The 127,151-nt window shown below is 39.3% G+C and overlaps 1 long non-coding RNA gene across 1 annotated transcript; it reads right to left on the bottom strand.

Annotated features, from left to right (window-relative positions):
• Nucleotides 1–21,183: 21,183 nt before the first annotated feature.
• LOC122883549 lies at nucleotides 21,184–124,372 on the bottom strand. Its single transcript, XR_006379657.1, has 3 exons — nucleotides 124,099–124,372; nucleotides 123,756–123,837; nucleotides 21,184–21,865 (listed from the first exon to the last, which is right to left on the bottom strand). It is a non-coding gene; the product is annotated as an uncharacterized LOC122883549 (long non-coding RNA).
• Nucleotides 124,373–127,151: the final 2,779 nt, after the last annotated feature.

The following is a 127,151-nucleotide window of genomic DNA, read 5'->3' as shown; positions in this document are numbered from 1 at the left end:
AATGGGAAAAGTGGTGTTGGTGTAAGTTTTGAAGTGCAGATTTGAAACACAAGTCAACAAGTGTTGAGCAGACCAGCTAACAGCAAACTGTTTTACCTTCTCCTCTCTCCTCTCCAGTGTAGGACTTGAGGGACTCATATTTTGTTTCAAAATGTCTTCTGACATTGTATTCCTTTTTCACAGTTATTGACTGTTGGCAAATTTAACAAACGCTGCAAATTTTGAAATTTCTTGCTGCTGCCATGTCTTTTATTTGGTAATGAGAAAGCGTCTTTGGTAAACAGAAAAAGAAGAATAATTTAGAGATAGTGACACCCACCATTGAAATGTGTAACTATATTTATAATGATAAAAAAAAAACTTCTAAAATAACTCAAGGGCCACAACCAAAGGGTTTCAATAAGGGTGTCGGGCCACAGATTGCCTGCTGGTCATAGTTTGGTCACCCCTATTTCTGTTACCTTCTCAGATTGAATCCGGCAGACAGGCCACTGTACTGTTTGCCTCAGGATAGCTCGGCAGTACACCATCGAATTCCCTGCTGGGCGGTGGTTTGCTGTGTCAGGTTACTGGTCATGCTGCAAATCATGGATGGGAAAAGAGCGTTCTGTTCTTTTTTTCTTTATTAATCTATTAATATGTGCAATATCTGTACCATTATTTATCTCACCATTTTCCTACCACTCCCTTTCTCTCATTCCCTCAGAAAATTTGCAATTCAGAGCTTTGCACTGCATGAATTTTGTGTTTAAATGTAGACAAAGTATGTAGCACACAAATGTTACACTTTGAAACAATTGAGGCCAAGAAATGATAAAATACTGTTACAGAAAATATGCTGTATACCTTGAAATTAGGTAAACAAGGAGAAAAAGCTCTGAGCTCTTTGAATCACTAGAAGGGTGGAGAAGCAGAATATTGCAGGAAATTACAATTCTAATACTGGTAATTGGTAATATTCAAATATGCTGCTAATCAGTCTTTGGAGGGAGAGAGACAAAAAAAATTCCCGTCTGGGATGAGATTTAAATAGACAGAGAGGAGGGGTGTCAGTGTTGTGATGAATATTCAGTTGTTGACATTTAGCGTGGAGCACTGAGGATGTGAGGGTGGGATGATGCCAAGTTAAATAAGAGCATTACAGAACATGGAAGAGATAGGGGGATGAGGAGAAGTAGAGGAGATTAGGGGGAGACAGGGACAACGATTGAGAGAGATATCTCACACACACACAGCAGACTCAGGGGAGTTCGTTTGGGTCAATTTTCAGAATGGAGACCATGAGTGTCGCCACTGTAATTAATGGGAAATTGTTATTGATGATTGTTATTGTCAGTTTGGTTTTTGTAGGCAGCTTAGTGACAGTCTAGAAACTGGATCTGGGTCACACTGCCGTAGTCTACTCATTAAACCCATTCAGCTCCCTTGCTGCGCCATCAGCTGTTTATTCAGCTATTGAGATAGTGCGGATGTTTTCTTCTCTCGACTTCAGACGCTTCTCTCAAATTCAGACGCTCATCACCAAGACTGAAAGATCCCTGTGTTAAATTTGGAGAGGGATAAAGGGAGATAAGTAATAGATAGAGAGACAGAGAGAGTGACGTGAGAGAGAGAGAGAGAAAGGGAGGAAGCAAGGAAACTGTCTTTGTGCTGTTGTTTACAGACGCTGTTTATTAAGTTAATGACCTCTTTTGCATAATTACAGTCACATACAGTTTGTGCTGAATCCAAAACTCAGGAGAGTTTCTGTTCTAAACATAGGCTCAACCAAAGGACATGTCTGTGTTTGTCACTGAGAGAACGCACAAGTTTTATGTCCTGCAAGTTTCCGATGCTGTTGTAGAAAGTTGTCGTAGTCATAGTAGCTAGCAGAGTGATATCATGGGTCAGAGGTGTGTGTTTGGACATCTTAAAACTATGTTTACATTTCCAAAGAATATGGCTGAGGTCTAACTCGTTCATTTATTCCTCCTCCTCCTGATCTAACAACACAGGTGAGGGAGGTGTGGGTGGACGGCTTGTCCTCTACAGCTCAATATCTCTCAACAGCTCTGTATTGCACCGTATTTGCTAAGCCACACCCACTTCTGAAGAAATCTTATGAATTTGATTCACTTCCTCTTCGTAATTATACCACACCCACATAATTCATTTCACTCGTCATTTTTAATTTCATGTCACATTACAGAACCTAAAAACGCTCTTTGTTTTACTGTGACTTTAAGAATTTACTCTGAACAAGAAAGTACACATTTCACAGACGGGGTAAACACACACAAGCACATCCACACACACCTTGTTGAATACATTGTTCACTTGCAACTATAAAAACGGGAGCATGCAAAATTGTACACACTTGAGTACCCCTCAATGAACACTCTCACAGCTCTACACGCAGACTAATGAATACATTCCACAACACTTTAGAGTCACTGCAGATAATGATGTCTATTTGCATAATTAAAGGGGATGAATCAAAAGGTAATTTACAGTACCCTCTTGTCCCCCTGCTAAAATGTAGGTTGAAAAGGAGGAAGGGAAAGAGGGCAGAAGGTGTTGCATACACTTACATCCTCACCCTGGGGAGCCTTTTTGAAGGTGTGTGCAAGGTGGGGTTTTTAAAACAGGCATTAGAAGAAAATGAACCTTTGTACATCGGCGTGTCACACATAATATCTATGGCATTACCCTAGGAATATTCACACACACACACACACACACACACACACAGGCATGCAAAACCCCGAGGAAGCAGGAGGTGCAATTCTTCAAACACATGAACACAAAAACAGTCCACCATTTTTCCTTCAATCAATTTTTCCCACCTTTCCACCTACCTCTCCTTTCATTTCTCTCTCCATCCATCCATTTCTCCATCCATCCCCCTCCAAAGCCTCCAGTCAGCAGTCAGCTATAGAATTCCATTACAGTCTAGTGATGCAGCACTTCAAAGGAGGGAGAGCTGCATATGTGTGTAACTGTGGGAGTGTGTGCACGTGCAATATAGTGTAAGTGCAAGATTTTTTTGCTATGAGCAGGGAATCTCATCATCAGGTGCACAACAGTGATGTCCCCAGCCAATATTTATCCTGCAGTGTGTGCAAACTGTTTTTCTTTTTTCTTAATCTGGAATGTGCTGTAAGCAACTTGCGTTTTGCTCAAAAGTGTGATGTCTTACGAAGGACATTTGTTTGTATGTGTCTGTTAGCAGCAGAGCAGCAGTAGGTATATCACCATCCACATAATTTACCAAATGCAAATTTTAAAGGAGCATTATGTGACATTCACTGCCACTAAATGTCACACTAGAGCACCAGCATCTCAGACCAAACAAATGGACGCTATGGCCCACCAGACTCCATTAAGAAAATTAACCATTAATTCACCGAGTTAGATGTGAAAAGGCTGCAATGGCTGCAACGTAATTCTTGGGGACAAATGTGTCTGTCAAAGTACGTCCACTAAAAGTGCTTGTTTTGACAACATTATGGAAAGGATCGCTACAGAGCTAGACCTTTTTGTTAAACAGTAAGATAGTTTTTGTTTAACCAGAAACAGCCGTTTTATTGCTCTCATTCGCCACCGGACTCCATTGATAAAAACAATAATTTTACCTCGCTGATCATCTAAAAAACACTCTTCATTCAAACTGGAAAGAAACAAAATAAAACTCACCAAAACTGTCTTTGTTAGTCTTTCCCTGTTCCCTGGCCCCTGTTCCAACAATTGCCAACTCTGGTTTGGTTAAACTAAATCCTTTATTCACCGTGTTAGATGAGAAATATCGTTGTTGTTATATCGCTCTCCACTAAGCCAACAGTTTCACAGGGAGGGACTCACATGCACTAAAAATTCACGCGGTCGGATGACTACCAACCAAAGAACAGAAAAGCGTGGATGACAACACACACGGCGTCTGCTCAGGACGCCATTACTCCACTATATTTTTACATAGCAAATAGCTGTTTGCTGCTATATTAATGTTCAAAATCTCAAATACAGACCATTTAAGTAAATTACCAATAAAAATACCAAACATAACCTATCGCATGTACCTCTCCTGCTTCCTACGGCTAAGGCTCCTAATGTAGCCTTAATGTCAGTTTTTCCTCTATGTGCATAAAATTCGGTGCTTTTGTCTGTGTTTTTATTATTTGGGCTCTGAGATGGGGGATAAATGGGATTTGGCAGAAGTATGGTGAAGAAGCATCTGTGCTGGAAATAAAATAAAAATAACAAGGTTACCAGATCCCACTATGCCATTGTTTATTCCAATACTCTGTTTCAATTAGCCTTTTGTGCATATTATATTTATTGATAAACAACATCTCCACCAACCGTGAAAACCTCTCTGAAATTTTTCTCTCATGGCTGAAAACGTACTTGCTGTTGAGATATGAGATATGAATTGAATAAGTCAGTGAATAATCAGCAAAACATTATATATAATTTCTTTGATATATAAGAAAAGTCAGTTTTGGCCATCTTTCATAATAACAAGGACAGGGTTTGAAATCTTTCTGGTAGCTCTCTGATTATCTAACTTCAAATAACAAGACTTAGAAGTCATCTACTGAGGTGTGGAAATTGAAATCAATACATCTCCTACTTTATCCTTTAGCGTACACCAATGTTAATTGGCCAGATGTTAACTGTGAGTTAGACAACATTTGCCTTGTACTGCTTCAGACTGCGTTAGTGTTTCAAACAGCCTGTGAAGCAGACACATACTTACTGAAACTACACATTTAAGGATAGCATTCCGATATGTTACTCACAGAGGAGAAGTCATTAACGTAGTGGTAATTGTGGACAGCTGCAGACAGCGAGCTACGAGAATACAAAATGACACAGACAACGGCAACAGAATCTGACCGCATCAACTGAAAAGCATTTATCTTATAAGGGGAAAAAAAGTTTCATCTCCAGTGGAGTTCCCTTCTCTTCAGTTAGATTGTTCCTGCATTTCCACTGGTAAATAATTCACAGGCAGAACCATCAGCAGACAGGCACGGCGGTATAAATGTTTTAGTGTGTGCGTGGGGAGGGCAGTGAGTGACGTTGGAAATGGTGGTGTGGGGTGTAACGATGGAAATAGTTTTTAGTGGTGTTTCCTGTGCTTTCAAAAACATTTCCTGTTCTGTCTGTCGTCCTGTCTGTCTCCCACTCTCCCCCTGATGGACTAGATAAGGGTAGATGAGGTTCTCTTTCCATGTTTTCCTGAATGTAAATGGAAGAAGTCAGCTCCAATGCATGTCAATAAAAAGGGCAGAAAACAGGCGGTCAAAAATAGCTTCAACTTGGATTGGACATCTGTAAGACAAGAAAGGAACTGCAAGACGCCCAACATTTTCTGTGCTGTTTTCTTTATATTTTCACTCACCTTACATCAGAAGTGCATTTGTTGTAGGTGTGTGGGTGTGTATGTGTGTAAACAACTGTTGGTGAGAGACAAGTTGGCCTAATTTAATGACTTGCTGGTCAACAACAGGGGTGCACGGTGGCAGAGCGGCTACAGCTCCTGCCTCCCAATAAGGAGATCGTGGGTTCGTGGGTTCGATTCCCGGACCGGACCAACATCACACAATCTCTCTGCATGTCCTCCCCGTGTTACCGTGGGTTCTCTCCGGGTTCTCCGGCTTCCTCCCACCGTCCAAAGACATGCATGTGTAGGTTAATTGATAACTCTAAATTGCCCGTATTGAATGAATGTGTGAGTGAATGGTTGTCTGTCCTTGTCTGTGTCTGTGTTCGCCCTGCGACGAGTTGGCCACTGTCCAGGGTGTGCCCTGCCTAAGGCCCGAAGTCACTGGGATAGGCTCCAGTCACCCGCGACCCCCTAACGGGGACCAAGCGGTAGAAAATGGATGGATGGATGGTCAACAACAGAATTAGTCAGTTACATTTATCAGTAAAAAATCCATTATCTAGGTTTCTGACAGGGGTGTTTCTCTGAGAACTGCTACTCATTCCTGGGGATGTGTCTAATTACTGGTGGGAGTGTAAGGTGATTAACTAGTTCTTTTTATTTCCTGTCTTTATTATTTCCTGTCTTTATTGGTACAGGTTTCATTCACATTGAAACCTCTCATTCTCATTAACAGTACACATCACCTATCTGTCTATATGTCGGACACTAATTAACGTTAGCCTAGTCCTGTCTGGGACTGTTTCACCCACTTTGTGGCCAAACCGGGCGTAAAGTAGCCACAGCATCACCACACCACCAATGTCTTGTTACCTTGTTTATCCAGCTCTTTATATTTAAGGTTGTTGTGGCTGCTGAGCTGTCGCTTTCTGTACCGACACAAAAACATTTTCCTCAATCCTCATGTATGAAACAGACTCAAGTCTCTCCTTTTCTTTGTATTTAGTATTTAATTTAGTTTTGATTAATTTTGTGCTGTGTAATTAGTTGTGTGAATGTCAGTGAAACATTTGATCAAATTAGTGGTGGTGTAAACATTAACTGATTAATCAAAAATGTACAGAAAATTAATGCACAAGTTATTTATCAAGCAAAATGCTAAACATCCGCCAGCTTCTCATACTGTATATGGGATATATTTTTTCTCTTCTATATAATTGTAAATTGAATACCTCGGCCACACAAAACAATGAACTTGAAGATTAAACTTTGGGATTTGATGCTCAGTGTGTGAAAACAGTGTTTTTTTTCTTAATCTGGGATGAATGTTCCTTAATCCGAACAATTTTATAAACAACACAATTAATTGATCAATTATTATAATCAAGTAGAGAAAAGTCTTCCATCATCAATGCGTCAGTCAAGCAGCACAAATTACAGAGGACTATGAGATAGTGAGAAACGGAAACTGTGAGCAAAGATGGCTGACCGAATGCTGCTCTACTTGTGAGGCCAGAAGGCAGAGCAAGCCAGACCGGGGTTTGGCAGTAAACAGGGTCTGATTCACGCATTGACAGGAACAACATTAGCCGACACCATTCTTGTCGGCTGTAGCCATAGGAACCTCACAAGGGGAAGTTTTCTGAAGTTTAGAAGGAAACACAGATATAGGTTTGGCTGGTTCTCACCAAACAAGAAGATAGTTATCGGCACAGACACCACACTATATATATTTTTTTACACATTTAGATTTTTTTAAAATTATTATATTATATTTTAAAGTTTAAAAATGATACAGTCTTTTCATGTATGATACATCCATCTAGTGTTGCAGTGGTACTATCAACATCAGCGAGAGAAATCAGACCCTGACCTATAAATCAAAAACCTAGTTAACCCAGTTAATCAACCATAAATCTGACTTTACATTAATTCACAAAATGTGTCCCACCATCCACTCAAAATGCAGGTAAACTTGGTAGAGTCTGTTTTGAGAACACTATGCCTTTTGAATCTAAATAGTATGTGGCAAAATTAAATGTAAAGACAGCAACAAATTATGAAGTTTACTGAATTGGGATGAGAGATATATTGTAATATATTGTTAACAGAGAGTGGATACTTCCACTCAAAATTACTGCAACATGTCATTGCAGAACCCCAAGTAAATGTCATACTGGATAGATAAACTACTGGATAGACAAGTGTACAACCAATGTACTGGATGAACATTACATGTGCGTATGTTGCTGGTAAAAAAAGAGTATGTTATTTTAGTTTGTAATGACTTTGTACCCAACCATAATCAATTTGTGCGCTCTGCAGCCTGACTGACACCTGCCCAGTGCTCCGGTTGTTTGAGACACAGCTATTTGTTTCAGCTGACAGGAGCCCAGGGCAGCAGAGACAGAGAGAAGAAGAAAGGAAAATAGAACAGAAAGTGAAAAGGGAGAGGACAGAGAGGGGAGTGACAAAAGGACAGGGAGATTTCACTCACATCAGACACAAATTTCACACATTTACCCATAATTCATGCAAATGGAGGGAGGCTGAAACATTTTAAAGAAAATTGTGTCAGCCTGCTACGAGAGTGTGTAGCAGTAGTGCGATGTCAATTCCACTCCCTATCGTATCTCTTTCCTCATAACAGAGCACAACCAGACGCTCAGACAGACAGATAGTAAAGTCAGTTTGTGTATCGATGCAGCGTAATTAGAACGGACAGTTAACGGGCTAGAGCTTTATTAGTCAGAAGAATGAGATGGAGGCACAAACGGCTGCAATTTGCCATTTTCTCCCCATGAATTCAACATCTTAATGCCTGCTATTAAAATAATGGCTATGAAAAAGATTTTTGTCCTTTTTAATTGCATTGTCATAAGTTATCATTATAGCTACCTACCATAGCTTTCTCAAGAATTAAAGGAGGTGTTTAGGGTTAGGGTTACCCTAACCCTAACCCCAGTGAATCCTCCATCCATTAATTGTGACAGATGGTTGATTCAGTTTAGCATAGGGAGGAGGACAGACAGTATGAGTTTAATTGTACATTTTTTTCTTCATGTAAAAAAACAACAGTTAATCATGAAGGATAGGTCTGCGAGTGTGTTAGTAACTCGTGTGTAGATCGAAGGCATTGATCGGAGCAGCTATCTCACCTCACTGTGCGTCAGTGAATGAGAGACCAGTTAAATGCACACAGAGACAGACACACACATGCAAACACTTCTTCAGTCACTCAATCTTGTACTGTATGTACCTACTTGTCTCATTTCACTCTTAAGTCATCATCTCCGACATGTAATTATTTTCTACAGCGGACACAACAGTGCTTTTTACCTTCTGCGTATTTATATAATGCTGTATCTTTGTTCCATATTGGTCTCATCCTCATCTTGACATCTCATTTCCACCCATCAGTTTTTCCTCTCGCTGATTGAACACAGCTGTCAGACGTGCCGCTCAACACTTCACAAACATTTCTCCTTCATATGTCGCCTATGTGAGTGCAGCAACCTTGAGATGGGCCGACTTTGTCCCTGTCTTCTGACAGCTGAAGAAGTTTCTGTCCTTCTTTCTCCTTCTCACACACAAACGTACACACAAACACAAACTCACAAGCATCTGTCTGTCTTCTCCCTCTCAATTTGTGATCTGTGTTAAAGCCCTGGGGGAGGTAGGTGAGGTGTCAGCAGTAATCTGATAGCACTAGGGTGGTCCAAATGCATGATTCCTCTTAACCCTGATCCTCTCACTGCATCCATCTAGAAAAGCCTTCCCTGTTTTGTCACTACAGCTGTGGAAGATGAGCTTATAGTCCCCAGGCCAGGGACTTAAATGAATTAGGATATTTTTTCTTTTACTTTTAAGTTATTTAGCAATTTGTGGCCAGCTGGCATAACTTAACTTTAAAATACTGCAGTTGAACTAGAGGACCTTGTGGAAATAAGTTTTAAAAACTTCAATTAATTCTAATTATCATTCTTGCTGGGAAATTATTGCCCAGGTCGGCCAGAGCCTGCAGGTATGGTCCGTTAAGCTCGAAGAATGCTTAGGATGTTAGAGTTGGGGACAGAGAGGTAGCCTGTCAAGTGAACTCTGAGATATGCCGCTGCAAGTTTTAATGAAGAGGTAATCATGTAGAAATTACAGATGAGCAATCATTGATTAATAATATGCTACATGTTTTACAAGGAGGTCAGGGATTGGTGGGGCTACAGTGGATCCCACAGATTAACCGCTTTGATTGGTTCGGTAAAAACCCAGCCGGTCGAGTCTGCAATGACTAGAGTTAGATAAATGGGCTCATAACTTCCCTAAAGTTCCTTTTTTCTCCACCCCCCAAACCCCTTTTCTTCATTTGTATGCAAAGTCCAATCCCTTAGGCTCCCTTTCCTTCTCTTTAATTTTCAGCCATCTTTTTTTAATCAATTTTCTTTTATCTCTGGGAAGTTATTTTAATACTCCTACATCTTATTTCATTCTCAGCAAGACTGTGTGGAGATATCAATTATTCAATGGAGAGGGAGCTGAGGAATATGTTAATATTGATTAAGCTTTCGCCACACCTAAGAAGATTACACTCTCTTATCACTATGCTAGAGTGCTGCATTAGCCAGGCAAATGAAAGGACACATAGATACACTGTGTTAGATATACAGTGATGTTAGAACATTTGTGTCTTCCATGTTTGGATCAGAGATTAAAATCCTATTTATGCTACATGACAAGCAGTGAAAAGAAGGCATGGCCTGCATTCATAATGACTCATACAATGCTTTGAAGCTTAACCCCTTAATTGCACCAAAGAAATAAACTTACAGATTAGCCTCGAGGCCAGAGGAAATTAAATACATTGTACCAGGCTAAATGAGACGAATAAAAGCGGTCCTGTATGAAATCCAATTCTACTGTGTGTCTAGAATCATCTTGGTTTATAATGTATTGTGTTGTTTTACCCCAACCATTGTGGTGTCTGTGTCCTAGCTTCTGTTTTATTGCCACGGGCTACAGCATTGGTTTTGGGCAATGATACTGCAGATAGTGTGGCATTTGTATCTCATTTCCCTAGAGCCCTGTAGGGCAGCCAGGAGCTGTATATCTGTCAGGGTACAAAGCAGCCAGCCAGAGGGCCAAGGAAAAAGGGAATGGAACAGAGGTGGGCGTTAGGGGACAGGATGTCATTGTGTGTGGTTCAACAGGGATGTGAGATACGCAAGTGTTTAAGATACAGCTGAAGGAGGCTTCGGAAGTCAAAGGGCTGTTTGGGATTCATGAATGCAGGAATACATGTACAAGTGTTTCCCTCCACACCATCTTACAATATGCACACATATTTGTGCCCACAGCATACGCACATGCCAACATGAATGTAAATAAGTTTACCCTTCAGCACTTTGCATAAACCCCTTCTGCCGAACCTTTTCCCGCTCACTCCCACTTCATTCTGAACAGATTTGGTCAGCCTGCACCATTTTATTTATTTAGCCAAACATGTGCTCTCTGTACAGACCTCTCTTATTTGTTCTCTTTCTCTTGACTATGCACACATTTGCACTCATAAACACACATAAACCTGCATGGACACACACTTCATGCATAGTGAATATTTGACTGCTCTGCTGCAGTGTAGCCTCTCTTCCAGTGTGTTCCGCAGGCCATTGGTCTGGTTAGTCATTAAAGGTGCGTGCATGTGTGTATTCATTGTCTGCTGAATGAAGAAGCACCTGTTTGTTTTCTGATAGTTACTACAGTAGACATGAGAGATGTGTGCTGGTTGATACAAATTCAGGAAAAACCCAAGGATTGTCTCTGAGACCATCCATCTGCTGGCCGTATTTCACCAGCCTGTCTGCAGACTGCGTGCAGATGTTTTGCTGTTTTCCACAAAAAGAATCAAGAGAGAAAAGGAGAGAGAGAAGACGAGAGGGGAGAAGGGCATGAAAAAGACAGATAAGTAAAGATTGAGACAGGAGGAGGAAGAAGGGAGGAGAGCCCCCTGCTCTGCATTAATTCTCTGTTTGCCAGTCAGATCATGTTTTTTCCTATGAGATTAGACTGATAAAATGCATGTGTGTATGAGCATGTACGTGTCCACACACACTTTGGGAGTGTGTGTGCATGTGTCTGTGTATATACACTCACACCCTCCCCTGTGAGATAAGGCAGATTTGTCAGTGATGCAGGAGTTCATCCATGATTAATAGCCCGGCGTGCAGGAAACAATGTTATTCTGCATTAGCTACCTGTGGGACGCCCCGTACAACTGCATGTGTATTTCAGTGTATCTGCATGAAAAAGCATGAATATCAATCCTGACATCTTGTTCCAAATGCGTTGATGTTGTAAGTATGTTGGTATACAAGTCAACTGTGTCAGAACAGCAGTGTGTTGTGTACAACATTGCTGGTGTTTATTATTCATGAGTACCCCCATCCAGTTATGTGACTCCTGTAGGAAAACCAAAGAGCATGAAAGCTTTGCACAGGTGTGCCAATCACCTCTGACATCAGTGGGCATTTAGGGTTAAGTGATTTGGGATGGAGACCAGCTCCAGTGAATGTCGTTTAAAGCACGGTTACCACCTAAACAGAGGTCTTTTAGTGAATAGTGGTCTGGTTTGTTTCCTGTTAAGGTCACCAGATTACCATTTTCTTCACTATATCACTAATTATAGGTTTGTCACCTCTCTATACTACTCTGGAATACCTCATTGGTGGTATGAAATGTTACACATGCTCTTCATTAAATTGTAAATTGTTTCTTTTAATGTCGACCCTCAGAAAGGATGAGATGTGCATGAAGGATAACAAATGAGTTACTGTAGATTTGTAATTTTGAGACAATTGTAAACTGGATTATACATAAGGGGATGAAACTGCATCGTCATGACATTCAGTTGTAGCTCTAAGAACAAGGCATATTTATATCACACACCACTTGGCTTAAAGCTTATATTTTTAACCCATATTTTATGTCTCCACATATTTTATGTCTTTTATGTCATTTTGTAGTGTAAAAGTGTTTTATTGCACCGAGTATAACTTCAGAACATTGTTGTTTCCTTTGCATTTAATTATTACTAACTGGGTGAGTGTTGGGAATGCATTTGCTTCGGGGGGTCAGAATAGTTTTCAATTTATTTTCATAATATGCACCCCTCATAGTCATGTTGCCTGACTGTTTATGGTGACTAGTGGGCTGTTTGTCCAGACTAATGGGTTGCCAGTCCACTAATTCACCCACTAAACTTTATAGTAAGGGGTGACACTAGTTATACACCTACTGGCTAAATTATACTATGAAATTAAACCTTAACAGTTAGTGTGAAATCTACAGATTCTGTTTTGTTTTTCAGAAAGAAGTGAATGTGAAATTTTGTTTGTTTTAACATTTGATTTTACAATGAAGTCACACTAGCCTGGGAAACAGACTGCCAAGCTCATGTTTCATTTGCTCTGGCAGCTATGTCCGGCCCCTCTCCCATTCAAACAGATTTTCACCCGTCCTGGATCTGGTTGGGCCAATCACATAATATGGGGCAGGTTTGATATGATGACTGAGTAGCGTTACCGGTCCAGATTTGAAGTCACACGTTTCGCTGCTCTGATTGGTTGATAAAGCGCAAGGTACCAGGTTTACGAAACTCAGATCAAACTGTCAAACTAGGCAGTGATGATCAAATTTGAATCAAGATTCTGTCTATTTACCGCCTCAAATGTTTTCAGAAACACATTTTAGTGTACTGTTAGCTGTAATTTGATAAAGTTTGTTACCAGGTAGCCATTTTTTTTCCTGCTTGAAAACAGACCAAGGACCGCCCCAAGTTGCATGTGTCGCTCAGCACGTTTCATTGCTTTGATATGGTTGTAAGTCTTTCCAATTGCGTCCAGAGGCATTTTGGTCTGCACCCATTGATAGTGCCCCTCCAAAATGAACTGAGAGGTTCCCAAGGCTTTACATAAGACTTCATAAAGAGGCACTATTTAAGTGCTTGTGTTGTCCAGGGTGTGTGCGTTTGTGTGTGTGTGTGTGTGTGTGTGTGTGTGTGAAAGAGAGAGAGAGAGAGAGAGAGAGAGAGAGAGAGAGAGAGAGAGAGAGAGAGAGAGGCCAACTGATAGAGACACCAGCAGTAGATGGGATAACTATGGGAAGCAGAGTCTGTGAAGCCAAGGAAAGAGGATCAATACAAAATGTACTTTGTGGAGACTGAGAGCCAAGAAACTCTGCAGCCAATTAAATAGAAAGATCAAAAAGAGAGAGAGAAAGAGAGTAGTAGTAGTAGTAGTAGTAGAGAGAACCTCTGATGAAGGTCCATTATTTTCACTATGTACAATGCATTGATCCAAACACACCCAGTCTCACCCTGTTGTTACTGTGTGTGTGGTAAGTGTACTGAACTTGTCAGTCTCATCAACCAGTAGAATCCTGAGGTCAAATATGTCAAGGCTCATCTCTCAGTTATTTATGTGGTAGTAATACAAACTCAGCAAATCTTTAGATTTCTCTCTCATTCATTCATTCACTCTCGTCAACTTTAATTTTCTTTGAACCTGCTTCACTTAAAATGGCATAATGTTACCTTGATTTTCTCACATCATCACATGCAAACATGACGCATGTACACATACACACATTTAATGTACACTCACACGCAAACATATGCACACAATCACACTATACTGCCACCGCGAGCCATCACGTCATTCACATTTCCTGAAGCAACGGCTTGACTCAAAGCCCTCTGTCACTTTCATCATGAGAGAGTATCCAACTTCTCTCTCTTCAGCTTCTGCTCCTTTCGGCAGATGCATTCATTTTTCAGAGCCGGGCATGAATATTTCAGGGCTGAGTGACAGATCCAGTGAAGAATGAAAAGAGAGAAGGAGTAGGGGGATGGGGAGGGAGGTCCAGGGAGGTATGGGTAATCAAATTTGGTTTTGCAGATCTCATAAATGACTTAAGCCCTGCAGATTTCAATCAGACTACCTTAGTCTTCGTCATTGTCATCGATTTCCATCTGTGATAGCTCTCTCTCTCTCTCCATTTTCCTCTCCCCTCTTGTCGGAATGGTATCTTACAAGTCTATGATAGCCAAAAAAACTTTGATGGTGGCTGGGCCCAACTTTACTGTGCCCCAGTGGGTGTGCGTGGGTAGGAATCAGGATAAGCAAAGTCCAGGGTCTTTTATCCCACAGCTCCCATATTATCAGCAAACTGGGATCAGCATTTTCAAACTTTCTGTGACAAGGGAAGGCATGCAAAATTTAACTTAATTCAGTAAGCGTTGTCAACAGAATGATCTGAATTTCCTTATCAATCTGAATGCAAATTATATACTGTATTCCTTAACTTAGTGTTGGCAGATTGGGTTCAAAGAGAGTGATAACCAATCATGAAAGATCTGGGAACAAGGTTAAAAAAAAATCTATTTTCAAAAGTGGCAGGAAACATAGAGTGTTCATGTTTCTTTATTCTGCTTTTGCACTTTAATTGATTTATTCCATTGGAGATGTAACAGTAAAGGCATGTTCCCAAAGCAGGCAGGTAGGAAATCTTAGAAGTTGTAACCTATATTGTTGAGCTTTTACAAATACAGTCAAGGAGATAAGAGTAATACCCCCTGCTTTCTTGGAAATGGAGGTCTGATTTACAAACACACAACTGATATAAAATCCATTTCCCTGGAAATAGAGGAAATAATCTCTCTCCCCTTTAATGCTGCAACGAAGGAAGCTGTGTCTGGGGGAAGGCAAATAGAATTGTTTCTTGGCTGTTGTGTAATGGTTGTGTGCGTGTTTGTGAGTGTGTTTGTGGATGCAATGGTGGGGCCCCAGAGAGTTTTACAGATATTTGGCCCTGGAGATTCTCACAGTAGAAAACCACTGCAAGGCTGATATACACATCCACTCACACACACAAATACTTACTGCACGTACGAGCACTTCTTTGTACCCATTAGTCAAGTCTTTTGGGTCTGTGTTAACCACAGGCAGTGCCAGTGCTTCACTTTACTGGAAATAAAACAGCCTGAACTTCAGGGATCTAATGCATAAATCTAAAGTTAACTCTACCGAAACTACCTTGCATTAATACATTTTTAGTAGTCATTATAGCGGCAGTGTCTGTTGGTCTTGCAGTCTGTCAGGTGGTCGGTCCACCACTCAAATATCTCAACAACAATTATATGAACTGCCATTAGATTTTGTGTTTATGGCACCCAGAGGATGAATGATGATGAAGATGCCCTCCTCCTGCAGACCGCTCTGCCAGGATCTCCTCTGACCTCACTTACATGTCTGTGGAGTTCGTACCAAAACTTAACACAATAAATCTTGTACATCTCCAACCATATTTCCAGGAAATTATGATTATATACTACTTATTTGTTCTGCCAAATACGTTCCAATGGATTATACTTTGAGTAACATCAACAGTCAAGGTAGTTACAGTGCAATTATAATGTGCTTATGATGTCCGTGATGACTCATACTGTATTTTAATTATTTCAAATACATGTGGCATGCTAGAAACTGCCTCTAATCAGTTTATTAACTCATTGGTATTTAGCAACTCGCCACCATAACAAAGTACTTGCTACTGTAGGATTAGCCTTTCAATGTGATCTGACAAGGCAATTGTACAAACAGCACAAAGCCTGCAGAACCATCCAAAGATCCTATTTTCTCTGCAGAAGAGATCTCATGTGTCCTCAAAGCATCAGAATAATCACTTTCATTCAGTTCTTTTCCTTTGATAGAAATGAGAGATCTGAGTAAAAAAAACAGCTTACAAATCAAATTAAATATCAGATGAAAGATGCTGAGTTTGTCATTTCACAGCTCTAATATCTAAAAGCATGTCTCGCTGAGCTTTGAGTGCTTCAATTTAGATAAGAAAATATTTTGGTGGTTTTGATAACTTTTCGAGTCTGCTCAATTTAAAAGATTGATCTACCAATGTCCACTTTTAATGCGTTTCTTGTCTAGTAATTGTAAGAATCTCAGTACTTCTTGTACGATAGATAAATAATCTAAAATGCGAGCTATGCCCTTACTCTATCTTTGAAACGTTCTTCAGGGATGTGTGTGTCTGCGTATAAATGTGAACTTGCATACAAGTATAGTTCAGGTCATATCTTCTGCCCTCACTATGTGTGTTGTTGCACAGCTATGCAAGCTAAAAACACTTCCGAAAAAGGTTGAAGACAACAGATAGCCTTTGAAGTTTTTACTGGAAGCAATTGTGAAGCTGTGAAAAATTGTAATTCAAGCATAGTGATTACAAATCAGAAAAAAATAAGATACCATACACAAGAGTTAGACCAATGGTGTAGTAAAAAGAAGAATTAGTACAGTAACAAGGACACTGGAATCACAAAAGTGATTTAGACTTATAGTGTGTTCAAACAGGACACAATGCTAATTTTAGAGGCAACACGATTGCATGCAAAGTCAATAGAAAGATGCAATTAGACAAAAATTTGCATGGGGCTGCACAAATTTACACAAACGTGTGTCTGCACAAGTTGAAAATGTTTAAACTTGGGCAAAAAAATTGCATGTTTCCTTTATGAATCTAACATATACAGAGATTAGAGGAAAAAGGAGAGAGACTGAAGGGAAACATGGTCGGTGAAATCTGTTGCTAGCTAGCTTAGAGCTAACGTACAGTTGGTACATTGGCTGTTTGGAGCAAATAAACACATGGTCCAGCGGGATAAGTGCAATTTTTTCTTGCTCAAGTAGAAAGATTTTCAGGTAGTATAATGGCCAGCTTGTTTGCCATTAAACTGATCGCAGGAAAACTAAATCACAAATCAACAAATTTCATCACAAAAGACCTATAATAAAAAGAGTAGGCTAACTGATTATGCTCCAATGAGGGAATTTGAGGAGAAGGGAAAAGATGCTTGTCAATATTTGCTGACAAAGACCGGATGTAACAAGCAGCAGTTGCTACAAAGAATGTTCAACACAAACCAACTGCTGGTGGCAGAAAAAAAGCAATTCTGATTTTAAATATGTTTGAACATATCTGAAACTCTGAATTGCAACTTTCTGACATGTTGGAGACAAAGCTGGAGATCAATTAATTGTCAACACAAAACAACTGAGATGCGCGAAAGTGCCGTTAAATTTAAAATGCCTTTCACTTGAACAGCAATTTGCAAAAGGGACCAAATCAATGTAGATAACATTGATAACACTGGCAGAGCTGTTGAGGAACAGTTGAGAATTAGCAGTGCTGTCTCCATGGTAACTGCTGAGTGGAGCTGGCAGTGTTTTCACCAACCAAAGACCTGCCTTTGACATCATGCCCTATGTAGTTAACCCTTGATCTTAGAAACACACACAGAGGCACATTCAGATGTATAATCACACACACACCCACACACGTGAGCCCACATGCACATACAGTCCATGCACATTCACACTGTGGAGACTGAGTTGAGCTGGGGTTGACTGTGAGCCATCATTAAGCCTCTGACATGTAGCATACAGCGCTCTAGTATCCCACAAGTCTCTGACTGCGGTTAAACAGGCTTTTCATACTCAGCCTTTGACTCGCAGAGAGGGGTAAAAGAAAACTCTAGTGGTGCAGGACAAAATGCTTTGGTGAATATGACCAAATTCAATGTGGCGGTGAAAAAGTCCTTCTCTGGGAGATTTCCAGAGAAGAGAAATTGAGGATTGTCTCATTATGTTTAAGTGCCATTTAAATGTACACAGATATAAAACCAGATACTACTCACTCTTTGCCTGCCCTGAAATCTCACTGAGGACTTTCTCACTTTTATACATTTGGTGGAAAAATCAAGCATGCACAGCGGGAGCTGTTTTGAAGGCTGAAGGTGTCTCTGTGCACTTCTTCTTCTCTGAAAAGACTTTTATCCTGAGCTGCAGCGGCTGAGTGATGAGAGAAAGGTTACCTCCAGCCCTTTGTTCTAGCTGAGCTCATTGGCTAAAAGTGGCGTGTAATTTCAGAGTGGATTAGCATATATTAGCATGTTTTTAGGGACTTGACCAGGGATTGGTGCAAACTCGGAGTGTAGATGGAGAGGGATCCAACTTCGTGAAATAGGAGGCAGGTTTGACAGGTGACATAGGTGACATTTATTCTACACTGCTGTTGTCGCTCTGATGTCAGGAGTCCAGCGCGTCATCTAAAATATTAAGCCTACTAAATATATTTAAAATGTGTGGATAAGTCAAGTATTTGTTAGATGTCAAGACATCCTCCAATGCTGCAGACAATAAACAATTGTTTATTTTTGCTTCAGTTGTCTACAAATAACAACAGTTTGTAACATGCAAAAGCACAAGGCACTAAACAGATTGTGTTGTCATGGTAATCTGGTTTCCCTGTTGTCTTCCAGCTGTCACAGTGTTCACGTGTTGTGCCATGTTGCATTTCCATGTGTTATACTTCATCAACAGCAGAGTAAACTTTTTCCAAATTAGATGTAGATTAAAAGTTTCAGTCTTCGATATAGTTATCCGTTTCTGCCACACAAGAACCGTGTTATGATTGGTTCTAAGACAATAAAAAGGTTCTAATGTTCAATAAAAAGGGGTGTATGCATGGGTTTGTGTGTTTCGAAACTACTTTAAGGTTGCTAAGAAGTTCATACAGTCATACAGAAAATGATAATCAATCTTCTGCATGATACATCAAATTGCACACCCCTGCAATAAGCAAAGCCTCTGAGCTCACTCTAAAATTCAGCCTGATCTTCCACCTTTTCTCTCAGTAAAAAGGTCTCTAAAACATTTTAACAGCATCACCCTCTCCCCCCTCCCTCTCTCTCTTTTACCATCTCTCACATATTTAGACACGCTGTCAGGGAAAATTTGAGTCAAAGTCCATCTTCACATCAACACTTTTAGGTGTTAGAAGGCTGATGACCCATTAATAATGTCTCATTACTGCAGTGAAAGCTATGGTGGACTTTGCTGTATTAAACTGTGGGCATTGAAGTGACAGCGGGTGAAGACTGTGAGCTGCCAGTCAGGCTGGCTGCTGTTTTGGGCTAATCCATGGGGAATTCAGCTGGAGCTCAAATTAGCTAAAGAACTACCGTTAAGCAACTCAAGTGCCTCCAACTCCAAGCATCCCCCAAGGCATTCCAAGGAGAAAAGTGTATGAGCCGAGTTTCTCGGGGGAAGACATCTCTACTTTCTCTCTGTCTGTCTCATTCTCTCCCATTCGTAATCTGCATTCAGAAGAGGGTCAGCCAGACAGAGCATACCACAACCCCAGACAGTTGTGGACTGGCAGTGTGCAAAATTGATCACAGGTAACACATGTCTGTGTTAAATTGCAATGACATGATTATTCCTATTTTTTCTTTTGACTGGTTAAGTGCAAGTCACAGTAGCCTACACAGTGTGATGCAACTGCAAGAGGAGACCAAGCTAATCTCCTAATGATATTTTGTCCTCACCTGGGTTTACATTAAGAAAGGAGAGGAGAGTAGAGGAGAGGCACTATACACCCAAGTTGGCCTTACAAACTGTTGGAATAATTACTAAATAAATAAAAGATAGCTCTAAATGTATCCGCAGTCTTCCAGGCTGTTAATTGCATATTAATCTACCACATGCTATTACTGTAACTGTTACATTATTGTGATCATCATAAACTCTGATCCACATGCAGTGGAGAGACACAGCCTGTGGTTAACAAACTCTAAATACCACCGCACTATGTTCCCCATAAAAGACTTCCTCTGTGGGACCACACACACAAACACACACACAGCTTTTATGTGGTGAGCATTCATCATTGACAGTTTTACTACTACTGAGTGGTCCAGACATCCAGGGAGAAGAAAGGGGTTAAACCTGGAACTTTCCCCACTGAGAGGGCAGGTCTCTGGGGCAGAATGGTGGAAATGTGGGGTAAGAATGTGGGTCATGGAGGGTGCATTGGTGCATCTGCGCCTGTTCAAATGTGTCTGTGTGGGGAGAGAAACTCCTGAGTGTTAGCAGAGGACAGACATCTCTCAAATGCTGTAAACCAGAAAGAAGGTAAAAAAGAAAAAAAAAAAAATTAAAAAATGTGCAATTAACATCTGCCAGTCTGCAGGCCTTTGTGTTGCAATAATATCCAACGTAAATGTCATGACCAAGCCACAAGGCTGAGCAAACACACACACACACACACACTTATAAAAGGGAGTAAATTATCTCTGGGTGGGTAATATTCAGTTGACAACTTTATCACTGCGCAACCTCTGAAGATAGGCTTATAATTCTGGAGAAGAGCCAAGACACCAAAAATTCCCAAAACGCCTTCTTATTAAAGGGTGTAACTCAAAAGCCTCATAAAAGCAGTGGACATCAGCATTGTGGCAGACAAATAGATACACACATATGCACATGTAAACATACGCAAAGATACTACAGTAAATATTGTTGTGTTAATACCACTTAATTAAGGTAGCACCAAAAATACGTAGCATAGGCCTAAATACAACTAGGTACAAAATGAAGTAGAGGGATGATACTCAACTTAAGCTATCAGACCTAATCAATATTTATACTAAATAACAGAATTTAACTTGCATTAAATTCACCTCGGGGCACCACCCTTAGAAAAGGGAAAATGATTCAGTCTCAGTTCTGGAGGTTGCTACTAAGTTCTTGAGTCGTGTACAGTGACTGTAATAGTTCAAACACACAAACACGTGATCAGGTTCTTTATAAATGAAAAGTTTATTATAGGTATATTATATAGACACACAAATGTATGGATAAATGCAACCATGAATAAATGCAATGAATACAGCGATGAACAATTAATAAATGCATGAATGAAACCTTGAATACAGCGACAGACAATTAAGGCATGAAATGAGGATTATTTTATACCGCAGTGAATGATTATCTTGGCAAGCTTGTGTTAACTCGTGTGAACACAGGAAACCACTAAGTGGATAAAACTTTAATATTGACCAGTGAAATCACCTTAATGCACCATTCAGCAGCTGAGAGGTTATTGGGAAGCACGAGTGAAATACTTTACAATTCCATATCATGATTATATTGAAGGGAGATCCTACTCCTGACCTAACACTAAATTACTTTTAGTAATATATAGCATCAACCCCAATATCACAGGGAAAGTAAAGTTTCACCTGGTGGTTCAGATGGCCAAGGGAGAAGTTTCACTGGAATGGGAGGGGGCAGCGGAGGACCTGTGTCGATTCTCGCATGGAGCTCTATGGCACCCTCGGGCAGGAGGGTGATAACATCTTCACATACCCCCACTTGGCTGGGTGTGATGGAGCCATGGTGGTTTTCAGAGTTTGTTCCAGTTCTAACTTTTGGTCATGTTAGAAGTGCAGGCGTTGAGCAGCCAAACAGGAGCAGATTTCTTGTAGAAGGTTTTTTTCTTTCAGAGTTGGTTGGGTGCCAGCCTTCAGCACGTTTGGTGCGGCTTGGGGGGGCCCAGCTGAGTTCCGGACCCGCATTGGCAGATTCGGTTCAAAAGCTGAAGATAAGAGCGGACGGAAGAGGCAGAGGGTGAGGAGAGCACAAGAGACCTGGACAAGAGGCATCGTCTTGTTTTGTAATCTTCTGAAAACAAACTTTACTCCATCCACCCTAGATCTATTCTGTCTTAATTATTTTCTTTGTTCCAGTTTCTTTTCTAAAGAATTACTGAAGAACACATGTCAAATGCTTCCATGATTAAAAGGTTGGCCTACTCAGTTGCTGAAAGACACCAAACACCTTTTATGAATAAACAGCATATTATCCACTCAGTAATAAGTAATAGACAGTGTTAACCCAGGTCAAAATTGGCAATCACGTACAACATCTGATACACAAACATATGTACATATATATGTCTATATATATGCATATCTGCATATTGCTCAACATGTTAAAATAAAACTTCACATTCTTCCTATATTGTTAATTAAACATCATATATGAAATAGTGTACATTAGATTTTGTATTGCAAAGTCAGTTCCTTTGTTTTTTGTCTTCTGAGTTCACAGTGTTAGGTGTAGTGTTAGCATCAGCATCCACCTAGCACTGTGAACTCAGTAGGGGTTTACAGGACAAGGTGAAAAAAGTAACAACATTTTTGTTCTGCATAATGGTGCTAAATCAAGCTGCATGACCCAAGTTTAACAAGCACACATCTTCTAGTGTCTGTTTGTCTCAAGTGAGTCATGATAGGAGCCCTAGCTAAATGCCCAAAATGTAAAATGTTAATGTGCTTTGAGAACTCTTTCCCCCCAGTGTGCAACCACAGTACTTTCTTTAGAACCTGCTGTGTGAGAGTGTGTGTGTGTAATTGTTTCTCCCAGTCATCAGCATTGTTTCTGCAAGTCATCTGTCGGCCTTAGATAACCAACTCTTTATTGGGTCAGCCTTTTAGCACCCTGTTATCAGGCACAATTCTGAAAGGATTTTAAAAGGTCTGTTTCACCATTAAAAAGATTTATTTAAACAAATGCATCAGTCTTCCTTCTACCAGGGGTAAAACAAGAAAACATCTTAAAATTAGGAACTGAACTCTGGCCACCTCTGCAAATATGTTTAGTCATTGAGACAAACAGCAACATGCAGTAAGGTCAGTAGTTCAAAATAAGTTACTAATATCTTTAGATATTTTCCTCACTAATTAAACAATTATAAAAAAATAATCAAACATGGAAAATAAGATTAATAGCTGCAGATATTAGAGAGAATTTTGTACTATTTCATTTATTTGATCAATAACAGATGATGTCAAGAAGACAACATTGTTTCTGTGCGTATGTCAACCGTTTGGAAGTTCCTGTTCCTGATGATCTTGTCTCCCTCAGGCTTAGAGAAGTTCAAACAGCAGGCTATTTGAGCATGCCTCCATTCAATCACACTGTCAAAACAAGTCCTGTTTTTGGTTTGCTGATGTTTTCTTTAAGGAAAGTGCCGCTTTACTGTCCTTTATTTAATCTATTTGATGCATGCTTGATATTGCTTGAAGAGCGAGAGTGGAAACTACACTGTAATTGAAGACTCAAGGATGGTAACTCCACAGATTACATAAGCAGTGTGTGGTTTCAGGCTTGGTGTGGATTCCATAGGGACTGGCAAAGAGGTAAATGATAAACCGAAGCTTCTGGCGCTGTGTACAGTCATACTGAACTCCCCCACTGTCAGGAATTGGGTTATGCACTTCTGAGTCACAGCCCTGTGACACATATGTACACATAAGTACAGTAGAAGGTATAATATGTATGTGCGTAGTCTGTGGCGGACAGACCACACTTGACAGGAAGTATTCGAACAGCATCTTGCCCTGAGGCTGACGGCAAAGAAAAGTGACAATACTGTACTCTTCCCCTGCCCTTATCTGTGGGAGAATCGACTTTATACTTTTAACAGTTGTGTCAGTTTCTTCCATCTGTTCATTTGAGACAAAGGCAGCACATACTGTACAATTCCACACACATAAAGACACAATGGATTAGAGTCTGCAATCTATATAAAATCTAATATATTTCTAGGACTATGGCTGCAGCAATTGGTTTCCAAACAGTCTCAATTATTAAATTACATAAAAGCACCAATAGCACAAGCATTGCTTTAAGAATAGTCAAATAAAATACATCATGTTACTGCAGATCTGTCATAAGCAGTGATTTCCAAACTTTTTTTGATTTTGACCCATTAATACAAATGAATATCTCCTTGTGACCCCTCATCACAGGTTGCATGTCTATAAGTGAGCAGTTCAATCAAGAGTGAATGTCTCTTTTCTCTTCTGAGATTGTTTCTTTTGAATAGTTTTTATAGGCTTGGAGAGGTAAAACTGTACAGTATTACCCAAAAAACATGCAAAGATTGGAGAAAAGTCTGAAAAATAAACATGGGTTTCTGTAGCTGAATTTATTTTTTATTTTTTTATTTTACTTTTTTTTAATTTTATACCTGGGTGATCAGCTCGTGACCTTTAGATTTATCTACAGTAGCAACCCCTTTTGAGGGTCCCGATCCCCAGACAGGGACCCACTGGCATAAGAAACACGAAAGCTGGACCTCTGACTAATAAACAGCAGCAATATCAGTTGCCAATCATACAGTGTCGGATGCTGTAATATAATGAGCATCCATCTTCTGAAAGTCATTCCATCCATTTATTCCTCTGTGTAGTCAGAAGTACAGACAAGTAGTATGAGGCCAGTGAGAGAGGCTTTTTGTAGAGCAAACAGTCCACCTTCATAATGTTCCCATATTTAAAGGTAACATACACACCTCTATACACTGTTAGAGTAAGTGAAGAATGTCTCATGAATACTAGCATGGAGTGAGATGTCTGCAGTGGGCTCCCAAATCACCAGATGTAAATGCTGCACCTTTATGGGATGTCCTGGGGTGAAAATTAGAATTTTGTAATTTGTATATTTTCACCATCACTTTCTTCTCTCTGTAAAGTAATTTGAAGTTTTTCATCATGGAAAATGGTCCAATACATAAACTGTGTTTAGGAACTGTATTAAAGCAACACTGAAGATGTTTTGAAGTTTTGAAGGGTGACCTTACTACTTTGTAAATACTTGTATATACTTTGTATATTCTTAAGTGTTTGTGGACCATTAATATACTGTGTGAAGGTAGGTTAAAGGGAAGAAACAAACAGAGAGATAGGAGAAATTGTGAAAACAGTTATGTATATACTGTGCATCAGTTCTAAAAGATGTCTTGGAGATAATTGAGTGCTGCTTGTCTGTCTGAATGACTAACTGCTGCAAGCTTCATTAGCCACATCACCACTGACAGATGTGCATCTAAGTGAGAATCCAACCATATGCAATACATGTGTGAGAACATTTAAGAGGGGATTTTGCATCTAAGCATGTGTAAAAAGAAAGTCATTGGCTCGTGCTTTAGTAACTTCTGAAAATGTGTGTTCATGACAGTGGTACAGTATTGATTACAGAGCTGGAAAGCTGTTCTGGTTGCACATGCGATGATGTTGCTAGGAGAAGAAAAATGTCCTGTGCTTCCTTTGAGTTACTACTAACTAAAACTAAGAATTGGGTGCACTCCTGTTAGATCTTGATGCTTACAATGACTCACACTGTACCACACATGCTCAGAAATTAGAACAATGCAAACATTTATTGCATATATTGCAATAGGCTATTGGTGCTATTGAATACACTTATAATTACAGCCTGATTGTTATGTGTAGGTTTGAGTGTGTGTATGGTGTTTGTGTGTGTCTTTGTGAGCCCTCCAAACAATTTCAGTACATGAGGTTCTTTATGTCTTCATGTCATGCTGTTTATATTCTCCTTATCAATTATATGTTGCTGCGGGCACGCACAGAGGAGAAAAGGGTGATGAAAGGCAAAGAAAGATAAAGTGGTGATGAAAAGAAGAATGTGAAGAGGAGAATATTATCACCCGTCTGCTCTTAATGCAGTTGTGTGATGACTTTTTGTTACCCCAGGATTAGACATGTCATGATACGAGAAATGTACTAGTTGACACCAATACCAGTGAAATTCCACGATTCTTGATACCCAATACGATACCATGGTAAAAAACACACAAAAAACAATAAATCCCATGTAGTTCAACATACACTCCTTTATTAAAAATATTTGAACATAGAAAGGTATCCTACTACTATGAGCTATGGTTATATTATGTTAGCCTAAACACAGTAGCCTTTAGCATTTCGCCATTGTAAATGTCATATGGAACATAGTTGGCTACACAGCAATGCCAGCTGTCTCAAACAAAAATAATGATAACGTGTATTTCAGGATAACGATAACACTTTGTTACTCTAACGTTAACATGAACTTGATATCCCTCACTAAGTTGGAAGCTGTCCTCGTTTCTTCTGAAAAGTTCAATGACACCGTTTGCATACTGGTTTTTGCAAATTTATTATTAATCCCTAATAATCCGCCTCGAAGGCAAAGTACTTCCATACACAACTCTTACTGTTTTTCTTTTGGACGAGTTGAGGAAGAGTTGTCGCTGCAGCTGTACTTTTTGCTATCTGTTTTTGTTCTTCTGTGCCTCTCTTTATACATCCATGTTCTGTGCTGGTAGGCGTTCTTCATTAGGCAGACTAGAACACTTGTAGGCCCCTGTCAGGTCTGAAGAATTGCATACCTACGGTACTGTAGAAAAACAGGTACCGTGACGTTTTCAGAATTTTGGCATCAACTTGGTACCGAAGCATCGGCTCTTGTGTCATCCCTACCCAAGATACACATACAGTTCATGAATACATACACCCCTTGTCTGATACTGACAATCTGGACAATGGAAGCTAAAGCGGGATGTAAAGCACTGATGGATATGAAATCAGAATGTCAATCTGATTGCATGAGGAAGACAACATTTTCATATACAAGTAGAAAAAATTTGTAATAATAATGATGTACCAAAACTCACAGGCAGTAATCACTCTCGGATACATAGTGGGGCTAGACAGCAGAGATTTGACCACCCACTGAAGCGAGAGAGGGGAGCAGAGACAAGAATGACCTTTTTTATAACAAGAGAAATGGAAGACTTGGCAGTATGTGTGTCTGTGTGTGTGTCTTTATGTGTTCGTGACTGTGTTTGTTTTGTGAGTGAGGCCTCTTACCATCAGTTAGTCGCCTGGTGCTGACAGTGCTCTACAGCTGAGCCACAGCAGAGCGATCTGGGACCTGCTTTGACATTTTCAACTTGATTCATTAATTTATGGTTGGCAGCCCTGGTGACATGCACGCTTAAACGAGCTATACACCCTGGCTGTGTATCCACTTGAAATGCACAGTTTATGTTTTATGAACTCATTCACAAAGGCCGGAAGTGTATACATACTCATTTGGTCCATGATGTCAAGCTTTACCGTAAACTACGGGCCATAAATACGGGCACTCTCCTCCTCCTTTTTATCTCTCCTCAAAGGAGATTACTTATGTTGAGACCCTTTTATTGAGATGCTCAGACAATCTTTCATAATCTCAAATGAAAAAATAAATCCTTCTGCATATGAATGTGATCGAGACAAGCGTGTGCTTCCTGTGTTGGTAATATTCCTGGGGCAGACGCGTTGGTGTTAAATCCAGATTTGTCCCAGGGGCTCCTCTTTTTAATCCCCTTGAGTGAGGCTGGTGGGGTGGGGGGTTCTTGAGGATAACACCTAATGCTGCTCTGTTTACAATAGTATTATGAGAATCTGTATACAGGCCAAAATCAGTGTCTGTGAAGGGCAGGCAGCTCATTTTCAAGCTGATGACATGATAAAGGTACACTGTACCGCTCTCTTTTCAAGCAAACCCTGTCTCTTAGAAATTACGTTCATAACTAATTTGCAACAGCAACTATGTTTTGAAGGAAACGTAATGCCATCTGGATTATGTTTTATATTAACATAATGAGGAAATGTTGTTAATCAACATATCTGGCAAGTCGCAAAACTATTGATTCTGAACGTATCAGTAAAATGTTTGTTTTCCGCCAAAATATACGATCTTGCATTACAATTTCTGCTTGGAGTGACTACCGTATTATTTAACTTTTTTATGGTTTATGTTTTGCGACTTTGGTTAAGGTAAGGAAAGATCACAAAAACAAATACTCGTGGACTTATCAACACGATGGATGATGTATACTTACAAATTAACTTGTTAATGTTACAAACTCGCTCCTCTCCTGCTTCACACCTCTCCTGTCCTGACCTGAACCCGCCATGTCTTTGTAATACCCGGAGTCAGAGTCATGGTCAGAGCCACTGTAAATCACCTCGGTACTGTATTCCCTGTCGTCAAATCATCTGCCTCTGTTGGTCTCAGAGGTTGTGTTTGATCCTGGTCTGGCCGTGTTTACAGGGAGGCTGAAGAGTCCAGTTCTGTTGCCTGCTTAACTGGCTCTGGTGCTGGTGCTCATTCCGGTGCCGCTCCCCGCTAGCATTCTCCACTGGGTCCCCGTCCCGGGCCTGAAAACCACCTTCTCCCGGCAGTCCAAAGCTCCTGTGCTAGTGGTATACACAACACCCGAGGTGCTCAAAGCTCCCAGTCCAGACAGTCAGCTAAAAGGACCACTAGCTGCATGGCTAACTGAGCTAATGGCAGCTACAGTTAGCAGCAGTTAGCGGTTAATTGCCCCATATCACTAGTGACTTCCGTGTTACAAGAGAAAAGGTCCGTGTTGCATCCATCCCCCTGATACTTTCAACCCGACCCTAACGACAAGGCACAGCTCCCGAATGGAGTCTGAGGGTGGGTTTTTTTCTGTGACTAACCGACCAATGAAAACTTGGTTAACTAAGACTCCTCTCATCGACTAATAGTTTGGTCGACTATTAGGGGGCAGCCCTAATTCAGGCAGTGACTACTTTTGGAAGTACAAATAAGTTGCCAATTTGCTGAATTGTATTGTATAATGCAATATGGTTCAACAGCACCACAAACTAAATCGCCCACAATGATCATAAAACAGTTTAAACAAAAACTGAACGTTATAAACTTCATGAGTTAGGATTTACTGCAGGATTGTTATATTAGACTGCATTAGTTTTAACTAGGTGTACTTAATAAACTACTAACTAAGCGTGTAATTATAATTGCAAGGTGACAGGGTTGTTTCAATCATAACATGGTTGCAAAGAAGTAAATCACATTACGTAAATAGACACTCCAAGAACTGTGGGCTGCAGTTATTGATTGTGAAATAGTGCAATCACACTCCACAGAAGAAAGCGTTCAAATATCTCTGGGTAGTCACTAGTATAGCCATCACTTAGTATTCATACAGTATTTCCTGAAGCTATCTCAATTTGGGTGCATTATGTGCAGCGCAATATGTTATATGCATGTATCATTCTGATGTGATGACATGAGGACACATACAGCCTCTCTGCCTGCTGTGCCACACACATGCAGTCTTTTTGTGTGGTGCTCAACAGAGTTTTGAATCCAAAAGTGATTGTGGAGACAAGAGTCATAAATCTATGTCCCCTGGGTCCCCATCAAAGAGATATATAACCACAGGCCATTACATTATGTGTGTTACTGTGTGTATATCTGTGTGTCGGTGTATTTGTGCTTGTGCAGTATAAGCAAGAAAATATGTTTGTGCGTTAATGTGTGTATATGTGTGTGTGTCTATATGTGTCTGTGTGTAACTGACTGGAAAATATACAGCTCAATTTTATCTCTATACACTCTCACTTATCCAGACAGCTGCATAATAACAATGAATGCAAGGTCTCACTGACTGAGTGGGTCCCATCTCTATTCTAGCCGCAGGAGGCTGCCCATATTTTCCCATGATTGTTGAAAAGACAAGCCATGATGATTACATAAATTATAGTGTGTCTGTATGAGAAAAGTGGACACCTTCAGGTGGAAAAAGTGAGTGAGAAACTTGGAGACAACATGTGTTCATGCATGCATAAATATGCAGAATTAAACTCATCTTCTAGTCAGGTAAAATATGTTTACCATTGCTCTACAGACTAATGCATCCCCTCCATTCCCATTCATTCCATTTCATTTGGTTGGCTAATTGACTAAGAGGATGGACATGATGTAGGCAAATGTCACATCGGTGCAGCTTCCAATCCCATCAAATGAAGGAAGTAATTAAGCAATGCTCTCTTCACCATTAGCCAATTACCTCACTGGTCGTCTGTCATCGGGAAGTTACCATCCAATAGTACGCAGTCCATAAGGGTGAGTGCCAACATGTACATGGCTCTGAGATACAAAGTGGTTACAACACTAATAACCGCTTTCAGCTTTATATAAGACAGTATGTGTCTGTGGAACATATGACAGGCCTTGTGTCAAACACGTCAACTAGATATACAGAGCTTATTTAGTCACTTATTACACAGTTAGTAACTAAGCAGAGACACTACTGCAAAGCAGACCCAGTTCAGCACCACAGACAACAAGCTATTATAGAGTTTCATATCATAGGCACTTGGCTTGTGGTGCTCAAAGCGCCAAAAAATACATTTGAAAAACTCAACAGCAATGTCTACCAGGTTACTCAAAATAATCCAATAGTTCTGACATGAAACTGCTCACAACAAGGTCTGTGGATTATCTTGAGTAACCTGGTCATGATTTCTGGAAATAGACAGTCAGTGCAACAACAGAGTCATACTCACCACTCTACTGCTCTCAGTTTCTCTTTTTTAACAGAAATGCCATTTTCAGTCCTATTACTTTTCCGTTTATCCCGACCAATGTTAAGCTAATGTGAATGCAACCCAACACTTCCAGCACATTTTCCACATAAAAAATATTCCAGCCTTCCTATTATTGGTAGACTTTTAAAGTGAAAAATCTACAGGAAGTTTTGAGTTTCTTTGACAGTAGCTTAACATCAGTCAAAAAAATGGAAGAGTGGAAAAACTGGAATTAATAGGTGGATGAAACAGGCATTTCTGAAACTCAGAGTAGTTAAGTGTTAAGTATGGCCTGAATCTGATGGAAGTAGTGATGTGGAAATGTTATGCTGAATTTACAATGTGAGCCGCTGTGGCTACAGGTAATTTCACGCCGCTCAATGTTGTGTATTTTTTTACACGGCCTATATTAGCGACCAGACTTTATTTGTACATGCTGTGCTGTGCTCAGACGGTCAAGATAAACTAATGTACAGAATGAATAATATACATTGGGATAGTGATAGTAAGAACAATGATATACACAAAATGAATAAAAAAAACAATATACAAAATGTAAACCAGCTACGATATTTCAGTATGTAACTATGACAGGTACAGTTTAAACAGAACCTAATAAATAGTAATCAGTAGTAGAGTGGGTCTGATATAGTATGTCAAAAGACAATTTCAGTTGCTAGACAAAATAAAACTGAATTAAACTTTAAGGAAGGTTTTATGGAAAAGGCATTTATCATTTTTATCCCTCACATATTAGTGACAGCAATGAGTGAGCCTCTGTCCTTGAGTTCTCAGTTCTCCCATTTTTCTCACTGAGAATCACTAGAACTGGCTCTGTAATCATTTACTTCCATCTTCATCTCGCCAAACTGAAGTGAGTGAAAGTGTCAGTCAGAGGAGTTCTTCAATAACGCTGTGGAAGTCGAGAGCAGCATCTAATCATCCCGATCTAATTTCGATGTGTTTGCCATCTCCATCTCTATCTTTAACTAGACCTCCCGGCCATACGCACAGTCTGCACAGGAAACTGAGCCGGGAACAGAGAAATCAAGGCCCTCCCATTTGCTCCCGATATGTGTCGGTGGCAGCGGGAGGGGGTTATTTTCATAATCTGAGCCTTTTTCATTACAGTGTAAGCTGGAGGTGAGGGAGAACTTCTGCCCTTTGGATCACATAATCAGATGGATGATAGCAAGAGAATAAGATTTAAGAATCACCCTGCTGACAGACACACACACACACACACACACACACACATACACACACACAAACACTGATGCATGCACAAATGTATGCACAGTCAAGGACACATGTACAAACTTCATAAAGCTTTATCAAAAGTTTCCCCAAGTTCCCAACATGTGTACATGCAAGCAAGGAGGCATGGACATGTTATGCATGTACACAGACCTATGGAATAGCCACACACACACACAGGTATGCACACAGATCCTGACGGGGAAATGAAAGAATAGAGCCACATGAATAAGGAATATCTGTCCATATAAGGACAAAAATGTCTAGTTCAATAATGCAGTCTGCAAAATGGGGACTGCTGGGGCTAGCAGAGGGATGCTTGGCAGTAATTATGTGAGTATGGACACAAATACGCACTTACTCTACAATACACACACAGAAAAAACACTGTCACACACGTGCACACACACATGCATGCGAACAAGCGTTATTAGGCAGGCTTCCTGTTCAATGAAAACAGCAGGAAAAAAGAACTAAGAACTGACTTAGAAGGAGACAGATAATATCTGGCTCACAGCAAGATCTAGATTTGATGGCTAGCGTTACAGGTAGCTGCACTTTCTGTCAACCCATATTTTAAAAAATGGTAAAAAGTTTGATAAGGGAAAGAGCAGACAGAGAGAAGGCGAAGAGTGGAAAGAGGAGAGTTCTTTTCAGGTCAGCTCTCGGTTGCCAGCAGGTTCCTGCATTAATTAGACAGGGTTGTGTATGTGTGTGTGCGTGTGTGTGTGTATGAGAGAGAGAGACAAAAAAGAGAGAGAGGCAGAGAAAGAGAGTGTGTTATTGCAGGTGTGGATATTTGTGCAAGTGTGTATGTGAGCATGCTTAAGTGTGTAGTTAATTGGACAAGGAAGCAGTGTATGCAGAGGGCAGAATGAGGCTCTCTCCTCCTCGCAAATTCCTTCTCTGCCAGACTATTGTCATAAATCCAGATAAGGGTTTACTTGACAACAGCAATTGACCTTTTCTTTCATTTAGTCCATGCTATATCACAGCTGAATACTGAGAGGAACTTACAGGCAACCAGATAGAAAGACAGAGTGAAAGAAGTAGCTGTATGTCAGATAGATAGCTGGATAGATGGATAGATAGATGCCCGAAAGAATTTACAGAGACGCACAAAGCAGAGGGTCTGGTAGTGTTTAAATATATTGCTTTTTTATTGGAGTGGGTCTGGCGAACACTATTGAGTTGAAATGGGCTCTGTTCTTTGCATGTGGATAACTGAGTTAGCTTGATTTGATGGTTGATTATTTCACACAAGTCACAGGATTTTTCAGTTCTTCAAAGCTAGCTTAAATTTTAGCTGCAGCTGTTGTCTGAGCAACAAGTCCTTAAGCCCAAACATGCAAAAGTGCAGGCTTATTCACTGTTGACTAGTTCATGTTCAAGATATTTTAAAGTGAACGCCCATATATAAACCAATTTTCAGATAGAAATGACTCCTTTTCTTAGAGGTATGATTATTTTAGATGATAACATGTAGGTTATTAAGAAACTATTGCCAACCGTTGGTGTAATCATCACAATTTAATTTTCACAATAAAGAGTTACATACCTAAATATGACAAAATATACAACAAAAAAGAAATATGTTCCTTTAAAAAGAAGAATCCAACCTAAAGAAATAATACATAAACTTAACTAATAAAACTGCCTCACTGTTATAAGACCAATGTAACCAAAAACATGTCATTTATCTATGATATTATTGTCATTATTGTTAGTACTGCCTGTGTTGTGGCATTATGATGTGCGTATGTAATTTGAACACTTCATCATATGTTCAGACTTATTTACGTGGATTGAAACAATCAATCATTTCCAAATTCGAATAAATGCATAAACTAAAGGTAAATTAATTAAATATGATTGTGTACCAGACAGTCTTTGCTGATGTTTGGCCATGCAATTAAATCTGCTTAATCATGAAAACAAACAACAACAAATCACTCACAGTGTAACGTCATTCACTCATAATAGCTAATTGCATGACAACTATGGACGAGTGGAAAGCGGAAACATTATGGAGCACAGTAGAACACGATAAGACCAATAATGCAGGAATATGCATAAAATAAGATTTCCCTCCCCTGGGAGGTTTCCCTAAATGACTGTCATATAATCACAATGATCAGCACTCAGCCAATCATATAAATGCTGATAATGGTTTCAACTCTATTGTTGTCGTTATTTAAAAATGAGAGTGCACTGTCATTCACTGTCATATCTTTGTCTAAGATTAACAAATCAATCAATCAATCAATTAACAAAGTTTAGAAAATCAAACATTCAGTTTCTCAAATACTGCAAGACAGTGTCACAGAAAGTGAAAAGAAAAGTAGAGAGAAAGTGGTCCCCATGCTACTGTCATACAATTTACAAGCACTTATCTCTCTGCAGCTTGGGTACCCAGTTGTTTGAGATATTTACAAAGATATGGCATGAGCAAAACACCAACCAGCAGCGTAACAAGTACGGAAAGTGGCCAAACACCCTGTGTTTTCATTTCCCTTCTCTAAAATTTCAAATGAGTGAGTGCTTCGTTACAGAATGTTGACTAGATGATACGCACAGTAACAAAATATATGACAAATCAAAGCTTTTAATTAAAAAAAATCTGAAAATCTTTTGTAAACTCAGGCAAACAAATCAACTTTGTTTTGTTGGTGGGCCATTATCTCGTTCACACAAACGGGGAGTGAGTATGAATTTGTGCAAACAGAGAATGAGAGGAAGTATTGATCTAGTCACAGAGATAGAGCTGTGTTTACCTTCACAAGAGCTGACGCAGATATGCATATACACTGGAGATGTACTGAGACAAAGGACCACATATCCTCCCCACTCTGCTCTCTGCTCTCAGCTCTCAGTGTGTGTGTGTGTGTGTGTGTGTGTGTGTGTGTGTGTGTGTGAGAGAGAGAGAGAGACAGAGGGAGAGAGAGGTAGAGAGAGGGAGAGAGAGAAGCTGGCAGGGAGCATCTGGCACCGGTTTCTCGCCGAGCTTAAAATTTATCTGATTTTATGGCACCTCATTACACTGCCCATCATTGATAATCAAAACCAGTGTGATGGGTTATACATATACACGTGTGTGCACACATATGAACACATGCATGCGCGGTAGTAAAGGTGTACAGAGATGGATCATCAAATGAGTACAGAAACAGAGTTTGAAGAAAATCAACCACCTGTATTTCCTCAATGCTTGCAACATCATTAATTAATCTAAGTCATTTACGCTTGTCAGCTTCTCATAGAAAGTGTGTCCATGTTTATTTGAGTGCGTGTGTGTGTGTGTGTGTGTGAGAGTATGTGTGGTGTGTGTCTGTGTCCAGTCCCTGACACTGCTGCCATTACAGAGTCCCATCAGGGCTTGAATGCCTCCCAATATTCCATCCAGATTCTGCATAGTAATAATATTCAAAACATGCATTATTCCATCTATCTGCTTTCCCCAAGGATCATCTCTCTCTCCTGCCAACACAAACACACACACACTCACACACACACCACACACACTTACATCTACCTCATAGCATTAAGTAGGATGGTATTGAGACATTAGTTAGAGTTATGGGGGGCACCTGGCCACTGCAGCACCATGTGAAATGTTATAGGGTCCATAGGCTGATGATACCACTGTCTCCCTATCTGCGATACAGTCCTGCACAAGCACACACACACAAACACACACATACAAATAGGACCATTAGCCCTTGCTGCATCACCTCACTAAGCAAAGAGCGGAAACGAATGGCAGACCATTAGAGTTTCATTACGGGGAGTTGGCTGGAGTAGAAGGTGGAATAGAGTGAAAGGGGAGGGAGAGAAAGAGAGAGAGAGACAGACATTAAGAAAGAGAGTGATATATAAAGAGAAACCTGATGAGGAGAGGGGAAGAGAGGGATAGTGGGTGTGTTTGTGTTTGTGGAACAAGCGAGAAAACAGAGCAGGAGAAAGAGGGAAAATGAGAGGATGGAGAGCTATTTAGTATGGCATGGGGTCTGTGGATATGAGAGCTGTTGTCCATGACCTCCTCTCCTTATTTGCAGAGCAACATTCAATTCAATTGCCTACGGCTGTTTAATATGTCCCACCTGTTTGCGGGTGCACACAATCACACACATACACACACACACGTGGAAACACATGCAAAGACATGTCTCCAAACAAGCTGTCTTACTCTCTTCTTTAGTCCATCTGTCTCTCTGTCTCTCTCACACACACAGAGAAATGTACACTGACAATGCATATGTCCACACACACACACACACACACACTGTCTCACTCTCACTCTCTCTCTCTTGCTCAAGCTCACTCTCTGGCACACACACACAGAGAAACACACACAAACACACGTACACCTCCAAGGTTAATAGTGGCTGTCATGGGCAGGGTGAGCAGTAATGGAACACACAAATGCCCCGGGGAGAAAGCAGTCTGTGTATAGACAGAATGTGGGAATGATGAGGAGAAGGACTAGGAGGAGGAAGAGAGGATGCAGGTGGGGGGGGGGGGTGGTGTAAAGGTACGGAGACATGAGGTGGAGGGGCAAACTATTCCTGTGAATCAATTACCCCCAATGCAAATGAGGAGATTATTTATCTCTCCATTAGCACTAAATTATTCACACTCTTCCTGCGTTTGTGTGTATTCATGTGCTTTCGGACCGTTGATTGCAGTGGGAGGAGGGGATAAACCTGTACGGGAAAAGTGTGTCGACAAATTGAACAACAAGCTATTTACATCTTTCATCAGCCATGCTTGTTCCTCATTAGTTAACACTTTTAAATCAATATGCCACCCCCTCTCTCACTCCTCCCGCAGTGATCTCCATTTTGTCTCGCACCTCTATTTTTGTGTGCCGTCGCTGTCAGTGGGGACATCTGTACTTAGGCATAAAACAAGACAGGACAAGAACATCACGGAAGGCAGCTGAAGACCAAAGAAAGCATAGCCGTCTCAGGCTGCCTGAAACAATGACAGTGCAATGCATGTATGGCAATAAAGCAAACACTGGTGTGGCTCTTGTTTAGGTCCCATTCATAACTACTACACAAGTATGAAACAGTTGCACTTTTGTTTGTCTTTTGTGGAAAATTGCTAAAAGTGAGAATACACAATTAATGATCTGAAAACAAAGGCATTATTTGTAAGTTGTCACGCCTTTCCAAAAATAAGTTTTTGTACTGCTACAAAGAATTACAGAAAGAACAGTTATAAGATATGCAGATAAAATGGAACTTTGTTGTTGGACTACTTACTGTGGAGAAAGTGCCTCACATTCCCAGCCCCATCAAGCCTCTGTCTCTGATCTAAATGTAATGTTTCTGCACTATCTGCCTTTGTATCCTCATTTACACCTATCTGACTGTGTGTTGCCAGTGCCAGTCTCACCTTTTCCTCCATGCACTCTACCACTGATAGCCAGACCTCATTGTTATATAAACTGCTGTTTACGCTGACTTTGAAATGTGTGTTTCTAAGGTTAAAAATTACATTTAGGTGAATTGTAAGTTTCTCAGTTTACACAACCTCTACTGTGCAATACTTCTCTCATCGTCAGTGTGGTTATGTTGGAAGGAAAAGGAGAAAGACACAAAAAGAAAACAACTGTAATAAAATGGTAGGGAAGTGAATGATGAATGTATACAATAGGCTGTTAAGAAGTAATGTGTGTGTGTCTTCAGGTGGTTGTGCATATGTTTGAGTTGCGTATAGGCAAGAATGGTTATAACTGTAGCCATGTGGGTCTTTCTTTCTACAGATGTACTGTAGGAGGAGAGGATGAGGCAGCAGATGAGCAGCTGTGTACAGGCTACAAAAGAGTGATATTTGTGTGTTTGTGTCAGACCAAATTTACTTATGTGCAGTATAGTTTGTAGTACACCACATGCCCACAATTTTAAATCATAAATAAAAAAATTTGAGTGACAATTCTCAGAAAAAATTCCCATTGAAGACTTATTAGAAAGACAAAACAAAGACAAAAACCTGAAAGGTTTACTTTGGGAAGGGCCTCCACAGAGAGGAATCCCTGTTCCAGGATGGTCAGGTCTGCTAAATGTGGGTAAAGATTGACTGTTGATAACAAAGTGGAACAAAAAGCAATCACACCAAGATCTCACTGAGTGTTGTTGTGACTACTGCACCTGTGACTACTGCTGGCTTTGTTTACCAAGTCCATTTAGTACTGTGGCTTTTGCTTTACGGTTAACATTAGTTTTTTACAGTTTTACAGTTTAGGGTTAAGATTTAAGGAATGAATCTAGTGAATTAAGTGTCTTTTCATTGCATACAACTACAAACATTCACCCAATGCCAATTTAACTACAGATCATTAGAATTTTCACAGGCCTGCAAAGGGGTCACAATAAAGGGTTTATAGGGGTAAAATAATGAACATGATGATGACATATTTGATAAAATATCCTTTTCAACAAAAAAGAGATGCACACAGAGAGCAAAATAGAAAGGGAGGGATAGATCAAAACTGTGATATTGTGGAAGCAGTGGATAGAGTAGCTGAATCAAGAGGTACTGTCTTCCAGGCATCACAGGTCAATATTTCACTATATCCTGATCATTAGACACTGTCCCTTTGATATGCAAAATGAAAGCCTGCCTCTCAACCCAAAAAGCAAAGCACAGATTGGAACAAGCAACACCGCAGCAAACAACTTTCTTCGATCTCTATATTTTATCACAAAAATTGCACTGGTTTGTCAGGTGGTGGAATAATAATGATGAAAACTTGGTCAAACTCATGGACTCATTAAAAAATGTATGAAGGTAAAGTTAATTAAATATACAGTAAAGATAAAATATATAGGGCTAGCCAGGGCCTTACTCTGCTTACTCTGCAAGGTAGTGCTGCTATGAGAGACTGAAAGTGCGGTGTGGTATCATGGCACTCACCAGTGTTAACAATATAATGTGGGGAGATGGCATAGGCATTTCATCATACTGTGCTATGGCAACGTTCATGTAGTATCCTAGAGTATCCTTAGTCATGTTAGCTGTCAATAATTTCATGTTGTTGGCCTTCGAAACAGGCTGTTTAAAGAGCTAGGCTATTTTTAAAAAAGTGATCTACACTACGAGTTGTATTTCTTAAGAATATAATACGCACCATATGGCCTATTCCTGTGTGAGATGCTTCAGTATTGCACTTCTATCAGCTAACATAGCCTCACTTTAAGGTAGCTCAAATACCTCAGCCTGTGAGGAGAGGTCTTTGAAAACAGTCTACAGTGGAGCACATTTCTGACAAATGTGATTTTTCACATTACATATCATTTTATCAATTTTTAATAAAATATTTGATTAGTGCAGCTTTAAGGATTTAAATGTTTAGCTTGGTTGTGTGGTTATATATTTGTATTGCTCTTATTGTTAATTTTATGATGATTTAATGCACTTCCTCTTAGCCTGAAATCTGAACCTGTTTAGTTATGCTATGTCAAGCTTTAGTCCACCTCAATTATGTATGTATGTAGGTATGTGTTTAATTATTTTGCTAGTTACAATATTTGTGCTTTCACAACCTTAAACAGAGGGCTTTAACCTCAGTCTCTAAAAGCAAAAAAATCAAGGGAAACATTCTCTGCAGTGGTAGCCAAATCTCTTAATGCTGTGAAAACTGTATTATAACATTAATCATAACAGCATTGCTCTGACCAGTCTTCTTGGCAGTGACCAACAGACAAACAGTTAATTTATAATGACAATGTGTTAGTTGCAGTATTCGCAGAGGGAGTCAAAGTATTTTCAGCCAAGGCAAGTAAGGCATGTCCAGCCAATTGATGCTCTGTGACAATTACCAACCAGCAGTATTTGCATGTGTTTGATAAAGTCACATTATACAATTCTAAATACAATAAAAATATCAAAGATAAACTAAAATGCTAACTACTTATTAATTATGCAATTACTTTTCTTAATAATGCATATATAATGCATTAATGTATTGTCTGTTTTTGCACTAATGTTTTATATGTTGTATTAGTTGAGTACTTTTTGTTATAACCAATTATGTGCTGAGTACATGCAAGAGTAGGTATAAGAGAAGGAGATAGGTGGGGCCCTTTGAGGCAAATGTGTGATTTGTGATAAATACAATTCACTCGACTTGAATGGGGGACAGGTGTAGCCTGAAGCAGCGTCTGTCCAATGCACAAGATACATTTAAAGTTTTCAGTCCAAGTGTGAGTCTGGTCCAAAGCCAAACTCTTGCAGCAGTGATATTTCCCTACAGGTTTGGTACCATAGCTCAAATCTGATCCTAACCTTTTTACAAAATTTTACAGCAGTGAAGACAGAATATTATATTACAAGTTAACTTGCTCTGTCTGGGCACATACAGTAGCACTAACCAAAGCTTGCCAAAAACTAGGGGTGGGAGAAAAAAATTGACATAACACATAAGAATCGATGTGAAGAATCTGAATCGATTCACAGATTCCAAAAATCGATGCTTGTATGTCGTTAATGAAATTATGTTGGAACTCAACCGCCACAGCACACTGCAGCACCCTGACAAAATACAGCACTCACAAGCTAGAGTTATTTTGTAGTTCATCTTCAAAGAAGGCAAGTGTTTGGCTGCATTTTGGATTTAATAACTTAGTAATTAGCATGGCAAGACGCTAGCAAGTGAAGTATTTTGAGAATACTTTATACGCCATTACTAACGTAAATAGAGTGGAGCACCAACCGACCAACCAATACACTGCACCACTTTACAACTCTGTTGAAGAAAGTAACTTGGACCATAGTTTCAAGAGTGCCGGCACACACACACACACACACACACACACTCTAGAACAAAAGATATTCAGCCAGTGATGATGGAGAGTAAATCACATTTTCATTTCATTATTCTCATATAGACAGAAGACTGTAAACATGCTTCCAAATTAATGCAATTAACTTTTTTAAATAAAAACGCTGCATTCCTTCAAACACTTTTCTCTGCTCTTTTCTGTTCATCAGACAGTGAGTTTAATCAGGACCAGTTAGCTTAACTGTCAATTATGTTTCATATTGCATTTCAGTGGACTAAGGGAATGACTGAATGGTTTGGCACACAGTGAACAGCAGTTTTTCTATTTATTAAATCAAGAATCGGTTTAGAATTGAGAATCACTTAGGAATCTAATCGTGACACCAACACAGAGAATCGATTCATGAGATTCCCAAAGATTACTGCCCCTACCAAAACATGTTATATTATTTGCCATTAAAATGTAGCAGTACAGATTCTTACTTCTCATTGGCCATTTTACTCAATGCACTGCATGCTGCCTGTGCTGGAGTCCAAAAGAAATTAAGAGCAACAAAATGCCTAGAGCAAAACATTTGCTGGAATGTAAATTTTGTGGAAAGTCAAATGAGAATCAGAGTTGAAGACAAAGTGTGAATGTTAACATGAATCTTAAGAGTAACTTGTCACCTAACAGTAATGTAATTTGTACTATGGCATTGAATGGGCTTGCACATGTCATGAACACATATACAGTCCCAGACACATGGACAAACAAACAAACAAACACACACACACACACACACACACACACACACACACACACACACACACATTTCTGACTGCAGTAAGTAAACAGACTTAATGGGGAACCAGGGACCCGATCTAAACAGAGGGTGAACTGGGGAAGTGTTTGCTTGTGCAGCAGGAGAGCTGTTGGCCTGTGCTCATCCCTATAGCTCATAATGCTCTGCTAACACACAGTGGATATACAGTCCTCTTACTCCTGCATCATTATTGTAGGACTCACTTTATAGGCCACTGGGGCACAGTGAGGTGACTGCATCGGAAGAGAGTGTTAACTTGGTCCATTAAATGGAGACAATTTCTGAAGGTACAGGTGTTACTAAAAATTTGCTGTGACTAGGAAATACTTTCTGCAGAGGTAAAACAGAGACAGAAAGTTTGCAGTGTATTGTAGCTTTTAACACAGCACAAGTGTTACTATAATGTATGCACACTGTACTTTTACAAAACCACCAAGATATAGAGCTCATGGCTTCCGCAGAGACTACATGAATGTAAGCATATGAGGAGAGACGTAAAGAACACTATAAAGTAGTATTTTAGGTATAAATATGACCAGTGGGGTTCAGTGGGAATGTTTTCTCTAGCTGTGGAAATGGAGCAGTAGCATTATGGGTCTGCGCTTTTTATTTAGCAAAGAGATTACTTTGTCTGCGGGTCTATTTGTTTATGAATGTGAAGTGGCAATAGATGTAAGAAATGAAAGGGTTAAAGAGCCTTGCAGTGTAACAGGATGGAACTGTAGGTCACAGGAAGGTCAAGCACACAGATTACTATGCAGCCCTGTAGTGAAGCAGTGGAAGTCTGTAGCAAACACAGCTCTTTTTCCACATGGCTGCTCAGCCTGTTGGAGAGGATGGAAAGGCTTGCTCGGCTTTACTCTCTTTTGCAATGGCCTGCTTGAGGACACACGGCTTTCCTGGCCAGAGTGAACGCACACTGTTAACTCGACCAGAGGTTTCAAAGTCAGATGCAGGGGCCTCCAGGGGTCTGTGTCACAGGGCAATTGTTTAATTTCACGCTTTTTTCACACGCAGGAGGTCAGCACAATGAGACAATGCATGAGAACTAGGGCTGGGAATCACAGGGTAACTCACGATATGATATTATCATGATATTTTGCCATTCATAATGGTTTTACCAAAGGCAACATATGGGATATTTTGCAAGAATTATAATTTACGTAACAACATCTTATAACAGACTATATCCTCAACACTGACATCTTATTGGATGAGAGACAAGGGTATCATGTCATTCAGAGGTAAAAAAGGAAGTAGTGTGACGTTGTTATAGAGCCGCAAAGTCCGCAGAGGGAGGAGGCTGGAGTGGTTGGATGGGTCAAACTTTGACACGAGACTAGTTTACTTACTGTTTTCTACCAACAGTCAGCAACAGCTCAACAGTCTTTTATCGTGACCACGATCAAGTTTGCCTTCTCCTAGCCTGTCTGGTATTGACCTTTGCCTGTTTCAGACCAGAAGTAAAAGTGAACTTTTAACTTTCCCTGCCTGGTCTCTTAGTCGTGGTTTTGGGTCAAACCTAGTTGTACTGAACCTTTACAGGCAATGACCAACAGTATATTTTGTCGTTTCATCTGGAAGACTTGTTGTTGATGCCATATATCTTCTTCCCTCACCCAGCCACCTTGAGTTATCCCTTCTCTCACTTGTTTTCTTGCTCGGACTTCATTTGTCCATTTGCCTTTTAATTTCTTCTTCCTTCCTTTCTGCTTTCCTTCATTATTCTATGATGAGAACTATTGGGAGCCGCCATTGCTAAGTCCTTTTCTCCCCTCCCTAATACTCCCATAACCCTACATAACCCTGAAGCTTGACAGAGAGAGAGCAGGAAATCCTCCCTGTGCTTAACCTGAGCCTACAGACTTTCACTCTCTCCTAAACCGGCTCAGACAGAGGTCTTTATTACAAAGGAGGAGTGGGCACAGAAAAGAGGAGTAGAATGAATGAAGAGGTAGAGGTGACAGCTCTTTGAACTGAGCTGATTATACATGTTTTAAGAACCTGTGCTGTGTCAATTAACAATATTCTAACCATACTAGCCAAAGCACTAAACTAATATTAATGTTCTTTTTGCTGATGGACGTTTGCTTTATGTAATCACCTCATGAAGTTCCATTTTCACAAAAGTGCATATCAAGGCTTTGCATTTTCATCCTGCAGATGTTATTTTGTTTTGCATCTGAGGCAGTTTGAAGTTTCAGTAAATCACTACACACTACAAAGTGACTGCCCTAAGGCGTGAGGAGACATAAGTGGTGTGTCAGCAGTGATAAAGCTACAGTTTCTGGTTTGCTCTGTCTAATATCAAAGAAACATCTTCAATACTGGGCACTCTAAATATCAGAGCAACAGAATAACCAAGTGTGTTTTACAAAGCTAATTTAATTTTAGGTGCATTAAATATTCACTTGTTCACTCTGCACCTCTTGCCTATAAACGTCATTTTCAGCACAGTGCATATAGAGGGAAGGGAAAGAAGTGCTTTGATTGGACAGGTCTGATGGTAATTCCTACCACTCGTACTGCAAAATGATGTGGTGTGTGTGTGTACAAAAGTAGCAACACAGTTATATCTTAGTGGCCTATTTGCAGTCAGCTCTTAAGTGTATGCTATCTAATAAAGGCAACACGTGCCCTAAATTTAATAGCAGGCTCACACTAGGAGATTTTATTGTTGGTACAGTGGATGCAATATTCAATTTGCATCACATTTCTATCTTTAAAAATGCATTTGTATGGCTTATTAAAAGCTCAGTAGATGTTACAAAGAAAAAAATATATACTAGCAGATACTCAGTCTTTGTTTTTTTATTTATAGTAGACCGTGTACAATCAGGGTTTTCCCCATAAAATTAGCTGTGGTGGTAAGCCCCCTCAATCGTGATGCGTCTCATCACATAATCAATTTAGATAGAAGAAAAAAATTTATAATGCATAATGATGATGTTTCTGATGTTCTGCAGTAAACAAGATATTAGTTGTGAAAAATGGAAGCAAATTATGTAAAATCTAAAATAATTCATAGAAACAGATTTGAACAGCTATGCTTTGATTTTAAAATTCCTGCAGGGACTGAAGTTTATTGTTTCTATAGGTAGAGTACTGGGTTGTGGTATAGAAAAATGCTACTGAGCCATCTGTATTTCATTAACATCAAATATGTGCTCTACCTGATTTATGTATACAATTTTTATTCCCTACACTTTGTTTTGCAATGCCATTACTTGCTGGTGTAATTACTTAATTTCCCCACAGCAATCATCTCATCTAATCTAATAAATGCCTTGTTTGTGTGACAAATCTTCAGACATCTCAAGCATACACCTACAGTATACCCAGGTCAGCAATCTAGCACAGTACCCTGGTTTGTTTAAGAAGCCAAGTAAAACCAAGATGGGAAGTCAGCAATCCTTCATAACGCAGCAAATCATCTTCTCGTGAGAAACCCCAACAATTGCTCAGAATGAGGAGAGGTCTGTGATGGAGTAAAGGAGTAGCAATAAAGTGAGAAGTGAGCAAGCTCATGTAATAACTGCTGGCATAATTTTTTGTACCACCTCTCTTATGCCTCTGCTGGATTCCTCAGCACGGATGTGATCAGCAGAGAGATAAATGGTAATCTCAGTAGGCATTCCCACACATGCAAGCACAGGAATAAGTACACATGTGCAATCTCATGCATACACATACACACACAAACAGAATCACAGTTTGATGATAATCCTGAATGCATATGAAAGGGCACGCGAGCAGTAGTATGGAAAATTGGTGTGAGGGTAGAGAGTGGGGAATGGAAAAAAAGAGAGGATGGAAAGTAGGGGTAGTGATGGAGTGAGAGGGAGAGGAAGGAGCCAGGCTTTATTTAATCTCAGCAGAAGTGTCGATAGAGCAGAAAGTTTAGCAAGCTGGATCGGTGGTTAAGCCTTGAGTTTTACTTTAACTGTTCAGCTCTTCTGGCAGTGCAGTGTGTGTGTGTGTGACTGTGTTTGTGAATGCGTGGTTGAAAGACCGTGTTGAAGACATTAAACATAGTGCATAGACGCAAGAACAGGGTGCTGCTGGAAGAATATATTTAATCAAGTCAGAACAAAGGAGTTGTGTAATTTTCTCCTGAGGACTGAGAAAACACTAGCTCCGTCTGAAAGAAAATAGCAGACTTTTTCAAAGTACAATGGTGTTTTATTACTTAAGAGATTTTTCCAGATCACTTGACAGTATTCTTTCTTGTTGTTGTTGTTTTTTTTTTTGGTAATTCTGAGAATTTATCAAAGCCATGCTGATTGTGTTGAACACCCACCGGAGTCCCATTTTAAAAGAGAAATGTTTTGTAGATATTCCAAAAAGAAAATTGAAGCCGTTTTTCATTTATCATTGCAATGACAAATAATGGTTTCACACAGGGGTACTGCATCTAACACACACCCCACTGCATGAATCTTGAGAGATGAAAAGTTTAACCTTTATTTATACATGATTGGTTGGCTTTTAACAGCTAACTAGTTCTCCTCCTCCTCAGTCCTCCTCAGGACTCCAAGGAAACTTGGAGTTATTTCCAATGGAGCGTGTTAGAGCCTGGTAGAGTTCAATATGCAGTAGAAAAATAAAAAAATAAAGTTTGATGAATTGATCTCTGTCTGTCTATGATTAATTAATGTTGTTTACCATCTTAAAATGTAAAAGTTAAGTATAGATTCATGAAAATATAAATAGATCCTATATAAGCCATTCAATTTAAGACAATGAGATGGTAGCTACACAATGTTTTTTTATTTTTATATTTTTTACAGAGTAAAAAAGGTATGTTTTTGAGTTACAATGAGATGGTATCATTATAATGTACTCCTCATAATAAAGACTAGGCCTACTAGAAACTGGACTTAACACTGAGCATAAACAAAAGCTACATTAACACATTCAATTACAGTGATCTTGATAAAGCTATTGAGTATGTGACTTCTTAAAATATATACAGTATATATTTAATATTTTGATACATTTCTAAATATATACTATGATATATGTTGTGATTGAAGTTGCAAATGGAACAATATATGCTGATAGTGCCATAAATCAACAGAATTGATGTATACTGCCTTTATGCCTGCAAAAAAGTAAAAAGACTGCCTGAAATATGTTCACCCTATGCCCGGTACCAGAGTTCAAATCTGAAATGCTTCCATCTGAAAATAAACTTTATGGTTTATAGAAACACTGGAGAAAGTTTCATGCTTTAGTCATAAAATGCACAATACATTCCATATATGAGCTTTTCTGCTCCACTATTCCTACAACTCAGAGGGAAGCTTTTGTCACAGTTTAAGGTTTTCTATTTAATAGTAAATCTTCCATCAAGCTAGATGCCAAGATATTTATAATCTCTGACCCTCACAATATCAAAAACAGTCACAGTGGAGATATGTAAATTACTGTACATTATATTTTATTTGCATTAAGTACCAATTTAAGGTTAATGAGAGCATTTGGAGTGCATTAAAGGAGAGTTGTAATTTTTCAATAGCTAACTGAACAGAATCAGCAACACAATCTTTATACGGACGACACAGCTGTCCCCATAAAGACATTCATGCACTGAAGAGACAATATCGTTTGTATATTATATGAATAAATTAAGATGAGAAGAACTTACTCTTGCCTATAGAGAATGACATAAATAGTGTCAGGAAGTCACTCATGATTATAAGAGGCTTTTAAAAAGGTATATCCACACTAATTTCATTCTTTCTTTTATCTTTCTTTTTAAAACTAAAAATTGTTATGGTTTGAGGTTTGTAGTTTAGTATTTCCTGTTTTATTTTGTAAGCATTCTGCCTCACGTGTCTTGTGTAGTTTTACCTACTGTCTTTGTTTGCTTTTCCCGCCAGTGTTGATTGTTTGCCTTGCCCTGCCCTGATTAGTTTCACCTGTGTCTCATTTTCCCCTCACCTGAGTGTATTCAAATCTGTGTGCTTCCTTTGTTCTGTGCCCATTGCCTTTATCGTAAAAATATAGTATTATGACTGTTCAGACATCCAAAGTGTAAGGCACTGCCACACATCTGGAGGGTTGTAACAAAATATACGGCACTAAAAACATTACTAATTTATTAATACACGCATTTATTTAGTAATCCATTCCTAACAGTTTGTGTTGTTTTAATACATTTAAGTCTACCTTAATTTTATTAAAAACCAATCAAACCCATTTAAAGGGTTTTCCTTTTCTTTTGTGCTTCCCAAGCAATTCTAAAACATTTAAAACTTCAAAAACTTTTCAAACGTGTATCAAAGAAACACGATTGACCAAGAGACGTCCTTCAAGTAATGGTGACCCCCTACAGCAAGCTGAAAAACAAACTTGGAGCAGTGGCAGTCTCCCCTCTGCATTTTCCAATAGTACCTTAGTCAAAAGTCTTATATCATGCAAACTAAAAGAGGATTTGCATGGTTTGTAGTATAGTGGTAAGAGCAGATGGTATACACAATGTATCATTTCATTAGGGATGTCCTGATCAAGTTTTTTGGCCCAAATCCCGATCAGAGTGCTTTAATATTGGTATCTGCTAATACTGAGTCTGATCCGATACTTATATTTACTTGAATGTTGATTAGATATGTTTCTGTCACACTGAAATAACAGCTGTAGCGACAAAAATATTACAGTTTTAAGCTTAAATTATTATGACATCAATGAAAGTTTAACTGAGAGAATACAACTCCTGAAATGGATGTGACGCAATCCACTAGAGAGGAGACATATCACTCTGTTGGAGTTGTGTGAACAACAGAAACACTCAGTCCAGTCGCAGTCAGTATTTCCCTTATGCTGACAATCAACTTGTGGAAGCGGCTGTTGGCAAAGTGGGGAGAAATGATGATTTCATCATGGCCTGTCATGAATCTTGGATTACAGTAATTACTTGTCCTTAAACGACAGCCAGAGAGGTAAGTGAACTCCAGTGGAGAAAAAAAACTGTTTCACACATATCAGACTGACAAGTATTAAAATTGTGTTTACGATACTTTAATACATTTGTAACCCACATTAGTTTCTTACATTTGTAATATTAAAGTTCGCCATTCGCTCTTACGAATGTTTTAGATCAAGCCTTATGCCTCGTCAGAAACTCTCTAGACTTCCAGTGAAAACAGAACATCACAAACTAGCACACTTAAGAATTCCCTTTTGCAAATTAACAGTTATTGAGGAGCTTTATTTCATTTTGTAGTTATCCAAATAGACTTCTGATGAAAAATTTTTCGTTGATGCCACAATCCTTTTCTATGTGTAAAGTCTGTGTGGAATCTCTGGTGAGTTGTTGATGTAGCTTGCTAACAGTTATTGTATACAGCATACTGTCTGTGGAAATACGGCAATAGGAGAAGTTATATGACGCTTAGTTCATTCGTCTAAGAGTATTAATTAGTAATTTATAACTAACAAAGCAAAAAAAAAACAACCATAGATGAATGTAAGGAAGACTGCTATTTTCTGAGTTAAGATTTGTCAATGTAATTGTGACTATGAGGCTACATGTATGCAAACAGGGCTAGTGGTGTGGGTTTATTGGGCTACATGTGGGAGAATATTTTCAGCTCGAGAGGTAACTCCGAAGGCTAGTTTAGAGGCTCAATGCCCGAATGAAAAATTTGGATTGTGAAATGGTGTTGAATGTGTGTATATGTTGCTTACTAACTGTGGTAATTCAAATAACGCCTGTTATAACTGCTAGATCCACAAGTTCATGTGTAACTGAGTTGTGCTAATAATATATTTTGGCATGTTAATATTGACCACGGTTTACGGTTATTCTATACAGACTACTGTGTACTACAGTGACAGTTGGTCATTTGCTATTACATACGGATACAGGATAGATATGAAGAGGAATACTGTACAGTACAAACATTTGATTCTATTCTGCTGTATGCAGATAGATTTTTTTGTGTTTTTTGGATTTTGATTGAGCCAGTGATCCCTAGTCATCCCTGCAGTGTGTGGAGCAGCATCCAGGCTTCTTTAATCCTCCCACCAGGAGACACGGATACAGATAGAGCTCAAGGCTTAAAGCCTACAGACATACACTACCCGGGTAGCAAACTGAAAGACAATATACTGAACTTGACCAACTGAGGGAAAAAAATACCGGTATACTACTGAGGTTGGGATTTATTATTTCAGTTTGTTATTTTCTTATATGCTGTTTCTCATATGTTGTTGCTACTAAGAACGTTAGCCACGATTCATTCACTTCCCAGACCTGAGAAAAGATCTCGAACCAACACTTCAATTCATACGTGTTACACATATAAACTTTATATTAAGGCTGAATTTTGGGTTGCCTATTAAATCATTTAATCAAATTGATTTTTTTCCCAGACTAACTTTTTACATTGGTGGCACTGGTGTTTTCATTTAGGTGCATCAGCACATTATTTAGGTGCACCCAATAATACATTTGAAGTGTTACCTTTTTTTTGCCAGTTCCCATACACATTGGTTATTTCTTAACACATGTAAATTATTGTAAATAGGAATAAAGGTACAGATAAATGTTTTTTCTGACAAAATTAATAAAAGTTCAAATGCAATAATAATCACCATCAAAGATCAAAATTAAAACTCCACTGATACTTGCAATGTACTGTTATTTTTTTAAATAAATTGAATACAAAACAGAGTTTGCATTTTCAAATTGGCCAGTAACTCCGCTACCTAAACTTTAGATGAGCACACATAAAGGGCTTTTGCATTTGAATTCAAACATGAAAAAGAAATTAGGAAAACTAAAGTGTAATTTTTGTTGTTTTTGTGGACATACTGTATACAGTCACAAAATTTTACAAGAAGCGTACAATAATTTTGATATGATTTTTAAATATATTAAGTACTGTAATATGTACTTATGATTAAGTAATATGTACTTATTATGTACTTATTACTTACGATATGGCCTTAAAATAATATCATCATATTTCAGGGTATTTCTGTGATAATGATATTCTTGACGATATGACAAAATCCTGAAAAATATTTTTAGTTTAGAGCTCACAATAGCTGTTGAGCTCTCCTCACAGGATTTTTGGTTCTCCTCATACTCAACCGGATGCTTCTGCTTGAGGTGGTGAAATAAGTTTGTTGTATTTACCCCTTTTGTTGTTACTTTTGTTATCACAATATGAATTTTTGTTGTCATATTAAAAATTATCGCAATATATCGTGAATAATATGATATGGCACACCCCTAACTTGTGGTTGGTATTTAAGAACTTGATGCTAAATTCTCTGTTTCTGCAAGGGTAAAGAGGGACTTCATCGTTCCACAGGGAGAGAAAAAAGTCAAAGAGCTTCTTGCTGCTGCATCTGACAAGGTTCAGACATTTTGTTTACACATGCCAGCCAATGCCTCTCACAGGAGTGCAGACTGACCTTTTCTAAACTCCTCTGCATATTCTATCTCCTCACAACAGCAATAGATGGAAAGTATGTGCATGCCCATGTGTATGCATGTGTGCATAAATCTAAATATGAGATGGAGTGAGAGGCAGAGACAGGAGCAAACAAAAAGAACAGTTGAAGTGACAACTTGTCTCGGCGTATCACTGTCCTATTATCTGTGTGCTTTCTGTTGGTATATGTAACTGAGGCTTAAGGCCGAAATATTCTCTCTCAGCATATACTCTTCATCCCACTTGTTTGCAGTCCTCCCATCTGTTCTCTGAGAGCACACTGCCTGATATCACTGCCAACACAGAAGTGACCGGTGCAGTTCAAGAACTAAACACAAACTGTTACAGAAGTACAGTAGGCTTTGCGATTTTCACACATATGCACATCTTGCCAATCACTGTAGAAAACGGACGTAACTGTTGGATTGTTGGTTTTAGAAAAGTTTCAGAAATTGGGCAATCAAGACTCCTCTTGACTGAAGGAGCTTTTAACCACTTTCACACTGGTCACAGAAAATTTGTGAGAGATTATACAGTATAATTGGCCTTAAATGGGGATGATTCCAGATCTATTATGAGACTTTTAGAAGTACACGATTACCACAGCTGTAATCGCTGCAATCCCTACCTAGCTAGCCTGGTGATAACACCATCAACAAGTAGCAGAGCTAACTCAACTTGAGTTTCCCCATTGAACACAATTGGCAGTGTTGGCAGCTGGGAAGCTGGTGAGGGATCATGTCTTTGTCACTGCACTGGCAAAAAGGGGGATAATGGCCAAAGAAAAAAGTGATCTTGTGCTTGGTATGCCAAAAACGGAAATACAAAGAAATGCCCTGATGAAGCATTACATTCATAATACAGAATCTAGAGCTGAAACAATTAGTCAATTAATCAATCAGTCCATCAACAAAACATTGATCTGCTAACTATTTTGATAAATGACTAATTGATTCAGTATTTTTTTTTCTAGGAAAAATATCAACCATTCTCTGGTTCCAGCTGCTCCAGTGTGAAGATTTGCTTTTCTGTTTTATAGAGTTTTAAACTAAACTCTGTGTGTCATTTCTTTCAGCAATATTATTTTTTATCTTTTTGTTTTACCTCTACTGTTAGTAGGAAAGAGGAAGAAGAAGAGGGAGAGAAAGATAAACAAAGAAAGCAGGAGAGAGGCCAGACCAGGGTGAGAGGCTTAGAGAAGTACTTTAGCCATGGGGGAGACTGGATATTGACTTGACAAGCCTTCTCTATTCTTCACTGCACTGTGTCTCTTTTCTACTTTTCCACCCTCTTCTTTCTCTTACCTTCCTTACCGCAACATATTTTAAAATCACCTCTCCTCCTGTCATTCATCCATCACCAAACCTCCCTTGGCGATTAACCTTCCATTGAGGGTACAAGGCCCATTTCTCACAGGCCTCCCTCTTCAAAAACTTGTTCAGAACGAATGCACCTTGCGTCCATTTACAGGCTAATAGAGGAATAGGTGAAGAATGTTGGCTTGAAGAAACCTGAACCTTTATCTCTGCAAGCCTGTAACAGACACTACAGACACACACTCACACACAAACACATACCTTCACACACAAAAATCCATACAAGCTTACTTGATTTTGCATGCACCAACATAAGAACAGACACACAACCATAGAAAACACACCTTCTCTCCTCTTGTTTACTTACACTCAAAGGAATCATCGAAGGCCTTACCTTTGAAGAGCTTTCTAATGCACTTTCACTGGTATTCAGCTTCTCCCTGCCTCTCCTTTTCCCACTTGTCTTCACCAAAGCACTTTCAAACACTTTCTGTATACCTTTCATTAGAACAGCTTGTTTTACATTACTGAATGGCTGCCCCTGTCAGTGATTCTTGTAGGTAAAAGTCAAATGCTGCTGAATACAAAATAGATTTCCAATACTGAACATTTCTTTCCTAATTAACAGGCTCCTAAGGGTTCTATATTATTTTGAACTGACTGATGTACATGATGATGAATTGATTAATAAAAAAAAAACAGCTTTGCCCCAAGTAAGAACAACACGTTTCTCTGGGTCCAAACTACTTTGTAAATAAAATAATAGGATGTCGAAGCAACAGAGAACCTCACTGATGGCCACCTGGGTAAAACAGAGTCTACCCACCGGTCATGCCTGCCGAGGAGTGATCTGTTTACCAGAGGCAATAAGCTTCTTTTAACCTGTAGTAGTGCATATGAATGTGTTTCTTATTCTCAGCACAGAGTCTTCAGTTTTGAAGACAATAATACCAAACCAAGATTTTCACTCTGTATACTATTTTGCTCTTTTGCTGCTCTCTTTTTCTACTGAAATGTTTGTGACTCTTTTTGTTTTTATTGTGAAGTGTTGATACACAATATGCTTATTACTCCAGTTCAATTAAGCTCCCAACATGATCCAATAATCAACATTTCGAGTCAACAACAAGTCACAAAGGGGTCAAATCAAGTCATTCTGTTTTTAATGCCTTTATGAGCAGGTTTATTGGGATGATTTTTACAGGTGTAACTATGAACATCTCTGCATTGAAAGGAAGAACAAATACAGTTGTGAAATGTCTGGCAGGGTCAGTTAATGTATGGTCAATTCAAGTTGTGAACAGCAAACAATTGAATGTAAGACATGCCCACACAACACACACATCTGTCGCTGTTGATTAATGTAAGCCTGTGTTCAAACCCAACACTTCTTGCTGCTTTAAATAAGCTCTGTAACTTTGTAAATACTGGCGTTAAAACAGCTACAGGAAGTGCAGCCTCAGTCACCAAGGTTAGAAACTGTGCTAACTTATCATCAATATATGGACATTAATCAGTGTTTTTCTCAGTGGATCAGCTTATTGCAAGGGAGTTATGATAAAAGATGATGCAGAAAATGCAGATATAGTGGACTAGTTAGATAAAACCTCCAACAAGAAATCAAGCTACAACTTTTGCAATGGAAAACTCTGGTCACAATATGGCATGGCGAAGGTATCCCAACTGCAGCTGAAACAATTAGTTGATTAATCCTGTCAGCTACCACTTTTGATAATTGATTAATTGTTACAGTTCTTTAAGCAAGCAAAAATAGAAATATTCTCTGTTTACAGTTTCTCAAATGTGAACATTTGCTGCTTTTCTATGTTTTATATTATTTTCACTTGAATATCTTTGGGATTTGGACAAAAGACATTTGATGATGACACCTTGGGATCTCTGAACATGTGATGGGCATTTCATAGACTAAATTAATAAGTGAATTGAAAAATATAATAAACAATGAAAATTATCATTAGTTGCATTCTTAATCCCAACCATATGAAAGATTATTTTATAAGAGGTGCATGATGCAAACTATTCCACAAAATAAATTCTTGACACTCTTATCCAGTTCCAATCTGGTTTAACTTTTAGTGCAATCAAAACAAGTGTTCTGAACTCCTTAAACACACACTAAAAACGTTTTCAAGAGAACAGCCTGTGCTCTGTTTACTCATTATTTTGTCCACAAAAAAAACATTATATTAAGCTTAATATAACTCATTCCACACCCTCACCACTGATTTAATTTTAAAAACCACAATCAGAGGCAGCGGAAGAACTGTCCCAAGAAATATAAACTCTGTGGCTCTCTAAGTAGAATTCAGGACCCCAGTTTACTTGTCAAGGGCTGGACCCTGAAACTAAACAAATGTATCACAGGTGGATTCTTGGATCAGGCACCTGTTGAAGGCCAAACAAAAAACACTGCACCTTGTAAAACCACTTAAGATAAAACCATACTGAACCATGTAATTTTCATTTCAGCAAGAGAGTGTATAATAATCGATGTTCTACCTAAACTACTGCTTTAACCTTCACACTATCATGGCTTACACCTTGTCTGCTAAATCATTTAGATAGCCTCATTCAGCACACATCTTCTCCCCAGCCACTATGCCTCCCGGTCACTGGTGTAAATGAGAGTTTGATGTAAACAAACTTCCCAGGTATACAGGGTGAAATATGGTAAGTTAGGCCCAGGGTAGCTCGACAAAACACAGAGGCAGCAGCGTGCCCTGTGGGTGTGTGTTAGACTCTGGTCCAACCAAAAATGAAAATATATAAATGAAGGGAAAAAGAAATATACAGTAATTAGAGTTTATTAAAATGCACAGTGGTGCACTGGGATGGGTTTGGGCACAGAAGAACGAGCAGAAGTAGATTGTTTTTTCAGAGGGAGATATAGGGAGATATTCAGGCACAATTGAGTGAATAACACCTTGAGCTACTTCGAAGACTACACTTTAAGCATGTTTCACAGCTGAATTAAGGCTGATAAATGCACAGCACAGAGCAGGGAATGGGGGAATAGATGCATTATATCAAGTCTGCTTGCAAGGCAATTCATAAAATTATGGTACCATCTTCTTGCAGAAATGATTTGAGGGGAACACCTAATGAATGTGAAATTACACAGCAATGGTCCTCAAAAGAGCATGTAGTGAAACTTGACCTCACATTAATTGTGTGCCCGGATTTACAAGTATACATGTGAACACACATATACAGGAACACACATTGTCACACTGTGCATACTATAGAGATGTTTACATACACATGCATATATATCTCTACATGCACACAAACAGGCACATGCTTGAAATAACAAGTAGACTATAGCCCGACTGATACTGAATTTCTGAGGACGATACCAATATTGATATTTGGGAGTTCTGATAACAATATACAGTATAGAGACAAAGCGCAATTAAGTCCCACCCACACCTGAGGGGAAAACAATTCATCACTCTCCATTGACTCTGTATTGCATGAAGGTGTCTCTTTGTCACTTCGGTCTGCTAGCAAACAACAGAAAAAAGCCTAAAAGCTTGCTGTGTGGTGGGATGCACTACCATCAGGGTAAAGAAACCAGAACTAAGTTTTTATAAGGTGCCACACTGAAAAACTGAGCTTTTAAGAAGTGGATACAGACGTGAAGCATCAGCAGGAAGAATGGGAAAACTGTGGGATCCTGACACTCAGTTATTTGTGCAGCAAGCATTTTGTCACTGGTAAAATATCCAAATATCAGTTTTAGGCTAACTATATTTCTGTAAATTAAGCTAAAACATTTTGACAGTATGCAACTTGTGTTATAGTGAAATGTGGATAAATCAGAAAGCTATGCAGTATTATGTTTGCTAAGTGCCTTAGCTAACTACAGTAGCATTTCTCTAAGAAAGGCAAGGTAAAGAGAACGGACACTGAGATAGACTGATAATATTGAGTTTGTCAATATACATTTTCCTCTCTGGTAGACATAGGGTGATAAAATAATCCTTTGACATGCTGAAAGCTAATGTTTTTAGCTAACTAAAGGCATTTTGTTAGCATTTCAGCCCTTGGTTGCCAATTGTTTTCCCCTCCAGAGGGCGTGGTTTTCAGAGTATGAAGCATTGTGCTCTGTCTCTATGGGCCAATAGTAATTTTTTAACATAAACATATAACACAGACAAACAATCTTGCTACAGATCCCTTAGATTTGTTTATGTTTTGTTTTCCAAATTGTGATGCATACTGGGCGGGACATTCTACAATGTAAACATCAACTTGTCTCTGGCTGACAAACTATGTAAAGGTGACACAGTTTCTAAATTACCTCAAACCTAGTTTGGCATTTCTGTACTACAATGTCTCGGTACTTATCGGCCAACATATACACCAACACGATATAGCTGCCATAAGCTGATATCGGCCTATATATCAGCCCGGCCAATTTATATGTGTGTTTCTGTGTGTGTTTCTACTCTACTCAATTGTGGGCCTTTTTTCCCTCTTCTGGAACTCCATCCATCAGTAGGGACCAACGTTGTGATTGTAATGCTCCTCAGAGAACGGCCTCCACCGGTGGGGACAAAAGCATGGCAAAATCCCCCCAGGTGAAACCACACACACACACACACACACACACACACACACACACACAAACAGTATAACATGCACCACACACAGCAAAACAGGTGCAGTGTATATTCACACAAATGCTCACGTACAACAGATAATTTACACAGACACACATACACACACTGCAGGCTACATGGCAATCATACAAAATTGGATAAAATTGTTTACCTTTGTTTACATCTATTTATCGCTGCAGTGCTACATCATTCTTACATGAATGATCTGTCATTTTCTCTGTCACTGTCCCTCTTCTGTTACTCCTATCTATCAGGCAACAGAGTGTACAGACAGCTGCCCTGGGTATGAGCTATATCCTGTCATCATAATATAAGGCAAGGCAACAACAAGGCAATTCTAAGTGCTTTATATTAAACATAAAAACAACATAGGGCAATATAAAAAGACATTTAAAAACACTTAAAAAGAGTTAAATACAAAATAAAAACAAGTGAAATGAATCATTATTTGATTTAATAAAAGGCAGCGGCAAACAGAAAAGTCTTCAGCCTTGATTTAAAAGAACTAAGAGTTGAAGCAGACCTGCAGTTTTCTGGGAGTTTGTTCCAGATATGTGGTGCATAAAAACTAAATGTTGTTTCTCCATGTTAAATTTTGACTCTGGGGACTGAAAGCAGACCTGTCCCAGATGACCTGAGAGGTCTGGATGGTTCATAACGTAGCAGAAGATGAGAAATGTACTTTGGCCCTAAACCATTCAGTGCTTTATAAACCAACAGTAGTATTTTGAAATCAATTATTTGACAGACAGGAAACCAGTGTAAAGACCTCAGAACTGGAGTGATGTTATCCACTTTCTTAGTCTTAGTGAGGACGCAAGCAGCAGTGTCAGCTGCAGCTGTCTGATCGATATTTTAAGGGAGACATGTAAAGACACCGTTACAGTAGTCAAGTCGACTGAAGATAAGACATAAGTCTTTTAATTCTGGATATATTCTTAAGGTGGTAGTAGGCTGACTTTGTACTTGTTTTCATGTGGCTGTTGAAATTCCGGTCTGAGTCCATGACTACACCAAGATTTCTGGCTTGGTTTGTGGTTTTTAACATTACTGATTGAAGCTATCCTATTGTTGATTTGTTCAATACACTTACTTAGCGCTTGTATTGGACCATAGTCCCCTGGTGACATTGTTATGTAAATTTGTGTGTCATATTATTATATTATATTATTATAACATATTTTGTTGTTTTCCATAATCTGAGCCAGTGGGAACATGTAGATGTTAAACAGAAGAGGCCCCAGAATGGAGCCTTGGGGAACTCCAAGTAATTTTTGTCCGCTCAGATGTGTAATTACCTATAGACACAAAGTAGTCCCTGTCCTTTAAGTATGAATCAAACCAGTTTAATACTGTGCCAGAAAGTCCCACCCAGTTTTCCAGTCAGTCTAGTAATATGTTGTGGAGATCCAGAATACCAAAACTGAAATTCTACCACTGTGTTTAAGTGTTAAGGATGCCATTGAAGACTTTATAAGAGCAGTCTCAGAGCTGTGGTGTGCTTGACGCATCTAGATTGTTCTTTTTTAAATGTCTTGATGACTGCAGTTTTCAGGGCCTGTGGGAAGACACCTAAGAAAAGAGACATGTTGACAATTTGTAGAAGACCTGAAGCCATGCAATTAGAAACATTTTTGAAAAAGCCTGTTGGCAGAATATCAAGGCAGCAGGAAATGGATTTCAGATGTTGTATAATGTCCTCCAAGTTTATATGGTTAATAGGATCAAATTGTGTCATGCTATCTGAATTGATTTTAAGTGGACATAGGGACAACACATATCCTTTCTGAATTTTGTCAGTGAAGAGGGAGGCAAATTCATTGCAGGCCCTAGTAGATAGAAGTTCAGAGGCTACTGGCACAGGAGCGTTTGTTAGCCTGTCGACAGTAGCAAACAGGGCACATGCATTATTATTGTTTTTGGCGATGATGTCAGAGAAGAAGGACCGCCTTGCATTTCTCAGTTCTAAATTATAAATGCCAAGTCTCTCTTTATAGATGTCATAATGAACATGGAGATTTGTTTTTCGACACCTGCGTTCGGCTTTACAACACATTTTTTCTATTCTTATCAGCGACAGCCTTCACCTTAGTGGGTGTAATGGCATCAATAACAATAAGTTATCTACAAGCTCATTGACTGAGACCCAAGAGAGGGTGGGTGTGGAAGAGAACACTTGAATAAATATTTCACTGGTGTTTTCATTGATATACCCTTTTGTGATTACCTCTGAACATTTGTGTGCACGGAGATAGCACTCTCAAACACATGAATGATCAGAGAGAGCAACAACCACAACCTTAGAAATGTTCAGACCTTTGGAGATGATTAAGTCCAGAGTGTGCCCCTTGTTGTGTGTGGTGAGTCAGTCCATAGTTACCAAGAACACAACACAGTTCTTTAGTCCCTCTGTCCTGGAGGTTGTCAACATGGATGTTAAAATCACCAACAATGACACAGTCAAAGTCAATACAGATTATAGACAGCAGTTCAGTAAAGTCGTCAAAAAAGTTTGCACAGTATTTAGGTGGCCTGTAGATATTTACAAATATAGTTGGAGAATGTAGGATACAAATGGGCAGAGAGCTTACATACTGTAGAATAGCAGTAACTGACATGAAACTAAACCTTATACCAGGGTCTACTGTTGTCGTTTTGCATGATCACATTGTGTTTTTTTCTTTAGCCATCAATTCCATGTCATGCTCACATACACTCAGACACATGTGAGCGTAGACTGCAACACAAGTACCATGTCGATGGCTCCAGTAGCGCTATCATGGGACAGATCGACCTCAAAATGGAAGACATGTACATCTGTCTGAGGTGCACACTAGCACTGGCTCCAAGGTCTATCACATATATTGAGCAACACCCAAGAAAACTACACATGTGTACAGTACATGCTGGAATACACACAAGGACACACACATGCACACAGAGACACAATATATGCACCACACACTGCTGTTTGGATCGTTTCCTGGGGCTGATAAAGTATGTTCATTACCTTGACAGAGAGAGAAAGTGTAATCACATCACATTGTGTAATCCTGTGCCAAAACAATCCCTTATTGATCACTATTACTTTATTAGAATCCATTCTTTAATATCAGAAGCCAACTCCCAAAGTGACAGCTTATACTGGATCCCTAATAAAGTCTCAGAGGAGTACAGTCCACAATATGCACTGGGCTTGGCGAGTGTATATTACAGACCATTTTTCTCTTGATTGTTATTTTACAGGCATCCAATTAGAGAAATTAGGACAGCACTATAGCTGGCTTATCAGATAGCAACACTGTAAAGTCAACCATGGAGAAGTTCCTAATGGTAGTGTAAAAGGGAAATTTTATATTGCCCGTATTTCATATTTCACACATAATGCGATATCTACAGCAATGTTCTGTAGGTGGAAGTTTAAATTTGTAATTTCTCAAGCATAGCCAATTATGTGTAAAGCCACCATGTAGAACACATTTCACTGATGGAACTGCCACTGTTTTTAGCCTTTTATTAGAAATTGTTAGGATGTGAAATTACAATTGTATGAACAATTAATTGTTCATACAATTGTTGCATTTGTTGGTGTGTATTTGTGTGCGTGTTTGCACTGCATACACGCACACAAATGCCATATACTGTAAGGTATAAGGACAACAAATCTGATTTAAGAAATGTGTTACTAAACTGTATATCTTGTATTTTCTCAAACATGAGTGCAAATGAAGATAATTTTACAGCTACATATATGAAGAGAATTGCACAGAAACACACACACGCATGCGCGCGCGAATGCGCGAAAGACTACAAACGTGGCGACTTCGTGGCGTTTTGACTAATTTGATTCCCTCCCTTCTTTCATAACTACTTATTCCAGCCCATGTGGTTTTATAAAGATAAAAAGCTGCCAGTGGAGTCAATCACAAGCAGTACTAATTGCTGGTTGTATATTCCATTCTTTTATCTCCCACCCTCTGTTTTATAAGAACAGTGTTCCTAAAGAACACATGGGTTCCTTTCTCAGGAGTGTTAAGCTTTGAGACCAGTGCTCTGATTTAATGTAGTTTATTCATGCCAGCACACTGGCGCCAAAGCAGGAAATTAACATCTTTTAATTTCCCATATTAAATTTCACACGTTCAACCTTGAAGTTAATTAAAAACATTAGACACAAGTGAGCTATCCCACTTGCTGCTACCTACCTGACACATGCACAAACCCACACACTCATAGATGTGATACAGGGGACCAACTAGCAGCATGCTGTTGCTTTAGACAGGTAATAATTTCAACCAGGGGCGTCATCTAAGATATAGATTTAAGGGGCTAAGCCTCTACTAGGAAGGTCTGAGTGCTGCTCTCCCAGGAGAAATGTTTCCACAGCCATAAAATGGTTGTTGCCCATGAGTTTTAAAAGTGGCAATAGACCTAAAATCAATAAATAATTTGGCTTTGTTGTTGCAACGACTGTTGGTATGAATTGCTTATAAGTGAGCAAATACAGCAATTTAGTGCCCTTTTCATATAGGATATTTAATAATTTTGATATTAAGAACTTAAAGAGTCAGCGCACTGACTGACAAACATCTAGATGATTACAACAGTATAGCAACTTACTCTGTATTTATGTTATGGATTAACGTCTAGCACCAATCTCATCAGCAGCCATCTGCAAGAAACCCTGAGAATTTATTTTAATGTTTAATGATCATTTTAAGCTGTTTATCTAACACTATTTGTCTAAAAAACTGGAAACTATCAGCATTTGACATAGAGACCTATATAAGAATTTTATAACTGTATAACTGTAAATACATGCAAAACAATAGTTATTGATGCTTGCTGTTTAAACATCGTTTGAACTAAATTTTAATTTTGAGCCTATTATTTTCTGTTGAACTAGCAATACAAAACGTAAACTATTCTTAGTTCATCTGAATTGAATACACACAAGACACAGAGTTTTATTGTTTAAAGTTTATGAGATATTATCAAATGAGATACTAGGACTAAAATTAACTGATCCAAAACCTGAATGAAAATCAACATTTCTGTCATCACTCAAATATTTTAAAATATTTCTATCATGATATTTATGTCACTCAGTATATATATATACCAAGTGACTTTAATCCAACTTTATGGTCCTTTTTTTATTTTCCTTTACATTATATAGTAACATTATTTTTGTTGTAGATACTCAGCAGTAGATTTATGTTGTTTTTTTGGGTTGCAACAATTACTCGAGGAACTCAAGTTAATCTAGTCATGGAACCGCAAACATGTGCACAGACATGAATCACTTTTGAACCGACAGGTTTACTGATAGCACAAGTTGAATGTGAAGACAGAGACTTTTGTGAGCATTTAAATTTTAAAAAGCCCTGCTAGCCTTGCTACCACAAAGGTTTGTGCCTAAGTGACAACTAGATAATAAGATTAGATTTCATTCTGACTGAAAACATAGTACTGTGGTTATCGGCCAATATCGGGGCCAATTTACCACCATCAAAATAGAAACGACATTGTTCTTACTGAACTCCAGTCCATTACTGATACATACAGTACCTTCCTCCCATCCCTCGACTTGACACAATGACCGTAACTGGTATATTACGTTAAGTAATTACCACACTCTGCAGGGGTTAACACATTAGTGTGTAGCCAGTGAGCTGCCTCTAAATTTGAGTCTCTATTTTATGGTATTAACCTGCAGACCTCTGTAAGCTATGGTTAATGTGCAGCCTCTAGCATGTAATGTGGTGTGTGTGTGTGGAGAACCTCACTGACCTCCAGTAACAGGTCTATTAATGGCTTATCTCCCGCTGAGGCAGCCATTAGGGCAGACCTCAGCTAGCAGACCCATCCATGAATACTTCGCTAGGTCTGAAACACACACACACACACACACACACACACACACACACACACACATATGGGCATGCATACATATACACTCGCTCACTTACTCATTACACATCATACATGTAGAAATCCATGATATACACATGCACACGTCCTGACTCAACTACAATCAAAAGCACATACACACAGCCAAAAACATGTCATGCTCAAACCCAAGTAATGAAACATCACAGCAAAAATTACACAAGTTCCTAGTCCCCAGAATAATAAAATAGAGAGATGCTGTTGTGAGTTGGTTAAATTCTATGCCAGTCCTCAACGAAAGTATTTAGCCAACGAATATTTGGCTTTATTCGAATTTTTTGATTTAACTGAAAAAATGGCTTCTCTAATATTATTGTCATTATTACTGTAAAAACTAGAGGTTATTAAAGACCAGAGCATATAAGTGAATATTATTGTGAGAACAGAGATGTGACTATTATTTTCCACTAATGACTAATAGCTCATTCCCCATAAAAAAACCATAAAAAAGATTAACAGGCTAAAAATGTCTTCGTCAACTAATACCCTTACAATTGATTAGTTGCCTAATCGACTAAGACAGAGCAGCCATAATAAATTCAAAGCTTCGAAGAGTACAGGTATGTTAAAAGATAAGGAAAGAGGATGTACTGTATTCACCATCTTTGGCTTTTAGCATTGCTTTTATTTGACTGTGACTGAGTGTTATTTGCATAAAGACCTGTGCTCTGTAGAGCTCCAGTAGTGTGGCTTCGGGGCAGCTCATTCCATATAGACTGCTCTCCTGGAAGTCACAGAGGGACTCTGCTGAGCTGAGCTCAGAGCTACTTTATCCTCCTCCCTAGTATTCTTCCCACACTGCAGGCTGTTAACCAACAGGATATGCTCCCGTTTCCTGCGACAAGGATATCTCAGGGTCTTCATGCTTAAGGTTTACCTCCTGTTGAGAGGGCTGTTGCTTGCAGCTAACACAGAGAGGGTGTCTTTACACAGCACAGGACCTCTCCATTTGAGTCCCTCTAGGCTCAGCCCTGTGTCTCCTTTTTGCCCTTTTTCATGCAAAAACATTTCGGATCTGTCATGACCTCTCATGGTTTATGCTCTGTTGCAATTTTGATCACAGTCAACAGTTCCTTTCTTTCACCTGCTCTGACATGCAGGTTAAGGCGAACATCTCTTTCTCTGGATGATGTCTACACATGGATTTATGCCAGCTGGTTCCCCGTCAGTCTTTGGTAAACTTTACTGTTGTTCCTTCATGGCACATAGTTCCTGTGCTAAGACCTCTTTATTATCAATCCCTTCCTCCCCTTCCCTCACTGCCAAAACCTATAACAGGACTCCAGACAGCTAGCTGCCTTATAAGGCAAACATCACAGCCAAAGTGCTATCCTGTCAATTTACTCTGTACAACATTTATCGATCCATTTCTCGCAAAAGCACACAGTTCCTTGTCCAAGCTCTCCCTATCTCCTTACTAGAATACTACAGCTCCCTGCTGGCAGGACTCACAGCATGCCCTGTGCTCTCTACCCTGCAAATCAGAATGCTGTAATTCCAAGAATTGTATATGTAAAAGTATAAACACTGCAAGCCAGCAAGACAGAAAAAACTGGAAGAGAAAGAAAGCAAGAAGGCTAGACTCAAAGCAAACAAGCAAAACAAAAAGAAAGAGAGAGAGAAAAAGAAAAAGTAGCATCAACAGGGAGGCATAGCACAAAACGTTTGTATATAATAAATGAAACAGATCACATAAATCAGACGCAAATTACATTGTCAGAACATAATCAACACCAGCAAACAAGGCACAATAAAGACAAAAAGGGGAAGATATGCAGTGTTTGTGTCAGCGTGTGGGTGTGTAGGTAGGTGGACTGTGTGAATGTAGGAAATATCACTGTGGCAAAGTAATAAAAGTGATGAACCTTTTTTAATTACATAAAGGTATCCATGTGAGTGATGAGAGGGGTGATGTCACAGCCATTCTCCAGGACTCAACTATGCGTGCATGAATGATACATGATGATGTTTACATGTTTGTTTGCTGGGTGTTCTCTGGTATAAATGTGTTTGTGTGCAACCCTATCTCCTTGAAAATGTGTTTAAATACTACTAATTACTTATTATTATTACTTATTGCGCCACATATGTTTTGGAGGAAATGTTGCTGCCTGGATTACACGCTTTCACTATCAACATTTTTTCCATTTCAGGAATGCAATAGTCTTACAGTATACTGCATACAGAAGCCACTAGAAGCAGGTCAGGGTTGTGTCCTGTTTTATTAAGTTTAGGCTAAACACTTGATTGTGGTTTTAGTTAAATTTAACATACCCTGTCTTGTGCTTCAAATCAACATTGAATTTTTAGCCATGCTAGCCGCATGGCTCTATGACGATGTCAGTCTATCAGTCGGTTGGGTCTATCACTTTGGTCCAGACTGAAATATTTCAACAACTATCAGATAGATTCATAGTCATGAATACAGACAACTCTTCCCCTCAGAATGAATTGTTATAATTTTGATCCCCTGACCTAACGACATCATCAGGTCAGAATTTTAATCTGCCTAATACTTTGTACTTTGTACAACCTTACACAGCAGCTAGCATGACTGCAGACCTTTACTCTTGTTCAATATATAACTAAGACCGCAATCTTTCCCTAACCTTATCTAACTGCTTTGAGTTGTCTAAACATACCCATAAAAACATAAATTAAGCTTGAGTTGCCATAAGTCGATATTGCAGGGAAAACAAATAAAATATGTTGACATATGGTGAACATTTATACGTTCAGAATTAACATTAGGCATTAACAGTGAACACTTTGCACATACATGTTCAATATAACCATTTTCTTGTTATGTTGATTAAAAAAAATCCTATCAAATTTATTTGCTAATGTATATAAAAAGTAATTTTTAGGAGACAGGGTTGCTATGCGTGCATGTATATGTATGTATATACAGTATACTGTGTGCATATGTACCTGAACATGTATGTATGCCATCACTGGTAAGTTGTGGCTACCCGTCACACTTCAGTAGCCTGCAGGCAACCAGCTGACATCTTTTCCATTGTGATTCATCATGTTGAAACCACTGGCCTGCTCTGGCCCATCACAGTGCAGCAACAAGGCCGATGTGACGCTAACTAAAACATTTGTTAGATAAAGAGTGATGAATAATAGAGAAACAAAACAGAGAGTGCTGTCATGCACTGACGCATTCGCATACAAGCATAGGCACTCTCGGACACAGACTTGCACGCTGCAACACTACTCATTCGAAAACGTAGACGTCAAGTGTAAACCCATACATAAAACATGCCAGGTTGTGGTTTCTGATGAGTTGGATCTGAAAAGGTGGTCCACCTGAGAACAACGATGAATCGATACATTATTAAGTTTCCCTCCACCATCTCTGGGTGTCATACACACACGCTGTGCGCTGACATTTCGATGAAGCAATAAAGCCTTGTTCCTCCAGCTGGCATCTGCAAACTCAGTGGGGAGGAGAGGTGTCTCATATCAGTTGTTAAGACTGATCATATGCACAGCACACACACACACACACACACACAGGCATGAGCATGCAAAAAACATGGAGCAAGTAGCATAGGAGCAAGCGCATAAGCAGAAACACTAGTAAAATCACACACTGCTACACAGATAGCCCACTTATGCTGGATATCAGCCAGTGGTTTCATCTCACATCTCCTTGAACTCTCCTACTGTTTGGAAAAGCATTTGGAGAGGAAGTGCATATTTTTTAGAAAGTCAATGTGCTGGATGTTTGTGTTTTCGCTCCCTGGTGGATAAATTCGCTTTCACTCCAACTCCAACATATGAAGAATGCTCAAAGATGCGAGAATATGTGCATCTCTTAAGTGCACAAACAGACACACACACCGAGACAAACACACAAACACAGCAGGACCCAACGCAACCTCTCCATCAAGCCGCACTAGAGGGACATGTAGCTCTTTAGGCAAGGTCACTCATTCATCATCTAAATCTCTCCCTGAGTCACCCACCCACCCACTCTCACACACACACACACACACACACACACACACACACAAAGCCTATTCCACGTCTCCATGTGCTGTTATCTTCATCAGGCCTAAGGAGCAGGGCAGCGTAGAAAAGCTGCTCCACTCGTTTATTCCCTGATATCCCCTTGCATGGGTCAACTTTTTTAATACGTTTAGCAGAACGACAGCTGTAGACAGAGAGTTCGAGAGAAAACTGAGAGAATGAAAGAGAAAGAATGCGGAGGGGCAGAGACTAAGCCATGAGATGGATATTTTGCCCTGAGGACAGTAATATCAATTTAAAGTTCACCACCGCAGCAGCTCTTCTCTGGCGGAGCAATCTGTCAGCTCTTTACAGGTGTCACTTCATGCGCTATACCATGATTTCAGTTTATTTTGAGTGATGCTTTTCAAGCTACAGAACACATATGTGGTTCTACATACGTATACATATTATCTCCATTTAGCATAAAGTCTCTGACCATAAAACACAGAAAGCTCTCAAAGTAACATACTGTATGTATTTGTGTCTTGACAGTCCTGCAGCCGAGATGAGTACTAAAAAAAGAGCTTGATGGAAAAAGAGAATGGATTTAATTAATGTCTTTAATTGAAAATTAATTACTATTCATTGGAGTGGTACGAGGCTCCCCTTTCTCTCCCGCTCTGTACCATGAAAGGAGAGAAAATTAGGTGCCGAATAACAGGGGTTTAGCCATGTCCCCTTCATCGTAATGACAGGATTCATTAAAGCACTCAGCCGTGTGTGTGTGTGTGTATGTATGTGTGTGTCCCTCAAACAACAGAGGGTGATCTCAATTTTTATTGAGGTTATTTATCCATGTTCATGTCATCATCATAATTAGCACTGGAACTAATGATTACGTCATTATTGACTGATATATTGATAATTTCTTAATCATTTTAGGTCATTTTGCTTTTACATTTGATGGCAGCAACCAGAGAGTAACAGGAAATTTAAGAAGAGAAAGAAAGAGGATGACAAGCAGCAAAGGTCCATGGTCGGATTTGAACCGGGGACATTGCGATTACATGGTACAGATCTTACTTTTGATTGATGATTGATTACTTTTTCAACCACTTGTTTAATTGTTTATTGTCAAATGTATGTATTTAAAATGCCATGACCCATGCCCATCACAAATTACATGAGCTGAAAGTGAAAGTAAAATTCATACAATACAATAACTTTGCCACCAACAGTCAAAAACCACAAAGCTATTTAGTTTACAGTTAAATACAACTCAGATAAACAAGCAAATTATCTTTCACAAGCTATAACCAGCATTCTCTGCAAGTAGTTTTATTAGTTAATGCTTTCAGAAATCAATACTTATCGATATTTTTGTTATCGATAAATCTACAGATTATTTCGTCGATTAGTCAATTAATCAGTTTGGTCCATACAATGTCAGAAAATAGTGAAAATGCACATCACAAATTCCCTGACATGCTCAAATATCTTGTCAGATCAAAAAATTTCTATCGACTAATCAATTTTATTTAAATCACATATGAAATATAACTTAAGGAATGTTTATGTCCAATAATCCTCTTCTCCTGCAAAAATGAATTTATATGAAGTCACAAAATGGCAGAACATACATTCTGGGCTATCACTGACTATAATAAGCACATACATAGAATATCTTATTTCTTGTATAATAACAGTCCAGTTGCTAACATTACCAAACCACAAGGTAACCCACCATTTAGCCATTAAAATTCAAAGCAGTTGATCAAGAAGGGACTCAAGAGAGCTAGGATTATGATCCAATAAATTGATAATTATTTATACAGTAATTCTGTTTAAATATACCACAAGAGCGTAACGTATCTGTATTTAGTGAAATAAAAGTCCCCTCTTGCTGTTAAAGCTTCATAAAACAGTTTTCTAACTAAAATACTGAACAATGATGATGATAATGCATACACCATTAGCGCATAGTTTAACTCACATTTGTTTGGCGATCAACTGATTTTTTTTTTCTTGTTCATTTCAAGTTAATCAAGTTAATTCATAGAACCAAATTAAATTTGATTTGAAATTAAACTGGGTTAACGCCTCTGTACTTTAATGAATTAGTAAAACGCTTTGGCACTGATGTCCAAATACTGAATGTTAAATGATGTTCTCCATGGATTAGATAGATTTGTTTAATCGCTCTGAACATGTAAATAAGCTTTAGCTGTTGACGTCTGTGGGTAAAAGCTCAGAGACATTTGATTTTCAAAATGAGGGTGTATGCTCAGACTTTGCAGAGGTAAACAGTAGAATCACACCTTGACTTTATCTTGTGCCCAACGATTAATTGATTTGACACCAAAATTGCAATTTAAAAGCTTAAAATGTTCCAAATTGCAAGAGATGCCATTTTAACAACAAGAGGTGAAGGTTTTAGCCGCTGAATGTCAATTTCTGTGGCTAAAAAGATAACTGGCTAATTTGTCATCTGTGAGTTGGCCAAAGTACAAAATCTGTGATGCAGGTGCAGATCCACATTTTGACTATTGCACCTTGTATTTTAAGTTGCAATAAAGCCCTGAATACAACTAAAACTACATCCATCCATCCATCCATCCATTTTCTACCGCTTGGTCCCCGTTAGGGGGTCGCGGGTGACTGGAGCCTATCCCAGTGACTTCGGGCCTTAGGCAGGGCACACCCTGGACAGTGGCCAACTCGTCGCAGGGCGAACACAGACACAGACAAGGACAGACAACCATTCACTCACACATTCATTCAATACGGGCAATTTAGAGTTATCAATTAACCTACACATGCATGTCTTTGACTAAAACTACATTTTACTCAAAAATGCTGTGATCTATACAAATCTGTCGGTTACAATACAAGTACAATCACAGTCAAAATTCAAAAGACCAGTTTAGGACCTGCTGTCAAATTAAAATTGAATAATTGGTCATGTAATACCCAGAGCAATGCTGGGAAAGTTATTAATGTTGTCTGATGATGTTAAAAGTTTGTTTACATTTGCAATGTTTCCACACAGGCCTGCCTTTTAAATTATGATCAGATGAGAAAGATGAATGCTTACTTTTTATTTTTAAGTCAAGCTTTCAATTGTATATGCAAATATATCAGTAATTTATATGGTCAGAACATTGGGCCTTTAAAATTTTCTATAGACACACAAAATATAAAATATTGTATATGTTGCCATTCAAGTATAGAGGTTGCATATTACAGTATTTTCCTCTATCACTGCATCCCTTCACCAAAACTCCTGCACCAACTTAGACAGGAGCAATTCAAATTAATGAGCAGTGTCATGCCCTAACATGAAACACTATAAAGAGACTATTCATAATTTTACACAGCAGCCTCACTGCCTTTCACAGTCCATCATCATCATCACTAAGCAGTCTGATCGAAAAGTTGAAAAGTGTAAACTGTTTGAGTGATGAGGTAGAATCTACACAAAGGCTTGCACAGGAAACACACTCATTTATACAGTACACTGTATGTACATGCTCACACAAGCATTTATAGCATATTCCACATGCATATATGGGTAGAGTGTGAACAGCAGTCACATGCACATATAGACAATCACACCCTGAGAGAGATGAGCCTTGTCAAGTGCAGATAGGACAATAATGTATTCGTTTTTGTGAAGTTGGAGAGCAGAGTAGATCAACACCACAGCAGCTTTCAAAGCAAAAGGCCATCTGGATGGCACAGAACACAGCCTTTGTAAAGTTCAAATACATATTTTTAGTTTCATTTGTCAGTATGTGTATGTATGTGGGGGAGATGGATGTATGTCAGTGAGTTAGTAAAAAGGAAAGGGGAGCGACCGATATGTCATGTTATCTCTGTTCTATTGACCTCAATGTTATTCCTTTTCTTTAATTGTCAATTTTAGAAAATGTTTTTAATTGATGCAACTATCCAGGATCACATCTTTGTATAGGATATGCTCATGATTAAAATCATATTTTAATTTGGTATGTTCTTGGCATATCACATATTCATGCTTACTCCTTGTGTACTGGATGTCCCAGTTACCCATACAGCGGAAGTACAACTCAATTTGCAGTGTTTTAATTAGTCTAAAATCATACTTCTAATACAAGAAGGAATGGAGGGATGTCACCTGAGATAATATGACATATTTTGCGCTCTTTATCCTTTATTTCCTTTATTTGAGATTTAGAAAAATGTGGGCAGATATAGCTTGCCTCATCCTGGACTCATGTTGAGGTCGAGCAAGAGCCTAATATTGTACAAAAAGTAAAACAGCACTTTTAGCCATTTAGGTGTTTTCTCTCATATGAAAATATTCAGCATTTTGAGATGCGGAAAATCAGACAGTCCATGCACACAGACACATACGCACACAAACACACACATTAGGGGCAGCAGAGGCAGTAACAAGCTTGTTAGGAAGGTGGGTGACAGACGAGCCAGAGCGCATTGTCCTGGCATTAGAGATGAGCAGAAGTGTGAAAATGTCACCACAAATAGCCCCTGGTCACCAAATGTCACCTTTCCACTCTACTCCACACCCCTCTCTTCCTCCTACTGCCTCTCTTTCTCTTTTTTCTTTGCACTTCTTTCCATCTACTCCCCTCTTTTCACCATACACTGCTCACTCAACACCGCTTTCCTTTTCATCTCCTCAAAAGGGCAGAGAGGGGAGGAGAACAGAGTAAAAGGATCAGAGTTTTCTTTACTCTGCTCCTCTCCTCTCTGCCCTTCCCTCATCTCTATCCTTGTCTTATATTCCCCTATACTCTCTTCTTTTCTCCAGTCCACCCATTCATCCATACATGTATTTATCCATCCATCCATTTTCTATGAGCTTGTCTGGGTCATGGTCATTGGGGCAACAGGGCAACCAACAGTTTCCTTTATATCTAGATACAGTATATTTTAGACATATTTTAGACACCCTCAGTCCACCCTCAGTCCACCCAGGAGATTAAGTCCTGTGTCAGATCAGGGACGTCATTCTTCCCAATAAAGCTCCTTCACTAGGGTTGAATATCAGGGATTGAGATCCCAGTATTTCCTGGGAATTCTCACTGAAATCTGGCCCTGTTTCTCAGGAAATGTATCTGTGGGATCCCTGGAGGTTTAGCATGTGTGTGCTCACGTGTCTGTGTGCACTTGTGCATTCATGTACTGAAGAATATTGTCTGTACTGAAACACAGATACTTCTGATCTTAAATTGCTGTTATTACAATTACATAATTGGATCAAAATTTCAGCTACAGTGTTTGTTCCGACTTACTTTTCATGCTAAAATTGTATTTTACAGTTCAGGTGTGGGGCAAAATATTTTTTAGATTTAGTAAACAAAGCGGAGTGCAAAATCTCTGAAAGTAAACTATACATACACAAACTATTCAACAAGTGGCTTAATCAGATATACAGACTACAATCCCCGAATCAGAGCAGTAGGGCCAATTGAAGAGCAGGTGAAGCAACAGGTGAAGTATCTGGTGCAGGAGATCAATCTAACATTACAATTAAATGTCCAAGAACAGTGCTCTCATTCCTTAAACCACTGAAATAACATGGGAGTTGCGATGGATATTCCTTCCCTGCCACTGCACTAATAACCACAGGTCAGCAATGTAAACATGCTTCCATATAACCTCTTGGACATCAAACTGGTGAGAGGATATATTGAAAAACAGTGGATCAGATGATTCTGTATGGTTGGTGTCTGTGTGGCTTAGAAGTAGAGTGGGTCGCCCACTAATTGGAAGATCGGTGGTTTGATACCCCGCTTCCCCAGCCCACATGTCAAAGTGTGCTTGGCAAGATACTGAATCCCAAATTCCTCAAGCTCCCAAAGGCTGTGCCATCGGTGTGTGAATGATTAGTTTCTTTCTGATGAGCACCTTGCATGGTAACCAGGGTCTGAAATTAATACCCGCCAAATGCGGGTAGATTTTCCGTTTAGAGAATAAATCTTGGCTATGCACCACACTGGCTGTAAATGTTTATAACAAAATAGTCATGCAATAAAAAACTATGCTGTGAGCCTCTACTGCGTTTTGGTGTCATTTACAGGTGTGCTGCTTCTGTCCTCTGCCGTCTGAGTTTGATACATACACACTACCATATGTGTTTTTACACATGTCTAAACAGTGCCACGAAACTATGCACGCTCGAGACGGTCAGTTTCGTTTTATGATTATCCGCAGTTCTGTTTTTAGTGAGAAATCCTGGGAATCCTGGGAAAAGAGTGATATATTCCCAGAAAGTAGTAATTAAAATCACAGGAAAACCTTCAACCCTGTTCTCAGGTATTCCAACTGAAGTTCAAGTAGACTTTGGATTCAGGTGAGAAGGTGATACATATATAGCCACGTAGTCATATACTGCTGTATGCATAATTTAAACAGAACACAAAGGTCCTTGTGTGCCTAATTAAGAACTGGGACCTTGCCCCTGGCAAATGACATAGGGTGATATAAAGGTAGTGCTGGGGAGCAGTATTTTCTTGTGATCTTGGTGTTGCTGGGGATGAGTTTGATTTTGCATTTAATTGTCCCATGTACATTGACCTATTGTGTTAGCTTTTTGAAAGAAATACACAGCTAAAGAATCCTAGTGAGCATGGTGGCTAAGACAGAGCACCTTGTATCCTTGATTTCTCTCATGTAAATTTGATCTTTTGAAATGCATTTGTCAGTTGCATTACCATCTTGGTTGTTGTTGAATGTCTTGTAAGCCCATACGGGCTGGGTAGCATGTAGTGCAGGACACTTAAATAAATAAACCATATCAAAATATCCAATTTGTGCCCCTCTGGCTATCTCAACACCAATGTAAGTTTCTGGCCCCTGACAGAGGTTTCAGGCTCCTTGAGTTAACTCCAGTGACTCCTTTCTAAGCTGATTTTTTTTTGGGGGGATTATGGAATCACTTCTTTGTCTTCCCCTCACTTGTGACCAGTTTGCCTCGAGTGTTCCTACCAGGCACCTTAAGGGGCTCCCAAAAACATTTTTCCTAAGGTCACTGAGACTTGCTCACACAGCTAGTTTACATCTTGTGGGTGCAGTTTTTGCGACGAGATTTATGTCTGGAAACAATGGCACAGGCATTGAATCAGCCCAGTAAGACACATACTGAACCAGTCAGCAAATGTATAGATGCCACCTCTTCAGCCTACAGTTAAAAATGACAAAACCAAGGCATTGTAGACATAATGTTGTTGCAACCAAAATATCCTCTTTCTCACGTAAGATTTCGTCAGAAACAATTTTTAATGCAAAGTTGTTTTTCTAGTTTACATTTTCAAGACAGCTGGCATGTTTATTTTGGGTTTTATTGTTAGTTTGAAAAGGGGAATCATCCAATGGCAGTCCAAGTAGGGGTCCAATCAAGAGTGGGATAGGTTCATGTTGATGTTTCAGTGAATTGTCAATCATCTATTGGACAGCCTACATGAAATGTCCTCTTTTCACCTCTCCTCTCTGTATTCTTCTCACATTCCTCTGCTAACAGTGAGCCAGGAGACCAAACCCCTCCTGCAGTGTGTGAGGCCAGTGGCTCACAGGTCATCTGCCTTGTGAGTCACTGATTACCGAATCTTCATATCTTCCCATTGCAGTGATGAAAGGGGTTATACTTTGCCATGATCAGATCGCAGGAACGCTCATTAAAGTCTGGTTAAGATAGATAGTATTTGATAGCATTGAGACAAACCAGCCTTGGTCATCAGACTGGGAGACCACATCCTCTAAGCACTGAGGGGGAGGGATTTACACCTCACTGCACATGCTGCAGTCATTTTTACATTTACACTTAGATATCAGTGGTTCACTTCTTTTCAAGATACAAGATTGATATGATAGATTGAGAAAAAGGGGGGAAGCCTATAAAGCAACCATTAAATTACTATATTTTCCTGTGTTTTCCTCCACCAGAGCAGAGCAGAGAGCAGTCAAAAGAGACAGATGGGTGGTAAAACGCAAAGAGCGAGGAATGAGTGTCTTGATGTGAAATGGAGGGAAGAATTGATCGAATGGACTGAAAAAAACTTCTAGAAAAATGGAAAGTGAGTGATAGTAAGTTCCTGATTGATAGTCATGAAGCTATTCGTAACAGTTGTTGGAGTGCACATTGCAGCAGAAAGTACACACACACACACACACACACACACACACACACACACACACACGCATACACACACAAAGTCATGCATACAGACCATGTCCAGATAAATCCTTTTGGCAGTGAACTGCTCATAATGATTTATTTTCTTATATTCTGTGTGTTTATTTGTACATTTTGTGTTAGCGTACAATGTGTACAGTAAGAGATGATACCACGTAAATACAATGTCCAGGGTTCAAAGTGTCATCCCCCTCGTTCTCTTGCTTTCCTCTTGGACTCTAAAGGAAACTAAACAATCTTTTAAAATAAGCCCTACCTGCACTACATCTGTTTGTGAGTTTGTCTGTGTAACAGTATGAGCATATCAATGCACTGGGTCAGGGTTTTTGGATTGCTGGCAGCTATACGGTGGCTAATTCCAGCTTTAGATAAAGTGAATAATTATGGAAGCAATCAATAGAGTGGAGAAGGGGAGAGAAGCAGGATGGGAGATAAGCCATTGGCTTATTGACTTGTCAAGTGTCGCCATTAACACATAGCCTTTTGAGTGTGAGTGTGTGTGTGTGTGTGTGTGTGTGTGTATGTATGTGTAAGAGCAAGTGTGAGTGTATAGAATCACTCTATAGTGTGCCTCTGTATCTCTTTGTCCTGGTCTGACAGCTAATTAGTTGTGCTGTCTCAGGAGTAAACTCAATAAGGGGAAAATGAGGGAAGCAGTGCATCCACCTATTTTCATATTCAGCTGTTACTGTGGTGGGACACAGGCTACTTGATATAATAACGTTGTCTGCACAATATCAGCAATATGCCAGTGTAGCAATACTTAACTACTGAAATTAGCACCATGAATCATGAGATACAGTAGATTCACACTCAAGGATTTGAATATTTCTGCTTCCATAGTCGGCAGTAGGGTTCGAATTCGAACAGGTCACTACAACGTGCATACTTAATCTTTTCCTACGTTCGAACAAAAGTTAGAATTTTGAATAAAATGTGACACCCCTAGTCAGCAGGCATTTACGTCAACAGAGCTGATAATAACTAGATCTATTAGAGTTTGCAAGCTTGCTGACTTGCATATTCTAACATGTGGTCCAAGCTCATTAAAAGGCAAAGCAAAGGATGACCTTGTGTAACAAATAAAAACAAGTTTAATAAGTAAAACTCAAAGTCTGATGCACCCAAAATAGACAAAGGAAATTGTGCCAGCCCAGTCAGTTGTTTCCAAATCATGCCTGATGCCTTCTGTCAGCAACAAACTTGGCATAATTTGGTTACTATTACAAACAAACCCTCTTTGAGAAAGAAGGCGTACTGTGCAGTAAGCAGTTTGAGGACTATAACGTTGTAATGAGGACATTATTTCAAAAAGACTAAACCTATTAAATTTCATCAGTTAAAGTCTCTTTTTTGGCGATATTTACATCAATACAATGACTCTAGAATTGTTATTTTTAGTGAGGCATATTGTTCAAAGTGAGTGAAACAATGCTGAAAGTTGAGGACTGAAGCAACACATTTATTTTGTTTATTGTAAACAGTAAAAACATGTACACAGTACAGAAAGCAAAAACACACACGAGGGATGACAATACACAGAGGGAGATTTAACTTGAAATATCAAATGCTCAATTCAAATACATGTTCTGATGCTATTTTGGATTTCACTAAGACTAATCAATGCTTGATGGCTGATCCTACAGAGAATCAACACCATGGTGCACTTCTACATCGCCATCATTGAGTCCATCCTCACCACCTCCGTCACCATCTGGTACGCTGCTGCTACTGCCAAAGACAAGGGCAGACTGCAGCATATCATTCGCTCCGCCGAGAAGGTGATTGGCTGTAATCTACCTTCCCTCTAGGACCTGTATGCCTCCAGGACCCTGAGGCGAGCAGGAAAGATTGTGGCTGACCCCTCCCACAGGACACAAACCGTTTCAGTCACTCCCCTCACGCCACAAAAACAGGTTCTTTCCATCTGCAGCTGCCCTCATCAACAAGGCCCGAGACCCCCTCTGACACTGACTCATTATCCCCCCCCCCCATTCTACAGTAATACTGTAAACTTTTGCACATTTACATGTAAATATGTTGCACATTGCACACACTGTAATTTAAATAATATATCGTCACATGGTACATATTCTTTATTATTTATTATTATTTTCTTATAATATTTTTGTTTTAATATTCTTTAATATCTTATTGTCAATTTTATAATTATGATTCTTGACCTTTATGTTTCTTTATACTTCTTTATATTCCTGCCATGTTTATTGTCAGGCACCAAAATACCAAAACAAAGTCATCATATGTGTAAACCTACTTGGCAATAAAACTGATTCTGGTTCTGGTTTATGTCCTGTGATGCTGTGTTAAAAAAAGCCCATATATATACAGTGTATGTAGGTTATGTGTTTGTGTCAGCAATCTGGCACAAGTTTCCTCTTCCTTCCTGGAGCTGATTGCACATTTTCATCTACTTTAATCCAACAGGAAATAGTAAGGAATAGCACACCTGCAAGAAGGAATATCTAAAATATGTTTGCCTGAGTTTAGAGGCAATAAGATAGTGGAAAATGGTTATGCCCTGAGAGTGTGTACATGTCTGATGGATCATCATGGCTTCAGGCACGCATACACATGCATGCCTTCTCCCTGTCTCTCACACACACACAAACACACACATACGCATACACACGACAAAGCTGCATCCCTCCACCCCCTACCTTTCTCACCAAATATGATGTGGCCATATAAAGACAGTCTGCAGCAGCGGGAGAGGAGTGCTGAAGCACAGACTTTTCACTGGCTGAAGTAATGGGCAGGAGAGAGGGAGCAGGAAAAACAGAAAGAGGGAGGGAATTAGACAGGGTGTTAGTAAGAGCAAGAAAGTATTAGTGAAACCTTGTGTGCATGCGCAAGAAAGAAAAAAGAAAAGACAGAAAGTGGCAATGATGGCATGAGAGGACATAAGGAGATGGAAAGAAAGGCCGTGAGATGAGAGAGAGAGCAGAGCAATCCTAATAGCTGAGGGTAAAACCTGCAATCTACCATTCTGTCTGATCTCAGCCATCCTATGATTCAAGCCAAGAAAGCTTTGAGATGCTCCATGCACATTAACCTCTACTCATCCTCCACCCACACTCCTCTGCCTCATCCCTCTTTCCCTTCCTACCCACATTAAAGTGAGCACCTCAAACATGCTGACATCAAGAGAATATTAACTGGCATTTAGGTTCATGTTTGCTTCATTAGCACATACAGAACCTATGATAACCTTCACAAATGGCAGGTGGGAACACAAGATGACCAATCAAAGCCCAATTCTTAACAATCTACTGTAGACATCCTTCTAAATTTTTGTAAAATATATACATAATCACAGAAAGACAGATCAAAATACTTATATAAAAACTTTTTTTTAATGGTTATGGTCCTGCAAAATAGCAGTATGAAACAGAAATATTTTTCCTTTCTCTTCCCCCTTATTTCTTTTGACCTTCAACGTTTTTAACTACTTGCATTGCATTGATAATATTCCTAATACTGAGACAACTGTTATTATTGTTACAGTTGTATATACTATCATTAGTGACAGCATTGCTAAGATAATTGGGAACTTCAGAAAGGATAGTTCAATTCAAGGTTTTTCCCTCTCAGAGACTGGCCATCTGCAATCCCTTGTGGTATATGTTTTATTACTGAGCTCCATGTTTTGAGAAAATGTCTTCTTGGCAATTGGATGTGAATATTTCACTTATGCATATCACATGATGACTGTATGGGTGTCATTGCCTTGGCCCATTTCAAGAACACGCACCTCCTTGCAAGCAACAGCAGTTTCTCCAGCGGTCGACATTAACTTGCATTTTGATGTACTTCCTCATACGGTATTTACATGGAGAGGTGAAAGATAAACATTGATAATGATTCTGTGATGCAGAACTCCACCGGTTTTACACACCAAAGTCTGTTTGGTCAGACAGGTCTTGGGGAGTACTACTGCATATCTGAAAAAAGTTGTGTAAAGGCTCCAGAGGGAACAGCACAAAATCTGATCCAAGTGACATCACTTGAGGCAGCATCGCCTCAAGTGACTTGGGGCTGAAGACTACAAGTTTGAAAATGAAAAAAATCTGGGGTGTAGAGTTACAAAGAAGTGAGCTTACCAAACCTCTGTAACCCACTTTGTTACTAGCATAACACACCCAAACTGTCTGCAGTCAAGTTGCATTGTGGGTAATGTATGCACCAAGTTTTGACAAGGAAGAAGAATGTGTGGAATAAAAAAGACGATATCTCTGCTTCTGCCACATCAATTTTTATACTTTTTTTTAAAAGAAACTGTCCATTGTGAGTCTGACAAAGTCCAATGCTAAATTGTTTGAGTATTCTTTTTGCTTTCTTTCCAAGAGTTGGTTGGGAAGACTGATACCACTCTCCTGTCTGTATGTTAAATATGAAGCTATAGCCAGCAGTCTGTTAGCTTTGCAAAGACTGAAAACAGGGAGAAAAGGCTAGCCTAGCTCTGTACAAATGAATTAAAATCAACCTACCAGCACCAAATTTTTATAGTCTGGATTTTATATAGTGTTAATTAGTGAGCTTTAGAGGTTGTAAGTACTGTGACATTTTTAGCTCAGTTAAGAGTGTGGAGTTGGGGGGGTGTACAAAGCATTTGACTGTGTATTCTTTCTCCTGTCACCAACAGTCAACATCGGTTTTCCTAAAGGCTTACGCCAAGATTGCAATCCTTCCAGAACCTTAACATGACCATAATCTTTTTTTAACCTCTTTAACCACGTATTTTAGTTGCCTGACCTTAACCATGCCTCAACCACAGGGACAGGTGCTCAGAAAACACCAATATATGTTGCTTTTTGGAATAGGTCATTTGGACTGACAAACGACCCATTTTGTTGTTTAAATATAAGAACTTGTTCATATAAAATGGAGGCATCTGTATTACGTACACAGACTGGAGTAATATGAAGACTTTATTATTTGGCTAATCCTACCAGTTCTTGAAAAGGTGAAGACCTGCCTCCAGGGCTTTTAAGTGAGAGGTCATGTTTAATTTATACAATTCTGATATATCAGGAGAGACAGATATGCCCAGAATGGAACAGCCATTAGGAGGACACTTAAAATTGATTTATTTTTGAGCTAAAGACATCACCAAATTCACCAAGGGGGATAGCTTCTCATTCATCAAAATAGATCTCATATGCTGATAAAACCTATATCCCCCATCATTCACCATCACTTTCTGGATGACAGGTAAAGAGAATTTCAGGTTAGAAACAAATAAAACATTATCTGTGAAAAGGGAATTTAGAGGTTCATTTAGAGTCACGTTTTCTTGTAAACAAACAAAAGTTCTGTTTACATTCAGTGTTACTCACCAAAATGCATTGTTATATAAAGTATTATTAATATATTATATTAGTCTTGAGGTCTAACAAATGTGTCAAGTGTATATCCTTCCTCATAAAACATTTGCAAAGCCAATTTTTTTAAGTATTTTAAATCCAGAATCCATGTTTATTAGCTTGCAGTCTTTCCTTTTCCCTACCTTTCTTGGTGCATTGCAGCATATCTTGGTGTGTTACCTCCACCTGTTGATCAGTGGAATAGTGTGACACCATTGGCAGGGATGGAAAGTGTACCAGAACATTTACTCAAGTCAAAAAGTAGGTCAGTTAGAATGTACTCTAAGTAAACACCATTGTGTTCTATTTTTAAAAGAGGGGGTAACTCTCTCTCCTCTGGAGAGAAGATCATTGAGTGTGTTGTTGTACTCACGTGTCTAAAAATCGTTCTGTCTTGTGCACCGCCAAGACAGAATGCCAGTCTTCCACAATCTGTTCTGGGTTCAACTTCTCTGCTCATTCATTCTCAAAGCATAATATAACCAGTCCTCTCTGACCCACTGTACTCCTCAAAGTTTTCAAACATTTTGAGCTGAAAGAGTGCTCTGAAGTCACAACATGACAGGGATTATTGTCAAAACCAGCAGAAAAGATTACACACCTCACTCAAGATAAAAGTTCTTAAGTGGAACAAAGAATCACTTTCGAAGGGTCCACCATGAGCATTTTAGCATTTAGCATGTTAGCCAGACACAGCATACACTTGTTGTTCAAGCAACATCGTGAGTGTGTTTGATTTGGGTCACTTAGTGTGGTCGCTGATTAATTAAGGTAGATGCAACCTTTTTTTAAACTATGCCAAGGTACAATAATGCTAAACATAACCATACCCCATACTGATGTGATGCTTTATTTTATTGCATTGTTGTGCATTTTTTGTGCTGTTCACTAAATGCTAGCCCCGTCCCAGGTGCGAACGCAACCCCACACTCCCTGACACTCAGCCAGTGAACTTACACATTGAACGTGTATGTTTTCCATTTTCAGTTGAGTGCAGAGAGGCACCAAATTTTTTAATAATACTCATAAATGTACAAGTACATAAAAACCTCACTGTCAACAGTTTTCCCTGGAACTATTTAAACAGAAAGTTGTTCCAGATTTCCTCATATCACCTCGCAAACTCACACTAAAACTACATGATCAGAAAATAATGCATCACCACTACATAATGTCATTATTATGAGTATCTTGCCTGAAGAAATTATGCCCCACCTTAAGTAATTAAAGACATACAACTCAGATGTAAACAAACACAGATGCAGAACAAATGATATTGCCGTGTGCAATGTTTTGACAAGGAAAAGTGGAGAAGAAAATGGATGAGGAGAAGTGGGCATAGGGTGAGTTCCAATAGTCAGTTCCTTTTTGGATTGGTTAGTAAAATTGAAAAAAATGAAACCAGGATTCATCAAGTTATAGTGCTAAGGCTCTCTATCTCACCTCTCCCTTTTTATTAGCAATGTACAAAAAATTCAGGTGGCAGCATCTCATTTTACTTAAATGTCCTCGAACTGTAACTTTTGTGTCTCTGTAGATTTGTCCTTCACTGTCTCAGTGGAGCAATGACAACTGGTTAAGATTTTTACAAACATTAAACTGTTTAAAATTACACTATGTCTAGGAGAGGATCAGCAGGTAAAAATATGATCTGTGAACTGTCCACATTACCAGAACATCAGCATTGACCAAGGACCAGGATCAGAACTCTCCCTCAGTCCTCTGGAGCTGCAAATTGTCTGTAATTCTGTCCAAAATTCTTGTAATCTGAGGTTAGGATAACAGTATGCCAATATCAACACCAGCTATTGCTATACATATTTCCTCTATAATAGCACTGCAGCTTCTGGTAGACTTTGAAGTGGAATTTGTGCTCAGACGTAAAAGCAGAGACCATATTTCTATTGTTTTATACTTTATTTGCCCAGAGAATAAATATTTCATGACTCAGTTAAGGTTTGTAGTAGCATAACTCTTTACATTTATGATTGCTAAAGCATTGCAGGTGTCAGGCATGCTGCTTGAACTAAAGGAGCAGCCAATTGCCCAATTAGTCATAGTATATTAGGATATTAGTCAGCCCACTTCTTATCAGTGCGTCTGTCTACCATCCTTCCACGACTGCGCTGGAAGTGGAGTGAAAGGAGTGCACCCGAGCCGTGCAGGTGACACAGAGGGAGGGATATTTGGAAATACGATTGCTGCCAGAGTCCAAAGCACTTTAGTTATAATGTATGTAAGCAACAGAATATGCCACTGATCATATTAAAAACCTTTTCAAGCAGTAGAGCAGTTATCAAAGAATGGCCAAACAACACATTTACCTGGCCTACCACAGACTAAAATCTTTATACCATAAATGCTGTGAAAGCCCTGAAAAGAAAACAAGATAAAAGAAAGGAAACAGCTGAAACAATAACGAAATTGTTTTGTCTAAACTGCTCACAGGACTTCACAGCTCCTTAACAATTACACTACCATTACACCAAATAGCACTAAATAAATAGGTCTCACTGAAAAACAGCTCACCTTAACAGCTTGTACAGAAGCTTGCCCTCTCGTAAAATGAGACAGGGGTTTACGCGAGAATGTTTTTCTCATCACTCCTGCAAAGCGGGCTCCTACAGAGGTAGCACATGACAGTCTACACCCTCCCCAGGTCAACATCAGAGTTAGCAATGGTAAGGACGGCAGTATAAAGGGAATTGGGCATTCTAAATTGGGAGAAAATGAAAGCGCAAAAGGCGTTACCGATGCTGTCCCCCATTTCTATTATGTGAAAGGTGATGCAAAAGATAGAAAAAGAGGAAAAACTGTGTTTCCACGTGTCTTTGAATCACTGAGCAGAGTGTTTACAAGATCTATCACATAACAGGGATTTTTATACTGTTTTTCAATTACTCTGAAACAGTCTGGTGGCAAAAATCTCACACCACAACACTGTCCTGTTCGTGTCTCTCTCATTTAACCTATTGTGGACAATACTTTGCAAATTTAACACCAAAACTTGTATTTCTCTGTGCTTTTTCCAGCAGCAACACTTTGCAGCAGTATTTTATGTTGTGATTGAGCGTGACCATAAGCTAGGCAGGGAGCTGTAAATGTATGGCTTTTCCATTATAGATAAGAGCCACAGAGAGACAGAGAGAAGCAGCATAGTGCATGTCCTTGATTTAGCTGCATCGATCCCTATCTGCTCTCTAGCCTCTTTCATTTGCTATGTGTAAAAGTGTGTGTGTGTGTGTGTGTGTGTGTTGGGGGGCCCTATGGCTATGCAGAGCTCAGGCAGAGATAAGGTTATCAGAACACACCTAACTGATATGATTGGCAAGGTGACAGGAGGCCACTGTGGACCCTGAGGGGTTGACTTACCACAAACCCACCCACACACAAACACACACAGACACACAGTGACTGACCTTAAAATAAGTTTAATCTTTTGTTTATCCCCATCACAAATGGAGGCAATATCTGCATGAAACACCACAGAGACGTCAAACAGCCATCGCAGACTTCAAAAGATGCTGCTTATTATTTTCAGCTAGTGAACTATCGCTTTTGATAACAATACTCCCAAGAGAGACAGAGACAGAAAAGGGGGGTGGAGAGTGAAGGAAACAAGCAAAGAAAGAGAAAGACAGGGAGAAAGAAGAATAAAAACATGGGTTGGAAATGCAGGGGTGCCTCTGCCTCTCTGAGATAGTTAAACCCAAGTAGCGAAAAAAGCCGTGCAGACAGACAGTGCCACAGAGAGATGGATCTGTAAAGTAACACTGGGACGAGAGATACAGGGAAAGCAACAAGATGGAGGAATGGATGTGGAGAGAAACAGACAGGAAGAAGACAGAGAGGGAGGAAGGAGGAGATGGATAGGCCCTAGATACTTGATTGACTCGAAGACTGATGGGCACACACTACCAGAGGCAGCCAGAAAAACATAAAGCTAGACAGAAAGTGTGGCAATGGACACACACACGCAAACACAAAGCTCACTCCCCACCGAGTTTCCTGCTGTGTGCTTCTCAAGTTGAAATGAAAGCACTGTATAACAGTAGGTGAATCTTTTTGTTTAGAGTAGAGGTAGAAGAGAAGACAGGAGAAGAAGAAGAGACTTGCGTTTTGTCAACTGATATAAATCTGTCAGTGATTGCAGAGTGAGACAGTTTCACACACATACACATAAACACTGTATAATAGTCTGCTGCACAGGAAAAAAGCGAAATGAAATAAGTATACATTACTGTTCTTACCACTCTATCGCCACCATATTTCCTCTGCCTTTATTTCCTATCTCTATCTAAATCGTATTTCTACCCCTTTATCCCTGCTGTGGTCTCTGCTGCTGGTAAAACACACCCCTGATAAATGGCCCCACATAATCATCCCTTCACTTTATCAGCATGCTGAGGAAAAATGAGTTGCGCAGGACCGGGAGGAGAGGTGGCAGAGAAGAAGAAGAGGGGAGAACCGGGAGGAAATGAGGGATAGGGGTGAAAGATGATCGGAAAAGTGGATAGAGCAGGGGATGAAGGAAGAGGAGAAAAGTAAGTAAATGAGGATAGTGAACAGCAGGAAGGCGAATGAGCGAGGGATCAGTACAAGCAGCTGAAAGGATGGTGATGAGATAGATACATAAAGCTAGGGAGGGACAGGTGATACAGTCAGGGCAATGAGATGAAGGAAAAGATGAAGGGAGAAGGACAGATAAGTAATGGGAGGGACAGAGGAAGGCAGGATGGAGGGAGAGATGGATTGGTCCTACTTAAGCAGACCCAGAGGAACGGATGAATCTACGTGATGCATGATGCAAGCCAGTCCAATAAGACAACCAATCACAGGCTTTGGTCTAAATGGGATAACCAATCATGGGCCTTGGCCGGCATCATCATTCCCCATTTCAGATAAGCCCCAGCACATCATGTCCATCTTTTACCCCACAGCAAGCTGCAAGCTGACCTGTGTGTGTGTTTTCATGTGTGAATTGTACTATGTGTTTGTGTGTGTGTGTGTGTGTGTGTGTGTGTGTGTGTGTGTGTGTATATTCTGATTCCAATACATCCATCTTAGATATCCATTTATGTGAGAATCCTGGCGTGGCAGTGAATCTCTTCTATTGCTCTGTTATTGCTACACAGAGAAGCACTGAACAGGCAAAACATAGCAGCAGATTGTTCAACCTAAATTTGCATTGTGCTGGATAATGCAACTGCAATCTCAGTCAAGTGCCCTGAAGCACACTTAAGAGATAGTGTTCTATGATGCACACACTGCAAAAAAAAAAAACTGTCCATCTTAACAAGTTATGTAATCTACACAGTGTTGAGTCTTAAAACCTTTTCAGGTGAAAAAAAATCTACCAAAAGGGCTGAGATACAGTATTTCTGGTTCTAGAAGTATAGAATTGATTCATTTTAGCTCATTAAGATAGGTGATTGGATGTTTCTTACTAAAATGCACCTTGGGAGTCATAGCAGACAGGCTTGCACCTGTGAGAGATATCTTCTAACACAGTTGCTCATCTTTTGTACTGATGATTCAACCAGGAGATTTTCATGTCCATCCAAGCCTAAAGGACTTTTACTTCTGTGACCTGGGGCACCTGAAACAATTCGTCCCACTTGCAACTGCAACTTTATAGTTACTAATATTATTGCAAAAATATTATCCAAGCTGTCTGTTGTAAACATCAATTCAATTCAGTTCAATTAAATTTTATTTATATAGCGCAAATTCATAACAGAAGTTATCTCATAGCGCTTTTCCTATAGAGCAGGTCTAGACCGTACTCTTTATAATATTAATTACAGAGACCCAACACATCCCACCATGAGCAAGCATTTGGCAACAGTGGCAAGGAAAAACTTCCTTTAAGAGGCAGAAACCTTGGACAGAACCAGACTGAATGGTGGGCGGCCATTCGCCGCTGCCGTGTTAGGTTTTGAGAGAGAAAGGGAGAGAGAGAGAGAGGTTTTGGGGGAGGGGGGAGGGGGTGGTGGAGAGGGAGGCACAATGCAAATACCATCTAGAATTTTTTTTTTTTTTTTTTTAAATAGTAGAATTGTAATTGTAGTGTTAATATTAATAATCATCCATCACAGTTAACAGACATAGTTTGACCTCCAAATAAAGTGGTTTAGATAATCTGGCCAATATGTTGGCATGTTTACAACCTGTCTGATCATCTTACTGCTTTTGTTTTGCTTCATTGTTATAGCGAAGTTGTCGTGTTCGCACATTGCAGCAGTTAAGTGGTTGATCTTCGTACATTACAAATAATAGCAAAACTATGGAAAGAATAACCAAATTATAATAATAATAAACTGGTCTTATCCTTTAGAGGTGATTTAAAACTACCTAGCATAAAATAATTATCCCAACAACCTGTCACTTTTCACACACAAAACTGCAGTTTCAAAGTTCGGACTTTACAGCAAAAGTGTGTGTGTGTGTGTGTGTGTGTGTGTGTGTGTGTGTGTCAGAGAGAGAGCGAGAGAGGGAGAAAGAGAGACACTGTATGACACAGTATTCATGGGAGGTGTGAAGGTCAAAGCATCGGGATGTGCTGTAATTGTGGGAGACGTTTTAATTAAAGCGTTTTGAGAAGGTTTTCAAGGGGTTACAGCCTGTGGGGTGCAGACTGATCCTACTGTCAGAGAAACTCACACAGACTGACGTGTGTGTGTGTGTGTGTGTGTGTGTGTGTGTGTGTGTGTGACCGTGTCTGTGTGTGCTCACGCGTATCAACGTAGGGAGACAGACAGCTCAAGTCCCCTGGCACTGTTGTGACAAGCTTGTTTGAAATCGTCCAAAATAGATTTTTTTTTCTTGCCTCTCTATCTCCTAATTGCTTTTTTTCCAGTATATTTTCTTGCTCTCCCTCCCTTCCACCAAGACCTCCTCCCCCCTTCTATAAAACAGCACGCTTGGTTTCCAGAAGACGAATTGCCTCTCATTTTAAGTCAGGTAAACATTTTGGTGAGGTTTGTTATGCTATTTATAAGCCAACACAGAGCTGTGGCATAAAGTCGTTTCAGAGAGAACTCAGCTTCCTCAACTTGACTTCACAGTGAACTAACACTACAACTTAGGTTTTATCTCCGAAAGCTTAAAGTGAACTCCAAAAGTGTTTGCTAAAATTTTCTAAAAAATATTTAGCAAAAACATAAATTATTCCATCCTAATATGGATGTTATTATTTTAAAGCAAAGGAAAGACGCTACAGCCATGCTAACACCTCTATGAGGTGTACTTAGGCATGTTTAACATGTTCACTATCTTAGTTAAGCATGTTAGCATGCTGCTGTTTGCTAATTAGCACTAAACACAAATTACAAATGATGCTGATGGGAATGTCATTAGTTTTGGGTAGTTTAGGTATTTTGTTATAAATCAAACAACCGAACAAATTAAGAATTTGCCATGATGATGGGGATGCAGGTATCACCAAAGTTATTATAATTCATCCAGAGGGGGGACATGAATGTCTGTACCAAAAAATCCCAATTGTTGTAGAGAAATTTCATTCAAAGTTAAAATGTCAAACATATATATATATATGTCAGTATCTGCACCGATCCCTAACCAACATTGCCATCCCTAGAGCCAAGCTGCTAGTGTGGCTAAAAAAGCAGAATGGTTTAATACCATTTTCTTAGAGCAGAGATCAGTTGGGGGATGGGGAATATTTCATTTTAGAATGTAATTATTCAACTTTTCAATTTCTTTTCCATTTCTTCTGGATAAACAGTGTTTTTATGAATGCAAACTCTTTACTACATCTCTGTGCCTGTCCACTCTGTAAATGCAGGGTTTTTCCTGCATAGGGAAATTTCTGGCACCCTTCAAAGAGGTTTTAGCCAGCGCCAAAATGAAAAGATTTGAGAATAAAAATAGCAATTCAAAACCTGTCCGAATGTATTTAATCAGCAATTTTTCAAACAACTGTTGAACAAGCTGAACATTAACTTAAATACGACGTCAGCAGTCAACTCCCCTCTCATCCACTGATTAAAGGTTTAAATGCATTAAACTGATCATATCGAATGACCTTAATTTTGGTAAGAGGAAGGAGCAGGTTTACACTCACTTCTGGCTATCAGAATAAAGTCAGCTTTCATAATAACTTACAGGATCTAACTTAAATTCATTTTACGGGGGGGCACCGCTCTGTTACACAGAGAAAATTTATATTTATAATAATTAAAAAACAAATTAATTAATTATTAATTAATAATCAATTTAGTCTCGATCTGAAGTTGCTACAGAGTTCTTGTCTCGGGACAGTGACCGTACACACAAACACTTAACCAAAGTTTTATAAATGTTAATTTAACTATTTAACTGTTTATTTAAATTATTATTAGGAATTATTAATCAACTGAGGTAATTTAGCTATCCTACCTATGTTGATGAGAGATCTTATTTTTTACTTTTTTATTTAAATTATTTAACATTACATTTCTAAATTACTCTCATTAAACTAAAGCATTAAACCCCAATATCACGGGAAAAGTATCTTTTATTTCACCTGAGTTTTGGCTGAGCACAGCAGGTGTTGCTCTGGAGGGGAAAGGAGAGGAGAGGAGAGGAGAAGCAGGGGCCTTTCCTTGGATACCTGGTGGGCGATCAGTTCCGGGTGAAACTCCCCAGCCATTCCAGCCATGATTTGTGTGTCAGGTAACGTTAAATGACTTGCCCACGGACATTAAGCTTACTTTCTAGATTGCCAAGATATGCTGTTGTTGTGATGTTTGCTATAGTAGCAGGAGAGTTGTGAGTATCGCTGTCTGGAGCTGGTTTGCTGGCTGGGAAACTGTCTCTATATCTCTGGCTGTTAGCTTGCAGCAGCACCTGTAGCAACAATTTGCTCACCCACAACCTAGTAGTTACATTACTTGCTGTGTAGTTGTTCACTCTATTTCATGGTATTTGTCATGGTATTGGATTTCTCCAGAATTGCATACCCCACCTTTAAGAGTTAAGTCTTTGAGCCTCTTTCACTCCATCTTTCTATCTCTCTCTATTTCTCCTTCTCTGCACCATGTGGCTGGTGCGTAAAGTCCAAGGTTTCTTCATTTCTAACTCAGAAATACAGGCTCCTTTTAGCTGTCTTCTTTCTTTCAGAGTTGTTGGATATCTGCATTTTTCCAACATGTTCTGTGCGCCTTCGGTCCTCTGTGGGTTGGTTGAAGTCAGCTGGGCCTCCCCAGGTTCCATGCGCCTTCAGTTACCCTGCAGGTAGTTGCCCCCTCCCCCCCCTCCTCTGGCCCAAGACTCACTTCCCACAACAAACCAGCTACACTCTGTCACACACACAGGTTACCCACAAGACCACCATTCTTAAAGGGGAAGGCTCGGCTGGTAACACACAGGTGCAGTCAGACTGTGAGTGTCCTAACCAGAGGTGGAAGAAGTATTTAGGTCCATTTCTGGTCTACTCCACTACAAGTAAAAGTTCCGCATTCCAAACCTTACTAAGGTAAAAGTGTGTAAGTATTATAGCAACATTTATTTAAAGTACTCATTGCACAGTAAAATGGTCCCTGTCAGTGTTTTACTATTATATATGATGTTTTTAAATTAACATTACTGCTGCATTAATGTGTATGTTGCATTTACTGCTGTAGATGTTTAAGGTTGAGTTAATTTTAATTACTTTATAGCAATGCATCATATTCTACTAGATCATCATGTGTTTGCACTATTTGAGAGAAAGAAATCGTATATTGCGGCATATTAGCCTAAAAATATCAAGATATTATTTATAAGCCATATCGCCCAGCCTTAACTGTACGTGGACCGATCATGCTTAGTGTCATTTGTAGTCACCCCCCAAAGGCCCATTCTGAGCCAGGAAAAACCCTGAAATGATATATGGAAGGGATGCAGTTATGCATTACAGTTCACACTTGCCTTCATATGTGTCTTCCCTCTGGATCACTGGAGGCCAGGACTGAGTTTAGGTCCAAATGGATCACACAGTCCCCAGTACTACAACAATCATTCATTGGTCATGACAGTAGTGTGTTACTTTGTGTGTGTTGGCTGCATGTGTGTTTGTTTGCATTGTACTGTATGTGCATGCAGTGTGTGTATGAGTCTGTGTATCGTGGTGCAGCTTTGTTCTTGCCTTGTGTCCTCACTAGGTATATATATACATAGTATATACATATACTCTGCAGTATTGATTCCTTATGGCCAGAGGCTGGCAACCTATTGATCCAAGTGTTTCCATAAACATGTTAAGATGACTTATGATTTTGTGTGTGTGTGTGTGTGTGTGTGTGTGTGTGTGTGTGACACACAAAAACACGACTGTACCTGGATGATGGGATGATTGATAGGGAGCGTGGACAGACTCAATAAAATACCAATGTAATTTTACCCACATAAAATCATGAAATAGTGCGGCCATGTACAAACAAGCTCAACAGCACACCAGGGAAATAAAAGCTTTGACCATTTAGCCAAAACAGAGTATCTCATTAAGAGCATCAGTCAAAAGCCTGGGAGAGGAGACCATCTTCATTCCAGATAGTGCTGGCCTAAGCACTTAGCTGGACAGATTCCTCTCCACCACGTCTGAAGGCCACGGGGATGAATCTAAACAACTGAGCTGTACAGACACATAAGGAGTGTGTGTTTCTGTGTGTGTGTGTGTGTGTGTGTGTGTGTGTGTGTGTGTGTGTGTGTGTGTTTTTCTGTGATGTGTTTTATGTATGTTGGTAAAGATGAGCTATGAAGAAAGAACTTGTTCACTACTGTGAAGGTAAACTGGCAACAACTGCTGAAGCAAAATCCCATTACAATATAATGTACTATATGACAAAAATCAAGTTCTGCACTGAAAAAAACACAGATATTTTGTCTATGAAATAAATAACAACAAGGCCATTGTGTTGCCAAATCAGATCGGGAATATGGTCCCACTGTGCTCAAATATGATGTTAGTATGGCTGGGGAAGTCAGACTCTAAAAGAAAATTGTCAATAAAATCGTGCCTTCAATTTTATCAAGAGAAAGGTCTCATTTTGAAAATGCATGCACTGTATTTGAATTCAGCAAAATATATTATATAAATAAGTAAATGTGTAAAAACATGGGAATTGAGAACATAAAGACAGAATGTATACATGACAGTATAAGTGTAACAGAACTGTTATCTAACTTTATTGCTTTCATCATGAAACTTATTTGTTTCAGGAAATGAGTGTTGAGGAAGTTACAAATATACAGAGTAGGTGTTGGGTTTGTGAGAAAAACAAAAGGAACACAAATTTAATAACTGGATCAAATAAAGTTCTATCTCCCATATTCCAGGAATTGGCTAAAATTGGTGCAAATAAATGCTGAATTTGCCAATTTCTTCTTTAAAATGAGGAGCTAAAAAAAGTGAAATGACTGGAGATGTAATGAACCTGTTTGGAAGAGGATATGAGCATATTGCCTTCGTACATACTAAGTAGGACAGTTCATGAGTTAAAGCACTTTTTCAAGACTCAAAGTTGCAGAGCTGCTGCAGATAGTTAGGTCACCAAGTCTCCAATGAGCATGTAAAGTTTGCTTAACGACATTGGAACTTGGGTTGTACGATCACATGACACATACTGTAAATAGAGGTCACTGCTGGTTCAAAAAAGAAGGAAGATGCTCATCAAGCAAAGAATCTAATCCCCACCAAAACACTGTGGTGGATATTTAAGATTGTGGAAGTGTATTGTTTTGTAGGGAACTGGGAATCTTGTCTGAGGTTAAAACTGGGTCTAGGTTCAATCTTCCAGTAAAAACAACAAGGAATAGCACGCTTCCAAATCTGCACAGAAATGGTTTACTGATTAGAGACTATCCCAGTTCCCTGACCTAACTCAGTCAAAAATCTGTGAGTAAACCTGTGAGTCCAAAAATCAAAGAGCAAAGAAGAAAAGATCTTGAGATAATTATAATGCAGGAATGGTAACCTTATAAATTTTATACAACAATACAGAGTACAACAATATACACTGGGCTCAACACTAACTTTTAAAAGTGGTTGCCAGGATGACAACCAGGCATCAGCTTTTGGTTGCCAAAACTGAAAATATGGTTGCCATTTTTAGTCACCTTATAATTTGACTAATTAGGATACTATGCAGTTATACGTCAGTTTAATAATGAAAATGTGACATAAAAGAATGTTTTATTACAGTAAGCAAAAAAAATCTTTGTAGTTTGCTTTTTATCTGCTACTTTATGTTTTATTTGAATCTTAAGTGTTATCAGTCAACATGTCCACTCTCAGTTCCTGGTATACAAAATACCAGCATTCATTTGTGATGTTGACGAGTTAGTTGAACTTTCGGCCCACGGTCAAACAACTTAATTTGCTTTGCCATTGTCTCTAAAACAAATGTCTGTACGCACACAAGTAAACTCACCAACCATGTAGCGTTGTTTGGTTCCGGTTTCAATTGTAATGAAAATATTTCACTAATGCAACAAATATTAAAAATGTATTCATTTTGGGGTGCACGTTTTGCTGTTTGCTGTCCCTCTTTTTTATATGTTAAAAAGTGGTTGCCACTAGGGATAGGAATTGATAGATTTTATTGATACCAATGCCATTATAACTTCTGCTTATCGGTCCAATTCTTTATCGATTCCCTTGGTGATTCCTGATTAAATTTCTGTGTGGAAAAAAAGTAGGCCTACACTGGTTTTCAGCATCAATCCAACTGTTATTATCTTAGAGTCTGAACACAATGTAGAAATAGAGTACAGTGTTTCCCTCTCCTAGGTTGACTGGTTTGGGGGGGCGGATGGGCCGTGAGGTGGGGTAATTACTGTCAAGGTTCATAGACAAAACAATTAGTGGATTTTTCCTCTACTCATAGCTTAACAACTTTAATTATTTATACTTTTTCTTACTCACCGTTGGTTTAAGTCACTGCATCTCCTGACAGAACACCACGGTTGAATTTCAGCGTTACGTAACATAAGGAGTCTCAAGTAATGTCGTAGAAAAGGTTTCAGTCGTAGTCATCTTTACACTGTTTCAAGATGTTTCGGCTCCCATCCGGAAGTCATTCTCAATTGTGAAAAAATGGGACGGGAACTAGAAATTTAAGCTCCTCTGTGTTACATAAGCCCTGCCCTCAGGAAGGAATCTACCTGAGTATCTGTTAATAGCTAGTTTCACCTGAAACTGACCTAATTGTTTCCAAGATGGCCCAGTAATCAGTAATCAGGCCTATTGCTATCTGGCTGCACCTACCTCATCACTGTTAAGTACCTGATTAGCATGTGATTGGTGTGACCAAGGTGTTAATACACTGTGATAGACTTTGGGCAGAAACTGTCTTCAAATGAGTGGTTTGTAGCCCAAACCACTCATTTGAAGACAGCGAGGTGAAGATTCTAAGTAGAGAGAAGAGTTGGTTTGAACGGCGTGTCAAGGAAGCCATTTTTGTGAAAAAAGAGAACCCCTCTTTGAACAGAAATGGTGGTCTGAGATTCAATCTGCCCAAAGTCTATCACAGTGTATTAACACCTTGGTCACGCCAATCACATGCTAATCAGGTACTTAACAGTGATGAGGTAGGTGCAGCCAGATAGCAATAGGCCTGATTACTGATTACTGGGCCATCTTGGAAACAATTAGGTCAGTTTCAGGTGAAACTAGCTATTAACAGATACTCAGGTAGATTCCTTCCTGAGGGCAGGGCTTATGTAACACAGAGGAGCTTAAATTTCTAGTTCCCGTCCCATTTTTTCACAATTGAGAATGACTTCCGGATGGGAGCCGAAACATCTTGAAACAGTGTCCAGATGACTACGACTGAAACCTTTTCTACGATAGAACACTCCTGGACAAATGAGGGACTACACCATCTCTCAAGTAATGTTTACTTCACCCATCTCCCCTCTGCTCCCCTCCACTCCGTCTGTGTGCTCAGCCCCTTGGTGAAACACAGGGAGCAGACAGAGGAGAAGAGGGAAACTAGCGCGACCGGCATGCTGGCATCGAAATAAGGAATTGATAAGCTCTGAGGCATACAATTCCGATGGACTGGACAATTAAGAACCAATTCTGAACTGGAACTGGTTCTCGATTCCCATCCCTAGTTGCAGCTGATGGCAACCAAAGGCCAAGAATTGGTTGCCAATTTCTCAAAATGGTTGCCCATGGCAACATGGCAACCATTACTGTCGAGACCTGATACAGTAAATCAGTCTGCAATGTAGGTCAATCCTTTTAGATGAAGCATTACAGTTTCATTTCTAAAAGCAAACAGGTTTGACAATTTCCTCAAAATCCTAAAATATTTGATTAAAACCTAATTTTTATTCAACGTTTTTACAAATGCATGTTGAGTGCTGTGTCTGTGTGTGTGTGTGTGTGTGTGTGTGTGAGTAACTTGAGTGAATGAGTGTGTCTGTGCCCACGTGTGAGTGCGTCTGTGTTTGGTGTTTACCTGTTCGAGCCTCAGGTGGTAGGTACATATTTAAAGAGCTCCTCACAGAAGGGCGTATTGGAGAGCTATGAGTCTGAGAAGCTCTCACAGTATGACATCATTATAGCAACTGCTCTGTGTGCATGCTGTGTATGTGCTTATGTGCATGCATTTAGGCATGCATGTTTGCGCGCATGTGGCTGTGTGTGTGTGTGTGTCTGAATATTCATCCGTGTGTTTGTGTGTCATACCAAGGGAAATTATGCTGATTGCCTCAATGAAGGAGGCATAAATCATATCCTCCACTATAATCATCTGCAGCAGTTTATGTTTGCAATAAATCTTCTTATCACAACTGTGCTGGGTATCTTACAAATCAGACTGTGACACCAGTCGAGGGGGACTACACATAATACACCCTTGCTCAAACAGTGATATTTCATTCTTAAATAATCATCTTTTTTTGACGTACTGTGCAGAGACTACAAGTCTGTGGCCGCGGGGCCATTTTCAGCTCTGGGGGAAAAAATCAATATTAAAGTGAGAGTATTAATGAATGTTTAAGCGTCTGCTTCAGACTCCTATTGATCAGATGGTCTTATCAGCAATGCTGGGCCTATCTAACTAGAACGGTGATCCTCACACTCCATAAAACTCTCTCTAGATATTAACACATGGATAACTGACAGACTGAACATCTGTTCCCAGGATGCCAAGATTGAACTGGCTTAACATGAGAAGATAACTGTTCCTTTCCAAGTTGGTGAGGAAGCAGGGATTTTGACTTTGAACACAAGCTCACACCTGGAAAAATCCTAGTTAATGTTCATAATTAATGGTTCAAAACATATACTCTAAAATTAATAATTACAGAAATGCTCAGCAGTGTTCAGTGAATTTGTAACGCTTGAGCTGTTAGGACACAGAGATGCACATCCTTGCATGTGTTCATACTGTACATACATACATAAATACATACATAGTATAGGTACACACTTTTCTACTCACATCTTTACTGTCTCCCTCACTCACTATTCATCTTGGATTGTTTCTCCAACATACTACACATTATTACACAAATACAGGAGTTTGCCAAAATCATTTCTTCTTTCTCCCCCTCCACAAAGAGGGAAAGCACATGATCATGGAGATTTTAGTTGTCAACATAACACTGGTTGTGATGCACATAGTAGATGTAGGAGAATGTTTGCACTGTAGAAACAGAGCTAGCTTTACTTGGGGCACAGGGAGACAGTAAGCAAGTGATGCAATTATGGGATCTACATTTAAACACCCACCCTTTTTTTAACATTCACACATACACACACAGCATGTATGCACTCTCTCTTTAGAATGAAGGATTGACATGTTCGCCTGCAAGAGGAAAAACAAAGAAACTGAGTCTTGCCTCTTCCCACACATGGTCTCTTTTTGGATGACATTTGTGCTTTAAAACAATACAGAGTGGTTCTGAGTGAGCAGATTAGCGTGCCTCTGTGTGTGTGTGTGTGTGTGTGTGTGTGTGTGTGTGTGTGTGTGTGTGTGTGTGTGCTGTATCTGTATGTCTGGTCTGTCTCAGCCAAACACAGATAGCGAGGCTGGCTGTGGTTAGCAACCAAATCCTTGCTTTAGGCATATAGTACTTTCCATCAAATTAAAGTGTTATTTTAACTTTTCAAAGTCTTTCAAAGTCTATAAAATTGTAAATGTAAGTTTTCATTGAATACAAAGTGAAACAGACAGGTCATTTGGAATATACCATTCACCTAATAAACTTATTACATTTTGCAGCTGTAAAAAGTCATTTCAGATTTAAATCCCCAAAACTAGATTAACTTGATCCTTTGATACCTTGAGATAGCCCCTATAATAGGAACCAACCCCGTTAGATTGGCTACAGGCCTCATTCGAGTCATCTTCCTCTCCATCCCACACTGAGGCATCTACTTTAAGAGCGGTATTAATTTTATTGGCAATGCAAAAGGTTAGTCTGCAAGTGGGACAGAGGGACAGAATTAGTACAGCTGCAGCTGAATGACCAAATGGGTAGGACTAATTAAAAGTAATAAGCCTTGGTGGCTTGTATATGCACCAGCCATGCAAGCTATAGATATAATGAACTTTTATCACAGCTTAGTGTAGCCTTATTTCATATCCGTAAAGTTATATCATGATAGCCTTATTGAGATCCAGCAGCCTCAAGACTGATTAAATCACATTCACCTGAACCACAAATTTATTACATCATTATATGTTTTAATATATTCCTATACATTTTAAAATCCACCATATATTTTAATATTATATTTAATAATACATTTTCAAAAAAAAACGGCATCCTCAAACCAGTGATCTACAGTAAATGTTTAACCTATCCTGTCTGCAGATCACCAAAGATCTAAGGTAAAAAAACAAACAAACTCTGAATTGTTCATGTACACGTTTTAATGTCATTGGGATGAGAGTTAAACAGCAGTAAATTCCCATTATCCTTACTGAAAACCATTTATAGGAACAGAAATAGACTGCTTAGCTTATCATACTTGGCTTCCGATTATTAGACTCAAATTACAATTTACCCTGAGTCACCTCTGGGTATTTGTTTATCTGTTCCTTTTCTAAAAGCATGTCCCTCCTCTCCATCATTCATTTGCTAATACTGGAATGAATGGCTGATGTTAGCAGTGATTACATACGAGAAACGACAGGATTTGAACCTTTTAGACTAATCTGACACTAGTAAAATTGCCAAAACAACTCTTTATGATGTTTAATCCATAATGTTATGACTACATAAACATACCAGAGATAATATGTGTTTAAGGTACTTAAAATCATTACATATTTGATACAGTTGGATAAAAAGATTGCAAATCCCAAATGCTTCACGTTCATAAACACGGCACTTAGTTGCAGCCCATATGTCCTGTCAGGTATCCCAGGTCTTACACAACAGATGTTCATCTATTTATGTGTATATGTTTGTGTCCCTCCCTCAAGCTATAACACTCCATAGCAGTGACCCACAGCTCTGCCACCCTCATCTCACCGTAGGACAGCACACACTCTTACGACACACTTACACCCCTTGCTGATTGTGTGACACCCGCATCAATGGCTTCTGACAGGAATGGGGTATAAATGGCCTGTAAGTCAATTGCTAGGTCACTGTCTTCGGGGGGTGTCAGCTCCATCATAACCAACTCACTCAGACACACACACACACACACACACACACACACACACACACACACACACACACACACAAACTAGCCAAATAAAAGACTGAGCCATGAGTCATTCAGAACTTCTTGGGAAAGTAACTTCCCAGTAGTATACAGTACAGTAAGTAGCACTTGTCCAGAATTTTAACAAATTTTTGTTTTTGTTATTTAAGCTGTGACCACCAGCCAGGATAACTCATTCTGTCTGTCAGTTGTTCAGTCAGCTCACAAAATTTTAGGGCTGTACCCAAATCAGAATTTAGGCTGAATCTTCTTCTGTATTTTAATTTGTCTTGTTTTCATAAATACTCAACAATACTGTTCATGTTTTTTCTTCAATACACCACACCTACTATTATGAGAAATATGTTATTCACAGCCTTCACCCAGTTACAGTACAGTCCACTACCCTTCTCTATTTCCATTACATTTAGTTTTGTAGTTAGGTAAGTAAGAGACAAGACTCAAATTGTTAAGGTTTAGCTTGTCCTACTGCATTGCCCTGTATACAATGACACAGCTGAAAAAATTGTAATGATTCAACTGACAAAATGAGATTCAACTTGGGGGCTCCTTGACTGATTGTTCGAATCATCGACATTTAGGGTGCAGCCCTACAAAACTGAATGAGCATGATGAGTTGAGCTGAGTTGGTAAAGGACAGCTTAACTACATCAGGGACTCCTGTTTAAAGCCATTAATTATTAATTGTTTCAAACTAAAACACCTAAAACCTAGCATTTCTGCAGTCACTCCAACTGTTCTGCACAGTTATTTTATTATTCCCATGTAATGATTACACACTTGCGCAGTCATGGTGTGCTAAATTCATTCTGTTGAGGTGTCTATGATATGTTCAAAGCTTACAGTGAATCTCCATATCCTCACGCAACCCTCTGTCTTGCTGTCTAATCAAATTAGCATCTCTCTGCTCTGCATCCAATCAGATATAAATATATATCAGTATCTCTGCTCCCTGTGGTAACATCAGCAGCTTTGACCTGTACTTCTCCAGTGGGGAGTGTGCTTGGTGGTAGATGAGTCCACAGAAGCCAAGGTATGTTTCTCTCCTTCTTTGAAGTCAGTGAGCTGATGGATCTGATCCAGGGAGACTTGCTGTCTGCGAACAGCACACCTCTTTGAGTCTGTTTGGTTTTCTCCTAGAGAGGAAAACGTAGCTCAAGTGGACACGCTGTCAGATTATGTTTTGGAAAACACGCCAAGGATGCAATGCCATGCTTGCTCGCTCACTCTCTCATGTCTGTCTCTCCCTCTGTCTCACAAACACACACATACCACCCACTATAAGATCTGTCTATGATGCCTGGCTGCCCTTTCTCTTGAATCACTACACAATACACTGGAGAGCACCCACCAGACACTTGTTCTCTGACTGTGAGTGGATCACTTTTCAGTACTATTTGACCATCAAAGGGGTTCAAGTGTTCAAGCAGATACCTTTTATGTTGTCGAAAAGCTCTGTCACACCGCAGTCTGCCAATATGCCACTACAAAGGCAGATGGCATTTAAAGGAGTTGGATTTTGTGTGTGTGTGTGTGTGTGTGTGTGTGTGTGTGTCCATCCAGATAAGGGATCCATCAGGGGTATTTGGGGCTAGAATCTGCAGCCCCATTAAGAATGCAATGGTCCCTCAGAGTTTCATTGATTAGAGGGAGAAGAGAGTGATTGGGGGAGAAAATGGAGGGAGACAGGGTGTTATGGGCAGTAAGGGTTAGTATTTAATGGATCCCTTTCCTCCCTACTCAGCCGTCTTCCTCCCTTTCTGTTGGACCTTTGCCTATCCGTTCTTTCTCAGTTCTTTTTCAACATCAATAGATAGTAGCAGCTTCACTCTAACACCTAGCAACCACACATGCAGAAACACACATGTACATGCACATAAGCCACGGAAAAAAATGCAGCGTAAGCTACACTGTACATACCCAGCACTGTATATCATCCTCAGCCCATTTTCCTGGGGCTTTATGGGGTTACAATAAAGTCTAGTTATTGTGGAAGCAGATAGTCCCCTAGCCGTCATCATAAACAGATTTCTCCTTCACTGAGCTGATTGGTTGGAGGAGGGAAAAAGGAGAGCAGATGATGATGGGAAGGGGATACAGAATAAAAATGATTGTGAGAGAAGGCTGAAGAGCAGCAGAGTAGAAGGATAAGATGAGGATGGAGGTCAAAGACAGGAGAGTGGTGTGTTCAGGGAATATTTAGGGGAGGGAAGAGAAAGCAGTGGCACTGATCAATATGACAATAAGGAGAGGACAGTCTCGGTCTAGCCAAGTCAATAGACTTTAAGAACAGAAGAAAAAGACATTGCAGAGACGATGCAATGATGTTGGGAATTCTTGAAGAAATCTCTTTCTGTCATTCTCTCAAATATGCACACACATAAACAGTCACGCATTTCAATGTGGCAAGCCTCCCTAGTTGGGATACTAGGCCAGATTTGCCTATCCCCAAGGCCTGTATTACTTATAAATGCTGTGTGCTACAGTCACACAATCAGCAGAGTTTCTAGCAAAGAGTCTGGCTTGGTTCTGCTTTTAATCTTTGCCCCACAGCTTGCTGCAAGCAAATACTAGACAACTATTAGACAAGTGCTTGGTTGATGTGCACCTAAGAAACCTGAGAACTAGACAAATGTAGACTTGTTTATTTCAAATGAATTAGAGCGCAAATGTTTTTCTACCTCACAACCGTTATGGTTACTTACATACAGACTGGAAACAGGGGGAAACAGCTAGCCTGTATCCTAAAATCCTAAAGAAACCGTGAGGTTTCCAGGCAACCAGCAGAGACTCTAGGAAGTCACTGCTCAATTTGTTTGTTTCAGAGCAATGTAGAACATGCTTAAAGTAAAAATATGTGATACAGTTATAGATTTCAGATTTCTCTGTTGTGTTCTTTGTATATATGGAGCATTAATCCTCGTTAAAGGTGGGGTATGTGATTCTGGAGAAATCCAACCATGACAAATACCATGATATAGAAATTAACGACACAGCAAGTAATGCAACTAATGTTAGCTAGGTTGTGGGTTAGCTTAGCTAGGTTGTGAGTTTGAAAATTGTCACTACAGTTGCTGCAGCGAAGCTAACAGCCAGAGAGGACGAGATGGTTTCCCAGAGACAGCACACCAGCTCCACAGCGATGCTCACAACTCTCCTGCTACTATAGCTAACATCACAATAACAGCATATCTTGGCAAACTAGAAAGTAAGCTGAATGTCCGTGGGCAAGTAATTTAACATTACCTGACACACAAATCATGGCTGGAATAGTGTTTTGTGGCTCAGTCCAAGCCACTTTGTTTATTTCCCATTTACAGAGCCAGGGCTGTGTACAAACAGCGCACACACACAACGGATAGCTAGCTGACCGTGAGGAGAGATTCACTGAATTTGACAAAAAGATGTGTACTTAGAATCGCATACCCTACCTTTAATATCAACACATTCATGTAGTGTAACCTTGTACTATGAAATACAAATTAAATGAGCTTGAAAAAAAAGCCTTGCAGAGCCTCATCTGGCATTGCATGAATACAAATATAATTCTCTGAACTGTGTTGTGCCAATTCTCAGAAACAAGTGTGATTATGAAAGTGAATTGACCAAATGAAGCCCACGCTGCAACTGTTTGTCAGTCTATCCATCTGTCACAATGGTGTGTTGCTGCCAAATTGTTTTGACACTCAACAAGTGCATCTCAAAAGAGCTTTGCATCAGTGACCAAAGTAGCTTTCAGCTATTGCTTCCACCTTTTTTCTCAGTCCTGAAAACATAGACCTATCTGTTGGAGCATACTTGCACACATCAACTGTTTTTACATCAAACAGGGACACAGTTTGACCATCAATGGCCAACAGTGCACACTCCAGCCAAACAATGAACATTTAGCAGCTTTAGGCCTGTTTTTGATTGCCAAAGCTGACTAATTGGTTGCCATATTATAATCATTTGTAATTAGAGTAACAATATAATTACAATTTGTATTGCCAGCCAGATTGGTTTGATTTTACCCAACATCTAAACCAACTATCAAACATAACGTTCTCTATTTATCCACCATCCATTCTGACAATTTTTGCCATATAGCCCCCCGTTTCAATGTGTCTCAACTTGAAGAATAATATAAAACAGGGACACCAGAGACTGCAGCAATTAAATAATCCTGCATGGTTTTATCCTGTGAAGAAGCAGACAGAGTTAATCAAATAGTAACTGCTTAATTTGTTTTTGCTCCAGACACCTGAAATTTATACAAAGCGGAGTCTAGCTCTATGGCTCCCTCTGGACACTGAAGCTAAAAAGTTCCCGTTCCACCACAAAATGTCAAAGCTTTCCCTCTGCTAAATTCTACCTGTGCTCTTATGTCAAATGTAACAGTCACTGAACGATTATGATCTTGTTTTACATCAACGCTTGCCTTTTGAAAACAGTATTGATTTGTCACAGGACTGCAAAAAGAGTAGCCTGTGTGAACCTAGCCACTTACTTAGTGCAATTCTACGCTTTTAAAGTACATCAAAATGGGGATAAGCTTACTTTTGGAACTTTGAGTGAACGCTTTGGGTGTATCTGTACTAACAAAATTTAAGTCTCAGAGTGAAGCAAAATAGCTACTGATCTTTAAGAATGGTTTGTTTGTGGTTGAATGTGTTTAAGATGACAAGAAGTACAAGTGGATACTCCAGTCCAGGCAATAGGTATTTCTTGAACTAAGAGAGGGATAAAAGTCCACATGAAATGCAAAGATTATATTTGAATCAGAAATTAGTCAATCTCGGGTCCTCTGAAGGTCTTGCTCAATGAAAATTGATTGTTGTGTCTTTTAAGATGGCTATCGCGCTGTACTGGACTACAAATTATCAGAATGAAAAGAGCAATTGGATTGTCTGATAGATTTGCCTCCCGCACTCACCTGTAAAGAGTCCATCCTTTATCCCCGAGCCTCAGACCGTTCTCTGAAGTGTGGAAGGGGGCAATTGAGTTAGCCCCACCCTCTCTGGCCCATAGCGAGTGATATGGGACTGGATTCCATTACACAAACTCTATCTAACCCAGACTGCGGCCTATCTAAACCTCATATCCCTGACAACACTCCATACATCAGCCACAGGCTAATACACTCTAATAGGCAGGGGCCTCACCCACAGATATACTATATGACCAGTCTCTCTTTCTCACTCACAATGGCTACCATTTGTTAGCCTTTTTTTCACAGAACTTTACTATTCCCGCATGTACTTCTCGCACTTTCTGTAGCCATTTGTGTCTTTCATCTTTCTTTCATTTGTGTTTCACTTGTCTCTATTTATTCAATTTGCTCACTTCTTATCTCTACTACTTCAGCTCACTCTGAGTTCCTCTCTTTTCACCCCCTCTCCTTTACTGTTCCTCTATCACTCACTGCTTTGCCATCTTCATTGTAGTGTGAAATAGTAAATTACAGAGGATGAGTGATTAGTGGATGTTTCTGTTCAGAAGGGTTGTTCACTCATCTGTATGCCTCCTGTCATCCTCACGTACAGTATACTCATACTATTCAAACTATGTCCTTTTCATCAATATTTGGCCATATCGAATTACTGTTGTTCAGAAACTGAACCTCTATACTTTTTGGGTAAAGACCAAAAAGTGTCCATAGCACAGAGTATAAAGCGGGGGGGTCTTTTAAATCATGATGTTACAATGGTAGAGGGCCCAATGGCCAATAGCTGCCAGCCCAACCCGATAGTGAACTGAGTATGGTTGTGTTTATTTTATTTCTTTTGAGTTCAACTTTTCCTAAATTAAAAAAAAAAAAATTGCAGGTTCTTCTTTGAGAAATTATAGCATCACTTTGACGTTTGACAACTGATTTCTTTTGTTAAATGAAAACATATTTTTGTAGCATGATATCAAAAGAAGAATTGTTTTGGTATCGCATTGGAATAATATTGGTGCTAGTATCAAAGAACTTCAAACCATACCCATCCCTATATCAAATAAATAAATAATAAACATTAGCCTTTGTTGTGTGTCTGTGTGCAGGTAAGTGAAAAATACTAATTATTCAATTTGTCAAAATGTTGTCACATACTTGTATATAAGCACACTCATCCACATAATTATATACACCACTCAGCATTTCACATTTGTACATGTCACATTTTTCCTGCCCCCAAACCATCTTTCTTTTCCTGCTTCCACCTCTTTTTACTTCATTTTCTTCCTTTCTTCCTCTCTCCTCTTTTTATATCCCTCCCCTCTCTCTCTCTCTCTCTCTCTCTCTCTCTCTCTCTCTCTCTCTCTCTCTCTCTCTCTCTCTCTCTCTCTCTGTGTGTGTGAGAATATCAAAGGGCTGTGTCAGTACCAAAGCTCAGCTCAACAGTGGACTGGTTGACCTTGGATGCTCACTAACAACTCAGGAGAAAGGGAGAGAGAAAGAGACAAGGAAAAGAAAAAGACAAGGAGATAGAAAGAGATCACATATGTATAGGAATACTAACAAAGCTTAAGACAGGAATCTACGAGGCTAACATGCAGAGACACAAATTTACAAATTTTGGTTATAGTATGCAGTTGTCACTCTCATCGATACCCAAATAGTGACCCCTGTCTTTAGCTGGTTGCATTAATGTAGGCAAAAAGCCACTTACAACCACTGCAGAGATGCTTCTTTAACCTCAGATCAGACTGAACACAGGAGAAACTTTAAAGTTTAACTTATAAAAGATAAAGGCCAGAACTGGAAACCAGTTTTCCAAATAATAATTGCTGTATTGTGAGCTATATACCTTCTCACAGTAACAAGCAATTGCCAGGATCTGGGTGTTTGACTGAGGAGGGCAGAGAGCCAAATACAAATATAGGTAGATTTCAAATGAATTTAAAAAATCATCAGTCATTTGTATTTATAGCAATATATGATGTCTATAAAAAAGTATTAACCCCCCTTGAAATATTTCATGTTTTATTGTTTTACAATGTTGAATTACAGAGGATGAATTAAGCTTAACAGAAGACTCGTCAAATCTCAAATCAGTCAAAACAAATCTCTGCAAATATTCAGAAGTTCGTTCGAGCTAAGGATTTCACCTGACATGTCAACAACTCTGTAACTGTGTATGCTTGCATCTGTGTTGCATCATAAACAAGTAATACACACACACAACCACACTGACGTAAACACAAACCTACACACAAAATGTATTTTTACAGCATAGCATGTAATACTAACAAAATGTACTGATGCACAGAAAACACACACTCACAGACACACAAGAATCCTGAATCATAAATAATGCACCTACATACACTAACGAGCCAAAAGTACTCTGTTGCAAAGTGTACAGCAATTTATATGAGAATGCAAGCAATAAAAATATGGAAAAATTGGGAATAAATCAGCTTCCAAGAAAGAATGACAACAATTCAGAGAAAACCTCAAACATCAAACAAAACAAACTACAGACCATTCTGTTCAGACTGATTTTGGACAAATCCTGAGGGACGATTTTACTTTTTTGCAGAGATTGGAAGGTATGTACAGTATGATGGGAGTTTGACTGGCATTAAATAGGCTTTTGTTCAACAGGCGTGTAGGTGGTGTCAATGTAGAGGAAAGAATTAGGCTGCAGGTTTTAGAGATTATTAAACTTTCAGTTTTGCCTCTGAGAACATCGACTAATTATTAAAAAGAGATAAACTTGGGAAAATGTAATGTTTAAATAAAGACCTCATATAATTAAATTTACAACACTTGAATGACTTTGAAGATGCTGTATTTGTAAAATTAAAGTAATTTTAAGAATTTTTAAGGACTAGCAGACATGCTGCGTTTATCTACAACATACTAAAGACAGACAAGATCATAACATTTTATTATGATTATTTCAAAATTGGTAACACATATTTCTCTATACTGAGTTCACTTTTTCAAAACTGTTGTTTTTATTGACATGCAGCTCAGCACAACAGTTAATCAAACATCCAAAATGCACTAGTGCAACACAGACACATCTCAGAATCAACTCTTGTACCCGAACACTGACACCATTTGTCTCCCAACAGTAACTTTGTCACTCATTACACAATGACCCAAAAAACACTAAGAACAGGTAGCATTGCCTGTTGTTATGTATCACTATTGTCTTTGAAGTATATTTTATTTATTTATTTAGGATAAACCAAGATTCCATTACAACAAAAATAAAGTAACTTCTTCAGTGTATGGATTGTGTTACCTTACAGTATATGTCTCAGAAATTAATCAGAAATGCTTCAATATGCTTCAATAGGCTTTATTAGTTTTTGGCCATTTTTGTACAGAGTAACTCCAAGTGCACAAAATTAAATTAAAGCAGTTCCAGTTATGCAATACAAAACTATACATATTCACTATACAAACTTGTGTAGGATAGCTACAGATATAGAAATACAACAGGGCTAGTCAGTCCTGTCTTCAGCATTTGACCACAAGTTCTCATCCACATCACACCTTATGTTCTCTCATGTACGGAGCCCCCAAAAGGTCACAGCAAGCATTTTTTTGCATTCCCTCGCAATATGTTTTGCGTTACCTCACAATATTTAGTATACTGCTATAGACAGTACTACTGCTCAATAGGCATGCATGGTTATGTAATTAGCGAAAGTAAAATTAAACAAATTCTTAGATCAAGCAGTACAGTATTCTGCAGGATTCTGTCAGTCTCATTCGTGAACAGTTACTGTACTCTGTACTGTACTCCAGAGGGGTTTCACTGAGGAAAAGGAGATGTCTCCAGAGGCGGAATTACAGATGTGCAGTTGAATCTATCTCATAAAGCTAATGTGCTATTTGTATGAGTCAAAAAAAGCAACAAATAAGAAGGTGTCTGAATTGCTGCAAACAGAGTATGTGGTTCTGTCACAGAAAGAGCAGACAGCATTGAACCACTTGAATCAGGAAGGCAGACTAATGCAAGTTGGAAAGATTGTTGCATTTTTGCACAAACAAATTGAAGTAAACTTTAATGCTGAAACAGGTTTTGATAGGAGGCCTGTTGCTATAAGTGTGGCGCAATAATTGATGTCCCTTATACATACAGCTCCTACCCAGAAGGAACAGAAAAAGAAAAGTATTGCAAGGTAACGCAAAAGTATTGCGAGGTAACGCAAAATGTATCGCTAGGTAACGTAAAACATATTGCAAGGTAACGCAAAACATATTGCGAAGGAATGCAAAAGTAGCCCTCAAAAAATTTACCATGACCTTTAGTGGGCTCCGTACTCTTCCAATACACCTGGGAAAGAATCTTTTTACACGACTGATCCATCCCTGGCAATCTTCTGCAGATATGTCCAGTAGGGCGGCCCCCTAATAGTCAACTAAACCGCCGATGAGAAGAGTCTTAGTTCACACGTTTTCATTAGTCTGGTAGTCGCAGAAAAAAAAACAACCCTCCATTCGGGAAGCTGTGCCTGTCACAGGGACGAAACTATCAGAAGATTGTTGCAACACAGACCGTTTCTCTTGTAACACAGGAAGTCACTTACCGGCGCTCTGCTGCTAACTGTATTAGCTGCCATTAGCTAGTTACCTAACTTTGCGATCATATTAGCTGACTCTATATGGACAGGGAGCTCCGAGTACCTTGGGGAGTGTTGGTGTATGTTTACACCGCTAGCACAGGAGCTTTGGACCACCGGGAGGAGGAGGTTTTCAAGCCCGGGGCAGGGGACCCAGCGGGGGGATGCTGCCGTGGAGCGGGGCGGGAATGAGCACCAGAACTAGAGCCGGGCAATCGGGAAAAGGAACAGGGCTCGGCAGCCTCCCAGCGAACATGGCCGGACCGGGACCAAACACAGCCTCCGAGACCGATGGAGGCCAGTTTGACGACAGGAAATAAAATATCAAGGTGATTTATAGCAGCTCCGACCAGGACTCTGACTCCAGGGACGAGGAAGACATGGCAGGGACAGGAGAGGCATGAAGTGGCAGTGGAGCGAGTTTGTAGCGAGTTAATTTGTAAGTAATGTTATACATCATCCATCATATTAATATATTTGTATATAATATGTATTAATGTATTTTTTTTTGTGAAGTTGAAGTTGGAAGTTATTTGAACAAGGAGACTTGTGTGATGTTATACTGTGTTGAAATAAATTAACAAAATGTTCAGTCTCCTTGCTGGTTGTTCCGACACATTCAGACTCATTAATACTTTTGCCATTAGCAACAGGCGGCTCGCTTTGTGCCCCTTGTAAAGTTTATATTTAAAGGTTTATTATGGTTTTCCTCAACTCCATAGAGGAAAATATTTCCTCTATGGGGTTGAGGAATGGAGAGTAAGGTGGAAGGAAAAGTGACACCATCCTGGGATTGGCTGTAAACTGTGTCTGTGACTGTAGGAGAACAGGGAAATGCTACATTGTCCCAAACAATTACAGGATGTTCTGGATTCTGCCTCACTTGCCCCCTTTCCTCACCAAGCCTTTCATAGAAGTCATCAAGGAATGAAAATAGGCGCTCAGTGTCCAAATTAGGAGTTTAAGCATTGTTATTGTTATTATTTTTTTAGTTATGTTAGGTTTTGAACATAAATTTACCACTTTTGACAACAGTTTAGTCCACATTGACCTCTGTTGTGCTGCCTGTGTGAAGAGTTTTGAAAAAGTGAACTCAGTATTGAGAAATGTGTGTTACCAGATTGTCAAAAACTGTAAGATATGTGGTGGTGTGCAGGTACCTTTGACTCCAAATGTATAAGAATGAACTACATTTTAATTTCACATTTGGAGGAGATTAATACAGAAGAAGCCTACATTTGCTTTCTTGTATGAAAGTTTTGAGTGACAGATGCATCAGAAAAGTCACCATCAGGACAAAAGATAAAAAGGATCCATGGACAGAGCAGTGTCCATGATCCTTTTTTAACTTGGTTAGAAGAAGACATGGTTTTCCCATCTCCTCCTCTCCTTCCTTCCTCTTTTCTCCTCCCCCTGATGTCAGTGACTCCTCATCAGGGACCACATTAAAACTCAATCAATTACACACACACACACACACACCTCCCAACAACTGTCTCTCTGTGTCATTCCTGGGCTTAATGCCAGCATCTCTCTCCCAGTCTCTCTTTGCACAGTCTTGTCCTCATCTCTCTCATTGTGATCCTGTGGCCTTGTTGGCCCTGGCATTCAATTTAGCTGTCATCCAGATGCATCCCTCTCTGCGTACACACACACACATGCACACACACTCACACACAGATGGATTTCCTGTCAGGACAGTTTGAGACCAATCAGACCGTGGTATAGGAGCATGCCCAGATGAGAGCTAAAGGCCATCAAGGGACCCCCCAAACAATGAAGTACTCCCTTTAATCCTTGACACACACACACACACACACACACACACACACACACACACACACACACACACACACATGCACAGACACACATACACAAATGCATGCATGCCAAAAGTTATATACATCATACAACACAAAAAGCACACAAAGACATGCACCGTCAACTTAAATAAAACTGGACTTAAATTTATCACCAGCGTTATTAGATTTGAATGCATTAGGCCTGCATGCGTATATGAGAAATCCAAACATCTTCTGTGTTCATGTATTTTTGTCTGTGTGTGTGTGTGTGTGTGTGTGTGTGTGTGTGTCTTTAGGCGCCATCAGGGTGCCACACAATATGGCTAAGCCCGGGTCCCACAGGAATTGAACAGTGTCTACTCAGTTTCCAGGAGATCAGCAGAGCCAGGCAGAGAGCAGAAAGAAAGAAGGAGGAGTGACAGAAATACAGAGAATGACAGGGACAAAAAGTGAGTGACACAGATGAAGACAGAGGGATGAACACAAAAAGAGAGAGTTACTGAGACAGACAGAGAGAAAGAGTCAGTGGAAACAGAGAACCAGTTGGAGACATGATGAAGGGATGGGCTAGAAGGGAGGTTAGACAGGATGGAGGAGGAAGAGTAGACAGTACAGAGGAGGAGGAGGAGAGCAGACAACACTGCACAAAGTGGAGGAGGACCTCCTGTACACACTGTCATCCATGGGCAGCTCTTAGGAATGTAAGGTGGAGGAGTATACTGAATAATAGGGTCAAGGTTACTTCAGCTTTGTCATAGAATGATTTATCATTCAATATAGTGCAACACGTCAGAGCAGTAAATTCACGACATATCAAACATGTTGTGCACCAAATCACCGGTCCACCTAACATTCTATAGCCAGTAGTTTGTCTGTCTCTTGTATTATAGATTTAGCCCTGTAGTGCAGTTAATATGTTTGAATAATGGTGATGACACACACAGACACGAGCTTCTCCCCCTCAGTTCCTTCTCAACCAGACCCAGACAAAACTGCTTTTTTAATAAAAATCTGTACAAACCATATTATGAAGCACTGCAAAGAAAATCAGACAAAAACTAAAAAACTTGATTAGAAAGTTATTGAGCCCTAAAAAGGACTAGAAGTTATCTCTCAACTCTTGAATATAAAAAAACTAAAGGTGCTCCGATCAGACTTTTTGTGGCCAAACACCGATCGCAGTATCGATCGATACTGATCACGGGGTCTATTTGAAACCTTCTATTTATTGTGTAGCATTATTTATTTAACTATTCTTAACAACACTGTATATAAAGTATTAAAATTAAGAAAGATGAGAAAGTATCATGAATTGACAAGAGTTTATTGGCAGGCAACATGTGCAACATATTCCACTGTCTCTCTTAGAGACACAACTTAAACCATAGCAGCCTATGCTTGGTTATTGGGAGCAGCTTAGAGGTTAACAAATGTACAGTGTTTCCCACAGAATGGAGGGGAGAATAGGCAAATTTCTTATTTCACGATTTTAATTCTACTTAATTCTCCACCTTATTTTAGTGTTTACTCACAAACTACGTCAATCTGCTCACCTTGCTTTTTCCCTTCAGTTCTCTTCAGTTATATCCTACAATATATTACTGCAAAGTGTACACTTATTCAAAAGATGATTAACATCGAAATTAGTAAAGAAATCTAAATATGTTAGACAGCTAAACAGAAAGAAAACATAGCCTGCATTACAGGTGTGTTTCTTTAATGATTTCCTTTAATATCTTCTGGTATCCTGGAGGGAGAGAGTAATATCAATGTGAGAGTTCTGTGGCAGGCAGGATTGGAGAGAAATTGGACGGCCTCTCTTCATCCCTACCATGAACAAAACACTGAATTTTAAATTTAGTTTTTAACCATGCAGCAGCATGTTAGAAGTGTAGTCAACCTGCAATACTGAAATCGTTTTTTTCACCCAAAGCATCTCTGCTCACATCACTTGCCAGCATGAGCTGTCAGCGTAGATATCATTAATTGAGACTGCTTGCTGCTATTTACTTGTTTGTGCTGCTTCGTGGTTCACTAGCTCCTAATACTGTGCATTAGAAAATGGTTCCAGTGATGTAACAGAGCGCAATGGGGCATTTTTACAGCCTACCTGGAAAGAAACTGGTTATTATAAAGTAAGGATTGAAAATGGACCTGGGTTTACATACTGCAGCTGTTATCTAAACATTAAAAAATGGTACTGATCCTGATGTAAACCAGCCTGGGACATACCTAGATAGGATATGTGGTCAGTGCAATACAGTGGGTGAGGTCAACCGTCAAAAAACACAGACACTCCTCTTTCTGGTGGATCGATCATATTGGTTCCTAGATCGTTTATTTTCTGTGTGCTCAGTTCGGATTTGAGTGGGTATGTTTGCTGAAAAGATGCTCTGTGCTTTGTCTCGTAACGTTAGTGGCGCTTCACATTGCCACTTTTAATAATCGCCACAGTCTGCCCATGGGAATGAACATGTAAGAGTCTGTCTATTCTTGATTAAAAGCACGCCATGTGAAATTACTTCTGACTCATTTATTTCTCTGAATGTCTCTCATCTCGTCTCCCTTGTCACACAAGCTGTGTATATGCCGTACAGGCTAGAAAAGCTGCGCCAGTCAAAATACAAACACTCCGGCATGCTACAATGACTTCTATCACCAGCAGCTCAGCTTTCATGGTTTTTTTTTACACAAATACTGTATACACTGGTGAAATGTCAGGAAGGTAAGAAGGTATGAAATGGCATGCAATTTTCAAAATACACAGTACAATGAAAACAAAACCTCTTTGGCTTGTTTTACTGGAGACAGTTGGAGACAGAAAAAACAGATTGTCATTATCACACATATCTCACAGTTAGTCCAATTAAACTTACTCCTACACAAACACCACATATAGAGTCCTGGAGCTCAACATGTCTCAACTGCTAAAATATATTCATGGAGGGTGTTACAAATTAATTATGAGAAACATAATTTCATTAGTTTTTCATTTTGCAATTTTCACTGATTTCATTTTTTTTCAAGTTGACCTGATGCCAGTATCCTCCCCTGTGTTCACCTTTTCTCTTATTTTATTTTCTCAATTCAACATTTTTCCAATTTCTTTCTTAATCCACTCCCCACGCCTTTCTCCCCTCTCCCTCTTTTAGCTCTGCCTCTCTAATTAAGTGGGCTGTCTAGATGACATTTGCAGTTAAATGAGTCTCATGTCCTTCTCTCCCTATTAGCTCTGTAGGCGTGTGTGTGTGTGTCTGTCTGCGTGTGTGTTTATTATTTTGTATGTGTATGCAAATGTGTACTATGTTTAAATCCTTCTATGTTTGTCTTCCGTTGTGTGTAGGCATATTTGCTTGCATGTGTTCGTCCCACCCTGGGTGCCGGCCAGAGGTGCCGATTGCCAGTTGACCGTGGGGCTATTTTAAGGCCCAGTTTAATTTGTGGTGATTGATTGTGATAATTAATTTGCCGTAGGTAGATGATTGTGGTAATTAATTTGCTGCAGCTTGATGATTAAGGGTTGCTGGTGTCCCGTTGTGAGCAACACTGTTTGGCCGATTAGCTCCTTTGCTGCCACATTCATTTATTGTTAGAGTACACCCCTGTTCACAGCTGTAGCTGGTCTCACAGTCTCCCAAAGCTTGTGACCTCAACACGAAAAACTTTGGGCAAACTACAGTCGGACCTAATATATAACTCTGACTCTGCAAATGAGAAACTAAATATACATAGGCTTAAGTTTTATCACACCTCTAATCTCAACTCAAATGCACACACATTATTAAGAAGTTGGAACATGTGGATAAAATGTGCACACTGGGAGTAAAATTAGTTTTAATCTGTTTTCCATAAAGTCTTCAATATATTCTCTCAATATATTTTATTCCTATATTACAACACAGACTCTTAGAGATCTGCACAGCGAGATAGTAGAAATATTGCTATTTCTATTCTTCATTTGCCTGGTGTTCCCCATAGTCTTTGCAGGATTGGTGAGGTGGAGAGCTACTCCATCCAACCAAATGAGACTTGCTGCTCAAATGAGAACAAATGGCTTTCCTAACAGCGATATTATTAAACACACAGCACTGGTGTTTCAAACGCATTAGTGGGACTGATATGAAGTTGTTCGGCTGACTGGCGGAAACAATGAACTCTGACTAACGTTATTAATCGGAATCATAAATCTATTTCTCATCTGGTCTATCAAATAATGAGGTAGGGGAAACCAAGCAAGGTTTTGCATTAAACCGTGAAATGCCACACAATAGCATAGATGTTCACAGACACACACTTTTTGCACACATGCACACACACATTCACACACAATACAAAAAGAGAAAGCAAAATGGGAAACACTAGAGGGAGAATATTTTTTCTGACATCTTTATGTAAGAAATTCATTTATGCATGGCTGAAGATGGACTTGGGTTTATTGGTTTCTTTATTCTGAAATGGAATTCAATGCGGAGCAAAAGAGAAGAATGGAGAGAGAGGGACTTCTCTATTTGCATCAGGAAACAGTGTGAGGCATATTTAAAATGATGTAATGAAATTAGAGCAGGGATTTTGATTATCAGTCTTTTCGGGCTCCAAGGAGAACATCTCCAACAACAACTGAATCATTAGCAAGAGGGGTAAAAAACAACTTACTAGACTAACAAGCACTGCAACACAGACAGTGCATTCACAAGAACCTAATGCTGTTTGCTTGGGGTTTGTACTTCTGTCTGTCTGACTAGTCCCAATCTGTGCAAGCTCTCATGCTGAAACAGTCCAATGCATATCCAGATGAGACCTACATGGTATGTGTGTGTGGGTGTGAGTGTACATTGTAAAACATCACATTTTAAACTTAAAATGTCTATATTTTATTTTCAGACCACTTCAGAACTAAAAAAGTTGTTCTGACTTTTGACTTTAAATGATGATGAGTTCACTCAACTCATTAAATTAAGTTTCTAAAGAAACATGATCAGCATATCAAGGTTTTTCCTCCATAGACAAATCTTTGGCGCCCCGCAAAGAGGTTTTAACCAGCGGCAAAGGAAAATCACCAGCGCCAAAATGATAAGATTTGAGAATGAAAATAGCAATTGAAATCCTCTCCAAATGTATTTAATCAGCAATTTATCAAACAACTGTTAAACAAGTAGAACTTAAACTTAAATATGACGTCTTTGACTTCCAGCAGTCAACTCCCCTCTCATCCACAGCCGCTATATTTTACCAAAAAAGCGGCTGGCACTGGAAGCCAGCTAAGCTTGAGTTTTATTGAACCCCTCTCCTAAACCAAACAGAGTATTTCCAGTAGGTAAGAACGCGTCTGACACAGAGAAATAAAAATATAAAGTCCCTGTTTATTAAATGTTACTAGCTTACAGCATCTTCCACTCTTCACAGCAGAGTTGGTCCAGACGGTGAAAAGCTAACTTAGCTAACTTAGCTGCTGAGCTAACTTTATGAGTGAGTGATTTCTTTAACTCTGGCGGAAAAAATAATCACAAGAGAAAACACAATCAATCATCTGATCGCTCTAATTACTCTACTCACGGCTTCCAGCTCCGCAGCTCCAAAACGTATTTGGGAGACCTCTGGTTTTAGGCTATTTTATTTGACATTAGCCTTACTCGTAGCTGGTAACTAGCTAGCTCCAACTCTGTGCTGTGCTGTGAAGAGTGCAAGAAGATGCCATAGTAACAAACAGGGACTTTCTATTTATTTTCTGTGGCAGCAAACACAACACACAGCCTTTCAGTAACAATTACACTATACTGCAACCTGATCTTATCTGGATACTTTATGTGCTGATTAAAGTAACATAACTACCCATCACACACCAGGAAAGACTCACTACCCACAACAAACCCGCTAGACTCCATCACACACACAGGTTACCCACAAGTAGGCCTGTCACGGAAACTACTTTTGTTGGACGATATATTGTCCCAGCAATAATTGCGATAATCGATACACAGATGCATTTGCATCTCATTTCATCGCATTCATTTGCATAAAGCATAGGGGTTGTGTCGGTTGCAGCAAGGGATAGATAGAGAAATCTTTAGCCAAATAATCACAAACTCACTTCAGGGACATTGTATACTTGAAGTAAAAAAGTGAAAAAAAGCTGCGCCCCAAGTCTAGGGAAAACCCTGCTGTTTATTCTGGCATCATGTGTGCTAAAATGTTGGTGACATTCTTATGTAAACAAATACATATGTAAACACAACAGGCAATATCAAGGTCAGCAAAAATGACCAAGGTCATGTCCATATATCGTACAATAAGTCGATAACGTTATTATCGCGACAGGCCAGCCCACAAGGCCTACCTTTCTTAAAGGGGAAGGCTCAGCCCCTTAGACTTGTAATGTCAAAAGGTCACTGAGAGCAGCCTCGCATGTTGGTACAATGTGGTTCCAACTGGAGCAGCTGCAAGTTCTTCATGTCAAATGAAGAACTAACTCTTCAAACTGAGAAAATGGAAAGCAAATCTGTCTATAATGTTTGTCAGTGTGACTGTACATTTGTTGATTCAACTGAATATCTAAAGTTTATTGAACTTGCTCTCTCAAGTTTGGTTATCTTAACTCATTTAGTTTTACATTGTCACAACTCATGAGACGACTTTGAACTAATCACTAAAGTTCAGGTAACTCACATTTGTAAGACAGGGGAAATCTCGTTTTTAAATTGAAACAATTTAGGATGATTTTCAGTGTAGGTAAGTCCTAGAAAGACAAGCCAAGAGAGACAAGAGGCATATGGAATAAATCTGTGCAAGAGAAAATATCAGTTTCTTTGAAAATGATCAAACACACTGTATCAAAGCTAAATGAAAATTCAATGCTTACTCAGGGAGAATTGGAAACCAGTGAGTCATTTAGGTCTCAATCTTTTATATCATTCCAGCCTTGAAGCTACTCAAAATGCATGAACTGATAGAAATGACTGACTGAATGTAAATTTTACTTTGTTTCTGTCCACATATCAAATATTTCCATATCTTATAATATCTATTATGTTTACCTGTCCTGCTGTATACAGAGCACGTAAAGTGTTTAGTTATCCCGTTTTTGCCCCGTTCTGACAGGTATGGCGATATTGGTTGGTCATTTGTCCTAGACCTTGTTTTAGAGCCAGATTAGCTTTGTAACTACTGGACAGAATGTCAACAAATGTTATAATACTACTTGTCCCAGAAATATGATGACATTTTTGATGATGATGACTTTGGTGACACCCTGGGGATCACCAAAGTCAATAGGATTCACTGTCTGTGAACCATGAGGTCTGCACAACATTTTGTGCCAATCCATCCAATAGTTAGAGATATTTCACTCTTGACTAAAGCCATGACATGGTGTCTTGAAAACTAATGGGTGTATTTCTATAAATTTGCTGTACATACTCATGGTCCCCAGAGAGTGAATCATACTTTTTTAACCTTTCCTCTTGCACCACAATAAGGCCACAATTTTTACTTGTACACGAAAAAAATAAATAAAAATCTAATGGGTGGATTACCATGACGTTTACTGAGCATCGAGGGTGAACCCTTTCCATTTTGGACACTACTTGCCACCCTCAGGCCAAAAGGACAACATTATGCTGAAGATACTGTATTTCACGGTCCTATTGGCAGATGGCCATTAACCTTTCTAAGCAAATTCATGTTCTCTAGGGCATAAATCCTATTTAGTTTAACCAACCACATGGCTTTTCCTGAAACTGAGACAACATGTAAATAGACATTTGCACTAATTATTATTAGGGAAAAGTGAGGCACTGACAATGTAATCATATGTAATACACATGCCCAATGAGAATGCAAATTTCATGTGCCTTAATACACAAATCTTGCAATAAACAAAACATTTTACATGCACTCTCATCACTCTCATTGTTTAAGTCTTTTAATTTTTAATGGAACACCTAATTATAATTCGTACAGTCTTCATAGGTCTGTATTGTAGGGCTGGACCTGAATATTCGACTATTTGGATATTCATTCTGATGATAGCAAATTAACTGATTGAGTCTCATGAAATACACTAAACTATTAATTTGGAACTCAGATTAATAGTTAAATTAATAACTATAACCAAATTACCATTGATAGCTAGTAGGTTGAAGGATTTGGAGTTCAACATAGCAGAGGGTGGCAAATTACTCACTCTTGTGCAACATTAAAGAGGCCAGCATAATTATATACAAGCATTTATTAAAAGATAATAAAGCAAAACACACAATATGAAGACTAACTAAACTACAGAACACAAGGTGTGTGTCTATGTGTATGTGTGTGTGTGTGTGTGTGTGTGTGTATGTACGCAAATCTGGGTGTGCGCCAAAGGGAATGTGTGTGTGTGTTTCTTTGTTCAGCCTGCGTATGTCTCGCGTGCACAAGCCCACGCAATCAGAAACAAAGTAACATGTGGAGCGGGAGCTTTAAAGTTACTCTCCGCCGTGTGTGTGGTTGTGTTTGAGTCAAATTAGAGGTGTATGTGTATGATCTGTGTAAAGGCCTTCGCAGCGCTCTGGTAGATCAGGAGACTTCAGTTCTGCTGCGTGTTTCTGCCCGAGCAGATTACACGGCGAAAGCAGGAGGAGAGAGTTCAGGTCGGTGTCTGCTGGTGAGCAGAGAGCTGAGAGGGCGACAGCCACAGGCTGTCTGCCACACTGGAGGATTCCAGGAGAAAAGAGAGAGAACAAAGCATTGCTGATCTTTTTATTGACCTGGTGAAATCCGGGTCACAGGTCAGACTGGCCAATGCTGCATTCGATTGCTCTCAGGATTGTGGGACAAAAGAGAATGCAGTCTCCTAATGAAAGTTCAGTTAACAATCACCCAAATTAATGAATTCATCTGTGGAGTTCCAACATTTGGGCAGGTATTCGATTTTCAATTTGGGCATCAGATATTTGCACACACACCTACACCTCTGTCTCTGCACACTGCTGCACAAACACACACTGGTTTGCCCACCTCAGTCTGTTTCTCTCTTGCTGTATCATAGAGGGACAGACACATACAGGCCGCGATTACGTTTTCAAAACAGCAGGTGAGCCGTTGTGAATAGAATATCCACGGTGTCTGCGTAATACCAGAGAACGTCTCTCTCTTTCTCTCTCTCTCTCTCTCTCTCTCTCTCTCTCTGTGTTTCTCTGCAGAGCATGTGTGATGGCAGCAGGTTTTCAATCTGAGAGGTTGCTGGAACATCAACGCCTGCAAACAATCACTTTAAATATAACTCTTCATACCTGTTTTTGAGAATTCAGCATTAGTTGATATGATATATGCCACTTTTATGAAGCTCCTCAGCAGAATTATATTGCAGAAGTTGGGTCTGCATATTAAACTAGATTCTGGATTAGCATTTAATTTGAGTGAACTTTATGTGCAAATACCATTTGCCTTTGTTTCATAGCAGAGGGTTTTCACTGAAAAAAAGTGAAAAATGTCCGTTGACAACTTAAGCGTGCAAAATACAATTTGTTCACTGTCTACATGAAGAACTCCAAAATCATTTCAAGACTGCGTTCAAAAATAAAATTATAAGATTCTGCTGCATGGAACACACATGAATGGTTGGATGGATACATACACACACGCACACACGCCTCCCATGACTTGAAGAGGTTGTTATGATTAATAGGGGTGAAAATCACTCGCAATCTAAGAGGTCCATTTGACTCCGTTAACTCCTTTAACACACACATATCACATGCAGAGAGCTCAGCCCTTGGTGCTTAATGGAGCCCTCATACGGGTTATTGATCAGGCGGACCACAGCTAGATTAATTTATTCTTCTAATCAAGCTTTAATTAATAGCAGGACACTGGTAAGACCCCCATTAAAAGCTGTGGTCATTACTCACAGCAGGAACATAGAGGAAACCAATAATCAAAACATGGCTGATGCTCCCTTGTCCCATATTCAGGGGTTCAGCCAGTTGAACCAAGGACACCAGATTGTTTATATTTTAAAGAAAGTATTACAAAGAAAAACTAGGGGAAATTTTAAGACTTTTCTCTTATTTGAGAAAGAGAGAAAGACACAGACATACTAACAAACCAAAGCAAAAATAGAGATATATAAAAATACAGCAATAAATACATGGCTGCACATGCAATTACACACATATATATACAAACATGCACACAGTGACTGCAAGAATGAGAGGAAAGAGAGGGAGGCGGGCAGGATGGAGATGGTCAGGCAAAACAGACAGCTAAGAGATTGAAATGTGAAAGCTGCAAGATTTGCCAGACTGCATTCAGCAAATCATAAATCGCTCATGTTGCTGCACATGCTCAGAATGATTATGCTAAAAGTGGATATTGGACCTCTCCCTGAAGTTGGTGCCATTAGCAGGCAGGAAGTAAATACTTAGGCACAAAGAGAGAGACAGAGTGAGAGAGAAGCTTCTTCTCACTGAGATGGGCCTTTAGTCCTAAATGTGTGTATGGCGAGGAAGAGAGGATGAGAGGAGGGAGAACTTAACAATTAGCGTTCATAATGAGATCAGGGTTATCAGACGGCTCGCTGGTCACGGATGATGAAAAGAACACTAATTCAGTTTGTCTCTTCCTCTGTTCCGCTGGCCCTCACTGCTTGCTAAGGAATGGAGAGAGAGGAAGAGGAAGGGTGGGGAAATGTCCATATTAAGAATAAATCCTATCAGACATGTGCTAAATTATCTCTACAGTGCAATTTCATTGCTTACATTGGTTACAACAACTGCAAGCTTAAGAGAGCAGAAGCCATCTTGGAAATCTCATTCTCACCTATCTGCAGCTCTTGGTCACTGCCAAGGTATTTGACTCCAAAATGAACCTGTTGTTTTTGCCCCATCACATGCCTTTCCACTAAAACAAAACTGTCTAAATGATGTCAACACAATTTTCTTGTTATATTCTCTTGTTTCCTGTTTACTCTCATATTCTCCTGCTAGCTATAAATACCTCAAAGCCTGCCCTGGCTGCACCTCAGTTGGAGCTAAATGAGTGTAAACAGCCCTGACTGGGCCAGAGACGGATGAGTGGCATCGCTGAGGGAGGAGGCCGAGAGATGGATGGAGACACAGACAGAGGAAGAGAAGACAGAAGAAGGGACGTCCACACACTCCTCTTTATAAAGTTCCTTGTGACAATTGGCTGCTAAAGCCAGACAGCAGACCCAACACATGGAAAAACACAAACGTGAAAATACTAATCAGTAGCACACATGCAAATACACATGCACACAGGCAGGCAGAGACATAGTGATTTGTTGTTTAGTCTTATGTATACGTTTTTCAAATCCTGAAGTAGACAGGATATCAGTCGTATTTCCTGTTTCAGAGAGTTTTACTGCCACGCCCTACACCCACAATCCCATGCTCATCAATGCACCTCATCAATGGAACCTAATCATTAAGACTGATTAGGAGACATCTCAGTGTGAAAGGACCCCCACACAACCCATCTATCACTAACGCACACAGAAAAACACACACATGCATGCAGACGCGCACACACACCAACACGTACAAACACAAACATACACGCACACGCACACACACACACACAGGCTTCATCCATCACCCCCTGTGGCTGGTCTATCTGAGGTCTCAGTGATTAGTTGTCCTGCCTGGCTGAATTATGATGTTAATAAGTCACCATTAGTTCCCATGTCCACACCTACTTCACACATGTGAGTGAGAGTGCATGCACACACACACACACACACACACACACACACACACACACACACACACACACAAATCATTCAGCTCTATCTACAATTTGGTCTGGCCATCATACAATACAGTGAATTACAAAAGAATTCACCTCTGTTGACTTTTTAAATTATTTCTTGTACAACAAATATCTTTTGAAAATTGAATTAAACTGATTTTAGCGATCACATTAAAAGTGAAACAGAAGTAAAATTATTCATCATAAACCTTGATGCTAACAAACTTATTTTTTAATACAATTTTCAAGGAAGATATTTTCACTCAAAGCACATGTAGTTAATAACATTCATAACGATTGTATTCCCGTTTAGGTGAGCCAGTTTCAGGGCTCTGCTTTGTGCATGCTGTCTCACTGGCCTGGTTCACAGGGACAATTAATGGAACTTAACCATTGCTAATGTCATTAGTGACACCTTTCCTTTTTCTGCTATGACCAGTCAAAACATCTACCATGAAAAAGGTCTATACCAAGCTCTGATGACCATGGGAATTCCTAATGACCAGCACACAGCCCACTCAATAGTACACATACAGTACAACAGCTTAGGCTATTCATTGAGGCTAAATAAATAACAATGTTGCTGTCCATGGAACTGAAACAACTGGGGAAACTTAGCAAACACCAAATGCAAATACTGAGACTAACTGACAAATTATAACACAAAATATTAAGTAACACATCTGGTTTTGCTTTCCATATTACCCAAATCACCTGTGTGTGCAGTGCATTTTAAGTAGCTTCTGAATCTGTCACAGAGAGAAAATCACAAGTATCTAGTTCTACTAATGGCAGGGTAGCCAAGATAACTCAAACATGCAAATACAAAGCTGAGAGTCTACATAATTATTTATATGAATCCTACCATTCTCTGTCAACAAGAACACCATGCAGCAATGTGACTGTTGCCAAGGTCTTATCACAATAATTCATCAGCATCTGAAATACAGCTTGCATAGCCACACTTTCAACAGGAAACAACAAGCAAAGCCTTAGATTCCACAATGGCACAAACAACATGATGAAATTACTTAGAGAATGACTTAAGAGTTTTTGAAGTCCTGTAGACTTCTATTTATCCATCGTGTCTGTTATGGCTACATAAAAGTCATCCTTCTTGGCCCAATACATGAGACTTTCATGTTAACAACTACAGAAATGATGACCAGAGGTTCACCTTTTACATTATCTGTTGTACTACAAATAAATAATAATAATAATTTCTATTAGATTCTAGTGAAATAGAAGCCTTGTTCATGATAAACCTTATATGCACATGCAATACCAAGCTTTGATGACAATCAACTTTTCTGATGACCAGCAAATACCCAACTCTATAGTACACATAATATGCCTAAAACATGTGAGTATGCATTATATTAATTGAGGTAAGTCAGTATTAAGTCATATTTCTTGCCAGCAAGTCTTAAAAGACTGCAACTGAGCTACAAATAAAGTATAACAATATCTCTCTTCATGGTACTGAAACAACTCAGAAACCCTTGCAAGTCTAATGTGACCAGTGTGCAAACTATACCATGGCTTTCGGAGGAGCTTTTTTTCATAGCTGCAAGCATGTAGGCCTACTTGCTTTGTGTCATATGATATATAATAATCAACCACATCAAACCTCCACACAAGTATCAAAAATCACACAAGTATGATACAATACGGCCAACTATAGCAGTATACACAGTATACTCTGCAGAGTGATAAACTATAAACAACGGTTAAAGTTACCCATCACATACAGATGAGTACAATAATTTCTCGGTACAATTAAGTCATCAAATGTGAAGGTCAACAAACCAGCCTATAACAACACACACATGCATGAGCATTGTAAATACCAACAAACATAGTCCAGGCTGCCTACAACGGATCCAGTCCTCATCAACAACCATCACATACAATACTAACAGTAAATAATACAGTTAATTGGGAATAGCCCTTACCTTAAAACAGAAGCCTGTTTTTTCCCCTGATCTTTGAGTTAAAGTTAGTGAAGTTTATGATATTGCGCCGCCACGCTTTGATGGTGATGACAAGAATAGCTACAGAAAAATAGAAATGCATGGCAAAAACTGCATATTGTTAATATTTTAGAGACCCCCACCCCCCCAAAAAAAAAATTCACAAATCGTGCAAACTACAGGGGAGCCAGGGGGACATGAGCTCCCCTGTAGTTTGCACCCTGAATGTGACCAACCACCAAATGCAAATAGACCAAGTAACTAAAACTCTAATACAAAATGCTATGTAACACGTTTGAATTTGCTTCCATACTTCTGTCCCGTCCATACTACCCAAACACCAATAAACTCCATTGTGTTTAACGGGGTTGAGTAATATGATGTCACACAGAGAAAGTCACAAGCATTTAGTAGCCAACATAACTCATATTATCACGTGCGAATACAAAGCCAGTATTTTGAATAGACTTGCTGGAAAAACCAAGGCTATAGACTCGATTAATTAATTCACATGCATTCAGCCATTCTCGGCTAATTAGAACACAGTAGTAAAAGTGTCACTTTGGCCAAGGTCTAATCACAACAAACTCATCCGCAGAAGAAATACAACTTCCACACATTCAACGGGTCACAATAAGCACTGCGATAGGTCCAGCAACGGTACAGCGGCCAACACAATCACTAAAAGACAAGCATAATGAAAATAAGTATGACTTTCACTTACAGCTTGTAGTGTTTTATTCATCCACCTTATGTTATGGCAGTGTAGAAGTCCGCCATCACGGCCTCAGCTTCACCAATCTGACCTTAAATTAACAGTTGTCAAAATTATGGCATGAGGTGACAGCCATCCTTCACAATCCGACTTAAATCTTTTCGAAGCTGAAAAATATTACTGGCGACAAGATTTAGTTTTCCACCACAACCTATTACTGGTGGGAAACGGTTAGCGTTAGCAGGTAACACTATATGTTAGCATAAATATCTAACCTACCTTGCTAGCTTAGTCAAACAAGTCAGTTTGTCAGAAATATTCGAGTGTAAGTGTTTTGCCCCGTCCGACTTACTATGGGGGTGTTGTGTCTCCTCATATCCAAAACGTCCATTTCACTCGGGAATTTGGTATTGCAAAGTTTTTTTTCAGTTTGTTTATTTCAATATTGCCATTGCGCGAACAGGGCAAGATGAATAAACTCTTCTTCTTTTTCATTTAATGGCAACACACGTTAAGGTACATTAACGTCACTTACAATGCTGGAGTGTGGACAAAAGTTATACTTTGAGGGGAAAAAGATATTTCTTTATTAAATACTTCCAGACTTGGAGCTTTCAGTCCATACTTAGCCGAGTTGCTTCTTTAGTGTTTCTCTTTGCACGGAGCATTGGCACTGATATAGGCCTACAAACCTACAGCATGTTCTACTGAGTCCTTTATTCAGGTCAGCCCAGATAGATGTCTACCTGTTTGATGAAAAGTTTTATTCACCATTACATTTGCTTAAAATTCTTCTCTAAGCTGGAATCCACGTGAATATAACTAAAATATTCATATTTTAGTCAGAAAAGGTTTTCATTTACTGTGTCCTGTCTCCTAAGAGATGACTGCAAAGATATTAGTGCTGTCTTAACATACAATGATCTTTTTCAATTTGACTTGTTCTATCCATTTTAAAAAGCTGTCACAATAGCCATCATCTTAATTGTATAAACTGCAGCCCAAACAGGCAAAAACTGATGAGTGATCCTATTCCCCTGTTTTAACATGTTTTCTCAGGGCTGGTATAATTAAAATAAACCTCCTAGGACCTTTAGATCAATCTGTATTTACTCCTGTACATAGAAATAAGTTGCGATTAGATCCCAACTGATAAATTGCTTGGGCTGATATATTGGCAGACGTTAGCTTATTGCAAATATTTCTGTATATGTCAGCTGATATAACAAGACATTGCTGCACAAAAATGCCAAAGATATGTGTGAGGTAGTTTATAAACAATGATGCCATTACATCGTTTGTCCACCAGCCCAAATTTAAGGTATCCTTATCAAATATTTACAATTTGTTATGTGTTTATGTTTAAAAATGAATATTGGCCAATATATCGTCATCATTTTTAACTCTCAAATATCGCTATCTGTATTAGCCTTAAAAATCTAGTATTGGTCTGACTGTATTCAAAAATTAAGGGAATAGGGCAGCCAATTTCCACTCTGTCACTTCTTGTTGCTAATTTGTTGTATGTTTTATCCTCTTTATGTGTTTTTAACATCACACAAGTAGTCAGACTGCTAGCAGTGTCACTTTTACAGTGAAATTACCTGGTGTGACCATGTCCCATTAAAATACACTTAATGAACTTAAACCTAAGCATATTGACACAGGACACATTAAAACCCCATGACCTAGCTTCATATATACCATCCAAATATTCTCACCTATGTAAACATCTAACATCTCTATTTGAATTACTTTGAATTTGAATTTGACACCTCGACACTTTCCCAGACTGTACAGTATATGCAGACAGAAACATGTAATTTCTCCTCATCTCATCTTCATTGGTTATATTTGTTCATAAGTACATGTTTGTGTGTGTGTGTTCCTGTGATTTCCATGGAAGACCTTTCATCACAGATGGGATGAACTTTGATGAATACCTGCTGTCCAAGTCAATAGCATTTTGGCCAGACATTGTTCTACTCAATACCAGCCATACCTTAGCTCTGACTAAGTCGATATCGGAGAGAGATGGAGGGAGAGAAAAGGCAGAAATAGATAGATATGGCCATTAGGGGCTGTAAAATCTGCAGGTATGGCCTAGGTCTTATATTGAATTAAAGATTAGGAGGGGATTGATGGTGATATGTATGATTATTGTTTGATAAGATATAGCACCATCTTAAGATAGCCCTAGAGAAAATCTATAGGTAAGGGTAGACTATTAGACTCTTATGATTAGCACATGTCTTATAGAAGGTTGCACTAATGACAACTAAATGTGTCTTTCTTTCTGATTCAGGTTTTGTTGATGAGTACAAAGTGCCTTTTTGAGCAGATTGCCTGGATAATGACCTGTATTATAGTGTATTATATTTTATTTTGCTTAGTACTTCTATTCCTGTGTGCACTGATGTGATAGTGAGCTGCTGTAGCAAAAGAGTTTCCCCTCGGGGATCAATAAAGTATTTCTGATTCTGATAATAAACACTACTACAAACACTACTTGAATTAATTGCAACATATTGCTTTTTAAATGAAGATTCATATCATCTCTTTTGCTTTTCCATACCCAAGGGTCATTACCTACCAAAGTAATGCATGAAAAATATTACAGACAATATGTCCTAGTAGTGATTGTAGGAAGCAAATTCCAGGCCAGGCTTTAGGGGACCATCTGCTCTTGAGTTCCACCATAATGACCGGCTTATGAAAGCTCTGTCCTAAAATTTGGCTCTATGTATGTTGCAGCAGACAATGAGCTGTCTGCCATCTGGGAATCACAACAAGTCCGCCTTCCAACGCACACAATCGCTGCATTGGAAATTATCTGAAGAGGTTCTTCAAACAACCATGCAACATACTGGGAAAGGCATGTGTTTTTGGACAGATCTATTGCCTTTGCTTCTCATGTTTGGCACCAAAAAGAACAAACTTGTTCCACTTGTCAGGCAATGTGCGACATTAAAATATCTGTATGTGAGCATAGTTTTCTCATCTGACATCAGACAAGTCCTTACTTTATTCTGCCCCTCTGTCTCTCATACACACTCTCTCATGTGGAAGTTTCAACTCAAGCGTGAATATGTTTGAGTTTGAGCAAGGTGTTAGAATTTCACCAAAGCCTGGGTGAAATGGGATTGTCACTCTAAAGTAAGCTGGGATCACATTATTATGCTATGCTATTATGCTGATACAGTGTTGGTAAGTTCAGCTGGCATAGTGTGCACAGATATGTACGCACATACAAAAACACACAGTAAGAAACACACACAAAACCTGTGTGCTGAAGTGTGATGAGGTAAGCATTATGCAGCTTCAGTTTCTCTCTGGCACACAGAATTAGCTGAGGTTAATGTCTGCACCTCAGCTTAGAAAGAAAATGGAGAGTACTGTTCGTGT

This window comes from Siniperca chuatsi, linkage group LG10 (assembly GCF_020085105.1).
Source record: "Siniperca chuatsi isolate FFG_IHB_CAS linkage group LG10, ASM2008510v1, whole genome shotgun sequence".
Taxonomy (NCBI): Eukaryota; Metazoa; Chordata; class Actinopteri; order Centrarchiformes; family Sinipercidae; genus Siniperca; species Siniperca chuatsi.
The sequence above is the reverse complement of the archived record's forward strand: the minus strand, read 5'-3'. Positions and strand labels throughout refer to the sequence as shown.